The sequence below is a fragment of the Neoarius graeffei genome, chromosome 12 (assembly GCF_027579695.1).
Source record: "Neoarius graeffei isolate fNeoGra1 chromosome 12, fNeoGra1.pri, whole genome shotgun sequence".
Lineage (NCBI taxonomy): Eukaryota > Metazoa > Chordata > Actinopteri > Siluriformes > Ariidae > Neoarius > Neoarius graeffei.
The window spans coordinates 18,529,366-18,645,150 of NC_083580.1; the positions used below are offsets into that span (position 1 = coordinate 18,529,366).

Sequence of the window (115,785 nt, forward strand, 5' to 3'; positions counted from 1 at the left end):
GTCAAAAAAAAAAAAAAGTCCTCTCCGAGAATCACTTCATTTGTTTCTCCCATCTTAGAGCAGATTACAACAAAACTACCATACACATATGTCAAAAAAATTACCTGAAATCTGTTCTTTAACTTGTCCTTCACTTAAAAACTGGTACAAGAACCAGTTTGAATCAATTTGAATTTTGGACCCCTGTGACACAAACTTTGTACCCTGATTGTAAAACATCCCTTAATTAATTCCTTACTGCGCTTGATGACATCCTCATCCAAGTTTACATTGAATCGAGATTAAGAATAAGAATTTAATCCTTCATCAATTCACCGAGTTTGCAGTGTCGGCTCCCTTTGTTGTCCCTGGCAATTCCAAGATTAATATTATGATAAATTGAAAAGCTTGAATGGGGGGGGATTTAAATCTTCCCAACTTTTGTTTATCATGAGGAAAAAGTCTTCAAGATGACCTGAAAGCATGCAGATTCATATTCTTAACAAGAAGTCTAGAACATACTATAAATTCTTTATTATATAAACGTACTCCAATGACAAAAATTCCTTTTTTTTTTGTTCAAACACTCCAATAAGACAATAACACTGAAATATACAAAAGGCATAAAGAATCGTGAATGTGTATATTTTAACATATGTAAACAAATTGTACTAAAATATACCAGCCATGAAATAGTAAAAGGTACACGGAGCAGGTTAGAGCAAGGTTCCTAGATAAGTATATTATTATTAAAAAAAAAAAAAAGTCTGTCAAAATGGTAGACAGTAGTCAAAAACGCTAATATTCATTCATTCTTTCATCTTTAGTAACCACCTTTATCCTGGTCAGGGATGTCGTTAATTTGCTCTCAGAACACTGCGTGTGTATTAGTAACCACAAATAATACAAAATCAATATGTATAAACGTGACCTGGTTTTAAAATTGAATAAACGGTCCCCATTAGCATTGATTTATTGCTAGAAATAGCATTTCTGAGAGAACTGTGTCAGACTCGAGATCATTAATTTGCCTCCACACACATTTTGATTGGCCTACAAGCTGACTAATAAGAAACCATACACATTTAACAAATTGAAGAAGTACTAGTGACTATAATTTGTTAAAACGGAGTCAGATCAGTTATATAAAACTAGCCTATAAAACTAGGCCTCTCGATACAATACTGGATCATTTTAGTTATAAAACTGACTGGAGCACCTTAAATAATTCAACCAAAGCTTTACATAAGCAACTTTAATGATTACAAATGCATCTACCATCTAATCTGTGTGGTTTATATGTAGATAGATAGCGACTTATTACAGCAATGCTTTGGCACGAAAAAAGAACGTAGAAACCAACAGAAGAACTGAGTAATGTCACAGTGAGCATGTGGGTCTTTCTTAAGACTGAATGAAATGGTCTACAATTCAAATGACGATGACTTAGCATGTGTGCCTAGCGTTGGACATGCCGTACGAAAGCCTGGACAAGCTGAATGAATGGTTCCTGGCCCTCTTGCGTGACTTTTGACCCAGGAGTGGTGGGTTTGGTCTGGGGGGAAGGCAGAAGTCCGGTGGCGGGGGACGAAGGAGAGCCTCGCCGAAAAAACCTGTACAACGTCGACAACAGTGTGCTCTGGGAACATGAATGGGGGAAGAAAAAAAAATTGAAGTCATGACTTGGGAATTTACAACATAGCTTAAGATGGATTTAATTAAATGGTTTTAACACATTTCTGTGTGTGGTGGTAGAGGTGTGTACTGGGAAGAAAAATCAGAAACAAGCATTTTTAAACTTCCTTGTAGGCGGGAACAGGTCAGATATGAAGCTAGTGGGCCAAAGGCAGGCCACATTCATTAACCCTCTTGGGTCTCAGGGAATTTTCTGGTACTCTGATGATTTTGGCGTACTCGGATTTTGTTGTCAATTTCAACAAATCTAAGCAGTATTGTCAAAGTCATATGACAAGTTTAGTTACAATAATATCTATGGAGCATGTATGTTGTGATTGTACTTTTTAAAAAAATAACAGATAAATGAAGATGTTGTAAAAAAGCAGTTTTAGAACTGTGTTGGAATGTGCGAATAAAAACATGACCTTACCCATTGTGACGAACCGTTTTGATCACTTGAGGTGATTCTGTTCAGTCTTCGGAATGTATCAAGCACAAAAACTTTAAATCTGCTCCACTGATTTGGACAATTAACTGGCCATCAAAAATTTATGTCCTATTGTTTTGGGATAAAGGGTTGGCAGTGGGAAGGGGCATTCAATGAGAAGGGTAAAAAAAAAAAAAAATTCAATTCCATTCAATGAGAAGAGTGAAAAACCCTCCCACTGCCATCCCTTAATCCCATCAGGTCAAGGTGATCAAAATGGTTTGTCACAATGGGTAAGGTCATGTTTTTTTTCCACACATTCCAACATAGTTCTAAAACTGCTTTTTACAACAGCTTCATTTATCTGGTATTTGACTCCATTCAGTGTGTCTTGAAATTAACTCTTGTACTATTTTACTCAGTTCAGAAACCACAACCAACTCAATTACTCTGTAATTTTGCCCTCACTACAATGCCAAGTTTTACTCTTTACACTCAAAATAGAGTAAAATTAAGTATTTCTGAGGAAAATACTTGTAACTCTGGAAAACTTGAAAAATCAGGTTAAGAAGGAAAGCGCGTAAACCAATGCACACTTCATGCATAGTGGCCACTGTACAAGCCTCTGAAAGCAATGTTATGATCTGGGGTTGCTTCAGTCGGTCAGGTCGAGGCTTATGGAATCAATTTTGTGCCAAAAATGTTCATACAATACTTTTGAAATATCAAACAAAAACGATAAATCAAAAAAAAAAAAAAAAAAAAAAAAAAAAAATCTATTTTTTTTAGACTGGCAAACAAATTATTTGTGTAATCGTGCAAAATATCAGTCTATTACTCTTCAGAAACTTTTTATTTTTGTTCCGCGTCTTTCTCAGTTTTGTTTGACGTAATTTATTTTGGGTGCGATTCCAGCTTTCTCGTTTGCGCTCCCTGACTTTTTGCTTGCAGTTTTGGCACAAACTTCACGTGTGGGTGGGCTGTCCAGGAACGCATTCCCATTGGCTAACTTGTGTTTGACTGACAGCTACGCTCAGCCATTCCCCCGGAGGCTGTTGGGGCCATTTCCTACTTGGATTTTGGCGGACTGTTTGACGAGTGACCGATCCATTGACGGTAAACAAGGATCGAGTGGACTTCAGTGGCGACTATGATATTGAATTAATTCAACAAAGTGTAAGTACGGGACAAATGTGTTGTATGTGTTGCAGTAGTACACAAGTCCACTCGATCCTTGTTTACCGTCAATGGATCGGTCACTCGTCAAACAGTCCGCCAAAATCCGAGTAGGAAATGGCCGCAACAGCCTCCGAGGGAATGGCTGAGCGTAGCTGTCAGTCAAACACAAGTTAGCCAATGGGAATGCATTCCTGGACAGCCCACCCACACGTGAAGTTTGTGCCAAAACTGCAAGCAAAAAGTCAGGGAGCGCAAACGAGAAAGCTGGAATCGCAACCAAAATAAATTACGTCAAACAAAACTGAGACGCGGAACAAAAATAAAAGGTTTCTGAGGAGTAATAGACTGATATTTTGCACGATTACATGAATAATTTGTTTGCCAGTCTAAAAAAAATTGACTATAAAAAAAATTTTTTTTTGAATTTTGATTTATCGTTTTTGTTTGATATTTCAAAAGTATTGTATGAACATTTTGGCACAAAATTGATTCCATAGAGGCTCAGCAACATTATGGGGCAATAAAATGAAGTCAGCTGATGACCCGAAGGACCAGGTTCTCTCATCAATGGATTTGTTTCTTCCTTGATGGCATGCTCATATTCTAGGACAACAATGCCAGAATTCATCAGGCTCAAATTGCGAAAGACGGGTTCAGGGAGCATGAGGAATCGTTTTCACACATGAATTGGCCACCACAGAGTCCCGACCCCAACCCCACTGAAAGTCTTTAGGATGTGCTGGAGAAGACTTTATGGAGTGGTTCGACTCCCCTCTCATCAAGGCAAGATCTCGGTGAAAATTTAATGCAACTCTGGATGGAAATAACGGTCACGATGTTTCATAAGGTTGTTGAAACAGTGCCACAATCAAAGCTAAAAGCGGTACAACAAAATATTAGTGGGTATGACTATTTTGGCCAAGCAGTGTATATGATATTCGAGCGGCAGCGCATGAAACATTTTAGTCCCTCGTACCTCTATTTGGTGGTTCATGTGAAAACTGGCAGCTGGAAACCTCAAAATAGACTTACCAGTTCAGAGCTGAGCTCCTGTTTAACTCTCTGTTTGTCTCGGGGCAGAACAGTCGGATCTTTTAAACATCGCATGGCCTGCGAGATCAACACGTAGAAACAGTTCTCCATCGAAAACATCAACAAGGACCTAAAGAAGGCAAGCAAGGGTTAAAATCGAAACAAACCTGCCAAATAAAAGAAAAAACAAAACTAAGTGGAATAAATTAATTTTTAGGATGCTTCCCAAAACCCAGTTTTTAATTTGGCTAATCTAGACAGAATTTAACCTCAAACCTTCAGGGTTTTCTCTTCCAAAAGTCCCAATAGCAAATGCTATCAGTCATTTCAAATATTCTTGGCTATGTTGGAAATTGATTTCAGAGTAAAGCCGCTTTGTGACAATTTCTATCGTTAAACGCACTATCCAAATCAAATCTAATAGTTAATAAGAAAACTCCCACATCTGATTAAGCAATGTTTACACTCCTAAACAGTATGAAGTGTTGGCTGGATGTTTAAAAGGTCTGCCTGTGCCATGTTCAATTTTCTCCTTACTTCATGGCTTGCGTTTCCTCAGATGACACCACTGGTTCCTTCTTTTTCTCTACCTGTGAGAAAAAGAAAAAAAATTACAGAAAAGCAAATACACACGTTTAGTGGGTGGTACATGTTGAATCATGTTGTAACGAACTCGATGTGAGTTGTCAACAAATTCTATAACTTGGTTCATGAAACGCGCTTACAAAATATTTTCAATGTGAATATTTATTGTGCAATGGTGCAAAGTGAGAGTGAGAGAGAGAGAGAGAGTGTGAGAGAATAGCCCTTAGGGCAGAGTCTTTAGTCCAAACACTGCCAAGACCGCGCACCGCCCGTGCGCTTTACAAAAACTAAAACAATCCCGCCAGCAAAAATAGGGGAAAAAAAAAAAGGAGCGATCTCACCTCTTCAGATGTTGGTTTAAGTCCGACAGTACATTCCTCAAAAAGGGCGTAGAAGAACAAAGTAATCCATCAACATGTAGCATTCAATTTATTTCGGACCATTAAAGAATTCTGGAGGATATCAGAATGTTGGTGCACCGGCTTCCATCTACCCCCATTCATTCCTCTTTCCGCATCTCCATTCAAAAAAAACCGGGGACGTGATTTAAAGGGACTATATCCATAGGATAGGGAGTGAGAAGGTATGTGCGTGTGACAGTGACAGGGTGAGTGACAGGGAAGAACCTTATAGACTTCCTAGGTTCATGCTCGCCCTGAATTTCTCTTAAAGTGAAGGCAGAAGAACGTTCAGCGCCTGGCCAGGCTTTCTATGTATTCATTTACATAGACGTTTTCATATGAAATATAAATAAGTGTCTTAGACAATAGATACTATTTTACGCTACTGATTAATAATCAAAACTTTATGTGGCTGATGCTACAATGTAAACTAGCAAACTAGAAACTCTATTAGAAGAAGTAGTGTCAATGCTTTTCTTATACAATAAATTTAAAAAGAGTACGATTTAATGTAAGCAAGGTGCAAATGTAAAAGTTATCATTTTAAAATCTATTCCTTGAATGTGTTCCATTTCTGTGGTTTTGTTATTAGTGTAATTTTTGATATTTACTGCAATATCACATGGCAACTGGAATCAGACATGTGCGTGCTTTAGACAGTAACGGATGTTTACTTTATGAGGCAAGAACCAGATCGGTGAGAGATAACGGATGTACTGAAGCTGATTTGAATACACTACCTCTCCCAGCATGCTCAGTGCCACATTGATGGTGGCCAGCAGAGTCCCAAACGATGGAGCAACATCTGAATCAAAGGCTGGTGTCGTAAAACTCAGCACAAACAAAGTCCTGTACTCCGCAAGGTCCATAGACTAACAGAGACACACAAATTAAAACCTGGGGTTGTAAGTACCTTAAGTTAGGGGAAATTATTAGACTGTTGAAACGAACTACACATATACATGCTTGTATGCAGTACAAATAACTGCGTTAATGCAGACTGATGATAAAAGCTTGGTTACACTTTTGAAACTCAATAGTTTGACATCAAAATATAATTTCGGACAAGTTAAGAATTTTTAACAAGACAATAAAAAAAAAAAAAAAACCAACAGTTCTTTTCCTATTTATTAATTAGTGTGTGTACCTGGTCTAACAGGATTTGGCAGGAGTCTGGTGTAAAGTGTTGTAACGTCGCCAGAGTTTTGCTGAGAATCTTCAGAAGGCTGCACTGTACCGCCTGCAGAGCTTTAGACTCCACCTCCTCCCGTTCTCGCTCTCCAACTGACGGCTGCTCTTTCGAGACGGGCTGTAGAGCTTGCTGTGAGCGGGGCCTCTGCGGTAGAGCTTCCCCATTTTTTGCCTGTGAGGAGAAGCGCAAGGTTCAGAAAACAAAAGTAACTCTGGTATAACACTTGGGTAGGTTTATTTAATTGTGCGTGTCTCACCTGGAGGTAGTGGTGTAACATTTTCTTGCTGTGCAAAAGATATGTACATGTCTGACACAGGTAGCAGAGATTCACCTGCAAGGCAAAAAAAAAAAAGTTTGAAAGAGCTTGAACAAAACATGTTTTAAACACACAGGTATATCTTTGGGGCAGCACGGTGGTGTAGTGGTTAGCACTGTCGCCTCACAGCAAGAAGGTCCGGGTTCGAGCCCTGTGGCTGGCGAGGGACTTTCTGTGCGGAGTTTGCATGTTCTCCCCGTGGGTTTCCTCCGGGTGCTCCGGTTTCCCCCACAGTCCAAAGACATGCAGGTTAGGTTAACTGGTGACTCTAAATTGAGCGTAGGTGTGAATGTGAGTGTGAATGGTTGTCTGTGTCTATGTGTCAGCCCTGTGATGACCTGGCGACTTGTCCAGGGTGTACCCCGCCTTTCGCCCGTAGTCAGCTGGGATAGGCTCCAGCTTGCCTGCGACCCTGTAGGACAGGATAAAGCGGCTAGAGATAATGAGATGAGAATGAGGTACATCTTTTGTGTGTACTAAGAGTTCCAAAGACTTCTTAACTAACACGTTCATCACTAGTCATTTCGCCATTTTTATAATCAGCTGCACAAGAACGTGCTCAAAAGTCTTTTTTTAGATTAATTTTCTTTAATGGATAAAAAAAAACAAACTGTTGTGTAAGCATTTCCTCTTCCTGCAGTTATTCATGTTGTCCTTTAAAGCTAAATTACATGATGTTACTGGCATTCAGACGCTCTTATCCAGAGCGACGTACAATATACCCAGAGCAGCCTGGGGAGCAGTTAGGAGTTAGGTGCCTTGCTCAAAGGCACTTCAGCCATTCCCATACATGTCAACCTATACGGAATGTCCGTATTTTATACGGATTTGATTCAATAAACGTAGTATACGGGTGTACAAATAAAGTTATACGGATTCTTTAAAAAAACTTCAATATTTATTTTGAGCTATAATCAATTCCCACGATGATAAAAGAGCGCATAACATTCATTTACAAACGTACTGTACACCACAGACAGCCAGTAAAGAGTCTTATGAAATCGCGCGTTATCTTGTGGTAGCGAGACTTCGTTCCACTTTTGATCATGCGCACACCGCATTGCGAGAATCCCGCTAACCGGGAAGTAACATTTTGTCTGAAACGCGTATTTCCACCTGAGCGACTTTCAATAGCGACTGAAAAGATTCTGAATGGGCACTCCGGCAAGATCAACACAGACACTTGCTGTGACATGCAGCCTAGTGAGGTATTGGTGCAGACTGCTAAAAAAAGCTGTCATGGAGTACAATTCAGAACATTAGAGTGACACTTTGTGTTTCTGTCGAACATTGGAGCTTTGTATTCATTCTGAAGGTTTATTGTTATTAATATTGAATAAAAAGTAACTTGGATATATCATTGTTAATTATCATTCAAATTTTAGGTAAATTATTTCAATTTGCATCTTATACGGATTTTATAAGGGAAATACGGATTTTGGAGGTTGGTTATACAGGTTTGATTGACCAAAGGTTGACATGTATGCATTCCTGCTGGTCCAAGGGAATCAACTCGACGACCTTTTGGTCCCAAAGCTGCTTCTCTAGCCATTTGGCCATGGCTTCCTCCAGAAGTGGAATTATTTAAATTCCACTTACTATTATAATTATTTCAGCAAACTTGAAATAAAATCCTTGCACTGTGTAAGAGTGAATTTCATTGTGACCAGCACTGTGTGAAAGAGCAATTTTGGAGCCATGGGTTGCTACATTCCTGGTGAACTTGTAAAAAATTTGTGGCCCCACAATCCCAAATGTATATGCCAGCTCTATAGTAGTTGGAAAGCTCTGTGCGTGTGTGTGTGTGTACCTGCACATCTCTGAGCAGCTGTGGCAGGTGAAAGTGCCACTCTTTACAGAAACTGGACAGCTGCAGCAGGAAACCCACTGTGTGATCGGCTTCATCCAGACATGCTAAAGACTGCACTGTACGCACTGCACTCAAACACTGAAAACACACATAGTACACAATATCTAAATATCTCGGTCACATCTTCACTACAATCACTGAGACGCTATCAGTCTCAGCCGCAATAAACTGTATATCATCTGACGGAATGGTGTAGAACCAATGCCTGTCGCTGTGGAAAACCGGACACTGTTTGAAGCAAATGAGAGACTAGAGACTAACAGAGAGACTAGAAGCTCAACTCTCTAAATGAAAGTCAATGGAGGAGAAGCATGGTAGGTAGCACTGTGCTGATTTGTCGACGAGGATCAACTTAAGTTAGCAGTAAAACGCCGTAGTGTGTGTTGCTGTAGGAAAATAATCAGCAACAGAGTTCTTAGTTCCTGAAGTTGATCCATTTTCCAATGACAGAAGCGTTTTGTCCCTCTTAAGACCTCTGCATGCTCTTGCGACAAGGCTTTCGCAGATAGCTTTTCGCAGACAGTTGTAATTTATCGTTGAGCGGGGAGTAATAGGCGTGCGCGATGTTATTCACCGCCACAACGCAAGGGGGAGCGAAGTCGCGAAATCGCTAGGAGTAGTCGGTGGGTGTGGTTAGTGGAGTGTTTATCCTCTGGTTACTTATAATGACTAGAACTTTTTTTTTTATAATGACTAGAACTGGAGTCGTATAGATGTACGTACTTCCTCACTTCCTCAATCAACCGCTCTTCATGCTGCTCCATCTTCGCTCGTGTTTTTAAAAATGGCGGTCATGAAAACAAACCAAACCGGGAAAGTAGGGAAGCGGAAGTGCGTGTACAGCGGATGTAGAGTGGACCAATCAGAGCCCTCTTGTCTGCGACGCTGTCTGCGAGGCTTCTGCGGTGGTCACAATTTTTGGGAGGTGCGCGCAGAGCGTCTGCGAAGGTGGGGGGGCTACGCAGACACTGTCTGCGATGCTATCTGCGAGGACTGGGTTGTCAGCATAAATTGGCCTTTATACTGCAGCAATTTGTAACATGGACACACCTGGAGGATACGCTCTTGGTGAACTCCAACAAAGTCGAGTGCTTCATTGATGAAGTTGTAGCGCAGTGTCTTGAGCAGACTCTCCATCAGAGACAGACAGAGCCGATACACACCAGGCCAGGACGGGGCATCTACAGGCTTACGGGAGAATGCCTAAGAGAGGAAAAAAGGGTTTCAAAAGCAAGGGGACCAAGAGAGAGAAAAAGCGATGTTAAGGTGCTAAAATATGAGCATCAGAAAGTTTCAAACCTACCTTTTGTTATCGTTTTCAACAGCTTATTTCCTTTACACTTTTACACTACCGTTCAAAAGTTTGCGGTCACCCAGACAATTTTGTTTTCCATGAAAAGTCACACTTTTATTTACCACCATAAGTTGTAAAATGAATAGAAAATATAGTCAAGACATTTTTCTGGCCATTTTGAGCATTTAATCGACCCCACAAATGTGATGCTCCAGAAACTCAATCTGCTCAAAGGAAGGTCAGTTTTATAGCTTCTCTAAAGAGCTAAACTGTTTTCAGCTGTGCTAACATGATTGTACAAGGGTTTTCTAATCATCCATTAGCCTTCTGAGGCAATGAGCAAACACATTGTACCATTAGAACACTGGAGTGAGAGTTGCTGGAAATGGGCCTCTATACACCTATGGAGATACTGCACCAAAAACCAGACATTTGCAGCTAGAATAGTCATTTACCACATTAGCAATGTATAGAGTGCATTTCTGATTAGTTTAAAGTGATCTTCATTGAAAAGAACAGTGCTTTTCTTTCAAAAATAAGGAAATTTCAAAGTGACCCCAAACTTTTGAACGGTAGTGTGTAGATGGGTGACAAATTAAAGGAAAAACCAACAAAAAGTGTGATTTTGGGTAAAGAATTTGGATGCGACTCCAATACGCCTTGCCGTAGATTCTACAAGTCTTTATCCTCGTTCTCTACTCCTCCTTACTCCTTATTCAGGTTTCCCTTTAAAGTTTAAACTATTGCCATTTCTAATGTATTACTATTATAAATTACTATTGCAATTTCTAATGTTTCTTTTAATTCTTTTAATTAATTGTTTTAGAATAAAAATAAAATTATTTTATGTAATTTTATTTCTCCATTGTATACTGTTTTTGTTTTTACTTCTGTAAAGCACATTGAACTGCCATTGTGTATGAAATGTGCTATATAAATAAACTTGCCTTGCCTAATGTATATTAATTGTGCTATGTAGCTAACAAAGCAATCAATCAAATCAATGAACAGATAAGCAGAAGAATTCTATAAACACAGTTTGAGGGAATCAAAAGGCTACGTTTTGGAAATGAGTCATTTAAAAATACTCAATCCGCCATCATTATAAACTCAGATTAAGTTTGCTCGATGATTATTGAAGTATTGAAATGGCTGTTAAGATATAGATGGGGGGAAAACAGGACAGGAAGTGAAATGGGTACCTGTGTGGCTCCGTTAGCCGGGCCTTCGTACACACTGAGAAGAGGCAGACAGACGCTCTGAATCACACCGGCGCCTGCGACTGCTGCAGCACCCTACAGAACCGGAGGACAAGCGCAAACAGTTCAAGCCGTTCTGTCGCTTGCACTCGTTATGGCTTTGTGAAAGCAATATTATTCTACAACCCCGATTCCAAAAAAGTTGGGACAAAGTACAAATTGTAAATAAAAACGGAATTTACAAATCTCAAAAACTGATATTGTATTCACAATAGAACATAGACAACATATCAAATGTCGAAAGTGAGACATTTTGAAATTTCATGCCAAATATTGGCTCATTTGAAATTTCATGACAGCAACACATCTCAAAAAAGTTGGGACAGGGGCAATAAGAGGCTGGAAAAGTTAAAGGTACAAAAAAGAAACAGCTGGAGGACCAAATTGCAACTCATTAGGTCAATTGGCAATAGGTCATTAACATGACTGGGTATAAAAAGAGCATCTTGGAGTGGCAGCGGCTCTCAGAAGTAAAGATGGGAAGAGGATCACCAATCCCCCTAATTCTGCGCCAACAAATAGTGGAGCAATATCAGAAAGGAGTTCGACAGTGTAAAATTGCAAAGAGTTTGAACATATCATCATCTACAGTGCATAATATCATCAAAAGATTCAGAGAATCTGGAAGAATCTCTGTGCATAAGGGTCAAGGCCGGAAAACCATACTGGGTGCCCGTGATCTTCGGGCCCTTAGACGGCACTGCATCACATACAGGCATGCTTCTGTATTGGAAATCACAAAATGGGCTCAGGAATATTTCCAGAGAACATTATCTGTGAACGCAATTCACCGTGCCATCCGCCGTTGCCAGCTAAAACTCTATAGTTCAAAGAAGAAGCTGTATCTAAACATGATCCAGAAGCGCAGACGTCTTCTCTGGGCCAAGGCTCATTTAAAATGGACTGTGGCAAAGTGGAAAACTGTTCTGTGTTCAGACGAATCAAAATTTGAAGTTCTTTATGGAAATCAGGGACGCCGTGTCATTCGGACTAAAGAGGAGAAGGACGACCCAAGTTGTTATCAGTGCTCAGTTCAGAAGCCTGCATCTCTGATGGTATGGGGTTGCATTAGTGCGTGTGGCATGGGCAGCTTACACATCTGGAAAGACACCATCAATGCTGAAAGGTATATCCAGGTTCTAGAGCAACATATGCTCCCATCCAGACGACGTCTCTTTCAGGGAAGACCTTGCATTTTCCAACATGACAATGCCAAACCACATACTGCATCAATTACAGCATCATGGCTGCGTAGAAGAAGGGTCCGGGTACTGAACTGGCCAGCCTGCAGTCCAGATCTTTCACCCATAGAAAACATTTGGCGCATCATAAAATGGAAGATACGACAAAAAAAGACCTAAGACAGTTGAGCAACTAGAATCCTACATTAGACGAGAATGGGTTAACATTCCTATCCCTAAACTTGAGCAACTTGTCTCCTCAGTCCCCAGATGTTTACAGACTGTTGTAAAGAGAAAAGGGGATGTCTCACAGTGGTAAACATGGCCTTGTCCCAACTTTTTTGGAATCGGGGTTGTATTTATGAAATTTAGCGGACATGCTGCTATTGTGACATGCTTCTTCTTAGCATAATCATCATCATAACAGCAGGTGATAAGTCCATACAGTGAAATGACTTTTCTTTGTATTGATACATGGAGTTGTGATGTGTGTACGGGTACCTGTGAAGTTCTAGCTAGTGTGAGCAGTAAGTGGAGCGCTGCCTCAGTGAAGTAGAGGTTGTGTTTGGAGCGCAGGCTGAGCTCAAGGGCACTGAGAACCGAGGGCAGGACAGGCAACTTCCTCATCACTTGCAGCCACTGCTCACCATCCTCATCAGCTCTGCACAGCTCTTTCGACAGGTGCAGAGCCAACACACACACCTTATACAGCAAGAGAAAGAGTGAGGAAATTTTTTTTTTTAAATGGATTGAATCACTTTCAAATTCAGCACTTCTCTGGACAATTTACAGAAGCTGGATGGCCAGCCAGAGAGGCACCACACCCACACACTCACAGAGTCTCGCTGGTCTTTTTGGACACTGCATGGTGCATCTGTCTCCATTCTGTCCTCCTGGGTGTCACCTTTTTGGATCATGTGACGTGTACTGTCAATCAAAGCCATAGCCTCATCCTGGACAGTCTCACATACACACAGTAACAGCTGAGGCAGCTGGGTAATCTCTCCTCCTGAGTAAATAATCAATAAGCTATACACACACACAGACACTTGCAAACAGATCATCTAGAACTGCAGGTACTTTATTTTTATAATTATGTCTATACTAGTTACACTTCGGGATTAACTTTATTTCTGACTACCCATTCCCCCCCCCTCCCAGTCACAACCTCACCATTAAGGCCCTGAATGTGCAGAGCTGATATGAGAGCTGAGAAAAGCTTGGCTTTGGTTCTCTCCATCAGCTGCTGGTCAGCCTGAAGTACGCTCTCTAACATCAGAGAGAGAGGAGGAAGAAGAGCTGGAGCTGATACCAAGACACTGAGAGAGAAAGAGAGAGAGAGAGAGAGAGAGAGAGAGAGAGAGAGAGAGAGAGAGAGAGAGAGAGAAGGGTTTGAGCTAAAAACCTTATAGTACAATATTTAAAGCAAACATACCGTATTTTTCGGACTATAAGTCGAACTTTTTTTCATGGTTCGGCTGGCCATGCGACTTATACTCCGGTGCGACGTATATATGTTTTTTTTTTTTTCACAGCGGAATAACTGGAGCTGATACCGAGTCTGACGACAGCCACGCAGAAGAAGAGGAAACGGCGCTTCATCTGCCGCTGGAGGCAGAGTTGTTCAGAAGCGACACCGAGGATGAGGAATTCAATGGATTTGCTGATTTGGAGTGAAATCATCAGCTTGATAAACTTGATTGACCTGTGTTTTATTATTAATGATAGGCCTATAGTTATTTAAATAAGTTATGTAGTGATTTTAGGCAGTGCTTAATTTGTGAAGTGGGAGGTCCCGGAACGCAGGAGGTGGGTGGGTCCGGCGACTCAAAAAAAAAAAAAGGCAGGGGATGGTTTACTATAACTTAAAGCACATGCGCTTATTGTGTGTGTAAAATAATAATAATAATAATAATAATAATAATAATAATAATATCAGACATTATGATCTTGGAAAACGCTTTAGTGACAAACAGTTACAGACAGTAATATGTCGTGATATATTATAAAATATTAATTTTTATTAGTCTATATATTAAATTATATATTACATTTATCTTCTAAAATAACAGACTGTACTCATCACAACCGGTTTATTTCACCATTGGAGATCAGATCACACAAGACATGAGTTAAATGACTCATTTTAAGGATTTAAGTAGGGGATTTAAAAGCGGTTGCTGTTGTTGTTTTTTTTTTTTTTCACTAGACGGTTGTTTTTACTACCGTACCTGTCTTTGGAGATGATATACCTATAGCCTACTTGACCTCTGATTTGATGAAATAAAATTCGACAAAAATGAAGAATGACACTCCTCGATGATGACTACAGCTTTAATAACACAGATGAAAGAGCCATGGGGCGATAATAAGCCCTACCGGTAAAAATATTCTAAAAGCAAACTGATTAATGCATCAGTAATAGGCTACTAATATTAGTTATAATAATAATATAGGCTATTAGTAATAACGATAGTGATAGTATTAAAGATAGTAGTAGATATTTAAAATAATCAGACTAGGCTACTTACAGGGCAAAGGGCGCGTTATCACTGCTCAGCTGTTCGTTTATTAAATAAACAATGCAGTCGTGCAGTAACCACGCGCCGCTTATCAGATAGAATCACAGATTCTATGGATAGAATAACCCTTCAAAAATGTGCGACTTATAGTCCGGTGCGACGTATATATGTTTTTTTCGTCTTCATAATGCATTTTTTGGCTGATGCGACTTAAACTCCGGAGCGACGTATAGTCCGGAAAATACGGTAATATCATCATTAGCTGATCTATGAAATACAAAACACAGACCTTTTCCATTGTTTGAGGATGATGAGCAGCAAGGTGGCCATCATGGAGCCCAAACGCAGACATGCTACAGACTGAGGCATCAGCAACTGTGACAGAGAGACACGCATGAATCTGGGGTAGAAAAGTGAGTAGCCCATTGATAATTCCCAAGTCACTATTCTACACAAAACTGAAAAATTCCCCATCGTAGTCTGGATTAGACAACAAATGCTTACTTATTGCTTGCTAGTGTAAACACTTGGGTACATGATGCACACGTTACTAAAGCTGCTTTTACATGGGCACTTGTGCTGGAACAAGTTGTTCCTGGAACAAGTTTCCCGTCTAAACACGATTTGTTCGGGAACAATTCGACACCGGTGGGTGCAACCTGCTCCACAACATCTTGTTCCAGGCGCAACTTATTCCCGATCATCTTCTAAACACGATCAGTGGCAAGTAGGAGGGCTTACGTGTCCGCGGTAGTGTTCATCCGGGTCATGGACAAGACTGCTTTATGACAAATTCAATGGTCAGTTCTTTTCGAGCGCTTTTCCTTGTCAAACTTCGCCAAACAGAACTGTCTGTTCTGGCTAAGGTACTTGAATTCCTTGTCAGTCAACAAGTAAAAGAATACCTAGCAATTAATTCTATTTTATCAATTTCCCAGTCAGGATTTCGCAAAAAAAACAAAAACAAAAAAAAACATAGCACCATTACTGCAACCTTGAAGGTTATAAATGATATTGCAGAAGCTTTAGATAATAAACACAGTGCTGTCTTTCTCTTTTTATAGACTTTTTTAAGGCTTCTGATAGCATGGACCATAACATTTTGACTGAACGTCTTACAGCAGTTGGGTTTTCTGGACATGCACTTGGATGGTTTGCAAACTATCTTAAAGACAGAACCCAAGCTGTCCAGTTAGACGGTGTTTCTTCTGAGGTTCAGTTTGTCCACAAAGGGGTGCCACAAGGCTCAGTATTAGGCCCTTTGTTATTTACCTTGTAGATAAACAATATTGGAGTGAATATCCCAAATGCAGCCTTTCATTTTTATGATGACGACACAGTCATATATTGCTTTGCACCCACAGCCTCAGAAGTGTTTGCATATATGCAGAATGCGTTTAATAGAGTGCAAGAACAATTCCGCCAATTGCAACTTGTTCTAAATGCTGATAAAACAAAACTTGTGTTTTTCACCAATTCAAAATCAGCAAGGTCAAATCAGTTTGTCATTGTCACCAGTAATGGTCAACAAATTGAACTTGTACCTACTTTTAAATATCTGGGGTTCTTGATTGATGTGTCTTAAGGCATATATTCTGTATACCGCCAAGAAGCTGAAGGTTTTACTTGGATTTTATTGTCAAAATAAGTCTTGTTTTTCCTTTGGGGTGAAACGGAAACTGGTGGAGCTGACCTTTTTTCCGATAATTGATTATGGTGATGTGTTATATATGAATGCCTCCACGTGCTGGATAGTGCGCATCATGGGGCTCTGAGGTTTATCACAAACTGTGGAGCTCTAACTCATCACTCTTGTACACTAAAGTAAATTGGCCATCTTTATCTGCGCGCCGGCTCGGCCATTGGTACGTCTTTATCTACAAGGCGATCCTTGAGATGATTCCATCTTATTTATCATCTCTTTTAATCCTGAATAATAGAGCCTACAGTCTTCGTTCTCTGGACTTTTTACATTTTACTGTTCCTAGGGTTAGAACAGAAACGGGGAAGAAAGCTTTTAGGTTTTCTGCTCCAACTACATGGAATAATTTGCAGTCAGAGCTCAAACTTCAAAATCTGGTATCTCTGAATGTATTCAAGTCCATGATAAATCTCATTGTGGGCGGCACGGTGGTGTAGTGGTTAGCGCTGTCGCCTCACAGCAAGAAGGTCCTGGGTTCGAGCCCCGTGGCCGGCGAGGGCCTTTCTGTGCGGAGTTTGCATGTTCTCCCCGTGTCCGCGTGGGTTTCCTCCGGGTGCTCCGGTTTCCCCCACAGTCCAAAGACATGCAGGTTAGGTTAAGTGGTGACTGTAAATTGACCGTAGGTGTGAATGGTTGTCTGTGTCTATGTGTCAGCCCTGTGATGACCTGGCGACTTGTCCAGGGTGTACCCCGCCTTTCGCCCGTAGTCAGCTGGGATAGGCTCCAGCTTGCCTGCGACCCTGTAGAACAGGATAAAGCGGCTAGAGATAATGAGATGAGAAAGTGACTCACTGTTGCTTTGGTCCCTCCCAGGACATCCATGAAAAGCTTCAGCCTAACCGAGTCTTCCTTAAGGTGCATTACATCAGACTGTATACACACACACACACACACACACACACATTATATATTTATTAGATATAAGAACACTGGTTGTAGAAATTGTGTGTAATACAATGGGCTCAGTCTGTAACATAATGTACAACAGATTAGAGCACTGTAGTGTAGTACTCTACTGTGCTTTATTGAATTATTTTTGACTAACTGAAAACCGTATAAACAAAAATAATATGCACATTATACGGCCAAAGGATTGTGCAATATAGTGCCGTACAATTTGGGACTGATGGAGAGTACAGTATACCCACATGACTGATGGAGATCAGAAGCAAGCATGAGTAATGTAGGGCTAGAGAGTGCATTTTTAGGTTGTGAAGAATGAATGCATGCGAGGATAATGCAATAGATGACAGATTACGAGTGTAAGTATACTGTACTCTCATGTCTGGTAATTTGTATATAGTGCGATCTCAGATGAGTAAGCCTGAGTGTAGTACACGCACGTGGCTAGTGGAGAGTATGAGTAGGGTCCTCCACGCTGAGATGAGCATCTGAGTCTCGGGCAGTGACCTCACTCCTCCCTCCTCATCCTCACAGGCCACACACACCAGCTCCCTGACGTACTGGGACCAAAATTCATAGCGGCGCTGGGAGCTGAGGCGCTGCAGTGCAGATTTCAGAGAGTCCTCCAGCTGACCGCTGCCACACACACACACACACTGTTCAGTACCTCAAAAAAATTACTAGTATACTTAATATAAATTAACCAGAACGTCAAGGATGTAGCAGCTCATCTGGCCTGCCATCAAAACAACCATGACTACCAAAACATCACAGAGAACTGAAATGTGAGAGGACCAACCAAAATCAACAAACTGTGTACAACAGGAAAATCAACAAAGGACTAAATTTTATTCCCCGAGGGAAGATCTACCCAAAACATCAATCAGAACTGAACTCGCATGATTAATGAGAAAGATACAATTCTAGTCAGAAGAAAATTTGTTAAATTGACCTAATTACTAATTTGTTAAAAAAAATGACAATACAATGACCAAGTTTTGTATAGAAGGACTAGTTCTTTCAAATAAAACACTCAGAACTGAAATCCATTGAGAACTGAGGGAAGATACACGATTTAACTGAAAATAAACAAAGTTGTAAACAAATTGTTTACAACAGGAAAAAAAAAAATCGAACAAACAAACGACGACGCTTTGTTCCTCAAGGGAAGACGCACCCAAAACATCGATGAGAACTGGAATCGGATGAGAAATGAGAGACGAGATAAAATTCTAGCAAGAAGCCTGGAAAATGCGTTAATTTGGCCTAATTACTACCTCGTTAGCCAAAACAATGACCAAGTTTTGTGCAGAGTGACGAGTTCTTTCAAACAAAATGGAAATCTGTGGAGAACTGACAGAGAAGAGAAGATTTAACTGAATTGTGGACGACAGACGGATGACGGATGCTACAGGCCAATAGCTTATCGGCCTTCGGGCCAGATGAGCCAACAAGGATATAAATGAATAACATACTTTGCTTATTACAGGGTTTTCCATACATAGACCATTGTGTGGCACAGTGCCACACAATGGATTCCTATCGCCACACAATCAGACTCGCAATTTTGAAAAAATAAAAATAAAAATTCCGTTGCGTATCGTTCCGTTCATTCATAGTGCTCTTTCTTCTCGTTTGCGCGCGCACACAGAGACTGAGAGAGAGACGGAGAGGTGTGTACACAGGCCTGCCGTTGCGCAAATACCCGGACTGCAAGTAGGCCTGTTAGGCTAATTAAAAATAACGCAGCCTTCCCGATTTGCCTTCCGACCCCTTATTTTAAAAGGTTGCCTACGTCGTGCTCGTGATGAGCTTTATCATAGCCTTCTTGGCTTACATGAAACGGACATCCCTGAGTCAGGCTAGAAACCAATTTTGATGCACACAGTAGCAGCTTGACGCGAGGAACCGGCCTTATTGCATTATCCCATTTATCCCGCTTCAGCATTTATGCAAGTTATTAATAATGGCTTGACATTCACAATAAATAAGGATTTCCCACTAGCCTAATTTTATTATTATTTTGTTGTTACATTATACTATTTATTTCGTTTTAGTATTGGTTGAGGCAAGTGTTGAGTTCAATATTTTAAATAATAACCTCCAGCTCGTTTTTTGCAATTTATTCCTTGAATGTCAACTAAAGAATCTCATCTCATTATCTCTAGCCGCTTTATCCTATTCTACAGGGTCGCAGGCAAGCTGGAGCCTATCCCAGCTGACAACGGGCGAAAGGCGGGGTACACCCTGGACAAGTCGCCAGGTCATCACAGGGCTGACACATAGACACAGACAACCATTCACACTCACATTCACACCTACGGTCAATTTAGAGTCACCAGTTAACCTAACCTGCATGTCTTTGGACTGTGGGGGAAACCGGAGCACCCGGAGGAAACCCACACGGACACGGGGAGAACATGCAAACTCCGCACAGAAAGGCCCTCGCCGGCCACGGGGCTCGAACCCGGACCTTCTTGCTGTGAGGCGACAGCGCTAACCACTACACCACCGTGCCGCCCTCAACTAAAGAATGATTGAAAGATTGCCACCAATAAGACAAAAAAAAAAGGTAAAAACTAAACTTTAACTTCAATTTTGGTGAGTAATTTTCATAAATTTAAAAGATAGGTTTTCCACCAACATCAAGCCCAGCAAACTAATGGCCTGCCCTGTAATGTAAAGTTAGGTCGAGGAATGAAACCAGGCAGGGTTCTGGTAAAAATTGTTTTAGCTGTCTTCTCTTAAAGAACTTAAAATAACTTAGATTGAACTGAATAATCTCAAATGCTTCTTGTAGCTTTAAAATAGTCCCAGCAGGTGACTCTGAAGAAAAATACTGTGTGTGTTTGAACTCCGCCCGCTGTAAACACTTTGCATACACCCCAATGACCGACTCCACCGACCGCCACGACACCACCGTGCACGATTCCCTCACCGGCACAGTGGAGCACCACAAATTGCTACCTGGTCTGTGGGAAACACTGTATTAATTATTAAATAATTTTTACCCACAAATCAGGTGTACATGTGTAAAAGCATACGCATGTGCGTGTGAGAGAACAATATAGTCACCACATTACAAACTGTATGTGCAAAAAAGTGTGCAGATGCCCAACATTTTTTCCACGTCATTCAATGTGAAATAGTGTGCAATATCATCTTACCTGACAACATAATAGATCTCGAGGCCTATGATCTTCATTACAAAGGCACAAGACTCCAAAACACACGGCTAAACAAACAAACAAACAAACAAACAAACAAGTAGCAAAATGAGATTACAACTCTCTAAGCAGCAATCCCAAATGCAACAGTTAATTCAATGTTATTATTTCTCATAGATTAACATAAAAGGCATGATGATATATTGGTATGAAAGTGCACCAGAACAGGAAGATCTTTATTACATCATTTAAAGCAAGGGTTCTTAAACTTTTTGCGACCATTTAACCCTCAATACAGACTTTTATAGATGTAAAACGTCACCTCTGTGGTCTCTGATGGTGGGGGAAGTGTCCCGAAAAGCGGTGCGGTCAGATTGTCCCAGAACCTCTTCCTGAGGCGGCGGCGGGGGAGAAGGAGGAGAAGAAGAAGAATTTAAGCTGAATTTGGCAAGCCCCATATCAGTGCTACAACTATGCTGCTATAAAATCTGCCATCAACTAGCCTTTCTGTCAGAAACTTCATTTTTGCATGTGCTGCTCAACCAAATGGCCAAAAAAACAAGGCAATATGTCAACTGGAGCATTTCAGTTGGATCTAATGACAGTGTTGCGTGCCGTAACATAGAGGTCTGCGCGGGACAGAATTTTCAGTCCCACTCCCGCATTGTGCAGTCCCGCTCCCGCAAAGAATTATGATTTTCAGTCCCGCCCGCGCCTGCCATATTTTGTCCGGCTCCCGCCCGCAAATCCCGCATGATGCAGACGTTTGCGTTATTTCTCACGAAAGTTCTTGTCATTGGCTTGGGGAATTAAACATGCTGAGCTTAGCTGAGCTCTCCACTGACCGATCCTTCACCTAGCGCACGTAGCGAGGGTGCGCGTTGCCAGGCGGCGTGCGCAGCTGAGGCTTTACAGAGATACCCATTGTGAGCTTCACTAGAGGAGCTCTGCTCTTCTGCCATGATCGGAGATCTCAAACACGGAAGAGCGGAAAGGAATCGGAAACGTACACGAGATTAGACCACTGTGGCAGCGGGGGCGTGGCCAAGCAGCAGTCTGTGAATGGAGGGTGGGGTCGGGGAAGGTAAGTGGCTAGGTCATTACACCTGATGTCAATTTGTGTGTGTGTGTGTGTTTGTTTGTTGCAGGGATGGAGTATAAAGGGAGGGGGAGAGGAGCGAAGAGGGATTCGCTCCCCGACCACAACACGTGTGTGTGTGTGTGTGAGTGAGTGAGTGAACGAGTGAAAGAAAGAAAGCTGAAAAGCTCAATAAAGTGAGTGGGTGTGAACACGAACTCCTGCCTGCCGTGCTTCTGTGCTCCACCCACATCGGGGATTACTACAGTGGTGCTGAAACCCGGGACGCACACCACTCACTTTATTGAGCTTTTCAGCTTTCTTTCATTCACTCACTCGCTCACACGTGTTGTGGTCGGGGAGCGAATCCCTCTTCTCTCCTCTCCCCCTCCCTTTATACTCCATCCCTGCAACAAACAAACACACACACACACAAACTGACATCAGGTGTAATGACCTCGCCACTTACCTTCCCCGACCTCCATTCACAGACTGCTGCTTGGCCACGCCCCCACTGCCACAACCACATCCGCAAATTTAGGCATCTTAAAATGTTTTTATTAATGCCAAATAAAATATCCAGCACAAATTATATATGATAGACATAAATTAATAATTTATAAATTTTATTTTAAACACGTTTTTAGTTAGCGGGACTGCAGCTTATCACCTCTCCCGCCCGCTCCCGCATTGTGCACTCCCCCTCCCGCCCGCATTGAGCTTTCAAAATTTGTCCCGCGCCGCGCTGCTTTGCGTCGGGTCCCGCGGGACTCCCGCGGGAGTGCAGGGCTCTACCGTAACAACAAAGCAGTCGCTCTTACTGTCCTCGAAGGAAAATAAACTAGAACAGAAGGAAAATGTGGTGTGTGTGTACCTGCTACGTAGCACAGACAGTGCGCTCTCTCTGCGGTCCTGCCACAGCGCATGTAGGAAGGCGAGTGCCGCCCGCTGCAACAGCGGGGGACACCATGACTGGCTCTGCACATCTGAGTCCAACAGCTCCAGAACCACGGACAGACAGCTCCACTCACCCAGAGAGAACTCCTGCCAGACAGACAATTATTCAGAGACACCTAATATACACACACGGCTTTCCCACAGACACAGAACCGTTACCCTATCTGGAACTGTTCAAGGCTTATCCACCACAAAATGCTAATTCATGGCCGATAAATCAACGGTTCGGTACACACTGATGGTCTGAACACTCTTCTGGAATTGAATTACATACAGATTTGGTGCTCAAATATCACATTAAATTAAACAGCATTGAAAATAAGCAATCGATCTAAATGTCGAACACCAATACTTCGCTGGCTTCTGACCTTTGTCCCCTCGCTGCCCTCCTTGGTTTCCAGGTTGAGGAAGAGCTCAATGAGACCTGGCTGTGTCTCCACAGCAACAGTGAGAAACTCCAGGATGGTGACTTTGACACGCAGGTCCACCGTTTTGCTCTGCATGTGTCGAAGGAACGCATCCCTAATGGCTGCTGCATCACTGCCTAAACAAGCATACACTGACATGGGTGCCACCTGTACAGATGCACACGCAGACATGAAAAATTAAATCCTGCCGTCTTGTAAATGCAGCTGAATTTGATAACATGTACCGAAACTTAACACTGTAAAATAAAGGGGTGTTCACACGGCAACTTTTACTCCGGTGTAGCACCGGGGCTGCCCCGGTAGAGCGTTCACACGGTACAAAGTTATACCGGTGTAGCCCCTGAAAGCTGCTTAAACCGGTGCAAATCTAACCCTGCTCAGGAGGTGGTTTAAGAAATTTACTCCGGACGGGCATTACATAATTTGCATCCTGGTATTTTGCGCTTCCAAAATGACGAATATCAACAACAACAGAACTGCATGTCTTCCAGTGTTGCCAGATTGGGCGGTTTTAAGTGCATTTTGGCAGATTTGAACATATTTTGGGCTGGAAAACGTCAGCAGTATCTGGCAACACTGGTGTCTTCATCCACGTTGTTTTACCGGCGCTTGGTGATGCCATGACAACCGGGAAAAGGAAGTACATTTTCACGCATGCGCATATTTCATTTCCGCATTATTACTATCGTATAGCACGGTCGCAAAAACTGCCGTGTGAATGCAAGTGGGGCTGCACCGGTGCCAACACGCTTCTCTCTAGTAAGCAGGTTTGTGACGTGTGAACGCTCCACAAAATTTACACCGGTGTAAGAGATATCGCAACAAAATACATCGGTGCAGCATCGATGCAAATATGTGCCGTGTGAACACCCCTTAAGACAGCAAAATACTTCTGAATGGAAAAATCAACCAGAGTATCACAGTAAGATATGAAGCATAGACAAACACGCAAATATAAAATCTATTAAAAACATTTATCATGGCTCATATTTTAGTCTCCACAGTCGTAATAGTAATAGTGAATGAACATTGCACCACATTGTATTTAATAATTATCTGCCGAAGGCTCAGTGAACATTCAATAATAACCTCGTTATTATTCACCGATATTCACTGAGCCTGAGGCAGGCGATTGTTTTAGTCGAAATACACAGGTGATTATTAAAAAAGAAAAAATTTAAAAATCATATGAAAAATTTCATTTCGAACTTCAAAAGCGACATGCAAATGTAATAAAGGCACGGTGCAGACTTGTGTCACTCATCTATGCCAACTCGTATAAAATACTTTATTTTGAAATGAATAAAATAAAATCACAATTCCACCTTACCTTTGAATAGTTTTAGACCAAACTTCGTAGCATCTTTAGTGCTTTTAGGAACAACATTGTCTTTCCTAATCTGTAACTCTTCCTCACGTACGGTCACAAAGTGATTGGCCGGCATTTTGCCGAGTCGCTCGAGCCGATTATCGAGAAATGGTCCGAATTCTTTGACCAATCAGCGCGCGCGATTTTCTATCACCGCCTGTGTATTTATACTAAAACCAGTTTTTAACCTAATTCAAATGAAATGTGCGTGTAACAGAATTCTGTAATTAAGACCACGTTTTACCGAGGCGAGCCTCTTTAGCAGCTGAACAGCGAGTCTCGGGAGAGCAGGATCGTGTTTGTGGTAAATGTACTTGGCCAAAACTGCTATCAAGTTGTTGCCATGGCCTCCTGTAACCGGGGAAGGGGAAGAATAATTAATAAATAAATAAATACACACACACACACACACACACACACACACACAAAAATAGTTTTACAGATGCAAAGGCATCAAATGTGCCATGACCTTTACAGTATAAATAAAGGCAATCAATCAGTCAAGGTATTTTGGTGTCTGAAGTTTGTGTCTTTAATTTTAACCCTTTGGTGACTGACCCCTTGAAAATGGTTCCTCCAGGAACGATGACGTTTCAGTTGTCAAGACAACGGAAAAACTAAAATACAAGAGCATTTTGTTTTGTGCACAAGAGCATTGTGACGTATCTTTCTGTTTTTGTATTTTAGTTTTTCCGTTGTCTTGACAACTGAAAAGTCATCGTCCCTGGAGGAACCATTTTCAAGGGGTCAGTCACCAAAGGGTTAAACTGGAACTGAGGTTAATGTAGCAAACAAGTCGACAGCTTAGCAGACAAACTGGTTTGGGACGCAAGACCATTTCCATCTTTGGTCAAATTATTCTGCCAAGTTAAATTTCATACTGGTGTGGCTATTGTTTCACAATATGAAATGTGCGAGTTCTCACCATGCTGTGTGAGTGCCTGCTCCAGAGGAGAAACGGTCTCTGAATGTGGTTTGAGTCGGATGACATTGTTGGTGACAGAGAAGGCCAACTTCACTGTCTGAATCAACACCTGACCAGGACCTTCACAACTCCCACTGCTGAGAGAGAGAGAGAACTAAACAATGAGTTCCATGGTTTAAAACACAAGCGGTGCATCCACCAACAAGCCTAGTCCTTCTTGTCATGCCTGAAGAAATACCCTTAAAGCCTAGGTCACAACCGGACGTACGATTTTTTGGCCGTGCGATTTTTGGCGTTTCCCAAATCGCTGCGTTTTTTTTTGTTTGTGGAGAAAGACGCACGTTGGCCGCAAGTTTGTCTTGCAACCTGAAAAAAACGTAAGCGCCCGTAGAGTTTGTTTGACATGACAAAGAACCTCTGCGGCTGGTCTGCGGCTCGAAAATCAGCACGTCACACGCGCGCCCTCCGTGCGTTTCTTGCGTTTTTTGCACGTAGACCGGCCGTAGGAGCACGTACGGCCGGTTGTGACCGAGGCATTAAACATACTTCAAATAGAAAGGAAGCTATTAAAGAAAGATAATCAGACATCTTATTTGGATCAAATGCAAAATCTGATTAGTTCATCTGTTGGTTACGATGATAATTCCATATAAATCCCAGAAACATTTAACCACTCATTAAAGGAGATACGCAAAGCCATGGCCTCACTTTCGTTTATAAACGCCTTGAGACCTCACGAATGGCACAGGAATAGTTTTAAGCGTTAACAACAAATCTAATATAGTAATTTTTACGATTAAAGTGAGATATAGGTAGCGGTCTGAGTGAATGACCTTGACGTCTGTAACGTCACAGCAGGAAGTCTATCGGTCTCGTCGCCATTTCTGCTATACTAAAACACAAAGCTGACTGCAACTCCGATCCTTCATTTTGAGCTAATTCATCGCCATGCCACGTAGATGTGTTGCTGGCCGGTGCAGCAACACGACAGAAGGTGGATTTACGTTGCATTCGTGGCCTAAGAATATTCAAACTGCAAAGATTTGGACACATTTTGCAAGAAGTTCACGGGCACATTGGGCACCTATGAAGTGGTCTCTCCTCTGCTCTGCACATTTTACTGAAGACTCGTACGAAACCTCTGATCTGTTGAGGAGCGTCGGCTATAAGCCCGTATTGAAAGAGGGTGCAGTACCAACAATTAAAGAAAAAGAAAACTACAAGAAAAGTATTTATTTTATTTTTAAAAAAGGAAAGTAAGTTCAGTTGCACCAGTCCTCCTGGAGTGAGCTGAGGGTTGTTGGTAAAACCCAGGACGAAATGGGACGTGACATTATCGCTTGGGCAGTGACCTCCCCGCGGTTGTTGCTAAAACCAGTGACGTCCCATCCCAGGTTTTAGTAATTGCCTGAGCCGAGCAGTAATGGTGGAGTACTCAGTATGGAGAAAATAGAGAATGAGTGGAGCAGCCGTCTTATTTCTAAACTGGATATCGCTGCCATCTTGCCCTTACGTGGAAGAAGCGAATGAACGGAGAACTGAACGAACAACTGAAAGTCAGATTGTTTCAAAAACAATCAGCCTTCAAGAAGCGAGAACACAGACGGGTAAGCTCTGACTCTCGTTTGGATACAAAACACGTTGTTGACCTGCATTTAGATTAATACATGTAACTTGTATTGTATGTTTAAGTTACCGGTATAAGATTATTTAATTTGCTTCAGAATGTGATTGTCTCAGTTCATCTGATTATTTAATTAGCCTTTTAAGTTATAACACCTATCCTGTTTTAATGAGAGTCAACCCACAATCAATGAAGTCAAATCAGTCTTAGTTGAGCAAGTGGGTAACGGTATTTCTTACTTTCACCATAAATTTTTATTGATATGACTTTGGTCTATAGCTGTAAAAGGCCTCGGCCTTAAAACCGGTTCCCGCTGTGACGTCACGCACTCAGGGCTGGCTGGCTCAGCGGGGCAGCTCCAATGCCAACTTTGCGGTCGATTTTAACTCTCAAAAATATATATATTTTTTATTCCCATTTATGCAGCATACAAGAGTCAAGGATGGAGATACTATCCACTCAGAAATTAATTTACAAATAAAGGTTCTGTGCATCTCCTTTAAGGAGGAGCTTGGTGAAAGCATGGATGGACTGACAGACTATCTAAATAAAGTAATGCCTCCACCACCTAGTGGCAGAGACATAAAACTACATAAAATACAAATTAGGTGGATAAGTATGATAAGTGATCTGGGAACACTACAAGAAATTATAATACAACACATAAAAGGAAGAAAAAAATTTGAAATTCTGATCCAATACAAAATTGTAACATCAAATCAGCTGATTCCAATCATTAACTTTTTTTTTTTTATAAATGTTACACAAAGTGGTCATGGCATGCATGATATCTCAGAAAAGTGGGATAAAACTGATCAAATTTAAACAGTTAAATCATTTTATTTTTTTTCGCGGTCCAATTTCCATCAAATCCTGTGCTCTGATTGGCTGGTGAGCGGGTCGGTATCCTACGATACGGACCCCAGTTACGGACCTCTAGCGACTCGCTCGTTCACAACAACAAACATAGTAGCATTTTTTGTCAACATGTATCTTTTTTTTTTTATAAGATTATCAAAAATCTTATACATTTTTGCCAGCATTTCTCAGGAGAATAGCATTCATTTTACAGCATGGATAGCGATAACGACAGTGTTCACAGCAAAAGCGAGTTTTACTACCCTGAGGAAGAAGAAATAAAAGAAAACATTTCAGGAGAAAGCTAAAACGTGTAACTGTTGCTAACGCCGAGCAAAAACATAGCTGAATCCTGAATGACTCCTATTTGTATAAATAGGGGACTACATAGGCGGCAAAATGTAGTTTTTTTCCTGCCATGGAAGTGCACTTGTATACCGAGGAGGAAGCCATTTGCATTACAGCCGTGAATGAGGATTTAAAATGGCGGCTCGGCTCGGTTTTCCCTTTCGGGCACTCTCGTTTTCTGTTAGAATTTGGTAAAGAAAAAAATAAATATATTATTTCCCGGCTTAAGGTCGGTCTGTATGGTGAAATACCGTGACCTCGGCCTTGAATACTGACCTCGGCCCAGACAGCCTCGCTCAGTACTTTCAAGAGCTCGGTCACGGTATTTCACGATACGGACCTCCTGGCTGGTAAATAATATATATTATCTAGCCATATTGGATTGGAGGTAGAAAAATCCCCAACCTTAGATCTGTTCACAGACACACCCCTACCCCCACCCCTACCTGCTGGGCTGAGCTGCTAGCACTGTGTTGATGGTGTCCACTCCCACGCCCATGATGTTCACCACAGCCTGGCCTGCTTCAGTGTTTGCCAGACTGTAGATACATAGAGACTGCAGGCTGGGAGTGCTGCAGGGGTCAGAGGTCACCAAATGCACACATTGAGTCTCATAATAAGCACATGCGCGCACACACACACACACGCCAAACAGTTTAAACAAATGCATGATACAAAGCCACACATCAGTGACACGGGTGTTAGGGTAATGGAATAACCTATGCAAGGCCCTTAGATTGGGGAAAGAGCAGAAAAGATTGCTTACTAGATATACAGTGCACTCCGTAGGGTACACAAACTATTAGGCATTGCACTTAAAGGAGCGTCATGTCAAAGATGGCTTGACACTGTGTATGTGCGCGCACGTATTAGGGTGCATCAGTTGCCCCCTAAAAATGAAAAGTTCCTCCAATCATGATGCATTTTTGTTTTTATGTTCCTTTTGGTAAGAAAACACACTGGGTGAAATATTTTGACAAAATTCAAAAGTTTAATGGTGGCACCAGGAGCTCAAAGTTATGGAAAAAGCTGCTATTTTATGACTTTTATGACAAAATTTCGATCACTTTTCATGAAACATTATGGCACCTTATAGAGTATACCAAATATCTTAGATACACATTTTTAGTACATATTCTAAATATATTATCAAGCACAGTTTGAGTTTTAGCTGTTCATTGAATCATTGTTCAACTACTTTTAAACAATACAAATGTATTATGAATCACATTAATGCTTCTCAATCCCTTGCAAAGGTTCTTAACATGATCTCTGGGTCACAAGAAATCAATAAATGGAGTCCAACATTGTGATTCAAACCTTACGCGAAAACATAAAATAAGCGTTTTTGGCAAAAAATGAACCTCATGGTGCCACCATTAGACTTTTGAATATGGTCAAAAATTTTTACAGGATGTCTTTATTGGTGAAAAGGAACACCCAAACAAAAACGCATCAGATTTTATGAAAAAGTGACGGCAACTGATGCACCCTAGTGCATATATATATATAAAAACAAAATTAGCAATGATCATGAGTGTCATGGGTTGCCATACCTTCCCTGTGACTCCCCCTCAGGACTTAGATTAAGGATTGCATGGACCAACTCCAGAATCAAACAACCTGAAGAAGGCAGAATCCGAAAAAATTGAATTGGACAGGAGTTGAGTGACTATATTATACGGAAACGAGTATTTTACTGGGAAATATACCACTCATATTTTTCATACGAGCTACATCTGGGACATGGAGATTCAAAACCATGACAGACATCTCTATGTCACTCGTTAGGAAACCGATGAACTGTTTTGATAAATTTGGGTACTTTTTGTCGATATAATAAAAAGGAAAATCGCATGTCATCTTGAAGATATAAAGTTTATCTTCTCGTGCTGAAAAACTCGCGTGCGTTGCAGATCTGAGTGACACACTTTCCAATATTTCACGCCAAAGACGTCACTCCCGGTGTTTTCCCGCTGACTTGGCGCGTGTTGTCAAAATGGCAAACCAGTTCAAAATTAAATTTCTTTTGATTAACTTGCACATTTTTCGTGGATCTGTCCATATAATGTAAAGAACATTACATAATGGCACAAAGATATGAAATTTATATCTCTTCATGTTGTGCACTTCGCTCGCTCGTTAAGGTGTTCACCACCCCAAGATAAACTTCATATCTTCACGCAACCGTGTAATATCCTCTACATGAGTGAATAATGATTAAAAAGTAACATTCAATGTTCGGTCATCTCCTTTCACTCCATCCATCTAACATTCTTCCGTTCTTTAAGTGATTATTTTCGTACTTTCTTGGTATTACTGTTGAGATGTTTCATGAATTTATACACCTCTATAGGGGTGTTCACACGGCAACTTTTACTCTGGTGTAGCACCGGGGCTGCCCAGGTAGAGCGTTCACACGGTACAAAGTTATAGCGGCGTAGCCCCTGAAAGATGCTTAAACCGGTGCAAATCTAACCCTGCTCGGGAGGTGGTTTAAGAAATTTACTCCGGAGTAAATGCTAGTTTGTGGGGCAGCACAGATATAAAATGGGACGTCTGAACGCTACAGGGGTAGACTCGCTACGCCTGAGGAGAGTTGATTACATACGGGCATTGCATAATTTGCATCCTGGTATTTTGCGCTTCCAAAATGGCGAATATCAACAACAACAGAACTGCGTGTCTTCCAGTGTTGCCAGATTGGGCGGTTTTAAGTGCATTTTGGCGGATTTGAACATATTCTGGGCTGGAAAACGTCAGCAGTATCTGGCAACACTGGTGTCTTCATCCACGTTGTTTTCCCGGCGCTTGGTGATGCCAGGATAACCAGGAAAAGGAAGTACATTTTCACGCATGCGCATATTTCAATTCCGCATTATTACTATCGTATAGCACGGTCGCAAAAACTGCCGTGTGAACCAAGTGGGGCTGCACCGGTGCTAACACGCTTCTCTCTAGTAAGCAGGTTTGTGACGTGTGAACGCTCCACAGAATTTACACGGGTGTAAGATACATCGCAACAAAACACATCGGTGCAGCATCGATGCAAATATGTGCCATGTGAACACCCCTTATTACTCTATGCTGCACTTTAGAAGCAACATACTTTGAGACTAAGGGTGTATTCAGACCAGGATAGTTCGATAGTTTACTTGCTTTGGTCCGAACCAAATGTTTTTTTTAATTTTTTCATTTAGGTGCGGTTCGCTTTCACACTGTACATTTTAGTAAGCGGACCAAAATCTGTCAACAAAGCCACGCGCCCTGAGGTCGTTCAGGTATTGGTCAGAGACGACACGCGCACAAAGCGTTAAGTTCAAAAGTAGTCATGGAGGCTTTCCGTGCTGTTATTCTTTTTAATGTCATCAAAGCTATATGTTTTTCCAGTTTTTACTGTTTTTACAATTGTGCGATTACTATGCTGTTGTACAAGTAATTTATCAACGCTGACGACAAAGGGCAAGGCGGCTACGGAGGATAGCGCTGATGAGCGCACATCATGTTGTGACAGTTCTGGCTCTTCACGCAATAGATGAATTTCTTTTTTGCGTCGCTAGTACTGCCACTTTTTGAAAGAATGTCCCTGATTTTAATGTAGGTCTGACGGAGTTTCTTCACTTTTAGCCGACATTGTTCTGGGGAGCGCGTGAACCCCTTCTCCTTCATTTTCTCACTGAATACAGCAAACATGTCGGCATTTTTGTGTGTTCTCTCCAAAAGCTCAGATATGTGGACATCTGCCCATATATCCACAAGGGTGCGCGTTTCTTCCTCGGCCCACGTTTGCCCCCTACTCATTTTTTGTACTCGCCTACCACTGGTGACTGAACGACCCTTGACAACCGAAACAGTGTTTGCACTTTGCGGTGGAGTGTCAAGACTCTGTTTCCCATAATGCTCGACAAACGACGGAAGCTCCCGAGGTACAAAAAAGCAAAACTGTCGGATTAGGTCCGGTCTGTTTTCACACCTCCAAAAGGTCCGCACCAGGGTTCCTTTGGTCCGGACCGAGTCCGACCTTGCAGCTCGGTCTCGGTCCGCTTGTTTGGTCCGGACCAGAGTTCGGTGGTTTGTATTCAGACCAACCCAAAAGGTCCGGACCAAGGGAAATTTGGTTCGTTTGGTCCGGACCAAACAACGTAGGTGTGAATACGCCCTAAGAGTGTGAGGTAGTTCAAGACAACAACAGAGGTCACTCAGAATTACCGATTTATCCTTACTTGTATTCTCCGTCTTCACGGAGTTATTCCCTCCCCCAAAACTCAGCCTAACAGGCCTAATCCTTTCCAGTCTAACAGCGAACAAACGCGTTTTCGTCTGTTTATAAGAACAAACACTAATGAGGTCATTATCACACGTGTGCGCACGTGTTCACCTAATTCAATACTCGACATCGTTGTAATGCAACTGAAAAAAAAATATGGAATGAAGCCAGTGCCCGCGTGTGTTTTAGGATAATTATTTACAGGACAGACACATAGATCATGCTTATTCCTACATCTATGTGAAATCAGAAGAAGGTGCGTGCATGTCTTACCAATCTTCTCCCGGACACCGTGTGTGTTATAGCGCCACTTGTGGTAGGTCGGCAACATCTCTTTCAGGACCAGAAGCACGCAGGGAATGAGCCCTTTGCTCTGCGTACTGCCCACTTGACCCTACACACACAATTTTTGTGTAATTGTCACTTTTTTCCACACACAGTTGATAACTAGCAAAATTCAGAACTGAGGCTGAATCACAAGTTACTCGATTTACGCTTGGACAGGGATCAAATTCGCATGAATCAATTCTATTAATATTTAATATCATGTAAAGTTCAGGGAAATTGAAGCATTATTGGTTTTTGAAACATATTTATGAAAACCACATGCTATACAAACACCTCTACCAACAGAAAAATCGCATAGGTCTTAGTGTAATCTAAGTAATGATGTGTTCTGATATGCAGTGCACACACACACACAAAAAACGTTTCTGGTTATACGATGATGCGAGCTACCTTCACGAGTGTGGTCACCAGTCTCAAGAAGGCAACGGTCACTGCATACTCTCCTCGCGGCTGCTCAATCAGCACCAGCAGGTTACCATAGTTACCTGCCTTCATGCCTTCAGCACTGTCAGACCGAGAAAACAGAGAAAGACATGGTTTAAATAAAAAAAAAAAATTATCTACAGTAAGTTGATCATGCATAGAAAAAAGGAACATGGATGGATTGCTGGTGCACATTTGAAAATGTGTCAGACACAGTCACATTTCCACAGTGATATGATAAGCAGGGGATCCGTCAGTTAATCGGTGAGTGAGGAAAACAAAGCCAGGCCAGGGGTCTTAGCAATCCAGCAATAAAATGTATTTAAATACTAAAATTTATTTTTTTCACAGTCCGGTTGCCATCAAATCCTGCGCTCTGATTGGCTGGCGAGCGGGTCCATATCCTACGATACGGACCCCGGTTACAGACCTCTGGCGACTCGCTCGTTCACAACAACAAACATAGTAGCAATTTTTGTCAACATTTATTTTCGCATTTCTCAGGAGAATAGCATTAATTTTACAGCATGGATAGCGATAACGACAGTGTTCACAGCGAAAGCGAGTTTTACTACCCTGAGGAAGACGAAATAAAAGAAAACATTTCAGGAGAAAGCTAAAAATCTCTAACTGTTGCTAACGCCAAGCAAAAACATGGCTGAATCCCGAATGACTCCTATTTGTATAAATAGGGGACTACATAGGCGGCAAAATGTAGTTTTTTTTCCTGCCATGGAAGTGCACTTGTATACCGAGGAGGAAGCAATTTACATTACAGCAGTGAATGAGGATTCAAAATGGCGGCTCGCCTCGGCTCGGTTTTCTCTTTCGGGCGCTCTCATTTTCTGTTAGAATTTGGTAAAGAAAAAAATAAATATAATTATTTACCAGCTTAAGGTCGGTTCGTATGGTGAAATACCGTGACCTCGGCCTTGAATACTGACCTCGGTCATGGTATTTCACGATACGGACCTCCCAGCTGGTAAACAACATACAGGTAGTCGTCAACTTACGACTGCGTTTGGTTACGACTGACCGGTCGTAAACCGATCTGGTCGTAAGTCGGCCTGTGTTAAATGAACGTAAGTATATTGTGATGTGTAATGATATTGTAATCATCTTAAAGTCTTATTTTATCAACATTTTCTTATTTCATTACCTTGGCTCATTATTTGGTTTAAGTCAAACACTGCATACTACACTGTGTACAGTACGATTCGTTTAATATGTGCAAAACAAAAAATACGAAATACAGGTGTGAAAAATAGAAAAAAAAAACATTTTAGTTTGAAACATAGCAAAATACAAAACTTAGTGACTGCTGGCATCACTGGTGCTTGGCTGTGGGTCGTCTACGTCACCATCAGCTGTTGCAGCGCTTGGGCTGGCGGGAGGATTTGCTCGTTTCATAAACCAGGAGCTGGGGCGGAAACTGTATGACGGAGTGCGCGAGGGAGCGCGAGAGAGACTGCGCGTGTGCCTGGAGCTGGGGTGGAAACTGTTGTACGCGGCGAGAGGCGCTGCCGGGAGCTGGGGCGGAAACTGTCGTACGCTCAGCTAGGAAACACTTGCCAGTCATAACCAGACGGTCGTAAAGTCAATCGGTCGTAAGTCGACGACTACCTGTATATATAGTGTAGATATCGCCACCACCCTGACATAATTATTCTTTTTATACGGCTGGTTGTGTGCGAGCTTTCATTTGGAGCTGGTGTTCACCTGATGGTCTGTGCCATGTTGCTTAGAGGGGTGGATGAGAAGGGCAGGAAGCCAGTGTGTTGCAGACTGGACCAAACCTACCCAAATACAAAAGCGTTACAAAAGAATTAGTAGTCGTTATCATTAATATTACTATTTCGGAATGGCTTTTAGGCCACACCCACCTTCCCAGGTTCCCGTGCGGCCAGCACAATGAGGCAGTTGACACATGAAGCGATGACGTCCACGGGTGGGTTTATTACAGAAGTCAGCCTGAGAAACAATTGATCATAATTCAATAATCCGTTAAGTCCTAACATACTGTAAATAAACCTAAATAAACTTCAAAACCGTTTTTTTTAAATATGCAAAGATAAGTGAATGGCATGCAGACTTGAAAAAGAACTTTAGTGCCTTTACCTCTGTAGCAGCATGTAGATGCGTGACGTGAGGGGCAGCAAGCAGTCGGACACTGTCCAGTCTGTGCTGATGATCTTATGTACCAGGTCCAAAATTGGCTTTACTCGTTCACAGTGTGCCAACACATCTAATAAACAAAGTTTTCATTTGGGGGAGGGAAAAAAAAAAAAGTTCCTGATTTGACTACTAGGTGTCTTATGTATAACTACTGTATAGACCCCTTTCACTGACGTCACCCGAAACCGGAAGTAAACAAATCCTGCGCCATATTGGAAGACCAACAAACTCGTGATTGGGGGAAATAACGGCAGCGCACGGTATTTGAACCCACGAGGCACTTGGATCATCAAAAATCTACAATGGTAAACTTTTGTGCTGTGTTAGGGTGTTCTAACAAAGCTGATGGGAAAGGTGAAAAGAAGTCTTTCTACAGAATACCAGCTGTGATTGAGACACAAGGGGAGCAAACCAAGGAGCTTTCTGCCAGGAGACAGAGAGAGGATTTAGTTGCTTTATGCAGAGCGGATCTGAATACTTCTCGTCTACAACAGTACAGAATATGTTCAGACCATTTTGTTACTGGTAATTCACTAGGCTAGAGTGTTGTAGAACATTTTTTTAAATGTTTACTGAATAAAAGCATCCTTAATTTTATCACATTTATGTTATGTATTTCATTTCTTTCTTTTGTTTTAATTTTCCTCCCTCCATCCCTCTTTGGATTTTAAGGCCCGGTCCCACTGGCCGATGGACACAAAACGTATGCAAAAAGGACACAGCGGACGAGCAAAATTTCGGGGGTGGCTCTATCCGTTTTCATCCGCTCCAGAAATGGACAAAATTGGCGAAAATTTGCGAAAACAGAACGGAAAAGAACGGACGTGGGTAGTATATAGCGGGGATGTTAAACGCATGTTCATAGGAAGCCTAGCGGATGAAAGCAGATGGAAGTGGATGACAGCTCCGAAGGGGTTACCGGTGATAACTGAGAAGCGGACGCACAGCAGAAAGAGCGGATGCATAGCAGATGAAGGGGATGCATCACGTACGTCTAACGGAAACAAAGGGGATGTTGCGCGGATGTATATCGGATGCAGACCGTTCATTGCGCATGCGGGGGGTATGAATTGCGTCTGCTCCGCGGATATAAAGGGATGCAGCACGCATGCCGTCAGCATAAAGCGGAAAGACGTGCTGGCGGCTACATCGAGAGATCCAGATGATTTTCTCCCCCTTTTTATACAAAATATCGATTGTCCGCTAGGTGTCCTTCTACATACTCTAGACATACTCCAGACATCCTAAATATACGAGATACATCCCAGATATAAACGCTTTGTCCGTTTTGAATACTTTATATACGAGATGCATACGCTTACATCCTTTCTATTTCCGTGCTACTAACGATGAATAGACGTTTCATGTACCTTATCTTTCCCCCCTCTTTCCGTTTACAGCTGCAGCGGATGCGAGTTGCGAGGATGCCCAGAGGATGCAGAGAGGATACAGCAGACGTTTAACGGATGATAACGGACATAGAACGTTTGTTGCTCGTATATGTCGCGGATTTACATCGTACACGGCGGAAAGTTCATCCGTTCTAAAAGTTTTGTGCAGCTCAAAACTTTTTGCGCGGATGAAATCACAGTGGACGGATGCTCGATGGATAGAGCGTATGAAGCACGTATGCAATGAGTACATTATTGGATGCATAGCGTTTTCCAACGGATGGCAAAGATTTTTTTACGTTTTACATCCTCTTTGCATCCGTAAGTGCAGTGGGACCGGGCCTTTAAATATAGTTTTTCCCCATGTCCAAATAATTCAAAGATATATAAATAAAAAGAGATAAGTAGTAAATTAAAAATAAATTATGAAATAAAATAAAAAAATCCATAACAGCATGAATACAGATTGCAATAGTGGTCAAGTGCTATAATTTTTTTAACATGATAGTGGAGAATTTCATTTAATCTGCACTGATTATTATATGAAATATAAATGAACAAATTCTGAACAGGTCTTTCATAGAATGGAACAACTGTTAATGTAGTAAAGAAAACACTGTTAACATGTTAATAAACGAAAATTTGCTGCTACATTTCAGGTGTAGTTTGTTTTATGTATGTATGTACTTGCATAGATGTGTACTTGGTCTTCCAATATGGCACCCTAACAAAATCTCGCGGTGCGGTGACGTCACGCGAAAGCCCTCTATAGAAAAAGCAGCTTCTAACTGATCCTCTTCAATATTAATAAGGCTATTAATAAACCAAAACGCAGCGCTTGCACAATATACACTCACCGCCCACTTTATTAGGAACACCCACACACCTGCTGTTTGATGCGGTTCTCTAATCAGCCGATCCTTTGACAGAAACACGATGCATAAAGTCATGCAGATACAAATCAAGCACTTCATTTACTGTTCGCTTCAAACATCAGAATGGGGAAAAATTGTGATCTCTGTGACGTTCACTTGCCCCTTTTCCACCAAAGCAGTTCCAGGGCTGGTTCGGGGCCAGTGCTTAATTTGGAACCGAATTTTCTGTTTCCACTGACAAAGAACTGGCTCTGGGGCCAGAAAAACCGGTTCCAGGCTAGCACCAGCTCTCTGCTGGGCCAGAGGAAAGAACCGCTTACGTCAGCGGGGGGGCGGAGTTGTTAAGACCAACAACAATAACAAGACCGCGAAAGATCGCCATTTTTAAGCGACGAGAAGCAGCAGCTGTACAAACGCGAAGTCATCCATTATTATTATTGTTGTTGTTGCTGCTTCTTCCGCGTTGTTTTTGCTTCGATATTCGCGCCAAGGTTTATGCAAACGTACCGACGTAACTGACGTATACAGCGACGTAATGACGTGGCTTCGCTTAGCACCGCGAGCTATGGAAAAGCAAACTGGTTCTCAACTGGCTTGCAAGTTGAACGAGTTGTGAACCAGCACTGGCTCTGAACCAGCCCTGGAACTGATTTGGTGGAAAAGGGGTATGAGTGTTGGTGCCAGATGGACTGGGTTGAGTATTTCAGAAACTGCTCATCTCCTGAGGTTTTCACACACAACAGTCTCAAGATTTTACGCAGAATGGTGTGAAAAACAAAAAGCATTGCGTGAGCGACGGTTCTGTGGGCGGAAATGCTTCGTTGATAAGAGAGGTCAAAGGAAAATGGCCAAATTGGGTCGAGCTGCAAAGAAGGATATAGCAACCGTGGAGAGCAGAAAAGCATCTCAGCATGCAACAGCAGAAGACCACACTGGGTTCCACTCCTGCCAGCCATGAGCAGGGATCTTAGAATCAAGAACAAGTTCCTACTGTATTAAAGTGGCCAGTGAGTGTATATTTGAGAAGTCTGACACTAAAATATTCATCTCATCTCATTATCTCTAGCCACTTTATCCTGTTCTACAGGGTCGCAGGCAAGCTGGAGCCTATCCCAGCTGACTACGGGCGAAAGGCGGGGTACACCCTGGACAAGTCGCCAGGTCATCACAGGGCTGACACATAGACACAGACAACCATTCACACTCACATTCACACCTACGCTCAATTTAGAGTCACCAGTTAACCTAACCTGCATGACTTTGGACTGTGGGGGAAACCGGAGCACCCGGAGGAAACCCACGCGGACACGGGGAGAACATGCAAACTCCACACAGAAAGGCCCTCGTCGGCCACGGGGCTCGAACCCGGACCTTCTTGCTGTGAGGCGACAGCGCTAACCACTACGCCACCGTGCCGCCCTGATGGTCAAAATGTTACAATTAAATATCTTAAAATTAAAGAATTGTCTCTAACTTCAAGGTCTCAAAATATAGAATGAGCTCATTAAACATAAGAAGAAGAAACCTTTATTTGTCACATACACACTTCAAGCACAGTGAGATTCATTCTCTGCATTTAACCCACCTGAAGCAGTGAACACACACACACACCCCGAGCAGTGGTCAGCCATACTACAGCACCCGGGGAGCAGTCGGGATTAAGTACCTTGCTCAAGGGCACTTCAGCCCAAGGCCGCCCCACATTAGCCTAACTGCATGTCTTTTTGAACTGTGGAGGAAACCCACACTAACACGGGGAGAACATGCAAACTCTACACAGAAAGGCCCCCGCCGGCCGCCGAGCTCAAACCCAGAACCTTCTTGCTGTGAGGCGACAGTGCTAACCACTACACCACCGTGCCGCCCAAAAAACACGGTTTGGAGTGTGGAGATGCCAGGGATTGAACCCGGGGCCTCATACAGAAAACATTTCAGAAATTCACTACCTACCTAGGCGGTAGTGGTTAGCGCTGTCGCCTCACAGCAAGAAGGTCCGGGTTTGAGCCCCGTGGCTGGCGAGGGCCTTTCTGTGCGGAGTTTGCATGTTCTCCCCGTGGGTTTCCTCCGGGTGCTCCGGTTTCCCCCACAGTCCAAAGACATGCAGGTTAGGTTAACTGGTGACTCTAAATTGACCGTAGGTGTGAGTGTGAATGGGTGTCTGTGTCAGCCCTGTGATGACCTGGCGACTTGTCCAGGGTGTACCCCGCCTTTCGCCCGTAGTCAGCTGGGATAGGCTCCAGCTTGCCTGCGACCCTGTAGAACAGGATAAAGCGGCTAGAGATAATGAGATGAGAAGTTTTCAAGGCGAGATATAATATTATACCACTTTTCCACAAGTTGACACAGTTCTCTGAGGTCTTAATGAAACGTCTGAAACGCTTTGGCCAAAACACCACAAGGATAAAGCACCACAAAACCCTTCTCACCCTGTTCAAAACAGCCACATTTGAGTGCCTGTCCCTTTAAATGATCGAGCTACTGCTCACCCCCTTCCCCCTCTCTTTGCCAGCCAATCAGGTAGCACTTTCCTCAAGGATATTCATTCATAAAGGCCGTTCTCAAGCCATGAGCAGAGAAGAGGTGGTGGCATAATTCTAATTAGCTCTGCTTGCGACACAGAAAGGAGAGTCGAATCTGAATGGCTTGTTGAAGCACACATTTTCTGAAACAGGCAGCCCAAAAGAAACTGGCTGGGTTGGCTTATTTCAGAGTTGGGGGTCAGTAGGCACACCAGATAACCAAATGTACGTGCACAAGCACATCAATATTGCCTGTGTGAACACTCGGTGTATGTGTTTACCAGCAGTAGAGACAACATGCAGCAGCATCTCAATCTCGCAGGTGAAGAGGGTCCACGAAGAGTAAGAATAATCCCAGCGCACCATGTAGCCGTGCTCGCTCGCAGAAACTTGACCGTAACACCCCTGCAGCATCCGCAAATTGGTCTGACCTGCACCTGTGAGAGAAAGTGGAAGAGACAAAAGCGAATTAAAATTTGCACATACATGTGTTCAACACATAAAATGATGCAAGGCTTTAAAAAAAAAAAAAAAAAAAAGAAAAAAGATTTTCACTGTTATCTATGTGGGAATGCCTTGTGCCTTGAGGGAGCAGAGCTGAACATAGTTCTGGATGGGGGCGGAGCTAATTTCAAGGGTGGAAAAATGTCACCAGAAGCTTCAAATAAATAAAGAAGCAAGATCCACTGCATGGCGATCGGTTTTCCTTTTCCTAACCTTAGGCACCTTTAAAACATTATAGATTGTTTTTGTTGCTTATATTGTTAGAGGTGTTGATATTGTTCTTGTTGAGCGTGCTAATGTTATTAGAGTTGATATTATTACGGTTTTCATTTGTGCTGATAGTTATTTTTGTTGGTGATATTGTTCCTCTTGTTTCGATTATTGTTGATGTTGATATTGCGACTGTTCTCTGTAGCGTTATTATTCCTACCACCACCACCACCACCTCGCCCCCTAGTGGGACAGCGAGGTATTGTGATCACCCTGTCTCTGTGTATGTCCCACCCCAGATTTTCACTCATAACTCAGCAACACTGTACAGATTGACATGAAATGTGTTGGGCTGATGTATCATGATCATAGGAACCCATTCAATTAATTGTGTTGTGGTGCAAAGAAAAAAAAAAGAGGAGAAAAAAAAGAAAGCGTACTTTCTCTCTCACACACACACACACACACACACACACATATATGAGTGATTCCACGCTTATGGGTACTGAAATGGGGACATGAACTTATTTTTAAAAATTCACCTAAAACCATTTCTTTTTTTTACCATCAGGTCACAAAACATGTAATCTTTAATGAATATGTTAAAGGATAACTTTAATTTTCTGAGATGTAATAAAAACATATTTATATGCCAAAGTCAGAACGTAACAGAAGTGTTGTGGACATGTATATTCTCAATTTTAACAATGTAGAATTACTTTTTGAAACATAGGAAGGTGATGTTTTAGCAAATATAATTAATAAACATGTGTAGTAGAATAAACATACACATTCTTTCAATAAGATTAACATGGTATATAGCTAGATTGTAATTAATTTGTAACAGACGCGAGATGGACAATCGTAACAGAAGTAATGTAACAGACATCATTTTGGAACTCATAGGCTTGACTTTGGCATATAAATATGTTTTTATTACATCTCAGAAAATTAAAGTTATCTTTTAACATATCATTCATTAAAGATTACATGTTTTGTGACCTGATGGTAAAAAAAGAAATGGTTTTAGGTGAATAAGTTCATGTCCCCATTTCAGTACCCATAAGTGTGGAATCACTCATATATATATATATATATATATATATATATATATATATATATATATATATATATATATATACATACATACATATACATATACATATACACACATACATACACACACACACACACACACACACACACACAGTGCTCAGCGTAAATGAGTCCACCCCCTTTGAAAAGTAACATTTTAAACAATATCTCAATGAACACAAACAATTTCCAAAATGTTGGCAAGACAAAAGTTTAATATAACATCTGTTTAACTTAAAACGAGAAAGTAAGGTTAATAATACAAACTTAGATTACACATTTTTCAGTTTTACTCAAATTAAGGTGGTGCAAAAATGAGTACACCCCACAACAAAAACTACTACATCTAGTACTTTGTATGGCCTCCATGATTTTTAATGACCGCACCAAGTCTTCAAGGTATGGAATGAACAAGTTGGCGACATTTTGCAACATCACTCTTTTTCCATTCTTCAACAATGACCTCTTTTAGTGACTGGATGCTGGATGGAGAGTGATGCTCAACTTGTCTCTTCAGAATTCCCCATAGGTGTTCGATTGGGTTCAGATCAGGAGACATACTTGGCCACTGAATCACTTTCACCCTGTTCTTCTTCAGAAAGCCAACAGTGGCCTTAGATGTGTGTTTAGTCATGTCGGAAAAGTGCACGATGATGCCATCAATGAAATGCAGCTCCCCGACACCAGCAGCACTCATGCAGCCCCACATAAGGACACTGCCACCACCATGTTTCACTGTAGGCACCATGCATTTTTCTTTGTATTCCTCACCTTTGCGACACCATACAGTTTTGAAGCCATCAGTTCCAAAAACATTTATCTTGGTCTCATCACTCCAGAGTATAGAGTCCCAGTAGTCTTCATCTTTGTCAGTATGAGCCCTGGCAAACTCTAGGCAGGCTTTTTTGTGCCTGGGCTTTAGGAGAGGCTTCTTTCGTGGACGGCATCCATGCATGCCATTCCTCTGCAGTGTACGCCGTATTGTGTCACCGGAAATAGTCACCCCAGTTTGGCTTTCTACTTCTTTAGATAACTCCAGTGAACTTGCATGCCGATTTTCTTCAACCCTTCTTGTCAGAAGACGCTCCTGTCAAGGTGTTAACTTCCGTGGACGACCTAGACGTCTCTGTGAGATGGTTGCGGTTCCATCTTTCTTAAATTTTTGTACCACTTTTGCTACAGTATTCTGACTGATAAGTAAAGCTTTGCTGATCTTCTTGTAGCCTTCACCTTTGTGGTGTAAAGAAATTATTTTCTTTGGGGAATTCTGAAGAGACAAGTTGAGCATCACTCCATCCAGTCACTAAAAGAGGTCACTGTTGAAGAATGGAAAAAGATTGATGTTGCAAAATGCACCAACTTGTTCATTCCATGCCGAGAAGACTTGGTGCTGTCATTAAATATCATGGAGGCCATACAAAGTACTAGATGTAGTAGTTTTTGTTGTGGGGTGTACTCATTTTTGCACCACCCTAATTTGAGTAGAACTGAAAAATGTGTAATCTAAGTTATATTATTAACCTTACTTTCACGTTATAAGTTAAACAGATGCTATATTAAACTTTTGTCTTGTCAACATTTGGAAATTGTTTGTGTTCATTGAGATATTATTTAAAATTTTACTTTTCAAAGGGGGTGGACTCATTTACGCTGAGCACTGTATTATATGTATGTATGTATGTATGTATGTATGTATGTATGTATGTATGTATGTATGTATGTATGTATGTGTGTGAACGTGTAGACAGAGACATTAAATGTCCTCATTACATTCATCATCAGATGAGTCTGAATGGTCCATGAAAAATGGGCTTCGTGACCTGAGGCTTCCAGCATGCTGCAAGTTGATAGCTGGGGCGGATCAACTTCTTTCCAATTGCGTGAACGTTTCTAAACAGCAGCTCCATCCTCTCCAGCTCAGCCGACTTCATGACAGCCGGGGACTGAAAGCAATGCTGTCCTGTAGTGAACCAGCCGTCTTCGCCGGTTTTGATGTTATAGTACCGATGCGTGCATTTGACTTTTCGTGGTCCTTTATAGTTTCGAGTTTAAAATTACTGGTGCCCGTCTTTGCCAGACTTTCTACAGTCTTCACAGTACATGGTATTTTCGGTTTTGCTATGAACTAGCCAATCTCGCCCGTACTTCCATTTGTCATTGAACTGTCTTATCTTCCTATTAGCGTCTTGTTCATCTCCATGGCTGTAGCCAGCTATGAGGCCACCGCGGTCCGGACCTCGGTCATTTTTAAGAGCTGAAAATACATTAGTATGCTAAATATTCAACTGGATAAAAAAATAAAGAATAACATTAAAATGTATCCGTAAAAAGTGCATTGTTAATGATGGTAAACGTTGATTCTGTCTTCTGTGTCTGTTTCATGCACGTGGCTCTGAGACCAAGAACACAAAACCGAATGAGCGCGCGACTCGGCGGAGGAATGCAGTGCAGCAGACACGGGGTTTCCATGGTAACCATCAGCGCACTTTCATCAAGCTGTTAAATTTACATTTTCGAAGCAGCGCAGTTGTAGCCTGCCTTGTTCGTGACTTTAAAAATAAATCATTCGATAAGCCAAAGCAATAGAGGGGAAGTTTCAATTTCTGTTTGCCTTGGATAACTTTGCCTAAAACATGGTGTAGACTGATTTTTTTCCCCACAATTTTTTGTGTGTGTGTGTGTGTGTAGGTATAACGGATGCCAGATTAATGTATCTTAGTTCCATAGGCTACGTGGTTAGGGTATCTTTTGTCCTCATTGCTTGGGCCAGATCAAACCATTAAACAAGCTTAAACTATTCTCACTCTTGCCACATACATGATTTTTTTTTTCAAAACTGACGATATTCAGTTCAAACACCATTAAAAGTAATTTCAGGAATATTAGATCTCTTGTGTGGCGTGTAATCCACGCCTCTCGTTTAAACATGGCGAAAATTTTCCGGCACGCACTTTGCGTATCACGGACCTCGGTGATTTTAAAATGCTGCTCCGGCCCTGCTCATCTCTGCCCCTTTTTCCCTGAGCAGCAGGGTTTGAAACTCCAGCTATATGCTACCACATTGTGCGCTTGTCATTTGTCAACAACTTTGTTGCTTCGTTCCTTAACCGCAGGTTACCGTATCACTGATTTTATCTGAGACGTTAACGAACGTTCCAAACAATTCTAACATGATGTCAGAATGTTTATGCAGGTGCTCATGGGAGTTGTAGGCACGTAATATTACATTGCAATGCGTTTATTATATCAGATGCCTTCAGAGAAAACTACAATTAAAATATATTGTCATACCACAGAATAAACCACCCGCCAAAGTGGCTAGTGAGACTAAAGTCATTACCCGCCAAAGCCGAATTTTACCCACATTTGGCGGGTGGGCGGGTGCTAATGTAAAGCCCTGACACACACACACACACACACACACACACAATTATGCTTTATGAGAAAAGAATGAACCACGATTTGTACAGATCTGTTTAACAATACTAACACCACACTGCCTGTCTTTAATGATGCCTTTGAAAATTGACAAAGCAATGTATCGTAACCCTACGAAAATTATATTCAATTGGAGTAATGGAAGAAACAAATAAGAAAATATATATAATCTGAATGACCCCCCTTCTAGCCAAGAGGAAATCATCATTACGCTGCGAGGGTGAGGTGTGCTATCTCTGATTCCCTTGTTATGATTATTATTATTATTATTAGTAATCATCTAGAAAAGGTCACAAAATTACAAATTGCCTCTTTAAAACTGAATTGTTATAAGGGGTGTTCACACGGCAACTTTTACTCTGGTGTAGCACCGGGGCTGCCCCAGTAGAGCGTTCATACGGTACAAAGTTATACTGGTGTAGCCCCTGAAAGCTGCTAACACCGGTGCAAATCTAACCCTGCTCGGGAGGTGGTTTAAGAAATTTACTCCGGAGTAAATGCTAGTTTGCGGGGCAGCACCGATATAAAATGGGACGTCTGAACGCTACAGGGGTAGACTCGCTACGCGTGAGGAGAGTTGATTACATACGGGCATTGCATAATTTGCATCCTGGTATTTTGCGCTTCCAAAATGGCGAATATCAACAACAACAGAACTGCATGTCTTCCAGTGTTGCCAGATTGAGCGGTTTTAGGTGCATTTTGGCGGATTTGAACATATTCTGGGCTGGAAAACGTCAGCAGTATCCGGCAACACTGGTGTCTTCATCCACGTTGTTTTCCCGGCGCTTGGTGATGCCATGACAACCGGGAAAAGGAAGTACATTTTCACGCATGCGCATATTTCATTTCCGCATTATTACTATCGTATAGCACGGTCGCAAAAACTGCCGTGTGAACGCAAGTGGGGCTGCACTGGTGCTAACACGCTTCTCTCTAGTAAGCAGGTTTGTGACGTGTGAACGCTCCACAAAATTTACACCGGTGTAAGAGATATCGCAACAAAATACATCGGTGCAGCATCGATGCAAATATGTGCCGTGTGAACACCGCTATAGATTAAAAGAAGCATTGTCAGAATCTGAAACAAAGGAACACAAACTGAACGGAAGCTTTCATGCACTCCAGCACACTCACTAACCCAGAGGATAGAGAAGTTTAGGTGTCTGTCTCCTCCACAGCGTCTCATCCTCTCTGGACAGCACGTCACCAGGTTTGTGTTTGTACACCTCCGTGTAGAAGGACATCTTATCCAGAAACATGTACACCTGAGTAAGAAAGTGTAACATTAGTCTTTTGTGTGTAAGGAATATCTAGTAATAATATTAAGTAATATCTGAAAAATTACAGAGTGTGTCTATATTAACATAGTTCAGCATGTAATTGACGACTGTGTGCGCGCGTGTGTGTGTGTGTGTGTGTGTGTGTGTACCCTCTTAGCAGTAGACTTATCAGACAGCAGTGCTGTGAGTATCTGCAATAATGGTCCGGTCTTGTAAGGAAAAACACCCACTGCTGAGTCCAATATCATCTCCAAACCCACATTGGGTTTCTACAGACCACACATACACACAAGGAGGAAACTCAAAAGGTCAAACCGAGCTCGAATGACATTTTAGCTTCGTGTTTATTCATCGTCTTTCTGTGATACTCACCGACTCCCAGAAGAGCTCGGCTAGACTCGGGGCAGCGAGAACCTCACAGGCAACATTGATCAGGTGCTGGAAAGATCAAAAATAAGTGGACAGGAGGGACAAGACGGCTTTATCGAGAACATTCAGGCTGTTCAAACTGTGGCTCGGCACTGTTTTTTGTAAAGCAAATAGCTTTAAAACATGGATGCAAACGGCGCACCTTTTGGCGGATGCCGCCTTTTTCACGGCTGTCTGGGGGACTTGTGTGAATCGCGCAGATCCGATGAGTTTTTTTTTTTTAGGGGGGGGGGCCGTTGGAGTGTCTGATTATAATTTCATCAAAGTAAATTCTGTATTAAAATTAGCCTGGAAAGCCAGACTAAATGTGAATTATTTAGTCTGGCCTCGATCCATAGACATTTCCGACGGGTGTGGGAGGAACAAACCGCTGTCTTTCAAACAGTCTCTGTGCGTATAGGCCAACGCTCTGACCAATCAGCGCAACAGTGACTGTGACGTAGTCAGAGCGACAGAAAGCAGTGGGGGAGACCTTGAAATTAAATAATTTTTCAAAATGCGTATTAATTAATAAACAGGTTCTAGATATTAAGAAGTTTGGAGATAATGACCACAAGTTTGGAGTCTGTACCACATACACATTTTTTTCCAAGGGTTTGCTTAAACTGTTTTTGAGAGTTTTTATTTAGTGGTGTTTGGTGAAATAATTTCCCTTAAATTTAAAATAACGGGAAAATAAGAAACAATCAAAAAGTAATGTTTCAAAGCTGTTTATTAATTCTTTGTACTGCACAAACTAGCCCCATCCTTTTGGCTACGAGCGGAGCCAGCTGGTAGATCAGACTTTTGCCATAGCCGGTCGGCAAAACAGCGAAAACGTCCTTCTTGAAAAGGAATGAGCGGAGAGCCTCTTCCTGCTCATGTTTCAACGAAAACTCCAAGTCTAATTCTTCTAAAACTGATTCCAAAGCGGAGTCAAACGCGCGCTGTTCACTAGCCGTAGCCATCTTTCCTGCTGTGCTTTCTCCAGCGTCGCGCAGCCTTGTCGTCGCTCCTGCAAAAGCCCGCCCAAAGAATCCAAACAAAAACCTTGCGTTGTGATTGGCGGGCACGATTTGATGCCCGGGGTGTTTTTGTTTATATGGTGCGAGGCTAGACCCATTCGCTAGGCAAAAAATATTTTTGGCCGCTAGGCAGTTGGGTCTAGTTTACTAGGCTATATTAAAATTACTAAATAAGTAAATGCCGTTACAGTCCATGAAACATAGGAAGTATAAGTATGAGAAGAAAACAGTAAATCAGAAAGCTGCGCACGTAAAGCCAATTGGCTGCGCGCCATTATCTGCTGCTGGCTGCACTTCACTGCACGCACAAGGATTTCCATCAGTCCAACGTAAGTTACGCAAGTTACGTAATTGGCTTTACGTGCGCAGCTTTCTGATTTGTTTTCTTCTCATACTTATACTTCCTATGTTTCATGGACTGTAACGGCATTTGCTTATTTAGTCATTTTAATACAGAATTTACTTTGATGAAATTATAATCAGACACTCCAACGCCCCGCCCCCCCCCAAAAAAAAAACTCATCGGATCTGCGTGATTCACACAAGTCCCCCAGACAGCCATGAAAAAGGCGGCATCCGCCAAAAGGCGCGCCGTTTGCATCCATGCTGAAGGTAATCTGTACCTGTTGACTGCCCAGTGTGTCCTCTTCAAATGAAGTGACCACAAATGAGAGGAGACCGTAGATGCACATACGTGCAGTACTGGCTGTGCACTAGAGAACAAGAGAGAAGGGGGAAAAAAAAAAGGGGGGGGAATGATGAGGGGAAAAAAAAAAGAAAAACAAAGAAAGAAGAATATATAAGCCAGCCATTTGTGTTTTTTAACATTAAAAACATCAGCATTATGCATAGGTTGAAGAGAGTAACTGATCGTGATGAAGCCGTTTCATAGCTTCTGGCTGATCTACATAAAACGTAAGGGCGTGCGAGTCCTACGTTATTTCCTGTGCTGCCGAGGGCCTGCAACATGTCAGTGAGATACTGAAACACCCCGAGTTGCAAGGTGGTGTGGCCCAGTCGTTTGATGATTGGTCCGGCTTCAACTGGCTGCAGAGTGTGTCTCAGAAGGACCCAGGCCAGCAGAACCGGGCCGTGGTGAGAGATATCGCCAAACGTCACAAACATCTGATCCATCTGCTGTAGAAAAAGAGGTTGAAGGTCTGAATGGTTTTTCAAACATCTGCTAAAATCACATGACAGAGGAACCTGAAAGGGACCAAATGCATCAGCAAACAGCCCCCGTGAGATAATCAATCAACTACAGGCACTAAATGGGGTACCGCATCAGAGACCAGAAGAAGAGAAACGTAAAACGCTGACTCTAGAAACTGTGATTTTCTAGTATTTTTTTTTTAACAAGAGTCACTGAGGTAAACAGACATAGGTTTATCTCTATAGGGATCCTTTCCATGCTGTCAGACACTTATAACATTATGAATCTGTCAGTGACAAAAACAAGCGATTTATTTTGACATAGGTGAGTGCCCCACAGGATTATACTTTATAGTTATTTTGCGGTTGCCAGTTATAGCACTCTAACCCAATAGTGGGCCGATTTCAACCGTTTTTGTCCCTAGTACAGGGGTTTTCAAAGTGTGGGAGAGTCAGCCCCCCCCCCCCCCCCCCCAGAGAGCAAATAAACAACAGCGATCCCCCTTACAATTTTTGTTGTTGCTATACTTAATGTTCCATTCGTATTTAAAAAAAAATGGTTGTTGTACACATTATTTTTTTCTTTTACACATTTTAAACATCTGTGCTTTTTGAAAACATCTTTTTTTACACATTTAAAACATGAGCTTTTTTAAAACATCTTTTTTTTTTACACATTTTAAACATCTGTGCTTTTTAAAACCTCTTTTACACATTTTAAACATCTGTGCTTTTTTAAAACCTCTTTTTTGCACATTTTAAACATCTGTGCTTTTTTAAAACCTCTTTTTTACACATTTTAAAAATCTGTGCTTTTTAAAACATCTTTTTTTACACATTTTAAACATCTGTGCTTTTTAAAATATTTTTTACACATTTTAAACATCTGCTTTTTAAAACATTTTTTTATACATTTTAAACATCTGTGCTTTTTTAAAACATCTTTTTTTTTTACACATTTTAAACATCTGTGCTTTTTTAAAACATCTTTTTTGCACATTTTAAACATCTGTGCTTTTTTAAAACCTCTTTTTTACACATTTTAAACATCTGTCTGTGCTTTTTTAAAACATTTTTTTTTTTACACATTTTAAACATCTGTGCTTTTTTTTAAAAAACATCTTGTTTTACACATTTTAAACATCTCATAGCATCGTTAGCTAGCACCTCTTGGCAGACAACACACTGGCAGTGGAGCATCTTCAGATCCAGTCCATGAAAATCCAAACTTTAAATAATCGTGGTCATACTTCCTTCTTTTTTTGCTTGGCCCAGACTCTGTCTCCTCACTCACTGTAGCTTTAGGTACTAAAAATCGATCCATTTTGTCTCTGGCAAAGGCTAGCTGAAGTTCGCTAAATGTCCGCAATAGTAACTTATTCTGGTTTATTTTTCTTCACATTGCGCCCCCCCAAAGAACTCTGGTGCCTCCTAGGGGAGGCACGCCCCACACTTTGAAAAGCCCTGCACTAGTAAATACCTGGACCTAAAGAGATGGGAAAATAAGGGCCAGGTTTAAAAATAAATAAAAAATCCCAGAGTTTTACTTTAATGTGCCTGTGCACCATAACACTGAGTTTTTTGGAACAAGACGGTCGTTGAACTTAAGTGTTCATGGAATCCGGTCTCGTTTACTCATGGTCCATGGTTGGTCATTTGCCAGGTCAATCAAATTGCCTCTGCGCAAAAAAACAAAACAAAACAAAACAAAAAAACCACACAGTTTTGGGCTATTTCTCTTGACAAAATGCACCAGACTTTCTAGTAAAGTTTGAGTTTGGTTTGAGTTTACCTTTTTACATAGATAGTCCTCAATACTGCCGTAAAGAAGATTCCTTAATATTCCGGCTTTGCTCGTTTACACCGAACCAAATATAGCCAGCATAAAGCCGTGTCAGTGTGTGTTTTTACCCAGTATACCGGCGTTCCACGAGTTGGCCTTGTGGTTAGCATGTCCGCCTCTCGATCGGGAGATTGCGAGTTCTATTCACGGTCGGGTCATACCAAAGACCATAGTAAAAATGGTACCTACTGCCGTCTGGCAAGGCACGCTGCAATACAGATGCGAGTGGGGAGTCAAACTCTTGCGGTTACCAGAGGACTAGCCCCCCACTGTAACCCTAGCTACGGTATGTAATAGGCGAGAGGCCGAGGGCTACGGAAACGGAGATCGGCGCCGCCCTATGTGCCACATGGCGTGGGAAGGACTTTGAAATGCCGGCGTTCCACGATCACAGGCGTGACATAACACACTAAATATATAATATCTGGGCACAATGATCAACAACGGGATGAAATTCGATGTAAATACTGAAGCCGTCTGTAGATAAGGACAGCGACGCGTGTACTTCCTTAGGAAGTTAAACTTGCTTAACGTGGATAGGGAAATGTCCCTGTTTTACAAATCTTTTATACAATCTGTTCTTACTTTTTCTTTTATCGCCTGGTATGGAAGCATCAGTGTTGAGCACAAAAAAAAAAAATCATCTGAGCCATATTGTAAAGGTGGCTGGCAAGTTGATAGGTACCCCACAGTCATCCTCGACGGCCATTTATGAGAAACGGGCCCTCCAAAAGGCGAGGTCTATATTAGACTGCAAACATCACCCCCTTCACTGTAAATCTGAAACTCTTCTTTCAGGCCGGAGACTAAGAGTCCCATTTTATAAATGGGACAGGACTAAAAATCCCTTTGTTCCTGGTGCAATATGCCTGCTTAATTTGCACAATGTTGATTTACAGTATATGAATCATTTTGAAAAACATCTGGTAGAAACCCAGACTGGTGTGATGGAATTACTTTTTGTACTGTATATTGTACACTGTTGTCGTCGTCGTCATTTTTCTTTCTTGTGACTGTTGCGTGTCTTTTTTTGTTATCCTGTGTACCTGACTGCAAGACAAGTTTCCCTTTGGGATAATAAAGTGAACTGAACTACGCATCAGAAACACGAATACCCCAAGCGTTGCTTTCAAAATAATAAACGGCGGGTGAACGGAGTATTGAGGCGCTTTTGCTAGCTGTGCATATTTATACCATTCTTCAAAGAAATACACTGAAAGAGAAAGTGAAGAGAATCAGGAAGCCATTCGAGGCTTAAAGGCATGTGGACCTTAGACGCCTCAGACAGAGACGTTTGAATTCGTGCTGGACTCGGAAAGAAGGTCAAAAACGCCACACCCCTGTTCCGTAAATGCCAGCCGTCCCTTTCACACACCTGTCGATTCTACCTGCTACTATCAATCGTTCAGGCTCAGCGGCGGAACAACACAGACCCCAGTTCCACATCCAGATGTTTTACATGAAACATTAGGTAGAAGAAAGGCGCAAGTATAAAGTGGGCTAAATTTTAATGTAACCTGTAGTTATGTCAGTTTTTAATGGTCTTGATTAACAGGAACATGGTGTGTTTAATGCGGTCTTCACTGACTGATTCCTTCAGGATCAGGACACTTCGTCCAATGACCATTTCATCCAATAATTGAGACATTTCATTCAAAGACTTTTTCATACGCACGACCAATTATTTTATACGTGCGACAAGATTGGGATATAAACAAACCTTAATTCATTTAAGGGAGTGCGTTAAGCACTATCAAAAAGACACAGGCAGACAATCCAAAACAGCAGGCAATCTCGTAAATGTGAAACTAGTAAAAGGTCGGGCGAGGGACAAACAGGCTAAGACAAAAACAGAAACTAAGAACAGGAAACAGAATCGGAAACCCAGGGAATCTACACGGGAGAATAAGGCTCGGTAATCCGCACCGACGTGGTGCAATACTTTGCACTGAACATGCATTTTCTCAGTTTTTATATAGGCACGCTGATGGGGGCGTCGTGGCTCAGGTGGATGGGGCGCCGTGCCATGGGTCCGGGGACCCGGGTTCGATTCCGACCCGGGGTCGTTTCCCGATCCCTCCCCGTCTCTCTCTCCCGCTCATTTCCTGTCTCTACACTGTCCTATCCGATAAAGGTGCAAAAAGCCCCCCCAAAAAATCTCTTTATATAGGCACGCTGATGCCTCTTGATCATGCGCAGGTGAGCCTCATTAAAAGCACGCGTGCGAGAGTCTGGAGTGTCTGAGCGGACTCTTGCACACACGCTGTTAATGAGGCTCACCTGCACATGATCAAGAGGCAGCAGCGTGCCTATACAAAGGCTGAGACAATAGACATTTTCTCATATCTGGACATCATATCTCACAAGGATATATGGCAAGTGCGAGTATAGATTTTCTATGTAATTTGGTCGAATAAAAACGATTTCTCCCCACAAGCCGTCCCAGCCGAACGCGCCCGAAGTTGACACTCGCTGATTCCCATCATTTCCGGTTTCGTTTGCATGTTGCAAAAATGTGTTTTCCTTCGCTCAAATTCCATTGAGAATTCCTCCTTTTTTTCAAACAAACAAATACCTGAAATATAAAATAATTGACAGTGCGTATGAAAAAGGCTTTGGATGAAATGTCTTAACCATTGGATGAAATTACCTGTATCCATTCTTTCATGCCTAATGGGGCACGATGACATAATGACTATATAGTACAACCCCGATTCCAAAAAAGTTGGGACAAAGTACAAATTGTAAATAAAAACTGAATGCAATAATTTACAAATCTCAAAAACTGATATTGTATTCACAATAGAACATAGACAACATATCAAATGTCGAAAGTGAGACATTTTGAAATTTCATGCCAAATATTGGCTCATTTGAAATTTCATGACAGCAACACATCTCAAAAAAAGTTGGGACAGGGGCAATAAGAGGCTGGAAAAGTTAAAGGTACAAAAAAGGAACAGCTGGAGGACCAAATTGCAACTCATTAGGTCAATTGGCAATAGGTCATTAACATGACTGGGTATAAAAAGAGCATCTTGGAGTGGCAGCGGCTCTCAGAAGTAAAGATGGGAAGAGGATCACCAATCCCCCAAATTCTGCGCCGACAAATAGTGGAGCAATATCAGAAAGGAGTTCGACAGTGTAAAATTGCAGAGTTTGAACATATCATCATCTACAGTGCATAATATCATCAAAAGATTCAGAGAATCTGGAAGAATCTCTGTGCGTAAGGGTCAAGGCCGGAAAACCCTACTGGGTGCCCGTGATCTTCGGGCCCTTAGACGGCACTGCATCACATACAGGCATGCTTCTGTATTGGAAATCACAAAATGGGCTCAGGAATATTTCCAGAGAACATTATCTGTGAACACAATTCACCGTGCCATCCGCCGTTGCCAGCTAAAACTCTATAGTTCAAAGAAGCAGCCGTATCTAAACACGATCCAGAAGCGCAGACGTCTTCTCTGGGCCAAGGCTCATTTAAAATGGACTGTGGCAAAGTGGAAAACTGTTCTGTGGTCAGACGAATCAAAATTTGAAGTTCTTTATGGAAATCAGGGACGCCGTGTCATTCGGACTAAAGAGGAGAAGGACGACCCAAGTTGTTATCAGCGCTCAGTTCAGAAGCCTGCATCTCTGATGGTATGGGGTTGCATTAGTGCGTGTGGCATGGGCAGCTTACACATCTGGAAAGACACCAATGCTGAAAGGTATATCCAGGTTCTAGAGCAACATATGCTCCCATCCAGACGACGTCTTTTTCAGGGAAGACCTTGCATTTTCCGACATGACAATGCCAAACCACATACTGCATCAATTACAGCATCATGGCTGCGTAGAAGAAGGGTCCGGGTACTGAACTGGCCAGCCTGCAGTCCAGATCTTTCACCCATAGAAAACATTTGGCGCATCATAAAACGGAAGATGGTGACATCACCACCATATCAAGAATTAAAAGTTTTAAGAACAGTACATTTTTAATCTGTTTATCATCAGCCTTAGATAATGTAAACTGAGTTCGTATAGAAATTATAACGTATTAGAATGAGCACATTAATAGAAACCTGTGAACTGATTACTGCTGGCACTACAGTCACAACCGAATCCACGCTTTCTGATCAATCACATCTGCGACTTGTGCTATAACGCAATAAGAATGCTCTTTAATAATTTTTCAAACACTACTGTTCCAAATGTGTCACCTTACTATCAAGTTAAACCGATGTCATGTTTATGACTGCTAATATAGAACAATTTTAAGAAATCCAGGTATAATTACAGTGATTAGCTGTGGTGTGATTGTTCAGTGTTACCTTGTTGATGTCGTGTGTGCTGCAGAGTTGGTGTTGTTCCGGTCGGTCTTCCAGAGCACATTTATGCAGGAAGTCGATGTCCATCCCCTCAACAAGGATCAGACAGCTAAAATATCTATATAAGCAGAGGAGAATCAAGTAATGAGTACACGACCTGAAACCTTTTCGTGACAATTTTTATACTTGTCTAACGTTTTCAGGTAACCTGGTTATAAAGCAGTGATGAAGATTCAAAAATGTTAAACTTTTTAAAAATTATTCCAAACACTCTGAATAATGGGTATTTTTACCACAGCTATTAAACTGAATTTCTATGGTCTTTTAAATAGTGCAGTAACTTGTTAGTTTGCCATACCGGCTATGCATGCATGCGTCTTCTAATATAGTTCCTAATATAGACATTTAGGCACTGCCTGAAAGCAGCACTCCTGATGAGTGTATGAGAAAAATATTTGCAAGGGCAAAAAAAAAACAACCTGAATAGAATAATAATAAAGTATATCTCATCTCATTATCTCTAGCCGCTTTATCCTGTTCTACAGGGTCGCAGGCAAGCTGGAGCCTATCCCAGAAAGGCGGGGTACACCCTGGACAAGTCGCCAGGTCATCACAGGGCTGACACATAGACACAGACAACCATTCACACTCACATTCACACCTACGCTCAATTTAGAGTCACCAGTTAACCTAACCTGCATGTCTTTGGACTGTGGGGGAAACCGGAGCACCCGGAGGAAACCCACGCGGAGAACATGCAAACTCCACACAGAAAGGCCCTCGCCGGCCACGGGGCTCGAACCCGGACCTTCTTGCTGTGAGGCGACAGCGCTAACCACTACACCACCATGCTGCCCATAATAAAGTATATGAACCATCAAATGGTATAATATAGTTTATTTTTTTCGCGGTCCGGTTTCCATCAAATCCTGCGCTCTGATTGGCTGGCAAGCGGGTCAGTATCCTACAATACGGACCCCAGTTACGGACCCCGGTTATGGACCTCTGGCGACTCGCTCATTCACAACAACAAACATAGTAGCATTTTTTGGTCAACATTTATCTTTTTTTAAATAAGATTTATTTGTAAGATTATCAAAAATCTTATAAATTTTTGCCAACATTTCTCAGGAGAATAGCATTAATTTTGCAGCATGGATAGCGATGATGACAGTCTTCACAGCGAAAGCGAGTTTTACTCCCCTGAGGAAGAAGAAAAAAAAAGAAAACATTTCAGGAGAAAGCTAAAAACCTCTAACTTGCTAACACCGAGCAAAAACATGGCTGAATCCTGAATGACTCAATTTTGTATAAATAGGGGACTAAATAGGCGGCAAAATGTAGTTTTTTTCCTGCCATGGAAGTGCACTTGTATACTCAGGAGGAAGCCATTTGCATTACAGCCGTGAATGAGGATTCAAAATGGCGGCTCGGCTCGGTTTTCCCTTTCGGGCGCTCTCGTTTTCTGTTAGAATTTGGTAAAGAAAAAATAAATATATTATTTACCAGCTTAAGGTCGGTCCGTATGGTGAAATACCGTGACCTCGGCCCTGAGGGCCTCGCTCAGTACTTTCAAGACCTCGGTCACGGTATTTCATGATACGGACCTCCCAGCTGGGAAATAGCATGTATATATTTCGCATCAATAAATTGCTGAATTGTCTTGAGACAATGATCCCAATAATGAGATACACATCACCGTTACGAATACATATTTATTCCTTTCTTTGACACCGTGTACCATGCGCATCACCATGACATTTATTATGGTGTGAATATCACTCATCATTACTATATAGTTATGATCGATTATCAAATTTGATATGTCAAACAGCTGTCTGGTTACATCTTTCATGTCCACGTACTTTGGAGCTCAGAGCACAGCCAGATTGCAAAGCGTGTGCATGCCATTAGGACTAATTAGCATGCACCTGTTCCTGATTAGAGCTCAGTCACAGCGCATACATATAAGGACCGTCATCAACACAGACTTTACGAAAGCCTTGTATCGCTTTTCTGGTTTTGTTTTTGGACTTTGAGTATTGTATTACCTCTGATATCATGTCTGTGCACCGCTTGACCACTGCCTATGTCTACGTTTTGGATACATTTTTGCAAGCGTGTTTTCAGTAAAACTCTTCCTGTGATTACATCAGTCGACCGCTGACAGGAACTGTCAACTGTCCAACAAGCTAGTGGACTAGTAAAACTGTTCTGAAACTACCACGAATATTTTCCATAAAAATGTGTTAATAACTAATCCCATGTTATTTTTAAAAAGCAAATTAACAATAAGCGCGGGATAAAAACCCATTTATCTTATGTAAATCAAGATGCAAATTTCATTGTCTAGCGGTCAAGTGTTCATGAGATATGTTGCCTTACACTTATGGTCGGGTCCCTGTGGTGGGACATGTACGCCATTCATCCGTACATGTGGATGTTGCACGGTCAAAGCCATCAAAAATCAGGGTGATGCATTACCATCCTCTCTTGAGTATGGGGCTCTGAGCTCCACTATAATTGCTATTAATAATGTGTTTTTTCTAACCCGATTCGGTCCACTAGTGCATCCATGCTCTTGTCCACGAGATGTCTGTTTGTCTGGCGCTGTCCAAAACCCTGCTCCTTAAACAGCTGGGTAAAGGTCAGAAGGTCACTGGGAGGCATCTCGAAGTATGCATAGTACAGAAACAGAACCTCCAAGAGTAAAGCCTGCTCCCTCAGGCACTGAGAGAACCACCGAGACACCTGTCTCTCCGTCTACACAGAGAAAAAGAGAAGAACAAGAATGGGGGGGGAGGAGAGATTGTGAGAAAAATTCTGGTCTTTCAACAAGAAGCTACTTAATATAAACAAATAAATAAAAATAACTTTACAGAGAAAAAGAGGAGAACATAGATCACGGCAAGCAACCTGAAGCAACCCCACCCCCAGCCAGCATAGCCAGTTTTCCATGTAGTTTTATGTGATGCAAATACGTGGAATGAGACCACTTTTATAAAAGCACTGCTCTAAAATTACCGGTGGCAATGTCAAGGTTTTGGTTGTGACTTTTTTGGAACGTCCCCTTTAAAGTGTAACTTCACCCCCAGCTCAGAGCCTAACTCCACATACTGCATAATTTTGAAAAATGACAAAAAGTAGGTAAGAGGCTGAGAGAGTAGGGAGAGAGAAGGGGGTGTAATAAAAAAAAAAAAAAGTCACCATTTGGATTTAAAGAAGCAAATACTTAAGAGCCTTTGACTGGATAATTACTGCAGCGATCAATCTGTTTCATCTCATCTCATTATCTCTAGCCGCTTTATCCTGTTCTACAGGGTCGCAGGCAAGCTGGAGCCTATCCCAGCTGACTACGGGCGAAAGGCGGGGTACACCCTGGACAAGTCGCCAGGTCATCACAGGGCTGACACATAGACACAGACAACCATTCACACTCACATTCACACCTACGCTCAATTTAGAGTCACCAGTTAACCTAACCTGCATGACTTTGGACTGTGGGGGAAACCGGAGCACCCGGAGGAAACCCACGCGGACACGGGGAGAACATGCAAACTCCACACAGAAAGGCCCTCGCCGGCCACGGGGCTCGAACCCGGACCTTCTTGCTGTGAGGCGACAGCGCTAACCACTACGCCACCGTGCCGCCCAATCTGTTTCAGTTGGCAACAATTCTTTTAACCCTAATTGATGCAGTGAGTAGCTTCTCATTTCATTGAACAACCATGCTGGAAGACATATCCCGTGGTCGTGGAAAAGATGCTCCTGTGTTTTAGAACTGTCAAAGGACTGGCCTGCATCAAGCAAAGAAAACAAGAGTGCTCCGAGAGCAAAATATCTCCCGCTGGCGACTAGATCTATGCTACAAGTGCTTAATACACACTCATGAAATTGTCAAAGTACAAGTTTGGTAATCAAGGGCGCATTTTACCAAACTCTGGAACGAAGTTGCAATATGCGCATTACCGACATATAACAAAGAATCCTGTCAAGTTTCATGAAATTCCTCCAAAAATTGTGAGAGGAGTTGATTTCAGAAGGTGAGCACCCTTCCTGGGACAGACGGACGGATGGACATCGCCACGACATAATCCCCCTTCGTGCCTTTCAGCCAGCGGGGGATAACAACTAAGGAGATTCCTGAAATTACTAGAAATGGGTTAAAGGTAGACTGCCTTTCAGATTTTTCAAGTTTAGGTCATAAAAAGAATTTTCCCTGACACCCAATTATTTTTGTTTAGTGGACCGAAAGCTACCGAATTCGAATCACAGACTTCCAATTTTATTACTTTTTTAAGAGAACAATTAATGAACATAGGGCCACGTGACCCTAAATTCTCCACTATTTTTTTTCTTGCTTCACCATGACACAATACAAGATACTACGTCATGCATCTCGTGGTGGGCTTTCCTCGTTCACGCAAGGCATTGTGGGATACAAATTTGAAACAGGAGACAATGGAGTGTGTGAATGAAACGTGAAAGACTGACTACAATAACGGAAAGCGGGAAGAAAAGACGTTATATTGTGAAGGAAAGGAAACGCAGGACCAAACTAATAAATATGGGCGGTCAGCGAGCACCTCGGTGTGATCAGCTGTTCGTTTAGCGACAGAATGATGGAACTGTCAGTGCACGGTCAAGGTAAACCTGTAGATGGCAGTAATGCAACACTGGATGCCAGCTGCCGTAAAACCCAGAAGATGAAGGAGGACAAAAGGTAAGCATGCGCACACGGACTTCCTCCGTCTGCTTGACTACGCGAAGCGAGTGATTTCATGCACATTATTTAATAATAATAAATTCAATTTATACAGCGCCCTTCTCAAAACCCAAGGTCGCTTTACAATTATTGGGGGGGGTTCCACCAAATAGAGGCCAGGATGTCATTTCAATGGTGTAGCAGCCACAGTTCCACCAAAAGGAGCATGAAAACAAGTCCCACACCACCAGCACCAGGGTGCCTGGCGTGGTATGGTCCGGTTTTTTGTCTCGGTCCAGTGGAACAACATTGAAGTCTGCCGGGGATGGTATGGCTAGCTGGGGTTGGCTAGCTGGCTATCGCTGTTATTGTTGTTTTTTTTACGCGACTGGAAACAGGGAAATAGGTGGAAGGCCTCGCTGGAAGACCCTCCTCTTTTCTCCAGCGGCCTCAAGGACACGCGCGGGCCTCTTGACGGACAGCCTCGGGAACCAATCACTTCGGAGCTCGGTTAGAGACTCACGATCACATCGATTGATTGATGGCTTTGGCTGGCTGCGTCGTTCTGAGCTAGTGTAGGCAGCGCCTTGTTTTGTCGCGGTGCCCCCCTCCCAGGGGGGGCACGCATTTGACAACCTGAGACACAAAAAACTGGAAGAATGGCTGCGCACAAATCTTCACTGCGCTATCTTGGCTCTGTTTTTCTATACATCTGCCTGGTTATTTCACATACCAAATACTTCTTGGAAGAAGTTAACACTTCTTGCGATGACTCAACATTAAAGTCAGAGTTGATGATCTCCCCAGAGATAGCAGGCTTTCCAACAAAAGTCAGTAACCTCTGGCTCGTCTCTCTTGACACGTCACAACGGAAACTTAACTTCCCTCCAACCCATCGTTATGGTTTGTGCTTCACCCGTTCGTGTTTCCATACTTTCTTATCTATTCTTCTGGCTGGTGATGTCTCTACCAACCCTGGGCCACCCGCAGCAGCGTTAAACACAAACTCAGCATATAAATGCGTGTGTATAAATGCAAGAAGTCTTAAGAGCATCCAAAGATTAGGCCTTGGCCTACAACCAATTAGCAACATGGAACGTTTTCAAGACTTAGTGTATTCGGAAGACTGTGATATATGCTGCGTGAACGAGACCTGGCTTAACAAGGATATTCAAGACAAGGAGATTCTTCATGGATCTGACTATCAGATATTCAGGAAAGACAGAGACTCAAGGGGTGGTGGCGTACTTGTAGCGTTAAAAACAGCTTCCTTCAAAGACATTCATAACATCCAAGTGGACACGAATCTTGAGATTGTCCTGGTGGAAGTCACAAGTGGTTCCAACTCAAAGTTCCTGATCTGCTCATGTTATAGGCCACCAAATACAGATCATTCGTGGTTTGGTGAATTCAGTCGTCTCTTGGGGAACGTTTCTGATTCGTATGACAACATGATAATTTCAGGTGACTTTAATCTACCAAACATTCTTTGGGAAACTCCAGAAAATACCACTGGCTCTGATGAAATAGCATTTCTTGAACTTTTAAATGACTACTTCTTGACACAAATGAACACTGCTGTGACACGTGGCAATAACACGCTCGATCTCGTTATCACGAATACGCCTGAGAAGATTAGAATTCGAGAAATCTTGTCTCCTGAGGATGGAGGTATTCTCACGGACCACGCCATTATACTCTTTGATTTGCTGGCATTGGTTCCTCGAGCGCTCAAGCATAAGCGATTTGTTTATGACTATCGCAATGCTGACTTCATTGGCCTTCGTTCTTATTTACAACAGACCGCGGTCCTGTCCAACACCATCTCTGAAAAAGAAAACATCAATGATGACTGGATTAGCTGGAAGTCTGCATTTCAAGCAGCTGTCAAGCAGTTTGTTCCATCTAAAAAGATCAGAGGCAGGAATAGTCCTCCTTGGATATCTGGTGAGATTCTTCATGCCATCAAGAAGAAAGCACGCATTCGTCGTCAATTTATTCGTTCTCGCACAGACCATTTAAAGGAAAAGTTCAAACGACAGCGCTCAGTGGTAAAACATCTTCTAAAGGAGAGCAGAGATCAGTTCTTTGGCTCTCTAGACAGGGAACTAAAGAACAATCCTAAACGATTTTGGTCACTCCTGAAGCTGAAATCCAAGTCAAGCAACTTCCCGCAAACAATGTCAGTGGCTTCTGATAATAACACTAGAATCAAGGCAAACGACCCAGATGATATTGCTAACCTGTTCAACCGTTACTTCACTTCTGTCTTTACTACAGACCATGGTACGAGCATCATGGATGATCTACAGCCTGATGATACCGATGAATCTTTACTTACATCCTCAGGAACTCTGACGTTCACTAAGGAAACGGTAGAAGCATCACTTAAGAAACTTGATCCGTCCAAAGCTTTAGGTCCTGATGGTATACCTGCTCGACTCCTGAAAGAAACAGCCATTCAGGTTGCCCCCTCTTTGTGTGCTCTATTTAACAAATCGCTCAGTCTCGGCATCGTACCAGATGACTGGAAACTAGCTAATGTAGTTCCCGTGTTCAAAAAAGGAGAGAAAGACCATATGGAGAACTATCGACCAATCTCATTATTATCTCTGGTTTCCAAAGTCATGGAGCGTTGCGTTTTCACCACCATAAAAGATCAGACAACAAGCCTTATCAGCACTGTGCAGCATGGATTCGTACCTGGTAGGTCTTGTACGACTCAGCTCATTGAAGTTCTTGATCACATTGGAAGCTTGCTTGACCGAGGAAACCAGATTGATGTAATATATTTGGACATGTCCAAAGCCTTTGATAAAGTCTCTCACCGTCAACTAATCAACAAACTCTATCAATATGGTTTTAGGGGTAATATCCTAAACTGGTTTCAGTCTTATCTGCACGACCGTAAACAACGAGTCACGGTACTTGGCGCTACTTCTATTCCTTTATCAGTTACATCAGGTGTCCCTCAAGGTTCAATCCTTGGTCCAATGCTGTTTCTTCTGTACGTCAATGACTTGCCAGAGACAGTATCATCTTCTAGAGTAGCTACATTTGCGGATGACACTAAGCTGTTTAAAGCAATTTCAAACATGACAGATTCTTCCTCCCTGCAGAAAGACCTTGAAGATTTGGGCCAGTGGTCTCTGTCATCTGGACTAAAATTTAATGAAAGCAAGTGTAAAGTTCAAACTATCAGTAGAAAAAAGAATAATGTCTTTCATCCCTATTTAATGAATAATATCCATCTCAAACGAACCAAAGAAGAACGCGACCTTGGAGTGTGGATTACTTCTGACCTCTCATGGAAAAAGCAAGTACTCACACAGTGTGCAAAAGCTAATCAGCTGTTGGGCTATGTTAGACGGTCTACAAAATGTTTAAATTCTCAATGTTCAAGACGTACCATTTACCTCACCATCATACGCCCGCATTTAGGGTATGCGACGCAGGTATGGGCTCCTCAGTCTGTAGAACTCATCAGACGAACTGAACTGGTTCAAAGACGGGCTACAAAATACATCCTTGGTTTGCCATACATCTGTGATATTAACTACAAGGAAAGATTATTAAGAACAGAACTACTTCCTTTATGTTACTGGCACGAGTATCTTGACATGGTACTATTTTATAAGCTTGTCACTGGGATAGCTAAGATTGATCCCAAAGTCACACCATCGGTAATCAGTCCAAGAAAAAGGACAAGAAACCAAGGTTCAGCTGAAATCCTGTTTAAACAACCATTTTGCAGAACCTCCACATACCAGAAGTCATTTTTGATAAGAACGACAAGAATTTGGAATTCACTTCCGCAAGAAACTCGTCAACTCAAAGTATCACTGTCTTCCTACAAGTCGCTCCTCTTACAGTACTACACACTATCCTTACAGTCTATTTACGATCCAGATGACCTACGCTCATGGAGAACAATATGTGTGAAGTGCAATTCTGCACGAAGTCTTCATAAGCCTTTGACTTGTTGTTTTTAAATATTTTAGAATTAATTAAGACGTTTTTGTTATATTTTCACTTTATAGAAGGGTCTGCAGTAAATGGCTCAGCTGTTGCGGATTCCCTGCCTTAGTTTTTTTTTTTTTTTTTTTTCTTTTTTTTTTTTTCTTTTTTTGTTTTGTTATTGTTGTTGTTGATATTATGCTTTTACATAATTTAATTATTCTAAGGCAAAGTTAAATAAAAAAAAAAAAAAAAACAGCCACCGCGATGCTGCCGGGCAACATCACTCGGAAGACCACGCCATGGATCCACAAAGCAAGCACAGACGCACCACCATGAAGAGCGCTGGTACATCCCAAACCGCCTGCACAGCTGCCGCGACGCCACCGAGCAACATTGCTCGGAACAGCACGCCAAGCACTAAAGCACTGCTGCACAGAGCGCTGGACGACCACGATGTTAAAATGAGCAACGAGCTCACTGCAGTCCATAGCTAGGAGAACAGGCATCACCCACGGCGAACCAAGGCCTGGAGGGAACCGACGCCCAAAACTGGGTCTGGAGCTACACCACAACCGGCAGACAAAAACACTCAAACATCAAACTACACAGATACAGAAAAAAAAAAAATTTGCTAGGGAATCTCCTCAAATTAAACAACTTCCCAGCCACAGAATGGCCCAGGTTTTTTTTTTTTTTAAAGTTATTCCAGAAATAAAAACACATCACAATGACCAAAATTTCAAAAGGCAAAACACCCTCCTCATTATCAAAGTTAAACTAATCTTTATGCAAAGTAATTTGCTAATTACATGTATTAAGACCTTAGCCTGAATCAGAAAGCTTTATTTCTGTTGGACTAGCAGAGAGAGAGAGAGAGAGAGAGAGAAAATATAAAACAGCACTGAGGGAAACAGAACGTTTGTTTCCATTCAAACTTTACAAATTTAAAGGAGAACTGAAGGCAAATTAATCATCATCAAAATTCTATTTCTCTCATTTTATTAAATATCGGAATGCATGTTTGATAGCTATTTTGTCACTGCTATAGCAAGTTATGAGTGTTTGAAATATGCTCTGTAATATATCAGTCCACATGTCAAAGCAACGGCCGTAAACGAGATTCGTTGAGACCTGGGCGAGACATCGTAGGACGGAAGTAAAACGTACAGCGGAAATCAAAGTGACCGACATCTGCCAATGTTGACAAAAGACGCACGCGCCCTCTTTCGAATGCTGACGTAATCAAGCCGGAAGTTTTGTTTGTTTTGATAGCAATCAGGAAAGTTTGAAAAAAGTAGGCAGCAATCGTCATTTAAACTCGTTTTTGTGCAATATTTCGGTTGGCAAACAGTTTTCAAAATGGCGGCACTGACACCTGGCTGACACTTCACGTTTCGAAGTCTCGTGAAGATCGCACGGATAAGCGACGCCTGCCGTGGACCAAACGAACCAAATTCAACATGGCTAAAAACTGAACAGGCCGATAAGTATAATATTTAATTGCCATTAGTTGCCAATACGAGTCACGATATAAGGTTACTAAAACCGAAAACGTAATTGAATAACACGTTAATTCAGAAATAAAGCAAGTTTAAAAATGACTTCAGTTCTCCTTTAAGCTAAATCGTTGTATGCGTCCACCAACAGCAGCTGCACAGAATATTCTAAAGAGAAGTGATGAGATGAGGTCATTAAAGCACATACTTACTACAACACTATTTAATTAAATTAATTCTGGCATTTCTATTCAGCTATTCCTACGACTCACCATGAGGTTTCCATGGGTTTCCCATGTTGGCGCTTCGGCATTGAAAAGAGCCTCAAACTGCTGTTGGTAGTTTGATACGAGATCTTTCTCCAGCTTGTTCACGCAGGTAGCATACTCCGCCTGCACAAGCACAGATAAACAGCACAGTAAATCAGGACCAGGCATTGTATATAGAAGCTCCATTTACCATACCAAATCATTTAACTGGACAAGAACGAGGAAAAATAAAATAAAATACAGTGGGGCAAAAAAGTATTTAGTCAGTCACCAATTGTGCAAGTTCTCCCACTTAAAAAGATGAGAGGCACCTGTAATTTTCATCATAGGTACACTTCAACTATGAGAGACAAAATGAGAAAAAAATCCAGAAAATCACATTGTAGGATTTTTAAAGAATTTATTTGCAAATTATGGTAGAAAATAAGTATTTGGTCAATAATAAAAGTTCATCTCAATACTTTGTTATATACCCTTTGTTGGCAATGACAGAGGTCAAACGTTTTCTGTAAGTCTTCACAAGGTTTTCACACACTGTTGCTGGTATTTTGGCCCATTCCTCCATGCAGATCTCCTCTAGAGCAGTGATGTTTTGGGGCTGTCGCTGGGCAACATGGACTTTCAACTCCCTCCAAAGGTTTTCTATGGGGTTGAGATCTGGAGACTGGCTAGGCCACTCCAGGACCTTGAAATGCTTCTTACGAAGCCACTCCTTCATTGCCCGGGCGGTGTGTTTGGGATCACTGTCATGCTGAAAGACCCAGCCACGTTTCATCTTCAATGCCCTTGCTGATGGAAGGAGGTTTTCACTAAAAATCTCACGATACATGGCCCCATTCATTCTTTCCTTTACACGGATCAGTCGTCCTGGTCCCTTTGCAGAAAAACAGCCCCAAAGCATGATGTTTCCACCCCCATGCTTCACAGTAGGTATGGTGTTCTTTGGATGCAACTCAGCATTCTTTCTCCTCCAAACACGACAAGTTGAGTTTTTAACAAAAAGTTCTATTTTGGTTTCATCTGACCATATGACATTCTCCCAATCCTCTTCTGAATCATCCAAATGCTCTCTAGCAAACTTCAGACGGGCCTGGACATGTACTGGCTTAAGCAGGGGGACACGTCTGGCACTGCAGGATTTGAGTCCCTGGCGGCGTAGTGTGTTACTGATGGTAGCCTTTGTTACTTTGGTCCCCGCTCTCTGCAGGTCATTCACTAGGTACCCCTGTGTGGTTCTGGGATTTTTGCTCACCGTTCTTGTGATCATTTTGACCCCACGGGGTGAGATCTTGCGTGGAGCCCCAGATCGAGGGAGATTATCAGTGGTCTTGTATGTCTTCCATTTTCTAATAATTGCTCCCACAGTTGATTTCTTCACACCAAGCTGCTTACCTATTGCAGATTCAGTCTTCCCAGCCTGGTGCAGGTCTACAATTTTGTTTCTGGTGTCCTTTGACAGCTCTTTGGTCTTGGCCATAGTGGAGTTTGGAGTGTGACTGTTTGAGGTTGTGGACAGGTGTCTTTTATACTGATAACGAGTTCAAACAGGTGCCATTAATACAGGTAACGAGTGGAGGACAGAGGAGCCTCTTAAAGAAGTTGTTACAGGTCTGTGAGAGCCAGAAATCTTGCTTGTTTGTAGGTGACCAAATACTTATTTTACTGAGGAATTTACCAATTAATTCATTAAAAATCCTACAATGTGATTTCCTGGATTCTTTCCCACATTCTGTCTCTCATAGTTGAAGTGTACCTATGATGAAAATTACAGGCCTCTCTCATCTTTTTAAGTGGGAGAACTTGCACAATTGGTGGCTGACTAAATACTTTTCTGCCCCACTGTATATAAATCGTTTTGGGCTCTACAAAGGCTTTTGTCCCCCAGATTGTGTATCGGTGACTTGAGAACCAAGAAACAGACAGATTTGATGAATGGTAGCTCTTTACCCTATAGGGATGCCTCTCATCTTGGAAGTAGGTGAGGAGGAGGAGGACACAGCGCAAGAGACAAACTCTCTCATCATAGTAGTAATCTGCTATCTGAAGAACACACACAGGTTAAATTATTTAGAGACAAGAGAGAATGAGACAGAGGCACAATAATACAGCTGTAAATGGACACGCTAATAAAACTACTCTGAACTGAAAACACCGAATTTAGACACACAGGCATAAAATGATAAAAGACTAGAGACTTACAGACACACAGACAGGAAAATGTACAGCTAGGTATGGACAGAAAAACAGGGGGGGACAAAGGCATGGACAGGAAAATAGACAGACCGACGCATAGGAAGATAAATAGACAAAGAAACAGAAAATCGACAGAGAAATGAACGGGAGAAAAATAGTTGGAGGGACATGTGAATAGGAAAACAGGAAGACACGGACAGAAAACAGATGGACAGAAAAAGGACAGGCAGACAAACAGAAAAGAAAACTGACAGATGTATGAGCAGGAAAATGGACAGAGAAAGGTACAGACAGGAAAAAAGACAGACAGATGCATAAGCACAACAATGGACCAAAAGACACAAGGACAGATGGACAAGTAGACAGGATGATGGACAGATGGGCGCATCAACGCATGGACAGGAAAGCAGACAGGCAGGCGCATGGACAGGAAAGCAAGCAGGCAGACAGACGCATGGACAGGAAAGCAGGCAGGCAGGCAGGCAGACAGACAGACAGACGCATGGACAGGAAAACAGGCAGGCAGACAGACGCATGGACAGGAAAGCAGGCAGGCAGGCAGGCAGGCAGGCAGACAGACAGACAGACAGACGCATGGACAGGAAAACAGGCAGGCAGGCAGACAGACGCACGGACAGGAGAGCAGACAGGCAGGCAGACAGACGCATGGACAGGAGAGCAGACAGGCAGGCAGACAGACGCATGGACAGGAGAGCAGACAGGCAGGCAGACAGACGCATGGACAGGAAAGCAGGCAGACAGACGCATGGACAGGAGAGCAGACAGGCAGGCAGACAGACGCATGGACAGGAGAGCAGACAGGCAGGCAGACAGACGCATGGACAGGAGAGCAGGCAGACAGACAGACAGACAGACAGACACATGGACAGGAAAGCAGGCAGGCAGGCAGACAGACGCATGGACAGGAAAGCAGACAGGCAGGCAGACAGACGCATGGACAGGAAAGCAGGCAGACAGACGCATGGACAGGAAAGCAGGCAGGCAGGCAGACAGACGCATGGACAGGAGAGCAGGCAGGCAGGCAGGCAGACGCATGGACAGGAAAGCAGGCAGACAGGCAGACAGACGCATGGACAGGAAAGCAGGCAGACAGACGCATGGACAGGAAAGCAGGCAGGCAGGCAGACAGACGCATGGACAGGAGAGCAGGCAGGCAGGCAGGCAGACGCATGGACAGGAAAGCAGGCAGACAGACAGACGCATGGACAGGAGAGCAGGCAGGCAGACAGACAGACGCATGGACAGGAAAGCAGGCAGGCAGACAGACAGACGCATGGACAGTAGGGTTGGGCGGTATTACGGTAAGAAGGTATCCCGAGGTATCCAAAAGTACCAACGGTATCGGTCTCATTACCGTCATTTTAAAAAAATATATAATATCTAAATAAATATGGAGTACATGAGGTCATAATATAAAATAATAAATTGAAGATCATCCCGAATAACTGTGTGATCGTATTTTCACTAATTCTATCAATTTCCTAAAGAAGTTCTCATCGCGTGCAGGGTTGTTTATGTCGTTACCATGGCAACCCTGGGTGACATTTGGAGTCTGACAGAAAGCTTCGCAAGAGACTGAGACCGCGGTTGAAAGATGGCAAGTCAAGATAACGAGTTAGTGGCAAAAAAAAAAAATACAACATCGGCAGTGTGGCAGTATTTTGGTTTCAAACCAAACGAAAAGGGAGAGCCAGCAAACACAGATGAAGCTGTGTGTAAAGTATGTAAGAAGAAAAATCGAAAAAATCTAATATGTCCCCTAAGGCACACCATAGCCTGGGGTACTCCACTTCCACGCGATCTCTCCAATGAGTTGCGTTTTGAGTAGGTTACATGAGTAACAACAAGGTAAAATAATATAACGTATGACATTTGGGATGTGGGTAATAAACGTTTGAAATGTCATCTACTGAAGAAACAGAAGAAAACATCGTAGCGTAAACCGTTAGGTTTCTGGTGGGAATTAGCAATGCGCTTGCTATCTTTGTTGGGTGTGTTAAACCGTATGGATTTAAGTGGAATAATTGTAAGGAGTTATGTGATCAAGACAACGTTTTAAGCAAGGTAAGGCCATTTGATTATTAATTTCCCCGCCATGGCATGACGTGGGCCCATATGATTTTGCCTTGTGCAGCTATCACGCATGTGAATTAGGTTCGCCTCATTTGCGCTGAAGAATATGGTTTATCGCGCAGTCTAAACGGACTTGGATTCTTTTTCTTTTCTTTTTTTTATTTCCCATGCTTGAAAGGGTATGATCCTGCTCATCGTGTACTTTTTTTGATGGAGTAGGTGAAATAGTGCTGCAAATGGCGTTTCAACGCAGACATGTGTAAACGACAGTTGAATGCTATTTTCAAGATGAAGGAAGAGTTGCGTGATGCTTTGAAATATCTCTTAATCCATTCATCAATGCACAAAATTCGCTTTGCTGCTTAATCCATACCACAATGCACACAATTCGCTATGCTGCTTTTAAATAGTACATTTGAGGCATAGGCGCAGGTCTGGACAAGGTCTGCCGGTATAGGCGCACGTTACACAGTAGGCCGAAACAAAATATTTTTTTCTCGGTAATACCGTATACCCCGGGAAAACACAGACAGTTTAAAGGTATCAAAATTTGGATACCGCCCAACCCTAATGGACAGGAAAGCAGGCAGGCAGACAGACAGACGCATGGACAATGATACAAAGAGACAGATAGAAGAGTGTCACCTTGAGCATTAAAGCCTGGCTCTGTCTCTCATCTTGCAGCACAGTCTTCAGCGAGTTTCGAGTTCCTCTGTAGTCTTCCTGCAGGTAGCACTGCAGAATCTGTACACTCTGCTGCTCATCCAGACCCTGACAGACAGACAGACAGACACTTCAAGTGAGGGATCATATCTGGGTATGTAGACTTCTGGGGCAGAAACAGACATCCCTAGGGATCTCGCAAATTGGTTCGATTTCAATACAGGGTGCCAATATTTTTATGTCAAGCGTGTGTGTGTAGGTGTTTTGAGTGTCACACTGATTACCAGAAGTTTGCTGATGCGGAGTCCGAATTCTTTAAGCGATTGAGGGACATCTTTATCTGCCTTTAACTTGTCGGCTGATGAAGAGCTGCACACAAACAACCACCACATTTACATCAATACTGCACAGAATATCAGTACAGTCTGCAGAGAAGAGTTTACAAATGCAGATATTCACTCCGTGCAAAACAGGACTATTAAATCATCTAGAAGAAATTAGATGATTTAAAAAATAAATGAATAAATAATAATAATAGCTGCATCTTTAGTTTATCTAAAAAGTAAGTCAAGTGCAGTTCAATTATATTTCAATGTAAACAGAAACGGTCGCAAAGCAACGCAAAATGGGCGCCACGTCTGCATCATATATTGTTTGTTCCAAATAGAAAAAATGATCAACCTTTGCACGTTGTGACATGTTACCAACCCAAGGTTGATCATTTTCCTAAAACAGCATGCCCTACGGTGTTTTATTCCTCTTATACCACAACAATTATAACACACACCTATTGCATCAGTAGAGTAGCCGGTCATTTGGCACAAAAGTCTTTTAGCACAAATCTCATTTCAATGTGAAATGGTCACAATAATCAAAATAAAATACTTTTCTTGATATAGCAAGGGGTTTATTATGATTGTTCAGGCATGAGAAGCCAGAATTACAACCCCAATTCCAAAAAAGTTGGGACAAAGTACAAATTGTAAATAAAAACAGAACGCAATAATTTACAAATCTCAAAAACTGATATTGTATTCACAATAGAACATAGACAACATATCAAATGTCGAAAGTGACACATTTTGAAATTTCATGCCAAATATTGGCTCATTTGAAATTTCATGACAGCAACACATCTCAAAAAAGTTGGGACAGGGGCAATAAGAGGCTGGAAAAGTTAAAGGTACAAAAAAGGAACAGCTGGAGGACCAAATTGCAACTCATTAGGTCAATTGGCAATAGGTCATTAACATGACTGGGTATAAAAAGAGCATCTTGGAGTGGCAGCGGCTCTCAGAAGTAAAGATGGGAAGAGGATCACCAATCCCCCTAATTCTGCACCGACAAATAGTGGAACAATATCAGAAAGGAGTTCGACAGTGTAAAATTGCAAAGAGTTTGAACATATCATCATCTACAGTGCATAATATCAAAAGATTCAGAGAATCTGGAAGAATCTCTGTGCATAAGGGTCAAGGCCGGAAAACCATACTGGGTGCCCGTGATCTTCGGGCCCTTAGACGGCACTGCGTCACATACAGGCACGCTTCTGTATTGGAAATCACAAAATGGGCTCAGGAATATTTCCAGAGAACATTATCTGTGAACACAATTCACCGTGCCATCCACCGTTGCCAGCTAAAACTCTATAGTTCAAAGAAGAAGCCGTATCTAAACATGATCCAGAAGCGCAGACGTCTTCTCTGGGCCGAGGCTCATTTAAAATGGACTGTGGCAAAGTGGAAAACTGTTCTGTGGTCAGACGAATCAAAATTTGAAGTTCTTTATGGAAATCAGGGACGCCGTGTCATTCGGACTAAAGAGGAGAAGGACGACCCAAGTTGTTATCAGCGCTCAGTTCGGAAGCCTGCATCTCTGTTGGTACGGGGTTGCATTAGTGCGTGTGGCATGGGCAGCTTACACATCTGGAAAGACACCATCAATGCTGAAAGGTATATCCAGGTTCTAGAGCAACATATGCTCCCATCCAGACGACGTCTCTTTCAGGGAAAACCTTGCATTTTCCAACATGACAATGCCAAACCACATACTGCATCAATTACAGCATCATGGCTGCGTAGAAGAAGGGTCCGGGTACTGAACTGGCCAGCCTGCAGTCCAGATCTTTCACCCATAGAAAACATTTGGCGCATCATAAAACGGAAGATACGACAAAAAAGACCAAAGACAGTTGAGCAACTAGAATCCTACATTAGACAAGAATGGGTTAACATTCCTATCCCTAAACTTGAGCAACTTGTCTCCTCAGTCCCCAGACGTTTACAGACTGTTGTAAAGAGAAAAGGGGATGTCTCACAGTGGTAAACATGGCCTTGTCCCAACTTTTTTGAGATGTGTTGTCATGAAATTTAAAAATCACCTAATTTTTCTCTTTAAATGATACATTTTCTCAGTTTAAACATTTGATATGTCATCTATGTTCTATTCTGAATAAAATATGGAATTTTGAAACTTCCACATCATTGCATTCCGTTTTTATTTACAATTTGTACTTTATCCCAACTTTTTTGGAATCGGGGTTGTACGATCAAATATTAAACTTTCATTTTCTGCTACTCTGCATGTTAAGGATCAATTGTTGACAAGTTATTCCTGAAACATGGACTGAAAATCTGATTCTTTGGTGTGCTTAGATATTTGTAGTTAAATCATAAACCTTGAATTGTGGGAATCTTCATAAATAACTTCACTGTCACTTCTGATCATATCACAAACTCCACTGACCATCAATCATTTCCCAAAACAATTCCCTGGAGGACTGCGTCTCTTGTCCCGCCTAACAACGTGTGTTTTGCTGACTGAGAGCGAAATCTAATCCTAAAAACTTACTCAAAATTATTAAAAGTCCACTTGATATCACATAGCTGGTTTTATATGTATCTGACTAATAAAGCCACAGAGTCTTTAACTGAAAAAGGCATATTTCTATGAGAAAATATGAGAGTCACGTTCTCCTTAGTAACCACCATTTGCGAGATGTAACCAAACAAAGAAACTTCCACTGAAGTATACTAGAACGAGTTGCAATTAAATGAAAGTGCAATATAAACTTTCAGGAACAACCAGTCACAGCAATTAATAGTTAGTCTTATCTAAAATGCAAATAGCTTAAGAAAATGATTGAAATAGCCGGTAAATAGTTTCCCTTCCTTCAACTTTTTTTCCTTTTGTAAATAATTTAAAATAAAGAATAAACAAAGAAACTTTAGTTTAATAATGCTTAGTTAATGGGAAAATGGCCTTCCTAAAATGTTTCTTTAAACTCTTGTCTCGGAATCTCAACAACAACTTCCATTAAAATAAATAAATAAATAAATAACTCACACACATCTTTAAACATGAGCAGTAAGTATTTATAATAAAGATTAAATGTTCTTAGAACTTGTGCGAAAAGACTTTTATGCTTCATGACCGTAAACCATCTGCATGTGATAAGCCTAGGTCACAACCGGACGTACTATTTTTTGGCTGTGCGATTTTTGGCATTTCCCAAATCGCTGCGTTTTTTTTGTTCGTGGAGAAAGATGCACGTTGGCCCTAAGTTTGTCTTGCAACCTGAAAAAAACGTAAGCGCCCGTAGAGTTTGTTTGACATGACAAAGAACCTCTGCGGCCGGTCTGCGGCCAGTCTACGGCTCGAAAATCAGCACGTCACACGCGCGCCCTCCGTGCGTTTCTTGCACGTAGACCGGCCGTAGGAGCACATACGGCCGGTTGTGACCGAGGCTATATATTCATTGGAAAGGTATCCGGTGGTTTAGCCCAGTCATCACGGTCATGTCATACATTTTAATTCTGTGAAGTTTTATTGGACATTCCAGCACACACCGTACAGTTTGGCTATTTATTTAACCCACTGCAAATATTCTCTTCTTGTCAAACATTCATGTCATAACACTTCTTCATCCTGTGACCTGTTATTGCACATTCCGGGACATACTGTAGAGCTTGGACTTCAAAATAACCCATGCACATACCCCTTAAAAAGGACTTTCCCCAGGAAAAAAAAAATCAGAGCGGTGCTACTGATGCGGAGCCCAACCCGGAGGGCCCCAAAGACTGCTGGGGGGTCCGGGAGCATACTCCCCCAGGCAATTTTGAAATTAGAGACTTCAAATGGTGCATTCTGGTGGCATCTAGGGCTGATTTAGGCACTGTTTTTACAACCCCGATTCCAAAAAAGGTGGGACAAAGTACAAATTGTAAATAAAAACGGAATGCAATAATTTACAAATCTCAAAAACTGATATTGTATTCACAATAGAACATAGACAACATATCAAATGTCGAAAGTGAGACATTTTGAAATTTCATGCCAAATATTGGCTCATGGGCGGCACGGTGGTGTAGTGGTTAGCGCTGTCGCCTCACAGCAAGAAGGTCCTGGGTTCGAGCCCCGGGGCCGGCGAGGGCCCTTCTGTGTGGAGTTTGCATGTTCTCCCCGTGTCCGCATGGGTTTCCTCCGGGTGCTCCGGTTTCCCCCACAGTCCAAAGACATGCAGGTTAGGTTAACTGGTGACTCTAAATTGACCGTAGGTGTGAATGTGAGTGTGAATGGTTGTCTGTGTCTATGTGTCAGCCCTGTGATGACCTGGCGACTTGTCCAGGGTGGACCCCGCCTTTCGCCCGTAGTCAGCTGGGATAGGCTCCAGCTTGCCTGCGACCCTGTAGAAGGATAAAGCGGCTAGAGATAATGAGATGAGATATTGGCTCATTTGAAATTTCATGACAGCAACACATCTCAAAAAAGTTGGGACAGGGGCAATAAGAGGCTGGAAAAGTTAAAGGTACAAAAAAGGAACAGCTGGAGGACCAAACTGCAACTCATTAGGTCAATTGGCAATAGGTCATTAACATGAGTGGGTATAAAAAGAGCATCTTGGAGTGGCAGCGGCTCTTAGAAGTAAAGATGGGAAGAGGATCACCAATCCCCCTAATTCTGCGCCGACAAATAGTGGAGCAATATCAGAAAGGAGTTCGACAGTGTAAAATTGCAAAGAGTTTGAACATATCATCATCTCCAGTGCATATTATCATCAAAAGATTCAGAGAATCTGGAAGAATCTCTGTGCGTAAGGGTCAAGGCCGGAAAACCATACTGGGTGCCCGTGATCTTCGGGCCCTTAGACGGCACTGCGTCACATACAGGCATGCTTCTGTATTGGAAATCACAAAATGGGCTCAGGAATATTTCCAGAGAACATTATCTGTGAACACAATTCACCGTGCCATCCGCCGTTGCCAGCTAAAACTCTATAGTTCAAAGAAGAAGCCGAATCTAAACATGATCCAGAAGCGCAGACGTCTTCTCTGGGCCAAGGCTCATTTAAAATGGACTGTGGCAAAGTGGAAAACTGTTCTGTGGTCAGACGAATCAAAATTTGAAGTTCTTTATGGAAATCAGGGACGCCGTGTCATTCGGACTAAAGAGGAGAAGGACGACCCAAGTTGTTATCAGCGTTCAGTTCAGAAGCCTGCATCTCTGATGGTATGGGGTTGCATTAGTGTGTGTGGCATGGGCAGCTTACACATCTGGAAAGACACCATCAATGCTGAAAGGTATATCCAGGTTCTAGAGCAACATATGCTCCCATCCAGACGACGTCTCTTTCAGGGAAGACCTTGCGTTTTCCAACATGACAATGCCAAACCACATACTGCATCAATTACAGCATCATGGCTGCGTAGAAGAAGGGTCCGGGTACTGAACTGGCCAGCCTGCAGTCCAGATCTTTCACCCATAGAAAACATTTGGCGCATCATAAAACGGAAGATACGACAAAAAAGACCTAAGACAGGTGAGCAACTAGAATCCTACATTAGACAAGAATGGGTTAACATTCCCATCCCTAAACTTGAGCAACTTGTCTCCTCAGTCCCCAGACGTTTACAGACTGTTGTAAAGAGAAAAGGGGATGTCTCACAGTGGTAAACATGGCCTTGTCCCAACTTTTTTGAGATGTGTTGTTGTCATGAAATTTAAAATCACCTAATTTTTCTCTTTAAATGATACATTTTCTCAGTTTAAACATTTGATATGTCATCTATGTTCTATTCTGAATAAAATATGGAATTTTGAAACTTCCACATCATTGCATTCCGTTTTTATTTACAATTTGTACTTTGTCCCAACTTTTTTGGAATCGGGGTTGTACCTTGTCAAATATGCAAGGGGCAAAATTAGATTTGAAACGAAAACACTTCGTAGTACGCCTCTTCATTTTCCAATTCCAGGATGCCAGGAACAGAATAGAGGTCAAATCACAACAACGCCATCTAACAACCAGCGTCTAGCACATGGTTTTATGTTTGGTTGAAAAGGGTAGTCAGTGCACACAGCGAAACCCTTTATTTTCACTTCTGGGTTGAACACCAAGATAGTCTAGACCTATATTATATTATTTACCAGCTTAAGGTCAGTCCGTATAGTGAAATATTGTGACCTCGGCCTTAAGCTGGTAAATAATTTTATATATATATAGATAGTTCAACTGTGTGTGTATATATATATATATATATATATATATATATATATATATATATATATATATATCATCTCATTATCTCTAGCCGCTTTATCCTGTTCTACAGGGTCGCCGGCAAGCTGGAGCCTATCCCAGCTGACTACGGGCGAAAGGCGGGGTACACCCTGGACAAGTCACCAGGTCATCACAGGGCTGACACATAGACACAGACAACCATTCACACTCACATTCACACCTACGGTCAATTTAGAGTCACCAGTTAACCTAACCTGCATGTCTTTGGACTGTGGGGGAAACCGGAGCACCCGGAGGAAACCCACACAGACACGGGGAGAACATGCAAACTCCGCACAGAAAGGCCCTCGCCGGCCACGGGGCTCGAACCCAGACCTTCTTGCAGTGAGGCGACAGCGCTAACCACTACACCGCCCATATTTTTTTTTTATATTATATATATATATATATATATATATATATATATATATATATATATATATATATATACACACAAAACCCCAATTCCAAAAATGTTGGGACGCTGTGTAAACTGTAAATAAAAACAGAATACGATAATTTGCAAATCATGAAAACCTTGTAGTTCATTGAAAATAGTACAAAGACAAAAGACAACATATCAAGTGTTGAAACTGAGAAATTTTATTGTTTTTTGAAAAATATATACTCATTTTGAATTTGATGTCAGCAACACATTTCAGAAAAGTTGGGACAGGGGCATGTTTACCACTGTGTTGCATCACCTCTACTTCTAACAACACTCTGTAAACATTTGGGAACTGAGAAGACCAATTGCTGTAGATCTGAAAGAGAAATGTTGTTCCGTTCTTTGCGCTGATATACAGTTTCAGCTCCTCAACAGTTTGGGGTCTCCTTTGTTGTATTTTGCACTTCATAATGCGCCAAATGTTTTAAATTTGAGACAGGTCTGGACTGCAGCAGGCCAGTTTAGCACCCGGACTCGTACTACGGAGCCATGCAGTTGTAATATGTGCAGAAAGCAGTTTGTCGTTGTCTTGCTGAAAGAAGGAAGGCCTTCCCTGAAAAAGATTTAGTCTGGATAGCAGCATATTGCTCTGAAACGTGTTTATCATTCAGCATTAATGATGCCTCCCAGATGTACAAGCTACTCATGTCGTGCACTAATGCAACCTCGTACCATCACAGATACTGGCTTTTGAACTGTGCACTGATAACAAGCCGGATGGTCTCTCTCCTCTTTAGCTTGGAGGACGTGGTGTCCCTGATTTCTAAAAAGAATTTCTACTTTTGATTCGTCAGACCTCGGGACAGTTTTCCAGTTCGCCTCAGTCCATTGTAAAAGAGCTCGGGCCCAGAGAAGGCACTGGTGTTTCTGGATATTGTCTATATCTGGTTTTAACTTGCATTTGTGGATGCAGTAATGAAGTGTTTTCACAGACGATGGTTTTCTGAAGTGTTCCTGAGCCCATACAGTGATTTCCACTACAGACACGTGTCTGCTTTTAATGCAGTGTCTCCCGAGGGCCTGAAGATCACAGGCATCCAGTGTCAGTTTTCAGCCTTGTCTCTTGCATACAGAGATTTCTCCAGATTCTCTGAATCTTTTAATGATATTATGGACCATAGATGATGTGATCCACAAATTCTTTGTGGTTTAACATTGAGGAACATTATTCTTAAATTGCTGCGCTGTTTGGCCATGCAGTCCTTCACACAGCGGTGAACCCCGCCCCATCTTTACTTCTGAGAGACTCCGCCTGTCTGGGATGCTCTTTTTATACCCAATCATCTTACTGACCTGTTGCCAATTAACCAAATTATTATTATCATTTTTACCATTATGCAACTTTTTCAGTCTTTTCTTGCCCCTGTCCCAACTTTTTTGAAACTTGTTGCTGATATCAAATTCAAAATGAGCATATATTTTTTCAAAAAACAACAACATTTCTCAGTTTCAACATTTGATATGTTGTCTTTGTACTATTTTCAAAGAAATATAGTGTTTCCATGATTTGTAGATTATCTCATTCTGTTTTTATTCATGCTTTACAAAGCGTCCCAACTTTTTTGGAATTGGGGTTTATATATATATATTTTTTATTTTACCAAATTCTAACAAAGTGAGAGCACCCGAAAGAGAAACCATATTTAGAACAAACCTGCTACAAGCTCGTTTTCAGCTTTCTCCTGAAATGTTTTCTTTTATTTCGTCTTCCTCAGGGTAGTAAAACTCGCTTTCGCTGTGAACACTGTCGTTATCGCTATCCATGCTGTAAAATTTTTCTATATAAAAATAAAAATATAAAGTTCTGAACAAGTTAGAGAAAGATCATCAAAATATCCCAATTTTGACCTATTTTTGTCCTTTATGCCCGGCACATTACAATTAATTATGGGTGGCAGCTAAGGGGTTAAAGGAAAGCTTGAACTTGAAGTTTTTGACTGGATTTTTCATTCGACTTATGTAAACTAACTTAAAGCAGTTGAAGAAACACTCACTAGCGAGCTGAATCAAATCAATGGTTTGCGTGTTTGAATCTATGCAGCCTCAACAGAGCAGTTTCAGAGGACATTCTACATTTAAATTCTAAAATTCTAAGAATTTCTAACGAGCCGATTGTCATTCTGAATGATATTCTGGTTCGTTTGGTCATAAGTCAGCGGGATATTGAATTCTCATCTTTAGTACCGTTTGACATTAATAATTGCTGGTAATAATTTGGAGCGATTTTGAATTCCTTCTGTCTTTAGTATGTTCAGTCATGTCACATATCAGATGTTCAACAAACACAAGCAATTATCCTTCCTCCAAAGTACAATGAAGAGCTAAACTGAAGCGTTTCATGTCAGCATTTTGTTGCTGACGGTATCAACAGGAAATCGACAATCGTGTAAACATCAGAATCAGAACTATTTGTATTTCGGAGCAAATCGCAAAAACACAAGTTTCACTTCTCCTATACTCATATGTTATTTACCAGCTGGGAGGTCCGTATCGTGAGATACCGTGACCGAGGTCTTGAAAGTACTGAGCAAGGCTCTCTGGGCCGAGGTCAGGGTATTTCACCATGCGGACCGACCTTAAGCTGGTAAATAATATCTCATCTCATTATCTCTAGCCGCATTATCCTGTCCTACAGGGTCGCAGGCAAGCTGGAGCCTATCCCAGCTGACTACGGGCGAAAGGCGGGGTACACCCTGGACAAGTCGCCAGGTCATCACAGGGCTGACACATAGACACAGACAACCATTCACACTCACATTCACACCTACGGTCAATTTAGAGTCACCAGTTAACCTAACCTGCATGTCTTTGGACTGTGGGGGAAACCGGAGCACCCGGAGGAAACCCACGCGGACACGGGGAGAACATGCAAACTCCACACAGAAAGGCCCTTGCTGGCCACGGGGCTCGAATCCGGACCTTCTTGCTGTGAGGCGACAGCACTAACCACTACACCACTGTGCTGCCGGTAAATAATATATTTATTTTTTTCTTTACCAAATTCTCACAGAAAACGAGAGCGCCCGAAAGGGAAAACCGAGCCGAGCCGCCATTTTGAATCCTCATTCACGGCTGTAATGCAAATTGCTTCCTCCTTGGTATACAAGTGCACTTCCTTGGCAGGAAAAAAAAAAACTACATTTTACCGCCTATGTAGTCCCCTGTTTATACAAATAGGAGTCATTCAGGATTCAGCCATGTTTTCGCTCAGCGTTAGAGGCTTTTAGCTTTCTCCTGAAATGTTTTCTTTTATTTTGTCTTCCTCAGGGTAGTAAAACTCGCCTTCGTTGTGAACACTGTCGTTATCGCTATCCATGCTGTAAAATTAATGCTATTTTGAATCCTCATTCACGGCTGTAAGGCAAATGGCTTCCTCCTCGGTACACAAGTGCACTTCCATGGCAGGGAAAAAAAAAAAAAAAAAACAACTACATTTTGCTGCCTATGTAGTTCCCTATTTATACAAAACTGAGTCATTCAGGATTCAGCCATGTTTTTGCTCGGCGTTAGCAACAGTTACAGGTTTTTAGCTTTCTCCTGAAATGTTTTCTTTTATTTCTTCTTCCTCAGGGTAGTAAAACTCGCTTTCGCTGTGAACACTGTTGTTATCACCATCCATGATGTAAAATTAATGCTATTCTCCTGAGAAATGCGAAAATAAATGTTGACAAAAATTGCTACTATGTTTGTTGTTGTTGTGAACGAGCGAGTCGCCAGACGTCCGTAACTGGGGTCCGTATCGTAGGATACGGACCCGCTCACCAGCCAATCGGAGCGCAGGATTTGATGGAAACCGGACCGCGAAAAAAATAAAATAAATTATTGTACCTTTAGGGCAGTGGTTCCCAAACTTTCTCTGCTGGGCCACCCTTTGGTAGATAAAAAATTTTTTGCGCCCCCCAGACAAAAAGAGAAAAAAAAAAAAAAAAGAAAAAAAAAGATAAACAGGACACACATACACATTTTGTTTTCAGACTCCATTGCAGTTTATTAATACAAACCTCAACCTTTTTTGAACAAATAAAAGTAAACTGCCATAAACTACAGGTTGCAATATCATTATTTTAAGTATAACTGTTTTCAAGCACCTTAACTGTGTAACAGGTTTCTTTTTTTAATATTCAACATTGTTATCAATGCAGTTTTCAAACATTGCCTCTCTGCAAAAATGGGTTTTAAAACATGACCAACTCCCTGAGAAGAAAAAAAAACAAAAACCTAAAGATTTGTTGTGCAAAAATGACACCTTTAATCCTCGCATCTATTCAGTGACTGGTGTGGGCCTGCTTCATGCTGCAGATCTTCTCAAATCTGGGCTGCAGTTTTGAGATTGCCACTCTGAGTTCATTTTCAATGTCCAGCTTTGATCTGTATTTTGTCTTGATTGAGGCCACAGCAGAAAAACCTCTCTCACATAGGTAGGATGTGGCAAAAGGAAGAAGTATGGCCAGGGCTCTCTTACCTCGCAGTGGGTAATCTTTCTCCACTCCAATCCAAAATGCAGCCAGTGTCTTTGACTGAAACCGCAGCCTCATTGTTGAATCAGAGGTGACATCAATGAACTGTTCCTCCTCTGACGTGCTGGAGTCGGCAGGTGGTGTTGCACTGAAGGGGTCACGGATCCAATCGTATTCTTTGGGATCCTGCATCAGGAAATATTTCTGGAAATGGTTCTGAAGGGCAGAGATGTGTGCTTTCATGCATGGGATCACTGTGTTCTGCAGTTTGTTGTCTTCAATGAATGATTTCAGGTTCTCAAATGAGTCCACATTTCCAACCTTCACTCGCTGCAGCCACATCTCACGTTTTCTGGTGAATGATGTGATTTTATCTGCCAGATGTGGGAGGTGTGTATTTGTGCCCTGCAACTGCAAATTCACTTCACTGAGTTTCAGAAACATGTCACTGAGGTATGCAAGTTTCATGAGGAACTTGTTACAGTAAAATTTGTGGGCAAGATCATTGCCCTCTTCCTTCAAAAAGATGCGGATTTCATCTCGCAGTTCAAAGACCCTGGACAGCACCTTCCCACGTGACCGCCATCGGGACTCGCTGTGAAACAGAACAGCTGTGTGGTCGGAGCCCATTTCCTCGCACAGTACCGAAAAAATCCGGGCTTTGACAGGTCGTGCTTTGATATAGTTGACGGTGGCAATAACGTTGGTCATTACATCATTCAGCTCGGGACTCAGCTGTTTAGATGTCAGTGCTTCGCGGTGTATCATGCAGTGCGTCCACTGCACATCGGGGGAGATGCGCTTGATGAGCGCTTGCAGCCCTGCCCGTTTCCCAGCCATAGCCTGCGCCCCGTCAGTGCAGATCCCCACACAGTCCTCCCATTTCAGGTTGGCCTCTTTCAAGTAAGAGTCAATGATTTTAAACAGTTCTTCTGCTGTGGCTCTGCCAGTAACTTTTTTGCAGAAAAGCAATTCCTCCCTCATGTCATCTCCATCTATGAATCTGACGCAAGTAATTAATAAACAGTCTTTGTTACTGTCAGTGGCTTCATCCATCTGAAGAGAAAAGCAGCGGTCATGCACTTTGTCATTAAGCTGCTCCTCTATGTCCTTTGACATGTCATAAATGCGCCTGCCGATGGTGTTGTTGGACAGAGGAATAGCCCTTAGTTTGCTGGCTGCAGTGTCATCAAGCATAGTTGATACCATGTCCATAGCACAGGGAAGCACTAATTCCTCCGCTATTGTGTGCGGCTTTTTACACCGTGCCACCCGGTAGGCAACTTTATATGAGGCGAGTTGAGCATTTGCCGGCACGGATGCAGCTTTAGTAAATAGGGACTGTTGAGCATGGCAGTTTACGAGTTTTTGTCTGAAAAACTCAACTGGCTTGTCTTTGTGCTCTGGATGTTTTGTCTCCAAGTGGCATCTTAGCTTGTTCGGCTTCAAGCTGTCACAAGCTAGCACTTTAAGACAGACAACACACTGCGGTCTCTCCTCATTACCCACCGTTGTACAGGTGAAGCCAAAGACAAGATATGCATAGTCATATTTTCTTGTCTTTGCCTTGGAATGAACTTGCATTGGAAGCACATTTGGCGATGCTTCATCCTCTGATTTGCGTTTATGTGGGAGCCCCGCACCCCCCGCCAAAAACTTCTCCATGTTATGCTAGCAGTGTAATTCATTCATTCCATCCGCGCCCCCCCTGCAATGGCTCTGCACCCCCCCTGCAGTGGCTCTGCGCGCCCCCCACTTTGGGAACCACTGCTTTAGGGGTACAACAGCTTGTCACCATGGCAGTACCCTCTAAGGTACTTATTTGTACCCTTTAAATACTGCTAGGGAACATATGTACCTTTTTGGCCCTAAAAAGGTACACATAGTTACCCTGAGGTCCAATAATGAACCCTAGAGGGTACATTAATGTACAGTGTACCTTGGTGGACAGAAATGGACTCCTACTGTACCCCTATTTCTGACAGTGTACTTATTATATTTTGACTTTTTCCTGATCTTTTGAATATCACCCGAACTGAATAAAGCTATTTGAAACAGAATTAAGAAATTGTTGTAATGCCTTCTAAAGTCCCATACGGTGTACACTGTAAGAGACTGTAAACCATTGGAAATTATTAGTCACAGTGGAACAGCATTTATTATCTGGGAGTTGAACAGCTGAAAAATATGCATTTTAATAATCTACTTTAATAAAATCTAAGAAAAGGTTGGAAATATATTCTCGAATCCAGCTTTACCTGGGTGGTTTGTAGTACGCCAGGCCCTGCAACAACCTCTCTCCATACCGCTCTAACTCCGCTTGGATCTGGGACTGTTATAGAGAAAGCAAGCGTTAAAAATATTTAAAATAAGAATTACGCAGGAAAGTAAAATTCAGCACAGGCTGGTAACTTTTCTGTTCTAACACACCCAACTCAGCTCAGCAATTCAAGCAAACCTATGTTTATACTGAAATATTTGTGGCATACTTAGCAATTCTGGTGCTAACCTGTTGGTCGACGCTGTCTGTATTTTTGCTATTTTTTCCTGTGATAAATTAGCAGTTGTCGGCCATGCTGACGTCACAGTGAGACATTGTCATTGCTAGCTCAATTACAGTAGTGTTTAATACAAGGAAAAAAATAAATAAAAATCAATTCGCCCCTTTCACATATCCCACAATCCACCACACAGTTGAGAACTTCTGATGCCCAGGCTGCTGAAAACGGTACAAAACCCAATTTGGGCTATATAATCAGTTTAGATGGTTAAATATCGGATGTTCAAATATTATTACAGGTTTACATGGTCAGATTTTTTTTCAAGATTAATACTGCTCAAAATGATGGCACGTTTACAATTGGTCATTAATGTAAATGTGCCATCAGGTTTGATGTTCAAATATCGGATGCAAACTGAAACGTTGTGTTATTAGATTGCTTTTATTTGTCTAGTTACTGGTTCCATGGTATTTTTCATCAGCGCAGAAGTTTTTAAATCGGTCATCCTTATATTATCGCCCATACAGCCCTTTCACTTTCACACTCTGCGTTGTTTACACGAGGGTGGTTCTCCACTATAGTTGCAAATTGGGATATGGACCTTGAGCAAACTAATAAGTTCATAAGGCAGAATTCTGGTAGCCAATTTTGGAGTTTTATCAAAGTATCTTCTTATTGCTCGATATGGCAAAACTCAAGGTCAAAGGTCAAGGTCATTTCAAGGTCGCGGTTGCCCTTGTCTCTGTCAGTACACAAACAGGTCTCTGAAATGCCTAATAAATCCATAATCTCTGACCAAAATCAAAATATAATTGACCCCAGTTACAAATCTGGGCCTTATTATAAATAATTCTATTTGAAAATGTATATTTATCACAATAGAACAATAAATATATGTATTAAAAGGGTGCAGCGTTTGTGTACTGACAGCATGTTTGTGTACTGACGTTCAAAAATAAGACAACGAAGTTGATTATTTGAGCAGAACAGTAATAGATTTAATTTTTGAACCTCAAAAATGGCAACAACATTAACCATGTGTTAACAAAATTAGGAACAAAATATATAAGAACCTAAGGCAACATTTCATGACACCAATTATAAAGTAGCCTAATTAACATTTCCTCACTTTTCTAAATTTGCCCGTGCTTTTGACATTTTAGTCAATCCAAACAATGTGCAAATTCATGACTACACCAGGCGCTGGATAAATGTCCCAATCACTACACCGAATCTGGGTGATTTTTTACTAGTTGGGTCCATGTAGATGTAGGAATCATCATGTGCCTAGAGTAGGGGTCGACCGATAATCGGCCTGGCCGATATATCGGGCCGATATTCTGCATTTTTAGGGTTATCGGTATCGGCCATAATTTCCACCGATATGCCGATAACATGCCTTTTTGCAGCCATTTCGTTCCTAACGCGACGGTCACTGCACGGCCGTTCCTGCACTCGCCTCTCTGAGTTCAAGAACACGGTCCCGCCCACCACAACATCTGATTTGTTTGGCACAAGAGATATAACCAATCGACACGCGCAGCTAAACACTCTGAACTGTTTCAAGGCGCCCGTATCAAGGTAAGGACGCGCTGACCAACCTGAACAATGCTGGAAAACTACCACAATACAAAATTCAATGTTTCCCTCCCTTGAACTTGTGGGATTCCCACAATGCACTGCAGTCATCTCATTAGAATAGTTCTGTCCATTTTCCCCAGGTGTCTCTAGTTAGTACTGTTAGTGTACTGACTTAATTACTTGGGACACCAAAAATCAATTTCTTGGCGGGAAAATTTCTGACTAGTATTGGAAATATTTTCAAAATGTGCTTTTCTTCATGCTGCATGGACAATATTGATCATATTTAAATGGGTGACAAAATAATAACACCAATAAATATTTTTCAGCAAGGGTTTATTTTCCTTCTGGGATGTATGAGACACGCATTTTGGACCCCCTTGGGTACTTCCAATGAAAAATTCTACCAACACTATTATATTTGAGTGGATAAAATTTAATATCAATTAATTTTTATACAACCCCGATTCCAAAAAAGTTGGGACAAAGTACAAATTGTAAATAAAAACGGAATGCAATAATGTACAAATCTCAAAAACTGATATTGTATTCACAATAGAACATAGACAACATATCAAATGTCGAAAGTGAGACATTTTGAAATTTCATGCCAAATATTGGCTCATTTGAAATTTCATGACAGCAACACATCTCAAAAAAGTTGGGACAGGGGCAATAAGAGGCTGGAAAAGTTAAAGGTACAAAAAAGGAACAGCTGGAGGACCAACCTGCAACTCATCAGGTCAATTGGCAATAGGTCATTAACATGACTGGGTATAAAATGAGCATCTTGGAGTGGCAGCGGCTCTCAGAAATAAAGATGGGAAGAGGATCACCAATCCCCCTAATTTTGCACCGACAAATAGTGGAACAATATCAGAAAGGAGTTCGACAGTGTAAAATTGCAAAGAGTTTGAACATATCATCATCATCTACAGTGCATAATATCATCAAAAGATTCAGAGAATCTGGAAGAATCTCTGTGCGTAAGGGTCAAGGCCAGAAAACCATACTGGGTGCCCGTGATCTTCGGGCCCTTAGACGGCACTGCATCACATACAGGCATACTTCTGTATTGGAAATCACAAAATGGGCTCAGGAATATTTCCAGAGAACATTATCTGTGACCACAATTCACCGTGCCATCTGCCATTGCCAGCTAAAACTCTATAGTTCAAAGAAGAAGCCGTATCTAAACATGATCCAGAAGCGCAGACGTCTTCTCTAGGCCAAGGCTCATTTAAAATGGACTGTGGCAAAGTGGAAAACTGTTCTGTGGTCAGACGAATCAAAATTTGAAGTTCTTTATGGAAATCAGGGACGCCGTGTCATTCGGACTAAAGAGGAGAAGGACGACCCAAGTTGTTATCAGTGCTCAGTTCAGAAGCCTGCATCTCTGATGGTATGGGGTTGCATTAGTGCGTGTGGCATGGGCAGCTTACACATCTGGAAAGACAGCATCAATGCTGAAACGTATATCCAGGTTGTACAGCAACATATGCTCCCATCCAGATGACGTCTCTTTCAGGGAAGACCTTGCATTTTCCAACATGACAATGCCAAACCACATACTGCATCAATTACAGCATCATGGCTGCGTAGAAGAAGGGTCCAGGCAGCGCTCGAAACTAACGGTGTCCCGATGTCCCGGGGACCATAAAAAATGTCATCGGGACACAAAATTATCATATCTGGGACAATCCCGGGACAATGGAAAAAAAATAGATCTAGAAAAAAAGTTCTACATTAATATTATTTACAAAGCCGTAACACATACGTAGACATTCACCTAATTTGTCAATTTTAATTTTAAAACGTTAACAGCGAAAAATACATAGTAGCTGCACCTGAATCCGTAGGCTACAGAGCAGCGCATTCCGTTCTAGAATCTTCGGCCGGAGTCCGCATTATATGGACTTGGAATGGAATTGCTACCGCACACGCTGCGCCGACTCTTGCCAGAACAAAAATGCTTAAGTGGTTGAAACGGACCGACCGCGGGGAAGAAACTGAAAGCCCAGACATAACGTCTCCGAGACCTTCAGGATCCAAAGTGTCATTGCCTGGTCTGCAGGCAACGCTAGCAACTGAATGAACTTAATGAACACTGTTAGACACGTTATAAAATACAACAGGAATGATGTGGATGATATTGACGGAAGATACCGTTCAACAGAATAAGTGAGTTTTCTTGGTGTCTTTCTAGTTCAGAAAGTTTAGTCAGTCAGCAGCACAACTAGGCTCGGACCTGCCACTATGTTGATGTTGCTAACATTTGCACCCGGCAGCGAAAGTTCATAAAATGGATAACGGAAAGTTCATAAAATGGATAACGGTAATGGTGAAAATTATAAGTTGGCCTTATAAGTGCCAACAGATATTCAAGGTATAAGTAGATGAAATGAACATAAAAGGGGTCTTATTTTCAATTAAAGTGTACTGCAGATGTAGGGAGTTGAAACATTTTCTAAATGAGCTAGTTGGCCCCTTTAAATAAACGGGTATCTATTCATACAGTGAGATCGCCAAAGTTTAATAAACTGAAAATGCAATAACTGTAATTTTGAAGTAGATGATGTATAGGACATGTGTCGCTTGTGTCTTGTGACTTATTGTAAAAATGATATAAAGGGTTCAAAATCGCATAGTTACAAATATAATAGTAACTTCATATGATAATATTAACCACTGGTTATTTCAGAGAGGAAAAAAATGGGGACACTATTGCTTCCATTCGGGACAATACAACACAGAATTCGGGACCACTGGGGGACACAAAGAAAAAAAGTTAATTTCGAGCCCTGGGTCCGGGTACTGAACTGGCCAGCTTGCAGTCCAGATCTTTCACCCATAGAAAACATTTGGCGCATCATAAAACGGAAGATACGACAAAAAAGGCCTAAGACAGTTGAGCAACTAGAATCCTACATTAGACAAGAATGGGTTAACATTCCTATCCCTAAACTTGAGCAACTTGTCTCCTCAGTCCCCAGACGTTTACAGACTGTTGTAAAGAGAAAAGGGGATGTCTCACAGTGGTAAACATGGCCTTGTCCCAACTTTTTTTAGATGTGTTGCTGTCATGAAATTTAAAATCACCTAATTTTTCTCTTTAAATGAAACATTTTCTCAGTTTAAACATTTGATATGTCATCTATGTTCTATTCTGAATAAAATATGGAATTTTGAAACTTCCACATCATTGCATTCCGTTTTTATTTACAATTTGTACTTTGTCCCAACTTTTTTGGAATCGGGGTTGTAATCAATAGGAAGGCATATGAACACAGACACCCTGATTTTATTTAAAGGCCTGGTCTCAGAATACTTGTTAAGTGAGGTGACACCAATTTGCAACTATAGTGGAGAACCACCCACGAAATACATGTTCCAACTACTCAGCACTATAACTCTGGTCAACAACATTAACAGTGTACATTTACACTGATGACAAATTGTAAATGTACAATCATTTCGAGCAGCATTAATCTTTGAAAAAAAAAATCTGAGAGACCATGTAAACCTGTAATAATATGTGAACAGCCGATATTTGAACATCGAAACTGATTATATAGCCCAATACTGTTTTTTGGATTGTTATAAGCAGCCTGGGCCTGGCCACCAGAAGTTCCCAACCGCGCAGTGGATTGTGGGATATGAAAGGGCTGAATAGATATTCACTAACCGGTTCCCGCAGAGCAGATCTCCCCAGTAAGATGGTCCATAACTCCCGACTGCTTCTAAAATGATAAATGTTAAAGCATTAATATTGGTGTTTAGGGCAAATGAAAAGTGGTGCACATTCGTTATACAAAACCACCAGAATCGTTAAGACAACACTGAAAAGTTTTCAATAAGCTGCTTAGACACTTATTGAAAACTTTCAGTGTTGTCTTAACGACTCTGGTGGTTTTGTATAACGACTGGGGTCAACTGTGCAGGAAAATGGGGGCTGCGATAGTGAGGTGAGAAAGAGAGTGCAGGCAGGGTGGAGCAGTCAGAGAAGGATTTCGGGAGTCATTTGTGATAGGAAAGTCCCAGCAACAGTGAAAGGTAAGATGTATAAGACAGTAGTGAGAACAGCTGTGATGTACGGATTGGAGACTGTACCCTTAACGAAGAGACAGGAGGCAAAGTTGGAGGTGGCAGAGTTGAGGATGTTAAGGTTTGTGATGGGAGGTTGGACAGGATCAGGAACGAGCACATCAGAGGGGCAGAACATGTGGAGAGCTTGGGAATTAAGCTAAGAGAGATGAGACTGAGGCTACATCCACACGACAACGGCAACGAGATGTTATTTAAAAATATATCGCGTCCAAATGGGCAACAATCAGTAAAATATCAGGTCCATATGGCAACGCAACGCTTGCTGAAAACGATGCAATACACATGCCACACCTCTAGGGGCGCTGTAAGACGGTCCCTTCGGAGACACCAGAACAATAGAAGAAGTAAGGATGCATATTAGCCACAAAGTCAGGAAAATCTGTTTGTAAAATTACATTATAATGACCAAATACAATGAAAAGTATTTTTCCAGTCTCACCTGTGAAAGGTAATCCCATGTGATCTCGTTTGGACGGCAAACCTGTTGGTACAGTTAAACGCAGCTAATCTTTATTCTCCGCTTTGACCTCTCCAAAATGGCGGCGAGGATGACCTATGATTCTACGCGGAAGGCGGCGTCTTTAATGGTCCGGAATAAATTGAATGCTAATTAAATAATGATTAATTTGCTCCTCTACGCCCTTTTTGAGGAATGTATTGTAGGACTTAAACCCACATCTGAAGAGGTGAGATCGCTCTTTTTTTTCTCTATTTTTGCTGGCGGGATTGACTCTCTCTCTCACTTTGCACCATTACACAATAAATATTCACAGTGAAAATATTTTGTAAGTGCGTTTCATGAACCAAGTTATAGGATTTGTTGACAACTCGCATCGCAATGAGAAGCTCATTGGCACTACTGGTGTTAAGAATCAGACCATTTCATAAATGAATATTTTGCTGTAGAGCTGCAGTGTTTGTACAATTGCATGTTTTTGCTTCACTATTACTGTCACTATTCTGCTTCTTGCATTACTACTGTGAACTAACACTGAACATAATAATAATAATAATAATAATATCCAAGCTCGTGTTTCACTCTCACTAGTGCTCTGTAAGGCTTTTTCCTGGTGATATTCGTTACACTTCTACCCGGCGTGAAGCACTCACAGTCATGTGGTTGTGACGTCATCGTAAACAAATCCGTTTTACTCATCCAGACGACTTCACAACGGCAACGTTGCCAGATCTTTCCACTCTGGAACCCGTTCTCAAAAAGATTGCGTTTTGGGCACCCAAAACGCCGGTGCCGTGTGGACGCCAGGCCTAAACGATAAGCAATTGTATCGGAGTCACCTGAATCCGTTGCCGTGTGGACAGGGCCTTAGATGGTATGGGCACATCCTGAGAAGAGATGCAGAGCATGTTGGAAGGAGAATGTTGAGGATGGAGCTGCCAGGCAAACGAAAACGAGGAAGGCCAAAGACGAGATACATGGATGTGGTGAGAGAGGACATGAAAGTGGCAGGTGTGGTAGAGAAGGATGAGGAAGACAGGGAGCAATGGAGACGAAAGATCCGCTGTGGCGACCCCTAATCGGGAGCAACCAAAAGAAAAAGTCTAAGCAGCTACTTTTAACCAAACTGGGGTGGGTTTCCCAACACCCTCTTAACGCTAAGTGCATCTTAACTAGGAGAGGCAAGGCAAGTTTATTTATATAGCGCATTTCATACACAGTGGCAGTACAATGTGCTTTACAGAGGTAAAAGCAAAACAGTAAACAATAGAAAATAAAATTACATAAAATAAAGGGGGAAGAAGAGAGAGAAAAATAAGAAGAATTAAACAATAGTAGAAATAAAATAATAAAATGAAGTAAAAGTTCAGTAAAAAACAGCAGAATAAAATAGAATAAAAGTTAAGTAAAGTTTAAGACATGCAGAGACTGTAAAAGTTAAGTAAAAGTTTAAAACGTAAAGATGACGATATTTATCAGTTAGCAGAAAGCATCTGAGAACAGCCTGGTCTTTAGTCTAGATTTGAAGCTGCCAACAGCAGGAGCATTTTTAATGTCCTCTGGGAGTTGGTTCCATAGCTGGACTGCATAGTAGCTAAAAGCTGCTTCACCACACTTTGTTTTAACAACAGGTTTTACCAGGAAATTTTGCTGCTGCGATCTGGTAGATCTGATTGGGTTAGGCTGCTGCAACATATCAGAGAGGTCATTGGGCCCTGTACCATTTAGAGATTTGTACACCAGCAGCAATACACATCACACACACATCACATTATCTCTAGCCGCTTTATCCTTCTACAGGGTCGCAGGCAAGCTGGAGCCTATCCCAGCTGACTACGGGCGAAAGGCGGGGTACACCCTGGACAAGTCGCCAGGTCATCACAGGGCTGACACATAGACACAGACAACCATTCACACTCACACCTACAATTTAGAGTCACCAGTTAACCTAACCTGCATGTCTTTGGACTGTGGGGGAAACCGGAGCACCCGGAGGAAACCCACGCGGACACGGGGAGAACATGCAAACTCCGCACAGAAAGGCCCTCGCCGGCCCCGGGGCTCGAACCCAGGACCTTCTTGCTGTGAGGCGACAGCGCTAACCACTACACCACCGTGCCGCCCCAGCAGCAATACTTTAAAGTCAATTCTGTAGCTTACTGGAAGCCAGTGAAGGGACCTTAGAATTGGAGTAATGTGCTCTGTTCTTTTTGTTCGTGTGAGAACCCTAGCCGCTGCATTTTGAATCACCTGATGGTGTTTTTTGGCAGGCCTGTGAAAAGGCCATTGCAGTAATCAACCCTACTAGAGATGAAGGCATGTACAAGTTTTTCCAGATCATTTTTTGATGCAAGTCCTCTTAGTTTGGAAATGTTTTTTAGGTGATAAAATGCCGATTTAGTGATTGCTTTCATGTGACTGTCAAAGTTTAGCTCGCTGTCAATGAAAACACCAAGATTTTTAACCATATCATTTGTTTAATCCCCTTTGTGTCAAGAATAGTGGTAATCCTGAGTCATCTTTTTTCCCAAATAGAATTACTTCTGTTTTATCGGTGTTCAGCTGAAGAAAATTTTGTGACATCCAGTTGTTGATTTGGTCGATACACTGGTAGAGACATTCAAGGGGGGCATAATCATTAGGTGATAGAGCAAAATAAATAGCTCACTGTGATGCTCGCTCCACCATTTAACGATGACCTTTGTGCTCCGATGCTTTTGGGGAAACCCACCCCTGATCATGATAAGGAGGTAGATTTCAGTATAAAACTCAGAACCTCATGTTTGGATGTACCTTTTTATTTAAACTTATTAATGTTAATGAAGACGTGGTTAGTTTTATACACAAAGAATTCAAACTGGCACTGGTAGGATGAAACCTGATTTCAAAATGCCTGCCAGTTCGTACTGGAGGGTATTAATAAGGTCCAGGTCAAATATTTACACTTTATTACAGTTTTCCTAGACCGAATAATGATTTAGATTCAGTGCTTACTTAGCTTCCTACCCAACAGCTTTCATTGTTAGCTTAGCTTTCATCTCCTCAATCCCAAATGGGTCGCTGCTGCCTCAATTTGCGCCCTACATAGCATTCAAAATCATTTGCTTTTACACCCCCATGAAGTACCCTCGATGTTCAATGGCCTCGTTTGGGATTTGTCCACCACGTTCCCTCCACATTGTGGACACTACTTTCTAAGCATAGCTCCGATAAAGACGTTATGACATGTTCCTTACTCAGCAGAGCGTTATTACTGAAATTCTTAAATAAAGACAGTGAACAAAGAAAGCTTAAAACATTACAGCTTGGAATATATTAAAGTTTGTTTTGCTTTCATTTACCTGATACAAATCTCCGAGTCCGCCATCTTCACCCCGACCAAGTAACCAATCAGAAGCGTGCACTTCGATTACGTCACACTATCGATTCAATTTCCGGAATCCTTTTCTGGAATACATACATACTTCATATATATATATATATATATATATATATATATATATATATATATATATATATATATATATAAATTTTAATTAAAACGAATTATAAAAATGTTTTAGAAGTTTTATAATACTAACAACAACGTCTGCAGTACCACGTGACTTAACTGTCAGCCCGCAACCCAGACTGTATTTCCACAAGCCCCGCCTCTTTGGGCTTGTTACGGTCTTAACGGGTTTTTTTTCTTTCTGACAAGCAACGAACAAAGATTGAACTGAAAGGTTAGTTTACATCACAGCAACAAATATAAAGTACGCTTTTGTACATTTTACATCGCTGCATCAATGAATAACATGAATTATTTTTAAACTGTCCAATCCATGAACCGAGTGTAAGTCAAACCTATTAACCAATGATAGCACAGAAAGCAGGATATCAGTAGCCAATCCCAGAGTAGGGAGGCGGGATTTGTTGCTGGCTTGCTGCTGGAAGAAGCGAGCTCAAATAGCATGCAAGTTCATAATCCTGGTTTTGTAGCATTTTAATATTTTCACAGCGAGCTGGTGGTAGGTGAATCTGATTTTTTTTTATTTGATCATTTTATGTATCACAGAGTCTGTTTCATCTTTAATCATTAGCCTTCAATTCATTCATGCTGGCAGTGATCCTAAAGAGACTGTCACTGTTAGAGTTAACAAAGGCCATGCAGCAGACAGAGCAGTTTAAATAAAATAATAATAATAATAATAATAATAATAATAATAATGATGATGATAATTTTAAAAAATGCACTTTTCATGTCAGTTATTGACCTCTGTCCTTTACTGAAGGTGTAATGGGTGCTTTACTGATGGCTGGTGTAATGGCTAGCATTACACCACAATAACATTGCCTTAAAGGTGTGGTGTTTCACTATAGGGTCATTACAATTAGATGCTTTTGTTTGTATCTAGTTATATGAGATCCAGATCCAAGAACCAGAAACATCTGCTCTGATCATCTTCGTGGAGTTTATCATACTTCTCCTTAATCCTTAGTCCAACCTGAAATGCATTATGAATTACAGTGTAATGTTACAGAACACCATCCTTCATGCCAATGGAGACTCATGGTGAACCATAACCTGGAGGTCTGTGTTGTTGTTTTTTTTAAAGTTTCTATTTTTTATTTATCTCATCTTATTATCTCTAGCTGCTTTATCCTGTTCTACAGGGTCGCAGGCAAGCTGGAGCCTATCCCAGCTGGCTACGGGCGAGAGGCAGGGTCCACCCTGGACAAGTCGCCAGGTCATCACAGGGCTGACACATAGACACAGACAACCATTCACACTCACATTCACACCTACGGTCAATTTAGGGTCACCAGTTAACCTAACCTGCATGTCTTTGGACTGTGGGGGAAACCGGAGCACCCGGAGGAAACCCACGCGGACACGGGGAGAACATGCAAACTCCTCACAGAAAGGCCCTCGCCGGCCACGGGGCTCGAACCCAGACCTTCTTGCTGTGAGGCGACAGCGCTAACCACTACACCGCCGTGCCGCCCAATCTAATGACTTAATTTTCAAAACGGGAATCAAACATTAATCAAAGCTCTGATAACTAGCCTAAATATGTATATTTTACACATTTTAAATCCATCTATCCATATTGCTTATCTGTCAGGGTCATGAAGATAGCTGGAGCCAATCCCAGCTGACTTTGGGATACACCCTAGGAATGTCACCAGTCTATCGCAGAGGCTAGCACTGAACAACCATTCAGTCTCACATTTACAACTACGGGCGATTTAGAGTAGCCAGTTGACCTAATCCACATGTCTTTGAACTGTGGGAGGAAACTGGAGTACTTGGAGGAAACCCTTGGATGCATGGGGAGAACATGCAAACTCAACACAGAAAGGCCTCGGTCAGCTGCGAGGTTTGAACCCAGAACCTTCTTGCTGTGAGGTGACGGTGCTAACCACAGCACCATCACTGCGCCCATATCTAAACGCAACTAATTTGTTTGGACAGTACTGAGTGGGTTTGTGATTTTTCGACCTTTTCTTTTTAAAGCAGTTAAAGGGATTCCTGATAGTAAAAGGTTTGAGAACTCCTGCTCTAGATTACAGTACTGCATGAATTAGTATTTTCCTCATAAGCTCTGATTTGGGGTTTTTTTTTTTCGTGTTCGGGTTCTGTTCCTGATCATGGTTGTGATCAAGGTGTCTGTCTCGCAGCCGAGACCTGTGACCTTCCAGGAGTTGTCCCAGTCTAAGATCTTTACGTTTTTATGGTGAAAAGTGGACACCTGACCATCACATCCATACTGTATGTGCTTTTCAGATTTGGTCCCTCCTTTGCTGTGTAATAACCTCTTCTGAGAAGGCTTCTGCTATGTTTTCCACTAGAGTTTGGAGCATGGCTGTGAAGATTTGCTCATTCAGCCACATAAGCTTTAGTGAGGTCAGGAGGCCTGGTGTGCAGTCGGTGTTCCAGTTCATTCCAAAGTGGGGTTGAGGTCAGGGTTCTGTGCAGGCCATTCAAGTTCTTCCACACCAACCTTGGCAAACCATGTCTTCATGGAACTTAATTTGCACACGGGGCACTAATATATGCTTTAACAGGTTTAGGCCTCTTGGTTCCAGTGAAGGAAGTTGTAATGCTACAGCATACAAAGATATCCTAGACAATTGTGTTATACCAACTTGGAAGCTTTGAGAGGAACCACATATGGGTGTGATGGTCAGGTGTCCACAAACTTTTGGCCGTATTAGTCAAGGTCATTTAACTCCTGTTAAATAAGCCACGTGCATTGCGACGGTTGACTGGACCAAAGTTCAGTGTGGTAAGGCTCATCGTTGAGTCATGTTCATTTAGCAACCGCCTGATTATTACAGCAACGTCTTGAAATTCCTCAACATGTTTTTCAGATGTAGTTTTGGAAAAAAGCCTAATATCGTTATGAACAACCTGTAAAAGTACAACTTTTGTGCATTTTAATCTGTATCTTTTATCTGGAAATGCGGACCTTTTTAAATGACTTGAGGTACACAAATGGACCTTAGTGATAAAGAACAGTGACTAGTTTAGTACCCCTTTTTCTAAAAGTGAAACTGATATGCCAGATGGAAATAATTCCACATGAGTAACTATATTGGGTTGCACTGGTGGTTCTCAACACTAGTCCTCGAGTATTCCTATCCTGTGTATTTAGTTACATGAAATCCAGATAATCAGCTGATTAACAGGCTGAGTAGATCAGGGAAACACTAACAGAAGACTAGGACTATGTTTGTTCAGTCCTATTTCATTCCAGATTTTGCATTCAAAGTGAAATACAAATCATAAACCCTGAAACTGAAATAAAAACCTGAAAGTTGTTTTTACCATACAAACGTGACCTTTGTGCTCATTAGAGTCAGTGTGACTTAAGTTGTATTTAGACTGTGTAATTACAGCAGTTTTTTAACCTTATTGCTTGTCGCACAATAAAATCTTGGCTGAATTCTAGAACGTACTGTGCTATGACGTGTTCTCGATATTAGATAATACAATGAAGATCCTTTGTCGATAGACCCGTGATTAGAAAATCACTACATTCTGCTTACACCATCAATAAAAAACAAGAATATTCTTAGTGTTTTCATTTATAGGCTTCACCATTGCCAATAGATGCCCTGAGAGTTTCACATAATGCTAGGTCATCCTCTTGTTGGTGGTTTTTAGGAGTTTTTCTTTTTTTAATACATTTTTATGTGGGTGATGATTGAATAGGGCGGCACGGTGATGTAGTGGTTAGTGCTGTCGCCTCACAGCAAGAAGGTCCGGGTTCGAGCCCCGTGGCCGGCGAGGGCCTTTCTGTGCGGAGTTTGCATGTTCTCCCCGTGTCCGCGTGGGTTTCCTCCGGGTGCTCCGGTTTCCCCCACAGTCCAAAGACATGCAGGTTAGGTTAACTGGTGACTCTAAATTGACCGTAGGTGTGAATGTGAGTGTGAATGGTTGTCTGTGTCTGTGTGTCAGCCCTGTGATGACCTGGCGAATTGTCCAGGGTGTACCCCGCCTTTCACCCGTAGTCAGCTGGGATAGGCTCCAGCTTGCCTGCGACCCTGCAGAACAGGATAAAGCGGCTAGAGATGATGAGATGAGATGATTGAATAACTTGGTGGATGAATCTAATTTTAATTACAAAAGGAAAACAAACTGGCATCAAAAGACAACTAATCTTATCATTGATGGAAGCCAGAGTAAAGGTAATGTAAACAAAAGGTTTGTTTTAAATATTAAAATCATGAAATGGATGGAAAACAATTATTTAAATTAATTTAGTCATGGTCATACTGTACTTGCCCTGTTAGTAAACCTGTCGCATTTTGCAGAAAGCACGTTTGCTCTGGATATACTAGTGCATCTCAAAAAATTAGAATATTGTGAAAAAGTTCAATATTTTCCATCAGTTATTTAAGAAAGTGAAAATGTTATATATTATAGACTCATTACACATAAACTAAAATGTTTCAAGCATTTTTCTATTTTAATTTTAATCAGTATGGCATACAGTACAAAAAACATAAAAAACCCATCTCAAAATATTAGAATATTTCATTTCGAGTTTGAGTAAAACAGTATGAGCGCAGTGTATCTCTCGGTCTAGTTCAGTACACACAACCACAATCATGGGGAAGACTGCTGACTTGACTGTTGTCCAGAAGACGATCACTGATGCCCTCCACAAGGAGGGTAAGCCACAAAAGGTCGTTGCTGAAAAGGGTGGCTGGAAAAGGTGCACAAGCAACAGGGATGGCCGCAGTCTTGAGAGGATTGTCAAGAAAAGTTGATTCAAGAACTTGGGAGAGCTTCACAAGGAGTGGACTGAGGCTGGTGTCCGTGTATCAAGACCCATCACGAACAGACATCTTCAAGAAAGGGGATACAACTTTCGCATTCCTAATATCAAGTTACACCTGAGCCAGAGACAATGTCAGAAGTGTCTTATCTGGGCGAAGGAGAGAAAGAAATGGACTGTTGCTCAGTGGTCCAAAGTCCTCTTTTCAGATGAAAGTACATTTTGCATTTAATTTGGAAATCACGGTTCTAGAGTCTGGAGGAAGAGTGGAGAGGCACAGAATCCAAGGTGTTTGAAGCCCAGTGTGAAGTTTCCACAGTCTGTGATGATTTGGGGTGCCATTTTTTTTCCTTCCCCTTCCCCCCCGTTCCTCTCTCTCTCCTTCTCTACACGCTGTTTGCACTGTTATTGAAGTTGCTTTAATCTCATTGTACATGTGTATAGTGACAAAGGCATTCTATTCTATTCTATTCTATGTCATCTGCTGGTGTTGGTCCACTGTATTTTATCAAGTCCAAAGTCAACACAGCCATCTACCAGGAGATTTTAGAGCACTTCATGCTTCCATCTGCTGATGAGCTTTTTGGAGATGCTGATTTCCTTTTCCAGCAGGACTTAGCACCTACCCACAGTGCCAAAACTACTACCACCAAATGGTTTGCTGACCATGATATTACTCTGTTTGATTGGCCAGCCAACTCGCCTGACCTGAACCCCATAGAGAATCTATGGGGTATTGTCAAGAGGAAGATGAGAAACACCCGACCCAAAAATACAGATACGCTGAAGGCCACTATCAAAGCAACCTGGGCTTCAATAACACCTCAGCAGTGCCACACACTGATCACCTCCAGGCCACACCGCATTGATACAGTAATTCATGGTAAAGGAGCCCCAACCAAGTATTGAGTGTATAAATGAATATACTTTTCAGAAGTTTGACATTTTCTGTATTGTAAATCCTTTTTTTGATTGATCTTGGGGAATATTCTAATAATTTGAGATACTGGATTTCTGATTTTCATGAGCTATAAGCCATAATCATCAAAATTAAAACAAAAAAAGGCTTTAAATATTTCACTTTACATGTAATGAATATAGAATATATGAAAGTTTACCTTTTTGAATTAAATTATGAAAAAAATAACTTTTTCACGGTATTCTAATTTTTTGAGGTGTGTGTGTGTGTGTGCACGCACGCTCATTGCTCGTGTGTGTTCACTGTTTCAGATGGGTTAAATGTAGAGAGGAATTTCACAAGTGTGTGATGAATAAAGCTTTCTTTCTTTCTTTCTTTCTTTCTTTCTTTCTTTCTTTCTTTCACAAGATCAGTCACCATTGTTTACCGAGAACCAAGGTCCGTTTGGACCATTGTAACAAAAATTGTTGGTTAAATGATTTTTGTTAAAACGGCTCAAAATAACTGCGGTCTGGTTGTGTTTTGCCAGTTGTGGATATTTGAGAATAAGTTGTTGCACTAACACATATATATTTTTTTAAATTGTGCATAGGAACATTTGAGAAATAATCCTATGTTTACTTTTATGATTATTCTAAATGCAATTTTTTTAAAGACTGGCTTGTTATTTTGTATTGTGTTTCTTTTGGAGGTGGAGGGAACAATGTTGAGGACCATGATGATCCTGAACCTTAAACCAAGATTCTGACTGATCCGAATGCTGGAAGGTGCATCTTGTTTCTTCAAGGAAATCCTGTAGTCAGTTACACCACCCATCTTTTACACGCAACTCTCACACCATGCAGATGGATCCAGTGCTGGTGGAGTCATTGGTGGTGTTCTCCATTGTCCTGTGTGTGCACATGGCTGTGTGGAACCAACTATCATGGTGTTGCATTGCTTTGGCTGTCCAGGCCTTCTACGTCCAGCACAAATGGGATCGCCTCCTGCGAACAGGAGCAGCGGTCTTCCAGTTCCGTCCATCAGCCAATAGTGGTGTTTTGCCGGCCAGCATGCTACTCCCATTGCTTGGGCTCGCTTTGCGGGGTCGCTGTGTCGCTGTTGGGAATGTCCATTTTGAGCGTTTTGCAATGGTGATCACAGTGACTGGGATGATGTTGGCACTGTTTTTGTCGCTCATTGCACTGGGAGTCACACGACCGGTGCCCAGCAACACCTGCGTGATTACTGGAATTGCTGCCAGCGCCATCCTCTACACAGTCAAACAGACCCTGCTGGTTTCAGAGGTGATTGAGGTGCTGGAGGTGCTGCTGATCTTTGTCTACTTAAGTCTGATCCTCCTCTATCTCCTTCCTCGCTGCTTCACACCTGGAGAAGCCCTGCTCATCCTGGGTGGCCTTAGCTTCATGATCAACCAGCTGATCAAACGCTCATTGAGCACCAGTGCTAGTACCAACACAGACCCCCTTCATTTCTTCCTCCCTGTAGCTGTGGCAGGATTGGTTTTGCTTGGCCTCATCTTTTCCCTCCTCTTCCTCTTTATGGAATCTGAAACATGGGCAGCATCCGCCTTTTTCCACGTCATGACCGCCGTACTTGCCTTGGGCCTGCTTGTTCCTTGGTTGTCCCTCCTCACCGGACACCACCCTTTCATCTGGATTTTAGAATTCCTCACTCATAGTAGTGACCGTCTGTGTTTGTTGGCATACTGGGCATTCCTGGTTTTGGCTGCACTGATTGTAGTAGTACGTCAGAACACCCGGCGTACAGAAGGCACCAAGAAGTACCAAGCCTCCACAGCTGTAAGAAAGTACTTCCACCTTCTTATTGTGTTAACCTTCGCCCCCGGTTTGGCCCTTGATCGTCCTCTACTGCACCTAGCAGCTGTTGTATGTCTAGCATTGTTCCTTTTCTTGGAATTGGTACGGATTTTCCGGATCCGCCCATTGGGCTTGCTGTTGCGCAGGTTGCTGGCTGTTTTTCTGGATGATCGGGACTCGGGTCCACTTATCTTCACACACATCTACCTGCTTTTGGGAATTTCGATGCCTGTGTGGATCTCGGAAGCGCCATGCATGTCAAAAGGAGGGGTGACAGGCGCTGGGGGATTGGCACCCTACGCTGGCGTCCTAGCTGTAGGTGTTGGAGACACTGTGGCATCTATTTTTGGAAGCACAGCAGGTGAGATCCGTTGGCCAGGCACCAAAAAGACTTTTGAGGGCACAGCGACCTCCGTGTTTGCACAGATCATCGCTGTGGCCATATTCCTGATAGCGGATACCAGTGTAAACTTAAACGCCAGCTACTCGTGGGTGGTGGGCTCCATCGCTATGGTAGCCATGCTGGAAGCATACACGTCACAGATTGATAATCTTCTCTTGCCTCTGTATTTATATGTCCTACTGATGTTATGAGCATGCACAAACGCGCATACACATGCAATTCTGTACATTATATTGTGTATAAGCATTTCTTAGATCTAAAACTCTGCACAAATACACTACAGGGTCCAAAAGTTTGCACCCCTATCAAGAACTGTTTTTATTTTCTAACTTATTATTAGGGAAGAATTTCTCATTTGTTTTTTTCACTGTTTTTAACAGTAACGTAATTTATAGTCTCCTCTCATCTCGTTATCTCTAGCCGCTTTATCCTGTTCTACAGGGTCGCAGGCAAGCTGGAGCCTATCCCAGCTGACCACAGGCGAAAGGCAGGGTACACCCTGGACAAGTCGCCAGGTCATCACAGGGCTGACACACAGACACAAACAACCATTCACATTCACACCTACGGTCAATTTAGAGTCACCAGTTAACCTAACCCACGAAACCCACGCGGACACGGGGAGAACATGCAAACTCCGCACAGAAAGGCCCTCACCGGCCACGGGGCTCGAACCCAGACCTTCTTGCTGTGAGGCAACAGCGCTAACCACTACACCACCGTGCCGCCCTAATTTATAGTCACTGAATGAAATCCAAAAGTGGATTATAAACACAATGCGGTCCATAGTAAGGTAAATCAACCTCCATGAAAGACTGCATTAGGAGAGGTTATTTTTCCTGAATCATAGACCATTGTACCAATTTTGAGAACAGGAAAATACTTCATGAAGGCTGAAGGAGCTTTAAAAAAAAATGGCTCTCATTTTATTAGCAACAATGAAGTGCACGCGGTTCGTTTTTCTGACACTGAATCCTGATATTTCACAAATCCACCAAGTCCTAAAAACAAGCCACTCAATGAATGTTCAAATAGTGTTTTCTTTAAAACCTGATCAAGAACATGAATTCTTACAATGCTTATCAAAAATCTGGAAAAAAAAAACCCACACTTTCTGTGAGTAGTTACTGTTCTATATTTAAGTTAAGATGTTGTTGCATAAGTAGCACAACATCTGTTCTTTACAGTTATGATTTCCACCAGTTTGGTAATTAAACATTGTCTGATTTTTGTGGGCAAAACAGTATATCAGGCAAACCGTCATTTAAAGGGCTTTCACATGCGCATGCAGTCTTTAGTAGATTTGAATCCAGCCTTGGTGTGGTTTGTAAGAACACAGGAATAGCACTTTAGCATGGACCAAAGTAATCCAGTTCTAGATGAATTCCAGTGTGAGTTGATTTGATTGCAATGAGAAACTGATTCAGTGCTGAATCTTGACTGCAAGAATGAATAACAAAGCTGTGAACTTTAGCTAGTGGGAAGTACAGTTATTGTGCATCTGTTAAACTGATGCCTGAGGCACAAAAGCTTTGTTTCCTTTTTTCTGTTACCATATTTCTGACCAATGAAATAAAAATAGTCTGGTTAATAAATGACTGACTGTTTTATAGCATCTATAACATACGTGATGGTGATCTAACTTGTCTTGTGGAGCTACAAATGGTTAAGATAACACTTTTATTAATCCCCAGGTAGGGAAATTTGGATGTTAACAGCAGCAGAAAGATGGATGAAGAAGTCTTGATAGAAATACAATACTTGGAGGATATTACATGGTGGTACGAAGATATGAACTTTATCCTCGAATTGTGAATATATTCACGAGCGAGCAAAGTGAACGAGTGATTTATTTTTCAACATGAGAAGATAAATTTTCACAAATGTTCAATATTCGCGAACCCGCTCGCTTGACCGTCTCTTCCGATGCTGGTGGTCGTCCAGATCCTTTTGTCCTGCACACACAGCCTTCCTCTTTTGAACTTTTTGCGCCGTGTCCAAATCTGCATTGTTGTTGGTGCATTTTTACCGAATTCTGTCATGAATGCACGCTGCACAGTCTTGTTCGAGCGTACTCTAACACACAAAACGCCTTTTCTTTTCCAGTGAATGGCATTTCTATACCTAAAAAGAAATCATTAAACATAAAATTTTGACCCGTTTCCACACATGCTGTTAAAATTTGAGGTCAATTAAACAAGAATTGGCAAAGTTATTAGATTGTGAAATATCAAATTTTTTGAAACACCCTGTATTTCGTATGAAACAGGTTTTTTTTTTTTTTTCTCTTTTCAACACGCAAAGATAAACTAAATATCTTCAAGTCGATGTGTGATATATATATTTTTTTTCTTATTATATAGGCACATTCACAAAGTATGCAAATTTATCAAAACAATTCATCGATATCCTCACAAGTGAGAATATTGAAAAATATGTTCCTTCAATGTCCCGGATGTAGCTCATATGAAAAATTTCCCAGTAAAACACGCGTGTCGTGTCATATATAAGTACACCCCCTTTGAAAAGTAACATTTTAAATAATATCTCAATGAACACAATTTCCAAAATGTTGACAAGACAAAGTTTAATATAACATCTGTTTAACTTATAACGTGAAAGTAAGGTTAATAATATAACTTAGATTGCACATTTTTCAGTTTTACTCAAATTAGGGTGGTGCAAAAATGAGTACACCCCACAACAAAAACTACTACATCTAGTACTTTGTATGGCCTCCATGATTTTTAATGACAGCACCAAGTCTTCTAGGCATGGAATCAACAAGTTGGCGACATTTTGCAATATCAATCTTTTTCCATTCTTCAACAATGACCTCTTTTAGTGACTGGATGCTGGATGGAGAGTGATGCTCAACTTGTCTCTTCAGAATTCCCCAAAGAAAATAATTTCTTTATACCACAAAGGTGAAGGCTACAAGAAGATCAGCAAAGCTTTACTTATCAGTCAGAATACTGTAGCAAAAGTGGTACAAAAATTTAAGAAAGGTGGAACTGCAACCATCTCACAGAGACGTCCAGGTCGTCCACGGAAGTTAACACCTCGACAGGAGCGCCTTCTGATGAGAAGGGTTGAAGAAAATCGGCATGCAAGTTCACTGCAGTTATCTAAAGAAGTAGAAAGCCAAACTGGGGTGACCATTTCCCGTGACACAATACGGCGTACACTGCAGAGGAATGGCATGCATGGATGCCGTCCACGAAAGAAGCCTATCCTAAAGCCCAGGCACAAAAAAGCCCGCCTAGAGTTTGCCAGGGCCCATGCTGACAAAGATGAAGACTACTGGGACTCTATACTCTGGAGTGATGAGACCAAGATAAATGATTTTGGAACTGATGGCTTCAAAACTGTATGGCGTCGCAAAGGTGAGGAATACAAAGAAAAATGCATGGTGCCTACAGTGAAACATGGTGGTGGTAGTGTCCTTATGTAGGGCTGCGTGAGTGCTGCTGGTGTCGGGGGGCTGCATTTCATTGATGGCATCATGAATTCACAGACGTATTGTTCTATACTGAAAGAGAAGATGCTACTATCACTCCGTGCCCTTGGTCGTCGTGCACTTTTCCAGCATGACTAAACACACATCTAAGGCCACTGTTGGATTTCTGAAGAAGAACAGGGTGAAAGTGACTCAGTGGCCAAGTATGTCTCCTGATCTGAACCCAATCGAACACCTATGGGGAATTCTGAAGACACAAGTTGAGCATCACTCTCCATCCAGCATCCAGTCAGTAAAAGAGGTCATTGTTGAAGAATGGAATTAAAAATCATGGAGGCCATACAAAGTAGTAGTTTTTGTTGTGGGGTGTACTCATTTTTGCACCGCCCTAATTTGAGTAAAACTGAAAAATGTGTAATCTAAGTTATATTATGAACCTTACTTTCCCGTTATAAGTTAAACAGATGTTATATTAAACTCTGTCTTGTCAACATTTTGGAAATTGTTTGTGTTCATTGAGATATTGTTTAAAATGTTTGTTTATATGTAAATGGATTGTAGTAAGAAATAAGACTACAATTGAACAAACAGCTGTGTATGTAGTGTAAGGGGATATGATATAAAGCAATAAACAAATGACCAAACAGGAGCAGGTATTTAAAGTGTACAGGTACATGAATTGGAGAGAAAACTGGCATGATTGATCTCATCTCATCTCATTATCTCTAGCCGCTTTATCCTTCTACAGGGTCGCAGGCAAGCTGGAGCCTGTCCCAGCTGACTACGGGCGAAAGGCGGGGTACACCCTGGACAAGTCGCCAGGTCATCACAGGGCTGACACATAGACACAGAGAACCATTCACATTCACACCTACGCTCAATTTAGAGTCACCAGTTAACCTAACCTGCATGTCTTTGGACTGTGGGGGAAACCGGAGCACCCAGAGGAAACCCACGCGGACACGGGGAGAACATGCAAACTCCACACAGAAAGGCCCTCGCCAGCCCCGGGGCTTGAACCCGGACCTTCTTGCTGTGAGGCGACAGTGCTAACCACTACACCACCGTGCCGCCCCGCCATGATTGATACATCATGCAAATTCAGTCATTAATACGTTTTTTTTGTTTGTTTTTTAAATCATAATTATTTGCACATTTTTGTGATGTACTGTGTAAAAGTCTTAGGCACCCTATTTTTTTCATACAAACTTTGTTATAGATTTCTATTATTTTATGACTTCTACATTGAGTCAGTCTAAAACATTTTAGAGTCCAAACGATCGTTTTCCAGCACAAAATTAAATGTTACAGAAAAAAAGTGTTTGTATCTGAGCAGCATATTACATAAGAGAGCACTTTTCAGACTTAAAAGAAAACGTAATGAAGGCTACTGGGTTTTGGTGCAAAATTAAGAAGCGAGTGTGACAAAGTGTCCAGATGAACTGTGGCTGCTTCTGTAAGCTGTTCAGTAAAACCTACAGCTCATTTCCTTATAAAACTGCATTGAGACTACTTTTTTTTTTTAAGTAAAGGATCACCTCAGGCCAAATATTGACTTAGTTTCATTTATTATGGCTTACTGCTGTTTATAATATATATAATTATTATTTTTTTTTAATGTTGAAACATTTCATTATTTTTGATCTACAGCATTTTCTTTGCATGTGCCTAAGACTTTTGTACAATACTGTAACTGGAGTAAACCACTTCCAAAATCCACTTTACATCAGGGCTGTATCACACCACCCTGGTGCGGATTATTTCCCTATAACGGAATGTCCCGTTGTGTCCTTGTACCACAGACTGAAGGCCAGACACTAAATTTCTATTTCACAACAGGCTTTTTGATTCTAAAATGACAGTTCTTGTCAGAAGATTCAGACTTTTGGACCTCTCTCCACAGACCTGTGCTAATGCTCAGATGTACAATGTTAAAAATACATACATGTACGTAAATCTTTATTTGCTGAAATGTTCTGTGTGGAAAATCTCATGAAATATTGTGGAAGGATAAAGACAACAGTTCTGTATATAGCCCTTTAATTTATATCGTCCTACCACAATGTTATTTATGAGGGAGTGAAAAACTCGGCAGATGTAGTACACAGGTTAATGGTGGTCTTGCGTATTATTTATTCTGAATGCACAGAAAGTCATGTAGCAGGTACGGTATTAAGCATGTTAGAAATGTCAGCAGCTTGCGTTTCTTATCCTGAACACAATGTTCTGTTTGGTGGAACAATGTCTCAAAAATGTTTATCTATCCAAAGAGGATATGTTTAGGGAAATACAGATACTGTGTTAGTGTCTTGGGGTTCAAATAATTGTGTACATTTGTGTGATTTTGAGTTATTACACATTCAGTTCTATTTTAACAGATGAGCAAATAATTTCTGTTCAGGAAACAAAGAGTCTGTGAACAGACTAAGGCGTGTAATCGTATGATGGGATTGTAAATTATCTTTATGACCCTTAAATATCACCCCTTCCTACATGCACAGTACTGTCCTTAACACGCATGAAAGCAAAAATGTCTTTTATTTATTCTTAATTTCAATCCTATGCAAGCAGAAGTATGCATTGATTTTATCCTATGTGAAGAACATGACTTTTTTTTTGTTGTTGTATTCTTGTGTAATATCTATGGTTAGGGAGTTGGGGTTCATAATGTAAAACAAATGACCTGGAGAATATTTTGTACTGACAAAGCAATTGTGTGTGTGTGTGTGTGTGTGTGTGTGAGAGAGTGAGTGCGTGCGTGCGTGGTCCTCTTGTAGGGGCCAGTAAACGCTCAGATTGTTGGCACTCATTCTTTGGTTTTGATCCAATTTTGAAGGCATCCTAATCGACTTCTCTTCATTTCCATTTATAAGTGACGTTTGTCAGAATATAGTGTGTGTGTGTGTGTGTGTGTGTGCAACAACATTTGTTTGTAATACACAACTGTTCAAAAGTTTGGGGTCACTTTGAAATGTCCTTATTTTTGAAAGAAAAGCACTGTTCTTTTCAATGAAGATCACTTTAAACTAATCAGAAATACACGCTATACATTGCTAATGTGGTAAATGACTATTCTAGCTGCAAATGTCTGGTTTTTGGTGCAATATCTCCATAGGTGTATAGAGGCCCATTTCCAGCAACTCTCACTCCAGTGTTCTAATGGTACAATGTGTTTGCTCATTGCCTCAGAAGGCTAATGGATGATTAGAAAACCCTTGTGCAATCATGTTAGCACAGCTGAAAACAGTTGAGCTCTTTAGAGAAGCTATAAAACTGACCTTCCTTTGAGCAGATTGAGTTTCTGGAGCATCACATTTGTGGGGTCGATTAAATGCTCAAAATGGCCAGAAAAATGTCTTGACTATATTTTCTATTCGTTTTACAACTTATGGTGGTAAATAAAAGTGTGACTTTTCATGGAAAACACAAAATTGTCTGGGTGACCCCAAACTTTTGAACGGTAGTGTATATAGGAGACGTAAAACATGACACCACAGTGCTTGTGAATTGTTGATTCTAATTGGTCAGACAGTGTTGATTTAATTTTCTATAACAGCAGCTCGGACAGTAGTAGTTGAAGTGTCGCCTGTAATTGAAATAACAGGTTTATATTAATGTGCCTGTAATAACTTGTTCTTTAAGTGCTCTTATTTAACAAAGCAAAACAAGTAATCATTGATATTGATTAAGCTTTTTGTAAGCAAGCATTTATTTAATGTCCACAGAAGTCCTTTTTAATATCAGCATAACTTTTTTGCTACAGTGTATGGAAAATGTGTACGTACAGAGGGCTGGAACTGCAAGATATATACAAGGGTTTTTTTTTTGTCTCAACCTCAAGAGAGCAAAAAAGAGAGGCTTGTGAGGGAATAACTATTTTTAGTATAAATACACAGGTGATTATAGGAATAGGTGATTTAAAGGATCACGTGCGCTGATTGGTTGAGAAATTCTGACTATTTCTCGATGAGCAGCTCGGCAAAACGGCGGCCAATCACGCCATCACCGTAAGTGAGGAAGAATTAAATTATGAAAGAGAATGCTGTTCCTAAAAGCACTAAATACGCTATAAAGTTTGGTCTAAAACTATTCAGAGGTAATGTGGAATTGTGAGTTATTTTATTGATTTCAAAACAAAGTATTTTATGTGAGTCGGCATAGATAAGTGGTACAAGTCTGCGCGCCTTTATTACATTTACCGCTTTATAAGTTTGAATTTTTTATTTTTTAAAAATACGATTATTTTTAAATCACGTGTATTTATACTAAAACAATTATCCGCTTATTAGCTAATTATATTAGCTGGTATAACCTAGGTGATAACAGAAACTAACTTGTTTTGTGGATGATGCACATTACATATAACTAGAAATGATTAAAAACTGGGTGGCACGGTGGTGTAGTGGTTAGCGCTGTCGCCTCACAGCAAGAAGGTCCGGGTTCGAGCCCCGTGGCCGGCGAGGGCCTTTCTGTGCGGAGTTTGCATGTTCTCCCCGTGTCCGCGTGGGTTTCCTCCGGGTGCTCCGGTTTCCCCCACAGTCCAAAGGCATGCAGGTTAGGTTAACTGGTGACTCTAAATTGAGCGTAGGTGTGAATGTGAGTGTGAATGGTTGTCTGTGTCTATGTGTCAGCCCTGTGATGACCTGGCGACTTGTCCAGGGTGTACCCCGCCTTTCGCCCGTAGTCAGCTGGGATAGGCTCCAGCTTGCCTGCGACCCTGTAGAAGGATAAAGCGGCTAGAGATAATGAGATGAGATTAAAAACTGCTATTATTCATTCTTTAATAAGTAAATTATTAGTGCCTGCAAATTGCTGTGGTATAAGAAGGGTTAAATACTTATGGATGTGCTGTTATAGAAAAAGTAATCCAACCTGAAGTTGTTACTCACACCACACATCGTGTATTATTTCCTTACAATTGCATATCCCCCTGCGTTTTATTCTTTAGTTAGCATTTGGAAGCAATGTATTTTTGTTCAAGGGGAAAATACCTTCACCTCTATTGTGCTTGCAGCCAGTCAATATGTTAGAATTATTCTGGCTAAAATGAGTAAATGTTATTTACATGCTACTGAATAAACAGTATGTGAGAAGGTTTATGCCAGAATGTATTTAAAACTATAAAAGAATAGAAAGTTGACTTTCTATTCAACGTTGTATGACTGAATTTATTAAGGGTCAAAATGTTATGGCTTAATATCGTAAGATTACATAATTGTCAGATAGAAGTTGGAATTTTCAGGTCTCACAGTGTCGAATAGAAAAACAACGATGAAACACAGGCTTAGTGTACAAGCTCCAGAACAGTTTCTGAAAGAGTTAAAGCAATTTCCATATTCTTTCCAATCTTGGATTTCTTAATAATTTCTCAAAATGTAAATATTTTCCTTTTCCCCCCTGAATATTAATCTATAAAAATGTACAGTGTTTCGATTAAAAAACAAACAAACAGCTGTGTTCTTTACTTTTTTCCAAATAAAGAGTTGCTTTGTTCTGACTTGTGCCGCTCTTATGATTGTATAACTGATTTTAAGTTTCTTTCTTCTTTTTTAAAATTTTATTTTGGTCTTTCATCATTATAGTTGATTTACAACATTTAGGAATGACAAATACTACTCATCACTACTGATTAGTTTATAATACACTCACCAGCCACTTTATTAGGAACACCCATGCACCTGCTGTTTTATGCAGTTATCTAATCAGCCAATTCCTTGACAACAGCACAGTGCATGAAATCATGCAGACACAAACTAGAACTGGGAGTAAACTCACTATAGAGTGCCCCCCCCCCAAACAAAATTTGTCAATTGGAACTGAGTGAGAACTTCTCATCTCATCTCATTATCTCTAGCCGCTTTATCCTTCTACAGGGTCGCAGGCAAGCTGGAGCCTATCCCAGCTGACTATGGGCGAAAGGCGGGGTACACCCTGGACAAGTCGCCAGGTCATCACAGGGCTGACACATAGACACAGACAACCATTCACACTCACATTCACACCTACGGTCAATTTAGAGTCACCAGTTAACCTAACCTGCATGTCTTTGGACTGTGGGGGAAACCGGAGCACCCGGAGGAAACCCACGCGGACACGGGGAGAACATGCAAACTCCACACAGAAAGGCCCTCGCCGGCCCCGGGGCTTGAACCCAGGACCTTCTTGCTGTGAGGCGACAGCGCTAACCACTACACCACCGTGCCGCCCCGAGTGAGAACTTAAAAAAAAAATATATATATAAAAATACTCCTGCAACACCATGATTCAAATTCCCATTAGTCATTCATCTCAATAAGGTATGGGGTCTAAATCCATTTGGTACAATTTCATGGAGTGAAACACCACCTACATAATGACATATGTAAAAAAATAAGGATCTTTTAAGACCTTGGTTCGGGATTATTTTTCTTCATGCACATCTTCAGGTGGTATACTGCAACTGTGTAAAGTTTCATCAAAATCCATCAAACCGTTTAGGAGGAGTTGCGCTTACAAGACACATGGACAGACTGATGGACAGGGTGATTCCTATATTCCTTTCCACCCTGTATGTTCACTTCAAACATCAGAATGGGGAAAAATTATGATCTCTGTGACTTTCACTATGGCATGGGTGTTGGTGCCAGATGGACTGGTTTGAGTATTTCAGAAACTATTGATCTCCTGGGGTTTTCACACACAACAGTCTCTAGAGTTTACACAGAATGGTGTGAAAAACAGAAAACATTGAGTGAGCGACAGTTCTGTGGGTGGAAATGTCTTGTTGATAAGAGAGGTCAGAGGAAAATGGCCAGATTGGTTTGAGCTGCCAGAAAGGATATAGCAACTCTTTACGACTGTGGTGAGCAGAAAAACGCATGTCTTAGTGACCTAACACTGAGTTTACAGAAAAATGTAGTAACAGAAAACATTAAAGAACTGGGGATCTCAATTGAATGATTTTGTGGCATGGGCTTTAAATGAAGCGTTGGTTCTTGGCAGAGCAAGTCAATGGGAGGAGTAGCAGTGGGTTTAATCAGGCCCGCCGACAGGGGGGGGACAAACGGGTATGTTGTCCCGGGCCCAGGAATGGGGAGGGCCCAGAACTGGGCTCTCATGAAGTTGCAATTAAATTATTTTATTTCATTTCAAAATGTTTTGATTTGGGGGAGAAATGTGCTATATTTGCATTCAATAAATGATTTCTAGATCTTTTGCCTTTATTGTCTTTGAAAAAGGCGTCAAGAACCCCCTACCACCCCTAATGCAAAAATGGTTTGGTCTGACTCTTTGATTAAGGGGAAAAAAATGACATTGTTCGATCATAGTGCTTCGACAATCAGCGTGCGTGCCATTTGCCAACATGCACAAGTCAGGAGCACAGAAAAGAAAAGAGAAAAAGAGAGGAAGAAACCAAGAGACTCAGGGGCTCACTGCATAAATATTTAAAAAAAGATTGGGATGATGCAGCAGGTACTAGCAAAGGCAGTGGGGCAGCTGAGCCAGGTAAGACACAGCCAACTTTTTCCAGCCCCGTAAAGTAACCCCAACCAAGGCACGCGCGGCACACAATTCATGTTACAAACGAGGGGAGAGCAAGTCACACTGAACACCATATCAAACGCACAGGGCATTGAATCATTTCATAACCACAACGGCTTAATAACATTGCGTTTCATATATCTGATTGAAGCTAAGAATATTCACATTAGCCCGCAATCATATCCCGCCGTTTCTCGAGCGGTGTGTTCTTCTCTGCTTTTCACACTGGACAGTACGCACGCACAGTATACTATGTTCGCCCCCAGCCCTGCCCGAAATCCCCCGTCCATTGCTGCTCCTTCAAGAGCACCCCAATCGCGTGATTATAGTAGACTATCCACGAGTTTAGGAAGGCATTGCGGGGGCTGTCGCATGCAGGCTTGGGGCATAACAGAATACATTTAATGGCGTTCGGTTAAAGGATACAAAATAACAGTAACCGCTTATTCCGTTACAGTACAGGGGGGAAAGATTCAGTGAAATTGGGGATTACTTCACAATGTGTGTGAGGTTGCTGGTTTTGGGCTTTTTTTTCAAGCCTATAAGAGAGGTGTGTGTGGGGGGGGGGTTGGCCTGGGGGGGGGTTGTTAGGGGGGGCCCATTCAGAGCATTTTGTCCCGGGCCCAGCCAAAGCGGTCAGCGGCCCTGGGTTTAATAACAGCATTGCTGGGCAGTCACTATGATTCAAAGCTGTTTGGCACTTTGGCAGCGAGGGTGTGGTCGAGCGTCGGCTGTGAACGATGAGGAGTCAGGCTGAACCAGTAGGTATGTGTGACGAGGTGCACTTGTGTCAAATTACTGGCTGTCTATTAACCTGTGTCTCTACAGTGGAGGAAATAATTATTTGATCCCTTGCTGATTTTGTAAGTTTGCCCACTGGCAAAGATATGAACAGTCTATAATTTTAAGGGTAGGTTTATTTTAACAGTGAGAGATGTCTGTGAAGATTCTCAGTCATCCAGGTCATAGTAAACTGTGGGTGGTAAAAGAGAGCAACTGGACTTGCTTGAAGATTCTTGAAGACGTTTCACCTCTCATCCGAAAGGCTTCTTCAGTTCTGTCTGACTAATAGGGAGTATCGGGTATTTATCCTCTCATGGATGAAAAGCTCATCTAAGGTGTCGTTGAGTCATCCTGTTGGTGTGAGAGGCCTTTCAGATGAGAGGTGAAACGTCTTCAAGAATCTTCAAGCAAGTCCAGTTGCTCTCTTTTACCACCCACAGTTAACAGTGAGAGATAGAATATCAAAAAGAAAATCCAGAAAATCACATTTTATAAAATATATAAACTGATTTGCATTTCGTTGAGTGAAATAAGTATTTGATCCCCTACCAACCATTAAGAGTTCTGGCTCCCACAGACCAGTTAGACACTCCTAATCAACTCGTTACCTGCATTAAAGACAGCTGTCTTAAATTGACACCTGTATAAAAGACACCTGTCCACAGAATCAATCAATCAATCAATCAGACTCCAACCTCTCCAACATGGGCAAGACCAAAGAGCTGTCTAAGGATGTCAGGGACAAGACTGTAGAGCTGCACAAGGCTGGACTGGGCTACAAAACCATAAGCAAGAAGCTGGGTGAGAAGGAGACAACTGTTGGTGCAATAGTTTGCAAATGGAAGAAATACAAAATGACCATCAATTGACCCCGGTCTGGGGCCCCACGCAAGATCTCACCTCGTGGGGTATCAATGATCACGAGAAAGGTGAGAGATCAGCTTAGAACTACACGGGAGGAGCTTGTTAATGATCTTAAGGCAGCTGGGACCACAGTCACCAAGAAAACCATTGGTAACACATTACGCTGTAATGGATTAAAATCCTGCAGTGCCTGCAAGGTCCCCCTGCTCAAGAAGGCACATGTGCAGGCCTATCTGAAGTTTGCCAATGAACACCTGAATGATTCTGAGAGTGATTGGGAGAAGGTGCTGTGGTCAGATGAGACCAAAATCGAGCTCTTTGGCATTAACTCAACTCTGTGTTTGGAGGAAGAAAAATGCTGACTATGACCAGAAGAACACCATCCCCACTGTCAAGCATGGAGGTGGAAACATTATGCTTTGGGGGTGTTTCTCTGCTAAGAGCACAGAACTACTTCACTGCATCAATGAAAGAATGGACGCGGCCATGTACCGTAAAATCCTGAGTGACGACCTCCTTCCCTCTGCCAGGACACTGAAAATGGGTCGTGGATGGGTCTTCCAGCACGACAATGACCCAAAACATACAGCCAAGGCAACAAAGGAGTGGCTCAAGAAGAAGCACATTAAGGTCATGGATTGGCCTAGCCAGTCTCTGGACCTTAATCCCATAGAAAGCCTATGGAGGGAGCTGAAGCTCTGAGTTGCGAAGCG

At 41.8% G+C, this 115,785-nt stretch overlaps 2 protein-coding genes across 5 annotated transcripts; one reads left to right on the plus strand and one right to left on the minus strand.

Moving 5' to 3' along the window:
* Positions 1-491: 491 nt before the first annotated feature.
* On the minus strand, positions 492-94,451 carry nup188 (nucleoporin 188). 2 transcript variants are annotated; one of them, XM_060935610.1, is made up of 43 exons: positions 94,374-94,451; positions 90,154-90,208; positions 84,645-84,718; positions 71,207-71,291; positions 70,905-71,030; positions 67,920-68,012; positions 65,976-66,095; positions 58,094-58,305; positions 55,546-55,660; positions 49,171-49,368; positions 48,858-48,947; positions 47,174-47,239; positions 46,951-47,070; positions 46,660-46,786; positions 40,553-40,708; positions 35,430-35,556; positions 35,195-35,282; positions 35,031-35,107; positions 33,279-33,393; positions 32,814-32,934; positions 29,830-29,896; positions 28,720-28,845; positions 25,444-25,580; positions 24,763-24,869; positions 23,090-23,296; positions 22,639-22,808; positions 21,009-21,078; positions 20,687-20,754; positions 17,960-18,155; positions 17,409-17,486; positions 15,204-15,289; positions 13,566-13,711; positions 13,229-13,401; positions 12,894-13,094; positions 11,155-11,247; positions 9,709-9,861; positions 8,599-8,736; positions 6,729-6,803; positions 6,428-6,643; positions 6,021-6,152; positions 4,832-4,884; positions 4,295-4,424; positions 492-1,618 (listed from the first exon to the last, which is right to left on the minus strand). In XM_060935610.1, the coding sequence occupies exons 1-43, from the start codon at positions 94,397-94,399 to the stop codon at positions 1,439-1,441; spliced, it is 5,193 nt and encodes a 1,730-aa protein (XP_060791593.1). In that variant the 5' UTR covers positions 94,400-94,451; the 3' UTR covers positions 492-1,438. The 2 variants fall into 2 exon arrangements, with proteins under 2 accessions (XP_060791593.1, XP_060791592.1); XM_060935609.1 differs by having other exon boundaries at positions 49,171-49,371.
* A 277-nt stretch (positions 94,452-94,728) lies between these two features.
* dolk (dolichol kinase) lies at positions 94,729-104,670 on the plus strand. Of its 3 annotated transcripts, XM_060935006.1 has the most exons (3): positions 94,959-95,042; positions 95,430-95,605; positions 100,913-104,670. In XM_060935006.1, the coding sequence occupies exon 3, from the start codon at positions 101,061-101,063 to the stop codon at positions 102,633-102,635; it is 1,575 nt and encodes a 524-aa protein (XP_060790989.1). In that variant the 5' UTR covers positions 94,959-95,042; positions 95,430-95,605; positions 100,913-101,060; the 3' UTR covers positions 102,636-104,670. The 3 variants fall into 3 exon arrangements, with proteins under 3 accessions (XP_060790990.1, XP_060790989.1, XP_060790988.1); XM_060935007.1 differs by lacking the exons at positions 94,959-95,042; positions 95,430-95,605 and adding an exon at positions 94,729-94,757; XM_060935005.1 differs by lacking the exon at positions 95,430-95,605.
* The last annotated feature ends 11,115 nt before the right edge of the window (positions 104,671-115,785 follow it).

Excerpts from the sequence above, each read along its gene's own strand:
- dolk (XM_060935007.1), top strand. The coding sequence starts at position 101,061 with ATGCAGATGGATCCAGTGCTGGTGGAGTCATTGGTGGTGTTCTCCATT.
- nup188 (XM_060935609.1), bottom strand. The coding sequence starts at position 94,399 with ATGGCGGACTCGGAGATTTGTATCAG. Across the intron at positions 71,031-71,206 it reads TCCGCATCAGCAAACTTCTG|GGTCTGGATGAGCAGCAGAG; the intron begins GTAATCAGTGTG and ends TCTGTCTGTCAG. Across the intron at positions 35,557-40,552 it reads GCATGTTGTCTCTACTGCTG|ATGTGTTGGCACACTGTGAA; the intron begins GTAAACACATAC and ends TTTGTTTATTAG.